Here is a 143,474-nt window from a genome sequence, read left to right as displayed (position 1 = left end):
GACAAAGGCAGTGAGTGACACCAGTGACTGAGGGCAAAGCATAAGACAGAGGAACCGACAGACCCCAAACAAGTAGACAGAAAGCCAAAGAGGCAACCTACCTCATTCTTTAGGGACAGGGGCCTGCCTTCAGGATAGTCCCAGCCCGCCTCACAAGGCTGGGTCTCATTGAAGCGGTGGCTGAGGATGTCCTCCAGGCTGGCACCGTCAGGGGGTGGCCGGAACATGAGGCAGGGCTCGGGGTTGCCTGCGGCATCCAGAGGTATGCTCAGGGACAGCTGCTGAGCAGCGCTCAGGTTGAAGGTGTGGTTCTTGACCCAGGCCACTGAACAGTAGTGGGTCTCCTCCAAGGTGGTAAAGACCTGGCTGAACATGTAGAAGGGACACAGAAAGGTGGGGGCACTCAGCAGCAGCAGCAGCTGCACCTGAAAGCGACCGAAGCCGCCTATTTCGGGCAAGACGTCGGAAAATTGAGCCATGTCTGCTAGTCACTACATCCTCAACTTGAGGCTGGCAGAGAGCTATGAACCTTGGCCCAGGGTTCCCGGTTCCTCTTGGCTCTAACAGCTGCATTAATGTTTAACCCAGCCTTGCCCAGCTCCGCCTTCACACTTCAGCTCCCGGAGGATAGAAGATGGAACAAACAGTCCACTCTGGATTTCGGAATTGGAGGATGTTTTATTGACTGTGATAGACACGTGCATCACACTGACTGAGAAAACCTCTCAGGCCCAGCCCACAGGCAGAGCTTTACCCAGTTATATAGTATTGTGGACAAAAAGGGGCCACATACTAAACCTGAACCGCTCAGGGCAGGCCTGCTTGGCGGCCTTGCAAACTCAGAGACCTAAAGTAACCACAAAGGACGGTCTGAAATTAAAACTTTTTAAACATAAGCAGTTTATGATAGGTAGTCATGTCCTGAGGCAGTATTTTTCCCTAACAAAAGTTAATTTTCACCTTAACTAAGCCTGTTTGTTCTTTTGCACCTGAGATAACATACCTGATTAATACATGCCTTCGCAAAACAAAGCAACTTCCCCCTTTTCCAGGCCCTCAGAGCACCAGGGTAGAGACCCAATCCTCTCATTGTTATTGATATCCTGTTAACTGTTGACAGTGGACTACCCTGTACCCACCTACGTAAAAGTATGTGTCTTATCATTTTACTTTTATTTATTTATTTTAAATATATCTTTATTGATTTCAGAGAGAGGAAGGGAGAGGGAGAGAAAAATAGAAACATCGATGATGAGTCATTGATCTGTTGCCTCCTACACGCCTCTGACTGGGGATAGAGCCCCGCAACTGGGCATGTGCCCTGACGGGGAATCAAACCACGATCTCCTGGAACCTAGGTCGAGGCTTGGTGACTGAGCCACGCCCGGCTGGGCTATCATTTTACTTTTAATCCAATTCCAGAGGTTTCCCCCACTTTGCTTTCTCCCCACTCCCTAATCTATCCCCAGTGGATTTCATGTAACCCACTTCTGTCTTCTCCTTTGATTGTAATCTACAAAGCAGGGTGCAAAACTGCCATTCTCTGGAGCATCATTTCAATTCTTTGAGATTTTGGCTCCCCGGAATATGTCGTCAGTTTGACTCAAATAAACTCACCAAAAAATTCTTCACAGGTTTGAATGTTTTCTTACATTAACATTACACAGCATGCTCCACCCGCCCAATGCCACCAACTGCCGCATCCTTAAGAATTCATATCCAGTTCAAACCCCTCTCATCACAATAGTGTTATTATACTGTATGAAGCTAGGAAAACATGTTCAAGATCATGTCATGAGAGAATCGAAAATTAAAACGTGATGCCACTACACACCTATTAGGACAGCCAAAATCTAAAACACCGACAACACCAAATGCTGGTGAGGATGTGAAAGAACAGGAACTCTCACTCACTGGTGGGAGTGAAGATGGTAGAGCCACTTTCGAGGACAGCTGGTGGCTTCTCACAAAACTGGACATACTCTCACCATTGGGTTCCTTGGTATTTACCCAAAGGTGATGAAAATTTATATCTACATAAAATGAATGTTTATGGCAGTTTTACCCATAAATGCCCAGACTCAGAAGCAATTAGGTGAATGGATTAATAAACTGTGATACATCCAGACAAGGAACATTATCCAGTGCTAAAAAGAAATGGGCCATGAAAAGACATGGAGAAACCTTAAATGCATATGACTAAGTGAAGGAAGCCATTCTGAAAAGGCCACATACTGTATGATTCTAACTATATGACACTCTGGGAAAGGCTAAAGCATGGAGACAGTAAAGAGATCAGCAGTTGCCAGGGACTAGAGGGAGAGAGGAATGAACAGGCAGAATGCAGAGGACTTTAGGGCAGTGACCTATTCTGTATAATGCTGTAATGATGGACACATATCACTATACATTTGTCTAAACCCATAGAATGCACAACAGGAAGAGTGAACTGTGGACTTTGAGTGATAGTAACTTTTCAATGTAGGTTCATTGACTGCAAGAAATGTACTACTCTGGTATGGATGTTGACAGTGGGGAAGTGTGTGCATGTGTGGATTTAAGGGGTATATGGGAACTCAGTATACTTGCTGTTCTATTTTGCTACAAAACTACCACTGCTCTAAGAAATAAAGGGGTAGATGAGCTGACCAAAAGAAGGGATCCATGAACTGAGCATCACTACTCTAAAGAGGTAGAGCTAGGGAATCAGGCCTCCTGACAAGATCTGATCATGTGAGAAAGAATGGGCAAGTGGAGGGGTGCCATCTACTCTTGCTGTCCCCACATGTCCCCACATACACCATGGTCACTTTTGAATAACCAGCACCTTCTCTGTCCACACAATAGTCAAGAATCTACTTTTATGACCTGCTTATCTTAAAAGCAAATCAATCAGAGCTGAAATTGCCAACTCCAAGGATCCAGGGCTTGAGCTCTGGATTACCAAGACCCACAAGCAGTCCTATGGTTGATCAAAGGCCATCTTCTGTTGGGAAGGAATTATGACCAGGGAGATTACTTATCCAGAAGGTGGAGGAATACAGGGGGGCCTAGAATTCTCCATGAAATCCCACCATTGCAATATTGAAGCCAAATGGAGATGCGTTCAGCCCTGTTCTGAACTTTCCAAAAGAAACTCCCAAGAGCTTGAATCAAGCATCTTTCCCCTGCCCAAATCCACAAGCAGAATCAGTCAGAAAAGATCAACATAAGGAATTCTCTGTCCCGCCTGGTCAAATTTCCTTGGGTGAATCCTCTCTCTCTCCCCAATGGGATTTCAGTTTCCCCATTTGTACAAAGACTTTAAGCTGTTCTAACTTGTAGATCAATACACACATTTTTTTGGTTTATGTGTACTTTGGCTTTTCTGCATTTGCATGAAAAATTAAAGTTAGTACTGCTACTCCCCACTACTGCCACTAAAGAAAAGATTCCTTACACCACCAGACAATTTACTCTTTATTGATTAAAAATGAAGGAAACATGCAGCAAAATACAAAGTCAAAAAAAGGGGGGGAGTCAAATATTTTACATCTTCCAAAATCTAGCACACATCATAAGGAGGAACCTCCATTTATTGATACATGATTATTCTATCCTCTGGATTATTAAATATCAGCTGGCTCTAGGATTTGGTTCAAAACTTAAGCAAAAACCCCAAACAAATCCAATAGTCATTTAGAAAGACCATACATTTCACAAACAGCATTGGCACATGTTACCTTGTGCTAAAGTCAGTCCCTACCCCTGGGACCCGGGAATCCTGGGGACCTCGAGACAGAGGTGTACCCTGAACCACCCCCCACTCCTGGAGAAGAGTGAGGTCTCTCACTAGGTCACGTGCGGTCCCACCTGCGACGTTTCTGTTCACTTATTTTCTCAGTATCACTGCGCAAGTCAGCAAAGGGAGTCCACCATACATCATGCAGAAGAAATAACACTGTCCTGGGGCTTGGTGATTGACTCCTAATTCCCAGCAGGGCCAAAAATGAACTGAAAGGAAAGAGAAAGCCCCAGCCCACTTGTATTGTTGTGCCTGTCCCACTGCTGTCCAAAAGTAATGGCTGGCTGGAAAAACTCCAACAGGAGGAAGGGCTGCTACTTACCGATGGCCTCCAAACAGAAAGCTACAACAGTGATGCCACACCCCTTGGATTCATACACAAGCAGATTATGATGGGCTCACTGGACACCAAAGCACAGACTCTAAGGCAAGCCACTAGTCCTTCGCCAAAGAAGACACTATCCCTTCTCAAACTTATTCCTACCTTCCTGTCTTTATTCCCTCCACCCACCTCCAAAAAAAAATAAAAATAAATTAGAAAAAAATAATAAAAAAAAGAAAAAGCTAAATATTGTTTCCAGCAAGCTGATCAACCTTCTTGCCTCTCTCCAGGCTCAGCAGGCTCCCTTCTGTTAACAATCTTGCTGGGACCATGGACTTTCGTGTCTGATCCTCTAATCTGTTTTCTTCCCAACCTCCATCTCAAACCCATCCCCTCGCCTACTCCCCAATATCCACCCCTTTCCCAACATGCCTTTGCATCCAGGGTAGGTGAAGAAAGCCCTTGACTAAAACTACAAGCTCAGGGTGAAACAAGAACTGTGACAAGTCAAGTGTGGGGAGAGCTTTCAGAGATGCTCCAAGAGAAAACTAGGTAAAGCAACCTTGCTATCCACAGACCAACAATGCTGCACAGGGCTAGAGCCACTCCCAGAGGCAACTCTCCCCTTTCAGGGGTCCAAAGCCCTTCTTAGTGTGTTAAGGCCAGATTGAGGATCCCTTTCATATACAAAACCAAGTTAGAACTATGTGCAGTTAGACAAAGGCTAACTGTGAAACAGTAGGGGAAAAAATAAACTCCACTGATTATTCACATATTGCATTATGAGTGCTTTTTCAAAACCTAAAGAATAATTTACATTATTTCTGTAGAAAATCAAACGAATACTGTCTACTCAGAAATCCTAAGTCACGGCACATGTGGTTTCATGTTCCGTCTTGGGTCAGGTTCAGCGCACCGCAGTGTGGACCCCCTCCAAAGGGTCAGTGCAGGCGAGGGGGCGAAGGCAGGCCTCTCCAGCCCAGCGTGAGTCTCCGTTATTGCTGCAGAAATCTCAGCCTTGCATTTCCTCATGACTTGGAGGGCAGGCAAACTGATTTTCATGGGAGGACTGAGGAGCAGTTTTTCTTCAATTTAATTTTTAAATTCTGAAAATAAATAACTTCCACAATGATATGAGTTATGATTTTTTCTGTCCAAAAACCACTGCTGGGAAAATTCACTTTAATAAGCCAATACTTGGTGTTTTCTCTAAAAACAGTTCGAAGTTCCACTTTGAAGGATCCGATGGCTGAAGTTCGATGACAGTCAGATGTTTTGCACCAGCTGAAGTTAAGGCTAGCAACCCTTTCTGGAGGGAGTGATGAAGAGGGGTGCCTGAGAGCAGCTTCAGCAAAACGCTTAGAAACATCACGAACAAAACTAGAAGACAGTTTAGGCTGCCTCCATCTGAGGCTGTGCTTTTTCCTAACAAAGGTTGCTAGAATTCACATCAGATTTAAAAAAAAACCCTAAATTAAATTCTCTGGGCTCCAGCTGAACAATCAACTTTTAACTGCTATTTCAGTGGGGTAAAGAGATATCCCAAGATGCCCCACATCCTGTCAGGTGTGGGAGCACAGGCAGCACGAGGAAGCCCAATATAGCTGCTGCTTTCCACCCAGCGCCATCAGTGGAGTAAGGCAAGATGAGCTGAAAGATCTCCTCCTGGGCCTTGAGGCACACGGGACACTTCTCAGATGGAGAACAGTGGGGACATGTGCAGTAAGTTTACTAACGGAACTCTTTAAAGGGATGCTGGCCACTGGTGATCCAACTTTTCTTTCCCTGTGGGAAAGGGGGGAATGACGGCAGGAAGAACATAAAGAAAGACCTCTAAAACTCCTAGCTGGGAGGTTTGTTGCTGGGTTCTTTGGCAGTAGTGGGTTTAGGCCAACAGAAGTGACAGAGACACGCATGTGTGGAATCTCCTGAGGCCTCCTCGTCCGGGCTGGGATTTAGCTGATGCTGAGCTGGGCAAATCCTATTAGTTTACCATCATCAGGAATATCCGAGCCTTCGACACCAGATGCCTAAGAACCGAACAAAATGAGAAGCTGTGGTTATTTATAAACAAATTGCAGGTAGCAATTAAAACTGATATGGGGACTGTGGGAATGCAGGCAGTGAGGGACAGATCCCTGGGATACAGACGGGAGGTAGATGAATGGGCCTCTTCCAGAAAGGGTGGGGGCTGGGCACACAGCTGGAGTCAAGGGCCTGGGGTAGGAGGCTTCCTCGGAAGGGCAGAAAAAGGGAGGCCACTCAAAGGGAGACTTCAACCCAGGGCCTTGGCAGGGCTAAATGAACATAATCCATGATAGTTTAAAATTCTCATTACCCAGCCCTGGCCAATGTGGTTCAGTTGGTTGAGTATTGTCCTGTGCACTGAAAGATCGCGAGTTTGATTCCTGTTCAGGGCACATGCCCAGGTTGCAGGCTTAATCCCTGGTTGGGGTATAAGCAGGAGGCCGCACTTGATGTTTCTCTCTCACATTGATGAAGAAAGGTAGGGGACATGTGCAGTAAGTTTACTAATGGAACTCTTTAAAGGGATGCTGGCCACTGGTGATCCACCCCCCCCCACTCTAAAATGAAAAACATGTTATGAATGAATGAATGAATGAATGAATGAATGAATGAATGAAGAAAGAAAGAAAGAAAGAAAGAAAGAAAGAAAGAAAGAAAGAAAGAAAGAAAGAAAGAAAGAAAGAAAGAAAGAAAAAGAAAATTCTCATCACCCCAGAGAATATGGAAGCTGGTCTGCAGGGGCTGCTGGTGTGTAAAAAGTAAGATGGTTTAATAAGGAGGAAGAGACAAATACCAGTTTGAAAGTGACAGATCGATTCGACTGAGGTTCTTCCACAATTTTCTGCAAATTAGCTGCCACTGTAATCATACAAACAGAGAAAGTAATAAGAAGCTCAGTCAATCCATTTTCAACTATATTTTAAGAATTTAAATGGTAGTTTAGAATCTTCTCTGTGTAATTAAAATGGAAGCAGAAAGTTAGATCACTCTCCAAAGGAAAGTATTTTTTAAACTCAACTCCAAGTAGCACAAATAAATCTCAAATCATTGCCAAACGAACTTTCTTTAAGATGCTGTATTAACTTAGGGAAGACATTCAGGTTACAGAGGTATGATTTGCCTATTCATAGACCAGAAAGCCAGCAAACTACACGGCCTGTGGCCTGTTTCTGTTCTGCCTGTGAACTGAGAATGGTATAAAAGCAATAAAGACTGTACATGACCCACAAAGCCTAAGCTATTATTGTCTGGCCTTTTACAGAAAACCTTTACTGATTTGCCTGACATTGGTCTTTTCCTTCAGGAATATGTGCCTCTGACTTGACAGCCTTTTCTGACTTCCTGCCTTTTCTAGGACTAAATCTCTCAAGATTTTTGCTTACCTCTTAGCTCCACGGGGTATAGGTCATCCTCCAAAACGGATTAGACATGGCCAAGCTTACTTTAACTTGTGATTTCTGTCATCACTTCTACCACAGTCTCCCAGAGACCTGGGTGGGCTTTCACATACTATCACCAGAGGTCACAAAGCGAACTCAGAAGTGAAATTTTCCATTTTCTAAGGAACTGCCTGGAATACCTGTTATTTCAGCCAAGCCAAGAACCATTCCAAGAACTGACATGCTCACTGGAATCAAAGCCTGGTTTTCTTGGTCTTAAGTACATAGAGACACAAGGGCAGAGTAAAATGGAGTTACCTATGACTAAATCCCTTCCATCGACCAGGCCAGCAGAAATGAGTTCCTGAGAGACACCCTCTGCTGTATCTGCAAGGACAAAGAAGAAGGTGCTACATTTCTGGTGCATGCATGTCACACTCTTAGAGCAGGTGTTGGCACTGTCAGACATAGCTGTTAAATCTACAGAACCAAGAAGGCAGGTAGGGGGTCTTCCCCGCCCCACAAAGGGTTTTCCAACCACTGGGACCGTCCCAAGTGAGGAATTCTCACAGGTCTAGCTAGAGGGCAGAATCAATACAACCAGATGGCAAATGTGAGCTGAACGCAAATTTAACTTTCTAAATAACGGTGTCATTTACATGGGCTTCAGGTCCTTGCTGGGAGAGAACCTGAAAGTGCTGCAGAGAAAACTCCTGTTCTGAGGGCAACCCTGACAAGTGTCTGATGAGCTCTAAGACATGACAACGACCATGCAATATCCCCAGGGCTAATAAAATAGAATTTTTTTCTCAATTAAATGTTGAAAAAAATAAAATGTAATTTCTTGTTTCTGGGGATCACACTCCAAGTTTTTTGTTAAAATTTTAAAAATTTATTTATTATAATGGGCTTTTTTCCATAGCTATTTGGGATGGTATAATCTGAACAACAGGTATAATGAGAAACTAAAAAGATGAAGACAGAGTATTCCCAATTAAGCCCACCTCCAAATGACTCAGGTGCTCTCTCCTGAGAGCTGCACACTGAGCCCCTTAGCAGGGAGGAAGGAGCTGGGGAGGGGGTGTGCACGCACTCGTGCAGATGACCAGCAATTTGAATTAGATCTTGAATATGTGACTGCCTGGTTTTAAAACAGTAGAGCGAATACACCTCTGTGTACCTGCATCTACTGTCTTCAATAGTTAGTTACTGATGATACAAAAGACAGCAAGAAGATTAAGCATGGCACAAAGGACAGGTATCTGTTTGCTGCTGGCCACTCCCCAAATCTGAACCTTGAGTAACAAAGGCAATAAGCCTTGCTCCAGGGTGAAGTTCATGGCTAGAAAGTACACATGATGGGCTCAATTTCAGCCTCGGGAGAGAGGAAACTAAAGCCATGTTTCTTCTTTATTGTCAGGACGACAACCCTGTCCAGTGATAAGAGCAAGAACTTTGCACTCTGACAGATCTGGGTTTGAATTCCATCTATGCCTCTTCCCAGCTGTGTGAACTGCAACAAGTTACTTTACCTCTCTCTTGATTTCATCATCCACACAATGTGGATAATAATCTTTATTTAAGGGGCTGTTTTGAGAATTTAATGAGATAATGCACATTATCAGAGCACAAGCCTGGCCAACAGTAAATTAGAACTATATTAATTACTGTTTATATTAATATAGTATTACTATAGCTGACCCTTGAACATCACAGCAGGTAGGTTAGGGACTCTGACCACCAGTGCCATTGAAAATTTGTGTATAACTCTGGACTCCCCCCAGAACTTAGCTACTAATAGCCTAACATTGATGGACGCCTTACCAATAACATAAACAGTCAAATAATACATATTTTGTATGTTAGATGTATTACATGCTGTAGTCTAACAATAAAGTAGAGAAAAGAAAATGTTAAGAAAATCATAAGGAAGAGAAAATATATTTACAGTATTTATTAAAAAGACATCTGTGTATAAGTGACTGATACAGTTCAAACCCATGCTGCTCAAGGGTCACCTATACTAGGTTTCCTAAATGAGGCTGGTAGTAAACAAACTGCATTTTTATTTGATTCATATGCCCCCAAATCCCTTTAAACCAGGAACCTTTTTATCGCCCTTTAGCACAGCAAAATATATCTCCAGGACAAAACACACAACACACTTCACTAAACAAAGCAGCAGTTACTATGTTCCAATGTTGTCAATGACTCACCTCTCCCAGGAGTAAATTCAAATCTAATATCATTTAGTTCTTTTTTGGAATTCCTATTAAAAAAAAAACAAACCAGAATGTGTAAAATCAATTTCTGAATTTACGCACGCAGCCCCTGCCAACATACATTAGAAAAGCTGTGTCTCAAGAAACACTGTTTTGTTCCCATAGATCATATGATTGGTTCTACTGGGATGAGAAAAATTTCAGAAGTAGTTTTTAGACAGGACTTAATGGACAGGTAGAATCTAACCAGTCCAAGAAGATGGGAAAACAACTGGGCCCACACAGGCACAATTAATACATGACTCCCCAGATCCAACCACATGACCAGGGAGGGAAAAGTGCAGCAATCACTCACCACACACACCATGTACTGAGATTAACTAGCTCTCTGGAGGTTCTCGTTAAAGGTGGAGAAATCAGACCATTATGTCTAAAGGCAGACAAGTCTTGACCACTTAGGACCCAAATCCATTTGATCTAAACAATGCAGAGGGCTTAGGTCTATTTGACAAATACTTGACTATGTTACTGAAATTGTGCTTAAAATATACCTACCTATTTCCAACACAACCTGCCCCCACGTGATGTCGTCCCTTACACTGCTTTCTCTGTGCACCTGCACCCACAGGCTTATACTTCTGCCTTTATACCACCCGAAATTTGTTTTTAGTTATGTTAGTACATAATTCAAATCAGCTTCCAACCTAGACTTGATTATCCAGTGAGGCATTTCATTTTCTCTTTTCTCAGCACCCTTCCTCAATAGCTGAGAGTGCTATACATAGTCTGCTGACTACATAATTGTTCAATCTATCCTTTCTGAAAGCTGATTGAAAGTAAGATCAAATGCTTAGCATCACTAGTGATGTAACTGATGTGCTAAGCACAAACACCTTTAAAGACAACATATGCTAACTGGTCTAAATCTCTTCCAGTCATTTGACTTCAAAGTCTTCATCAGCAAGAATAAGAATCTAGCCTCCTCCTCTATCAATGGGACTGCAACATAGTCCATTAAGAAACCACATTCTCAAAAAGCTAACTACATGTCAAGTATCTTCTCCACCTTCGGGAAGCACATGTCAAACAGAATTTTTGTACTGCCTATTGACTGCTGTAAGATAGCATAACAAATTTTCAGAAAGAGACAAGTGGTATTCTCTATGTACAAATAAAATGAGATTACTAAGGTACTCTATTAATTCAGAACTATTTGAGATGAGATAAGGTAGACTTCTATACAGCAAAGATAACCAAATCTTCTTTCTTCACATTTATGCCATAATTTCATTGCTCCTAGTGGTAAAATCAAAACATTCTCCAGCCCTAGCTGATTTGGCTCAGTGGTTAGAGCGTCAGCCTGCAGACTGAGGGGTCCCAGGTTTGATTCCGGCCAAGGGCATGTACCTTGGTTGCAGGCTTGAACCCTGGCCCTTGGCAGAGCTCGTGCAGGAGGCAACCAATCGATGTGTCTCTCTCTCACATCGATTTTTCTCTCTCTCTTCTACTCTCTCTGAAAAGCAATGTAAAAAATATCCTCTGGTGAGGATTAAAAACCCCCCCAAAAACAAAAACATTCTCCAAACAGCTCTTGCTACCTCTCTCTCTAGTTATGGTTATAATGAGAAGATGACTAGGAATTCATATATGGAAGGAGGGACGAGTCAATATAATTTAGTGGAACTCTTTTAAATGGTTAGAGCATCGTCCAGATACGCCAAGGTTGTAGGTTTGATCTCCAGTCAGGGCCCACAAAAAATCAACTAATGAATGCCTAATCAGTGGAACAACAAATTGATGCTTCTCCCTCCCCCACCGTCTCCTTTCCCCTCTCTCAAATCAATAAATATAAATAAAACTAAAAAGTTTTAAGTGCCTTTATGAGTAGAAAGAGACCTTACAGCAATAAAACATGTATAGCTATTCTGATAAGATTGCCCTGGAATCCTAATCCAAATACATACAAAGGGAGAGGGGGTTAAAATGGACAGATCGCCACCTATGACACTTTCTGTGAGCAATCTGTCACAGCCCCACCAAGAAGCATCAATTTAGAGCACTTGCTGTAAAATGGAGAAACAGACCAAAAATATGCTTAGAGGTTTTCCCTTCAGTTTTTTAAGAACAAGGCCTTTATCTAATCTATCACAATCAGAAAGCACTTCACTCTTGGGTTAGTTGATTTCAGAGTCCATGGTATTTATATGGTCACAATTACAAAACTAATTTTCAGATAAGCCAACTTAGTGCTACTCCCCTAAAAACTGTTCCTCAATTAAATACCATATTCCTAAACTACCTATATTGCAAATGCACAATTTGTCACTATTAGTGGAGAAACAACTAAGAGAATGTATCAGTTGACCTGTTAACATCCAGGTCCTCACACTGATCCTATTACTTCTGAACGAAATAGTACACCAGCAAGCAAACAGCACCTGATGCCGGGAGGAAACACAATCCTATCCGGTTACTCTCAGGCACAGACTATTGGAACAAGGAGTAACTTTTGAAGAGAAAATAGCATATTCAGAAAACAAAAGAAAAACATCTATTTACCTTAATCTTAGTACTAGACTGATAGGGATCTTGGTTTCTTGTGAACCTGCTCCTGAAGACTGAGCCTAAAAAGCAATGAAAGGTAGAAAAGTCATTGCCTGGACTACTAAGTGTGGAGGTGGCTACTGGTCATCTGCAGAGGAATCATCCACTTGGCAGAATTTTCTTCATCTCCAGGTGAGACCATCCTAGTCCCTAGGACGCTTCCTGCTGTGGGAGGACATGCCCTCCAGGCAGCAACAAGAGCTGAAAGTTAGCCTGAGTCAAACACAGTTAGAAAAACAATTCTCAGCCCCCCAGGAAAGTCCACATATGACCACAGTTTTATTTTATATTTTTTCAGATCCCCGTTTCTCCCTACAAGGGTGAAAAAAACAAAGCCAAGTTCTTTCTTTAAAAAATCTGCCAGTGTATCATATGGCAACACACAGATAGGGTCTAAACTGGCTGCCCCTCAGAAAGCCCCGCAACCTGGAGGTATCAGGTCTTTTAATGGCTAAACTAATCCTTTCTGAAACCTGACAGCCACCTCTTGCTCACTGGATGATATATGCTAATTAAGTTGTTTATAAAATTAATCCAATCTTTGCATCAGATTTCATAAGACGACTGTATCTTTCCTGTATGATAGGGAGAAATGGAAAACTTGGGTGATGAGAAGGTTACAGGGAGTTAGCACCATGATGAACTGGAAGCGCTCAGTGGTCTCCAAAGGCAGACCAAAGAAAAAAATCAGAGCTTCCACTTTTATTTCTTTCCATCTAAATGCTAGAAAAAAATGAAACTTTTACTATTTAGTAAGTGAATAGACTCTGAAACCCTTACTTGAACTGCACAGCATAAGGCCCCATATTATATACAGCGTTTGGGGTTTCCTGAGGAAGGAGTAGGAGCTATACAGCGTGGGGGTTCCCAGTGGGGCCCCCATTCCCTCGACTGCTTTCAGAAGTCTGTGTGTGCATGATTACATGGAGTCACAGATTACATTACCTCATTTTAATAAAAATCAACCCTCATAAAATTGACAAATATCTTTAAAAGAGTAATATGGGAAAATCATGGATGGCAACAGTATTAATAAATAACACAAACATAAGTGAACAAAAAGAGAACAGCTGACAACTTTTCTAATGTCAAGATAACTCAGTAGCTGCATTCTAAAGTTAAACATATTAAGGATCTAATAAAAAGCTGATAAGAAATTAACTCCCGCCCAGCTGGGTGTGGCTCAGTGGTTGAGCATCGACCTAGGATCCAGGAGATCTCAGTTTGATTCCCAGTCAGGGCACATGCCCGGGTTGTGGGCTCGATCCCCAGTAGGGGGCGTGCAGGAGGCAGCAGATCAATGACTCTCATCACTGATGTTTCTATCTCTCTCTCTCCCTCTCCCTTCCTCTCTCTGAAATCAATAAAGATATATTTTTTAAAAAAGAAAAAGAAATTAACTCCCAAATTTTTGATGTTTGGAATTTTTCCATTGTTAACATACTCTTTTTTTGCCTAAAAACCTGTATGATCCTTGTAAAACTCTCTTATCTTCATACATTTAAAACTGAAGAATGAATTTTATCTTGTTTCAAAATTCACCACAACATCGACCTTCCAGTAGGCAGCGCCCCACAGTACTCTGCTTTCTGTATCTCCCCAGAAGGCTAGCACTAATGCATGCCCTGCTTTACCTGAGCAGTTTTTGCTGGCTCTGTGGGGAGTGGGAGAGAGACTTGAGTTGGCTGTGCAGGTGTCTGCCCAGCTGGCTGAGGTAGAGTAGCAGAAATCTCTTCTGGAACTTGAAGTAAAGTACCCACAGGATCAGTTGTTGGAAACAGCTGTAACAAGAGCACATAATGCATATCCTTGAATACTATTTAATTCATCATCGTTGAGCAAGGTTGGCTGAACCTCAAAAAACTATGTGTTCTTTTGTGTCTGGCTTCTTTCACTTAGCATAGTTTTGTTTTGTTTTAAATATGTCTTTATTGATTTCAGAGAGAGGAAGGGAGAGGGGGAGAGAGATAGAGACATCACTGAAAGAGTTCTCAATGATCGGCTGCCTCCTGCACGCCCCCAACTCGGGATGGAGCCTGCAACCCAGGCATGTGCAGGGAACCGAACCATGATCTCCTGGATGATAGGTCGATGCTCAACAGCTGAGCCACGCCCGGCCGGCCACTTAGCATAGTTTTTGAGGTTCAGTGATGCTGCAGCATATATTAGTAGTTCACTTTTTCTTCTTCAGAAAAGCAGTTCATGGCTTCTCAGCCTTCTGGCTAAGATCAAGTGTCAAATAGCAGTTCGGTTTATCATACTTACTTTTAACTATATCTACTCTGTCCCCTTTGCCCAGCAAAATACACTTACAAAATACAGATTTAAGTATGCAATACAAAATTATAGAAGCTACATTTTTCTATGTCTAGGGACTTTCCATGACTTATAAAGACGATTAATAATTCCTTAACATATCTGAAGTGCTTTTCAAAATGGATATGACACTTTATAACATAGACATTACATATATATTTTGCATATTTGAACTATTTCATAAATTTTAATTATGTAGCTTGCAGAGAAAAAGTTAGTGAAAATAAATCAATGGAATGGCCAAAATTTAGAGTTAAAGAGAAAAAGAATTAGAGGAACGAAAGAGTGGCTCTTCCTTCTGCTCACATTTCATTGGCAAACAAGTGACTTCCATGGTCCTGCCTAACTTCAAGGGGCAGGGATATGCAATTCTACCTCATATCAAAAAGGAGCCAGAAACCTTCATGAACAGTTGTTTTATATAAATTGTCAGATACAGCCTGTTAATATGCCAAAGTACAGTATTTATTTCTAGTCTTAAACAATACAATACTATGCACACAATTCCTGTACATATCGTGTACCCAAATTGTATATTATGCACACAAATGAAGTGGAAAAAATAGTTATTTTTGAGCACAGACAAGAACAAATTAAGAGCAAGACATGTGTTGACAGTAAACCAAATACTGAGCTCAGAATGTAGATGCTGCCAGATGGAAGGATGTATGACAGAAAGCACCCAAGAGATGGTTCTTCTCTTCAGGTAATGAGCATAAGGCAACCAGCTTAACAGGGTTCTGTTTGGTAGGGTTCCCTATTACAATGAGGCAGTAACCACAGACAAATGAATCCACTTAACAAGAGAAGAGGCTAAGAAAAAATCCAGAAAGTAAAGGTGGCACATGACAAATTCCTGGACAGATTAATGCAAAAAGACTGCTTTTTATTTTAAGCAACCCAAGCCCAAAAAGTAATTCATAAAGACATACAAGCGAGCAAGGAAGAACATTCTGGGCCCTTAGGCCAACTTTTAAAATAAGTGCAATGGCACCAATTTACTGCAAAGGTCCATTCAATTTCAGAATCAAGGTCTCTGATAAAATTCAACTTGTTTACCTCATTCCCATTTTGGGCACATATGAAAAGTGTGCTTAACATTAACATTAAAACCCAAACAAAAGCCCATATACTTTAACAGTTCAATAATCACAACTACTTACCTCAGAATTTGATAATTCTTTCACTCGGGGAGACTAAAAGAAATATAAAAAAAGAAGGCTTGTTAACTCAAAACTTGGGTTACTTGCAGACAGTTCCAAACTGCACAGAATGTAGAAATGCAAGTCAACTCCGTTTCACTCTGATCCACACATTAATTCAACAGCAACTCTAGTGAAAGTTTTCTGGAAAAAGAAAACTGTCATGACTATTGCATTCTTTGTCCACAGGGCCTGTACTTACGGTATTTGAAGAGATCGCAATTTGAGGTTTATAAACAAACATAATGAGACTGAGTTCTCAGAAAGTAGGAAGGTCGCATTTTTCAAGGCACAACTCTTTCTACTAATTATGAACATATTATGTGCATAATATACCAGATCAAATGTCAACCTTTAAGCTAATTATTTAATACATCCTCAGCACAGAGTATTCTGATTACAGGCTTTAATGGAGAAAACTCTTGAGCCAAAACTGAAAAACCAATGATAATCTGCGATATGAAAACCTAAGCTAAATTTATTAAATAAATCAAAACAGTCAGTAGTAATTCTGGATACCACAGGAGAATTAAAAAACCAGAATTTTGATCTCTAAACAACTATCAGCTTATTGCAAATTCTACCAAGTACAGACTTGGACTAGTTAACAAGTCAGCTTAGGTTTATCTTAAAATCTTCATTACCATTTTATTGAGAGTCAAGGTTTGGGAAATAGCTAATGTATCACAGAAAGTATATGGCCAACCCCAAACATTTTATATCGTAGCTATTCACCACTGAATAGTCAGTGTGTATTTCTTAACAGGGATATTCTCTCACACAACACTACTGAAGTTACCAACTTCGGTAAATTTAACAATAATACTTTTTATCTTATTTATCATCCATAACCCAACTTTTTCAACGGACCTCATAATGTCCTTTATAGCCTTTCATTTTCCTTCCAGTACAGGTTGAACTCTAGGATCGTGTAATGTAGTCAGCTGTCATGTCTCTTTAGATTGTTTATATCTGGAACATAAATATTTTTGAAGAATAGAACCCCCCCTCCAATACACACTTTATTTGAACAGAATGCTCCTGATCTGTGCTTTGTCTGATGGCTCCCCTTGATTTAGACTTATCATACGAATTCCCAGCCAGAATTGTACACAGTGATGTGTCCTTCCTAGGGTATCGTATCTTAAGGGACTCACACATTTGTCTGCCCCTCATTAGTGATGTTAATTTTAATCATCTACCCTGGGCATTTTCTGATTTCTCCAGTATGCAGGAACTATTTTGTACCTTGCAACTAAAAGGCACTTCTGGAGAGATACTTAAAAACCATGTAAATAACTTGCTCATCAAAATGTTCTCCTATATGTAGCATCTGGTGATGATTATTGCCTGATCTAATCTTTATGATTGCGTTATGATGGCTGTAAAATGATAATTTTCCCTCTCCAACACTCCAACATTTACCAGTCAGCACTGGCAATTCTCTCTATAAAGAAAAAACATCCCTTTCCCCCACTTATTGGTATGAACTCGTGGATTCCTATTTTTCAAATTATTTATAATTTACTACTGTACTTAATGATTTTGATGATTAAATTTTTGCTAATTTGGCCAGTAGGAGCTCCATCAACCAGGTTCTTGTACTATTATGACCTCTTGTTTTAATAAAAAGTATTTTCTTTCTGACAAAAGAAGGTATTCCAGATTTATCTTGTATATTATCTGCAAAAGCCCTGTAATCAGCCATTTCTCCAAGAAGCCTTTGTTCTTAAAAGCAGGCAAAGATATAGCACTATCCACTACTCATTCCACAAAAGGTTCTGAGCAGTCAAGGCTACAATGACCTCATATATTAATATTTCCTATATATACTGGAGACTCCAATAACATGTATATTATGCTGCTTAATGTTTGTATTAGCTCAATGATTCTCTTTTCAGTTTTTAAAAATTCTCAGTTTCATTTTGCAGTTTCCACTGCTAGCCTTCAAGTTCATTGATCTTTTCTTCTACAGTGTCTAATTTGCTGCTAATACCATCCAATCTATTTTCCATCTAAGACATTGTAATATTCTCTAAATCTGACTTTGTGTTTGTTTTCTGTTCTTGGGAATGAGTCCTAACAATCAACTTGAGGCATTAACTTTAGGCAACAGTGATGAAACAAATGAAAACAAGACCCTTATCTTTACTGCTTCTAGCAAAAACTAATACACCCACCACCACCACCACCACCACCACCACCACCACCACCACCACCACCACCACCATCATCATCCAGAATATACCAGTTAAAGAAGAGATACACTATTACTCTTCAGGTAGGTTAGCAGACCAGCAGACCTCAGGGTCAAAGTTTCTATTATTGTTAGTCTTTCAAGTTCACTTATCTTTTCTTTGGAATGCATAATCAGCCATTAATTCTACCCAGTGTATTTTCATCTCTGACACTGTAGATTTCACCTCTAGATTTGAGGCATTTATATATGACCTAAATATCATCATATTCAAACAGACCTGTCAGTCCACTTTTGCATGTAAAATTAATTGGGCTCCTGATGTTGATAAGTTGTTCAAGGAAATTCTGTCACAAACACTTGCATTTTTTATGTTTTAACTGGGTAGGCTGACCAGAATCACAGAATAAAGTATTATCTCAGAGGCTTCAGACAAGAAGACAGAGCTCTAGCTAACGCATATAGTTTAACAAATCTTACCCTGAGTTGTGAAATTGCTGCTTTCCCTTCCTCACTTTCTTCATCAAACTCATCATCACTCCACTCCCAGCCACCATCTTCTGTCTTATGAAGACGGCCACTAGAACCTGGTACTCTCCGAACCTACTCATTGGAAGAGAGACATAAATTATGATAATGTTGACATTTATTATATAGAAAAGTCAATCACATTTTCTTCTCCTCCTACTACTTCAGCACAGTAAGCAGATAAACATTTTCCCCATAAGTATCCTCCACTTCTCGCTGGCTGTGCTCTGTTCACAACCTCCACTCTTATTTACTCACAACCACTGACTTTCTCTACACATCTATGCTCTGAATTCAAACATCATCCAAATCCTTCTATGTGAAGACACAGGTCAAATGAATATTCTGCTCTTTCTTTTTAATTTTTAAAATCACCATCATACCCGTACAGTTTTAAGAGTACTATAGCTGCGTAAGTTTCGTTAAGAAAAACAACAGTCTCTTACCTTTCATCCTTCTCACCACAAGCAACCATTTCAACTCATTTTAGCTTATTCTTTTGGAATTTATATTCATCTCTCTATGTAACATGGTCTCATTATTACCCCTTAAGTAATAATTCTTTAGTTTTAGAAATTACCTAATGGACTTCCCACTATGGAAGATGAGAATTAACCCTATTATCAACTCTCTACTCTTAAGATATATTGTAATTTTGGTTAAATTGATTTTCACTGTGTGCATAACATGATTATATAATTGATAAAGCTGAGCCTTATTGTACATTATAGTTACTTTTCTTTCCTGCATAACATTTTTGTTTTCCCTGGAGTAAGTGTTTGCTTATTTCTATGTACCTGTCAAATTTATCCCCAATTCTCTCCCAGCTATGTAAATCTTCCCTCAACACATTCATATACATGAGATATTCTGCAAAAGTATCATCTTCTTAAGGAGGACTCCCACCCAGAGCCTCCTGATCTGCTCCACCCTGGAGTCTGGTACTTCCCATCTCACTCTACCACCATCCAGAGGGCAATGCTTCCTGGATCACGTAACTTCTCTGTTCTTAGTTTGAGTACTTTCTCCACTATTAGTATTGCTCACTTACTAAAGCCATGCATTTCTGCACATATCTTTATTCCATTTCCATATTTCACTTATAGTTTGCCTGATTTAAAAAAGTCTGGGTTAGAAATAATTTTCTTTCATAATGTTGAACATAAATGCTCCATTGTGACCTGGTTTCCAGAGGTGCTACTGAGGTTATTCTGCCCCCTAATCCTGTCTGTGATGGTTCCTCCTTCTCCTATAATCTTTTTAACTCAAGTATTCTGAGTTATCATGGTAGTGGGCCTTAGTGTTGGTTTATTTTCAACCACTGTGCTGGGTACTGAGGCTCTTTCAATCTAGAAATTCATGACCATTAGTTTTAGAAAATTTTTCAGAATAATTTCTCCAGTATTTCCTTTCTTCTGGGTTTTTGTTTTGTTTTGTTTGTTTTTTTGTTCTTTTCTGGAACTCTGTTTACTCATCTGTTGAACCTTTTTAAATGATCCTCTAATGATTTTGTCTTTTCTCTCCTATTACCTATTTCTTGGCCTTTGGCTCTGTTTATTGGGAAATTTCCTTAACTTGACTCTATAGCCTTTGTATGAAATTTTTTTCATTTCTTCTATAATGTTTTCAGTTTCCAAGAGCTTTTTGTTGGTGGTGCTGCCATTCTATAAATGCTCTTTTTGTGCAGTAACAGCTTTATTAAGAAGTAATTCATGCACCATACAATTAACCCATTTAAGGCATATAATTCAATCATTTTTAGTTTATTCAGGGTTATGAAACCATGTCCACAAATTTAGATTATTTTCATCACTTCCTCCGAGTCCCACCTCCCAATTATCAGTCATGCCCATTATCAGCCACTGCCCATTTCTCTACAATCCTTCCAGTCCTAGGCAACCACTAATCTACTTTGTCTCTATACATTTGCCTAGTCTGAGCATTTCACATAAATGGAATCATACAACATGTGGTCTTTTGTAACTGACTTCTTTCAATTAGCATAATGTTTTAAAGGCTCATACTTGTTATGGCATGTATAGTACTTCATTCCTTTTCATTGCCAAATAATTTTCCATTATATAGACACACGACATTTTCCATATCCATTCATCAGCAGATGGACATTCAGGTTGTTTACACTTTTTAGTTATTATGAATAATGTTGCTATGAACATTGGTGTACATATTTTTGCATGTACATGTTTTCAATTCTCTTAGATATGCCTAGAAGTGGAACTGCTGGGTCATATGGCAGTTTTGTTTAGCCTTTTGAGGAACTGCCAGACTACTTTCTAAAATGGCTGCACCATTTTACATTTTCATTAATGTGTGAGGGTTCCAATTTCTCCACATCTTTATCAATACTTGTTATTGTCTTGTCTTTTTTATTACAGTCATTCTAGTGGGTGTGAGGTGCTATCTTCAATATTTCTGTTTGGTGTGAGGAAAGGGCCCAACTTCACACCTCACTCTGGTAGTTGCAAACAGTGATTTAACATAGTTTAGAATTAATTCATCAACGGTAGATAGCACAGTAATGCCTAAGCATTCAGTAGACTAATGATATCTACTGAATAAATGCATCAAAGAATGCTAAAGAAAGGGCTGAAAGAAACTGAGTAATACTCAGGCTGTTAACAAGGTATTACTTAACATATTCTTTCAAAATGCAAAAGTAAATCTACTCTAAGCAATTTCCCCTGAAAACAGAGTTAAATACCCACTTACCTTTTTAGCTCTTTCAGAAATGGTTGGTGCTCTCTGCAATAATTTCTCTTGAAGAAATTCTTTATTCTGGAGAGAAGAAATAAGTATTTTCTTCTTACAATAAGTTTTTATTGAACCCAAAAAATTGACAAAGAAGAGCTCACCAAAATTAAAATGTAACACAGTAACCGTTTTATAAAGGAGTTTGAGAAAAGCTTCCATTCTTTTATTTTGAAGCTCCTTTAGGACATTGCTACCATGGGTTTATAACTAAGAAAGCTTTAGTGTATTGTTAGGAAACATTATCTATGAAAAGTTTGCTTTTTACCATATGTTTTTTGGGACCATGGTCCCATACTTCAACTACAGTAACATCCCACTTATCTGATATCTTTAGAAAATGACATATTTACTAATTTAGTAGTAAACCCTGAAATGAGAGTTCAGTATTTTTCAGATTATATTTATAATGGAAAAATTTAACATTCATTGTTCCTGTTATAAGTTTAATCTGTTGACATTTAAATTAATTCACATGAAAAACAAACTCACTTATTCTAAAACATGTATCTTAATTCCCAAAGACTGTATAGAGCGTGTCCTCAGCAATTATTTGATATACTATCATTCTTCTAAACATAATCCTCTTAACATAATACAACTTCTGAGCAGTGAACCTAATTTAGGTAACTGAGGAAGATCAAATGAACACAAAAAATCTAAAGTTAGAATTTCCTACCTTTGCTTTTTGGAAAAATTTGTGCCTCAACAGTTCTGCTGCTGTTGGTCTAAAACCAGAAAGGAAAATGTTTACAGTTAATTCAAGTACAATGTGAGTTTTTATCTTCAAAATTGAGAAAGATTTCTTAAACAGTAAGATAAAAACTCAATATACTCCTTTCCTTAACCTGCAAAAAAGAAAAAAGTAGGATAAACTTGGTACAAGACATTGAGTAGAATAAAAACTCATACAGAAATGTCCTGATAATAATTACTGAAGGTTCTTTGACAAAGTCATTATGTAAAAATCTTTTTGAAGCATGATTTCTTAGTGGCTTCCAATATATTTGCTATTTAATATTATTTCCCAAGAAGTACGCTAATGTTTACTTTAACAAGGCGTAAAAATACATCTAAACTCACAAAGTCCTCTGCTTCTGCTATGTGGCTAAGTACATTTCACCATTTCCCTTAAAAAACTGAAGACTAAATGTAACGGATCTTCCCCAAATTTAATCTAAACTCAATTTTTACTCAACTGTGCACAGTCTTACTTCTTTTGAGTAAAGGCATCATTACAAATTTTTAACTGAGTATGAGAAGACTAAACAATACTACACTTAAGAGATTGGGCCTGATTACACCACACACCTACCACGTAATCCTGAGCAAATCACCTCCCTAAGGTTCAGGACTACCTGGCCAAGTCCCTAAAAACAGTGGTTCTTAAATGCTGCTGTGCATTACCAAAAAAAAAGTCCTAATGCCTAGGCTGCACCCCACACCAATTAAAGCAGAACCTGTGGGGGAAACCCAGGGATCATTAGTTGTTTAAATTCTCCAGGTGATTCCCATGTGTACTCAAGCTTGAGAACCAGGGCCTCAAAGGATTTCTATAAAGATTAACAGAATAAATGCAAACCGACAACATTCCGATTTTTTCATTCAGTCAAGTATTCAATATGTTCAATAGTTTGTTTGCACAATATTACTTCTTATAATTCATTCCTTTCTTCTAGGTTCATTTCCTTCTTTCTAAAGTACAATTTATAAGAGTTAAGTCTAAAATGTGACTGGAAAACCCAATCTTTGTCTGAAAAATATCTTAATTCTATGCTTAATTCTTGAATGATAGTTTGATTAGCTGGAGAATTCTAGGTTATCAGTTATTTTCTCTCAGCATTATTCCAGTATATTCTGGCCTCAACTGTTATTATTGGGGAAGTGGCTACTGGTCTACCTGTCATTTCTCAGTAGGTAATTTGTTCCCTCAGTGTGCATTTAAGAGCTTCTATTTGCCTCTGTGTCCTGTAGTCTCATGACCATGTGTGCAAGTGGGAAAAGGGGAATGCTGCTTGGAATTGGGGGGAGGATCTTTAATCTGAGGAACATAGGTATTTTAATTCTAGAAAATTCTCAGCTATTACTTCTTTGAATATTGCCTCCCACATTCTTCCTAATCTCTCCTGTAAAGTCCACACGTACATACATGTATGTGTATACATATGTATGTCTGTTACATGCACACACTCTGACCCTTCTCGTCCTATCCTCTACGTGTCCCTCTCTCTTTCATATGCACAAATAATCCCTTGCACCTGTGTGTATGTCATTCCTAGTTACATGTTAGATGAAGAGAAAAGTTAAGCTTTATCTCACAGTTTACCTTTTTTCTGGATCCTTTTGAAGGCACAATGAAATCATTTTTCTAAATGATTTCCCGTATTTTTTCAGCATTTCTTTATCTTGAACACCAGTTTCCAAAGAAGGAGGATCATTCTGCAGTGTCAGCATCAAAACCTGTAAGAATTTTCAATATAATAAAAACTTCCGAAGACTCCGTTAAGTAAAATTAAATATTGTGGCCAAGACATTTTAATATGGACAATGCCAACATATAAGCAGATATTGTTTTTTAAAAGTTCACATTTAGACTACTTGTTCAGAACCCAGTTATCCACATAAACAACATCCTATAGAAAACTGGCTTCCCAGGTGGCGTGCCTACCAGGGCTCAACTGTATCCACACTATATGTCCTTTGATCAGATTCCTTTCTTCATGTCTTCTGTACTCCTCCTATCCTGCCAAACTACCTTTAAAAGAATTAAAACCATAGCAAACTTCAGAGTGTGAATTTGCTGATTACCTATTTACGGCTGTTTTAGCTTGTCACCGTGTAATCTGGGCTTCTCTTCCCAGAACTCCTCAGAAACTACTATCACAGAAATCACTGCTGATATCCCAGGTAACAGAGCTAGAGCCTTTTCAGTTCTCACCCTTCCTACCTGCCCGCAGCAACTGACAATCCTGACTAATCTCTCCATTCCTTCCTTCTTTGACTTTCATGGCAACATACTAGTGTAATGCAGAGATGTAGGTAATGGAAGTCATTTTTATGTGATGGGACTTTGGGTGATTTGTGTTCTTCTATACTGTTTGATTTTTTTTTAGAAAAGCATAAGCCATTTTTCTATACATAAAGTCAACACTAAAACATAAAAGGAGGCTACAATCAGAATTATTATTTGCTTTACAGATTTATTTGCTTTTCAGATTTACATTTACTGAAACAGAATTACTAAGGCTGGTGATAGGTCTCATTTTGATCAAATAGATTAACTTGTGTATGTCTGGCAATAATTGCAGGAGTAACTGCCTATAATGGATAGAAAGTAAACCTCATCCTCCCCCCACCAATCACCTTTTATTTTATTTTTATACTTTTTTATTGAATTTATTGGGGTGACATTGGTTAACAAAATTATACAGGTTTCAGGTGTACAATTCTATAATACATCACCTGTACACTGTCCTGTGTGTTTACCACCCAAGTCTACATCCTTTTTCAAAATAAGCCATTTCTTTGGCCTAAAATCAGCCTCCCACCTTACAGTTATATATAAAAAAATTTATTCTTAAGATTTTGTGAATATCCACTTCCTCCTAGGAGTCTTCAACCTTTACGCAAACCATGGCCTTAAAATATCACTAACCTGCCTGGCCAGCGTGGCTCAGTGGTTGAGCATCGACCTAGGATCCAGGAGATCGCGTTTCGATTCCCGGTCAGGGCACATGCCAGGGTCGCGGGCTCGGTCCCCAGTAGGGTGCGTGCAGGAGGCAGCCGATCAATGACTCTCTCATCATTAATGTTTCTGTCTCTCTCTCTCTCCCTTTCCCTTCCTCTCTCCGAAATCAATAAAGATATATTTAAATATATATATATATCACTACCCTTTCACAGAATCAAAATCATACCCATCAAACATGTAGGTCAAGATATATATATATGTTTTGAACAGAGAGAGAGGTTTTTTGTAATAACCTTTTACTGGTTTTGTCCCTCTCTACATTGTTAGAGCCTTAAAGGGGACAGAATAGCATCTTTGAAAGGTTCTAAAGTGCTTCAGGATCACACAGGTGTGAATAATATCAATATAACAACAATTCACAGTGGTGGTGTGCCATTTTAAACACTCAATAGGATATCTTGTAAAGTGAGTAAGAAAAACTATAAACAGTAGCTACAACTACAAAGAGAACAGAATTCATGGGCATATTATAACTAAGGAGTCACACAGATAAAAATGGTTACCTACAGGACTGGCAGCACCATCTTAAACACAAAAAACTCATTATGTTACTAATGTTGGAGACAGGATGAACGACTACATTTCAGGTAACTACTACATTAGGAAATAATAATAGGCCTTTTAATAAAAGCTGCTTAGTGTCCTACCACAAAGCAAACTTTTGTTTGAGCTTTCATTATATAATAATGAGGATAATACATATGTATGGCACATGAACACTTCGCATGGATTATCTTATTTAAGATTATGAATAAGTGCTCAATGAACATTAGCTATAATTACTACTAATATGTAACCCTTCCAACAACCTTATGAAGTAGAAATGATCACCATCCCCATTAAGGCTGTCATTTCCACAAAGGTGACTGTAAGGAACACACACTAAAATGAGAGACATCAGATCCTAATATCAAACTAGTTAGAGTCAGCAGATGGACAGTCACCATATAAAAAGTTCAACTACAATGTACATTCATTCAATACTAAACACCAAATATCTAATACAGATATGAACTCCTGCTACAGGAGTTAGAAGGAATGCAGGGCAGAATTCCATGAGTAAAAATGTCAAATGAAGAAAGGCTTTGAAATGGAATTGGGACATGAGCTGAGGTAGTATTCTGACTATGAGTCTCACCTTCATTGGTGGGTACTTATGATACGGTGCAGCCCCTGTGGCCAGTTCAATCGCTGTGATCCCAAAACTCCAGATATCAGCTTTGAAATCATAACCTCGGACCTGTAGAGACCAGAGATAAGTACATGTTTACTTTTAAAAGCACTAAAAGCACTTTTAAAAAGTAGTTTCCAATAGATGTCAAGAAACACGAAAGTGTTCATAAACCAAGAAAATAATCTAAAGTAGACAAAAGCTAAATATGCTTGGGAACAGCAAAAAAAATAGAGGTGACCTCAATGAATGTTCACCAACAATGGGAAATTGTTAAGTATGGTATACTCATTAAAGAAATATTATATAGGGCCCGGCAGGGATTGGCTCAGCGGTTGAGCATCGACCTAGGATCCAGGAGATCGCGGTTCGATTCCCAGTCAGGGCACATGCCCGGGTTGTGGGCTCCATCCCCAGTTGGGGGCGTGCAGGAGGCAGCCGATCAATGACTCTCTCATCATTGATGTTTCTCTCCCTCTCCTTCTCTCTCTGAAATCAATAAAGATTTATTTAAATATATATATATTATATAGGTAACCAAAAGCAAAGTTAATGAATTCCATAATGAAAATATAAAAAATCACCTATGATAAAGCACTTATGAAGAAAAAGTACAAAATAGGTCATAAATTTTGATACAATTACAAATAGGTATGTAATCTATTAAAAAAGCAGAAAAAGCTAGAACAACATGTTAGGAAGCAGTGGTGTCTTCTGCCTTCAGAATCTCCGCTAAGAGCGGCCATCGTTCCCCGCCTCAGCAGAGCCTGCACAGCGGCACCCCACCGCCACCCCAGCGGCACTCAGACGCAGCCTTCCGCCACCTCCCCACAGGTCCCTCGGAGCGCCCAGGCCCCCCATCCCTGACCCCGCTCCAGCTCCCGCGTGGTGCAGTGGCCTCTCCTCAGCCTCCCGCCGTGATGACCCGTCGCCGCCACCTTACTGGGCTCCAGAACTACCACCAGGGCTCAGAGGCCACCATCAACCGCCAGGTCAACCTGCAGCTCTGCACTTCCTATGTCTACCTGTCCGTGTCTTACTACTTTGACTGCAATGATGTGGCCCCAAAGAACTCTGCCAAATATGTTCTTCACCCGTCTCATGAGGAGGGAACATGCTGAGAAACTGATGCAGCTGCAGAAGCAATGAGGTGGCGGGATCTTCCTTCAGGATATCAAGGAGCCAGACCTGATGACTGACTGGGAGAAGGGCTGAATGCAGTGGGGTGTGCGCTATACTTGGAAAAAAGTGTGAGTCACTGCTGGACTTGCACAAACTGGCCACTGACACAAATGCCCCTCATTTGTGTAACTTCACTGAGACTCACTACCTGAATTAGCACGTGAAATCCATCAGAGAACTGGGTGACCACGTAAGCAACTTGCGCAGGTTGGGGCCCCTGAAACTGGCCTGGCAGAGCATCTCTTTGACAAGCACACCCAGGGAGACAGTGGAGACAGCTAAGCCTTAGGCTGGCTTCCCACAGCCATGGGGGTGACTTCCCTGGTCACCAGAGCAGCACATACATGTTGGAGTTACCTCACCTTTTGTCTCATTTGCACCAAATCATCCACTTATGTTCTTTCATTTGTGCCATTCCTTCAAATAAAGAAATTTGGTACCCTTCCAAAAAAATTTCCTATGGTATTTTTTTATCATCTTAATTTCTATAATGAAAAAAGTTACAAAGGGTGTGAGTATTTTTTAAGTTGTTGGTGTGAATATACTGCCAAATTCCTCTCTTCGCATACTGTCACCAGCACGTTACCTGATTTTTTAACATCTTAACCTGAAGACATGTTTATTGATTTGAGAGAGGAAGGGAGAAAGGGAGAGGGAGAAACATCAATGTGAAAGAGAAGCATCGACTGGTTCCCTCACATACTCGCCCCGACCGGGGATCAAATCCACAACCGAGGTATGTGCCCTGACTGGGAATCAAACATGCAACCTTTTGTGGTTTATGGGATGATGCTCCAACCAACTAAGTCACCAGGCCAGGGCGGTATAACTAAATATTTTAATTTTCTACACCAAGCAATAAATATGGTTTTGGGAATGTGTGAGACCTAAAATTATAGCTCCTTACTTTATGCTGTCTTGACATCTGGTAAATAAATAGGAGGGCCTCTAATGACCTAAGTGGAAATTCCCCTCCCCTCTCTGCTCCTGAGCATGAGATCCCCTAGCTCAGCAACCCTGCTAATCAAATGTACCAGGTATAGTTCCTGCTTTCCCCAGAGGAGCACCTGGAATTATTCAAACGAGCCAATCACATCTTCACAAGGAATCCAAGGGGCATCTCACTTCTTGATACTACAAAGCCTGTCTCCTATAGAAACTGTTTGTTCAGTCTCCTCCTGAATGCAACCCCTTGTGGCATGCAGTGTCCTCCCCCCAGTTATATGCATATGCAACTAATAAACTGATCCTTCCCTCACAACGGGGGGGATACAGGCATTACAACAGAGTGAAAAGTAAATTCAGTTCTACATAATGAGTTTGATACACCAATAAGACATTTCTGCAAAACACGCAGAGGGGGCTGGAAACATCTAGAGGCTTAGGAAATGAGACCGGACAAGATATAGTTTAGAAATAATAAGTGGGAAGCCAAGAGGACATCCAGTGAGTACGAGAGAGAAGAGAAGTGTTCAATCAAGGTCCTGGGAAGCAGTGCCCTTTAGCGGTAGAAAAAAAGCCAGGAAAGAAGTCAGAGAACTGGTCTGACAGGCAGAAAAGAATCAGAAAACTACGCTAGGGAAGCTAAGGGAGTGAAAGGTGGGAATGGCCAATAGTGTCAAATGCCACAAAGAGAACAATATAAGGAAAAAGAAGTGAGAACAGGTGTCAAGATTTGGCAGACTTTCTGTAGGTAAGGGGATGAGTGACATCAGACTGCAGTTGGAAGCAACTGGAAAATGATGGCACTGAGAAAACCAGTCCCTCTAGAACCAAAGCAACACAACTACATGTAAACAGATTAGGTAATTTAATTTATACAAAGGAAAAGACTACTGAACCAATCTCCATTATCTTATTCCTTAGCTTGTCTTTAGTGTAAATCCTGATTTTCACATGTCCTTTGTAAAGCTGTACAGTTTTTGGTGTGTTTTTGGGAGAGTGAAAGTCTTAACCAAGGAACACAGGTGTGTCAATCCTGGACCTAACCAAGGATACCAAACAGAAGCAAATGCTACTCAGTGCTTCAGTTTCATAGCATAACCCTAAGCCACTCCAAAGACACAGTACCTGTTCCATCACTTCAGGTGCCATCCAGCAAGGGGTTCCAACAAAGGTCTTTCTCACTTTATTTCGGGTAATATCACCACCAGTTGCTAAAAAAGCACTAACACCAAAGTCTGAAACAGAAAATAACAGCAAGATATTAAAAGTGCAGTAAGTGACATATATGAATAGGAAAATAATATAATGTAGTTATAATTCTACATACAAACAGCACGACATCTTCTCTTCTTTCTGCTGAACTTTGCATGTGTGTGTTGAGAACAAAGCAAGTTTTATTCAGGCCAAGAAAAACAAAGGGGCCAGGGCACGGGACCCTGCGCAAATGAAAGTACACTCCCCAGTGGACGTGGGCGAGAGAGTAAGCTGAGCCTCAGTGGAATTTCTTGACGAAATTAAAACACAGCTTAACAGGTCCTGCATTACATTCCTCTCCACCCAGACACATCATAATTCAAATTTTCCTTCTTGCTCCACTCCATTCTTTTCATTTTATCTTCCCAAACTGAAACTCTATACACATTAAATAATAATTCTCCACTGCTACCTTCCCCCAGCTCTGGCAACCAGCATTTTACTTCCTGTCTCTATGATTCTCACTATTCTAAGTACCTCATATGAGTGGAATCACACAGTATTTGTCTATTTATAACTTGCTTATTTCATAATGTCCTGAAGGTTCATCCATATTGCAGGATGTCAGAACTTCCTTCCTTTATAAATTGAATATTCCACTGTATCTACCTTTTGTGTACTGATTAATCCATTGATAAACACTTAGCTTGCTTCCATGATTTAGCCACTATGAATAATGCTGCTTTGAAAATGGGTATACAAATATTTTTTGAGTCTCTGCTTTCAGTTCTTTGGGGTTATATACCCAGAAGTGAAACTGCTGGATCATACAGTATTTTTTTTTTAATCCTCACCTGAGAATACTTTTTCCATTGCTTTTCAGAGAAAGTGGAAGGGAGAGAGAAACATCAATGATGAGAGTCATTGATCGGCTGCCTCCTGCATGCTCCCTACTGGGGATCGAGTCTGCAGCCCGGGCATGTGCCCTGACCAGGAATCGAACCCATGATTTCCTGGATCCTAGGTCGATGCTCAACTGCTGAGCCACAGCAGCCAGGCTCAAGTCCATTTCTTAAAACTTTGTTCTTTTGTTAAGTTCTAGGAGTTTTCTATGAATTCTGGATATTATTAGTCTCTTATCAAGTATATGGCTTGCAAATATTTTCTCCCATTTCATGGGTTGCCTTTTTACTCTTTTGGTAGTTTTACACACAAAATTTTTAATTTTCATAAAGGTCAATTTGTCTACTTTTTCTTCGATTAAGCCATGCCTTTGGCATCATATCTAAGAAATCATTGTCAAATCCAATGTCATAAAACTTTTACCCTATGTTTTCTTCTAAGAATTTTATTTTTAGGTCTTACATTTCGATCTTTGACTCATTTTGAGTTAATTTTTGTATATGGTGTTAGATTAAGGATCCAACTTCATTGTTCTTCATGGGGATATATAGTTTTCTCAACACCATTTGTTCTTTCCCCATTGAATGGTCTTGGCACCTTTGTCTAAACAAGTTCACCATATACAGGGTGGGGCAAAGTAGATTTACAGTTGTGAGTATGTGAAACAGAGTTTATTCTTGCATTACTATTCATTAATTATCGTATTTTTCCATTAGAACAATGTAAACCTACATGCGCCGCACTCTGTATGTGAGGGTTTATTTCTGGGCTCTCTTTTCTATTTTATCAGTCTCTGTCTATCTTTATGCCCATAACATACTGTTTTTATTACTGTTGCTTTGCAGTAAGTTTTGAAAACAAGAAATGTCAATTTTCAAGCTTTGTTTATTCTTTTTCAAAATTGTTTAGACTACTTGAGATTCCATATGAATTTTAGGATGAATTTTTCTATTCCTGGGGGGGGAAAAAAGGAAAATCATTGGGATTTTGACAGTGATTGCACTGAATCTGTAGATCCCTTTGGGTAGTATTGATGTTTTAACATTACAGGTATCCCCCACTTTCTAGTTTGTATTATGCCACTTTGCTTTTATGAAAGACTACATGAGTACCTGTTTCTAGTAACCAAAAGAAACCAGAAGAGGATTTTCACTTTTACAAAAAAGCCATTACCGTACCAATGTAGTTTTTTTGTGAAAGCAAGTGGCCTAAAGTTAACTTTCTAAAAGAGGGAGATATTCTTTGCTTTAAGCCATTTTGGTTTGTGAAAGATTTCATAAAAATGCTCTACTTCAGGAGAGTGGGAAAACCTGTATAGACAGTATATAGTTGGATCATGTGTTTTTTATCCACTCTGCCAATCTCTGTCTTTTCATTGGAGAATTGGGTTAACATAAAGCAGTTACTGATATAAAGGGACTTCTATCACTACATGATTTATTTTCTTTATGTTTAATAGTTTTGTGCCTCATTTCCTACATTACTTTGAGTTTTGTGTTTAGTTGTTTTATTTTGAAATCTTATTTTTCTCATGTTTTTGTCTATATTCTATAGCTATTTTCTTTACACCTACCATTCTAAAGTTATAACACTCTAATCTGAATTTATACCAACTTACCTTCAATACATAGAAAAACTCTTCTCCTTTACAGCCCTTTTTCCACCTTTTTTGGTTGTTGATGTCACAAAATTACATCTTAATACATTGCGTATTCAAGACCATAAATGAATAATTCTTTTAAATGCATTAATCTCTTAAACTTTGTAGACAACAAGACGGAGTTACAAACTAATGTTACTATAATACTAACTTTTATACCAATAATTGTTTTTAGTAGCGTATTAGTCTCTTAAAATCATGTAGAAAACAAAAGGTAGAGCTATAAACCATTGTTACAATAATACTTACAATAATAGCTTTTATAGTTGCCCATGTATTTACCTTTATTGAGATCTTTATTTCTTCATAATGCTTGGAGTTATTGTCTAGCGTCTTTTCATTGCACTTTGCAGGACTCCCTTGAGCATTTCTTGCAGGGTAGGCCTAGTGAAAACATATTGCCTCAGCTTTTATCTATCTGGGAATGTCTTAATTTATCCCTCACTTTTGTTGAAGTTTTACCAGATACAGGATTCTTGGGTGACTATTTTTTCCTTTTAGCACTTGAATATATTGGCCCACTGCCTTCTGGCCTCCAAAGTTTTTGATAAGAAATCTACTGACAACCATATTATTCAGTATCCCTTCTGATGAGTCATTTCTCTCTTGCTGCTCTCAAGATTCTTGTCCCTGGTTTTCATAAGTTTGATTATAATGTGTCTCTGCATGAGTTTCTTAGTGCTTTTCTTACTTGGTGGTCGTTGAGCTTCTTAGATGTTTATGTTCATGTCTTTAATCAAATTTGGGAAGTTTTAAGCCATTATTTCATCAAATTCTATCTCTGCCCCTTTCTCTCTTCTTCTGGACTTCCCACAATGTATACGTCGGTCCACTTACTGGTGTCCAACTAGTCCCTCAGGCTTTGTTCACTTTTCAAGCCTTTACCTTTCTATTTACCAGATTACTAATTTCCATTTTCCTATCGTCAAACTCACCAATTCTTTCTTCTGCCAACTCAAATCTGCAAGTGAATCTTCCAGTGAGTTTTTCATTTTGCAGTACAGTAACTTTTTAGCTCCATTTGTTTTTGGTTTCCTTTAGGTTTTCTCTATTAATAGTTCCATTTTGTTCACACATTGTTTTCTTTGTCTTTTTTTACATCATCTGTTACTTCTCTGAGCATCCTTAAGATAGCAGTTTTAAAATCTTTGTCTAGTAGATCTGCCATCAGGTTTTTTTCACTGCCAATTTCTGTTAATTTTGTATTTCCTCTGAATAGGCCATACTTTGCAGTTTCATTGAATGCCTTGTGATTTTTTGTTGTTGTTGAAAACAGGAAATTTGAATCTAATAATATGGCAACTGTAGAGATCAGATTCTACCCCATTTCCAGGGTTTGCAGTTTCTTGTGAATGTTTTGGGAGTTTTTGATTTTTTTTTCAGTTGTTGTAGACTGTGTCTGTGTCAAGCATCAGCCTGAGGTATAAACTTAATGTCTTCTCAGATCTTTTCAGCACTTTTTCCTTGGCATGTGCTGTCACTTTCCAATTTTCCCTGTAAATGTAGTTGTTTTTTAATGTCCTAGTCTTTAATGTCTGACTCCAAAAGGGGAAAGAAGAGGAAAAATGAAGGGAAGGAAAAAGGGTGCTCGTCTGGCCTATTAAGTCTCTTGGAAGTCACTGGGGGTGGGGAGAGTAACCACCATAATGGCTGCTTGCCTCTTTGGCCACACCTTTGAGATCTGAAGCAGCCATCAGTGATCAGAGCAAAGATGCCTGATACTTGGAGAACAGAATCCTTTTTGCCCACTATGGTTCCTGCAAGCTGTGTGCAAACTGCTCCAAAACAGATGCATAGCTGTCTACAAGTAGCTGATGAGTGAAGAATGAGTGGCTCTGAAATAGACCAAATTAACTACAATTTACCTTCCAATACCTTCCCTAGATTTTCAAGCCTTCAATGGTCTATAGAATTCCAGTTACAGTAAGTCCTGCTTAACAATAGGATAAGGACTTTAAGTAAAACGATGTGTAATAAAACCAATTTTACCATAAGCTAATTGATACAAACAAGAGTTAAGTTCCTAAGGCATCCCATGGACATTATAATGAAATGACAAACAAAATGTTATTCAAGAACCCTGCTATACATCAGACAGATTCTGCTAGTTCAATTGGTGTCTAGGTGGGAAGATAGGTTCCTGGTGACTCTGTTCACCATTTCCCCAGAATCCTCGTCTTTAATTTTTTTTCCACTTCATTGTGCTTCTTTAAGCAATACTGCACAACTGTCCCTGATGCTGAACTTATATAAATGGAATCACATGCTATATACAAGGGTGAGCAAAAGTAGGTTAAGGATAATAATACAGAATACAATAATTAACTAATAAATATAATACAAGAATAAACTCGCAACTGTAAACCAACTTTTGCCCATTCCCTGTATTCTATTTCGACTGGCTTATTTCATCCCATGTCTTTGTAAGTTATTCATGTTTTTGTATATAGTTGTAATTGTATTCAATTTCATCACTCGATAGTATTCTAATGTATAAATTAACCACAATTTATTTATTCATTCCACTAATGAAGGGCTTGAGGCTGTTTCAAACTTTCAATGCTTATGAGCAACATGGCACACATAAGCATGAGTTCCTCTAGGCCATGACATCTAAAAGCCAAAGTTTCAGGATACATATATCTTTAACTTAATGAAGTGTTTGAACTAATTTACTCTCCCACAATCAGAGTATGAGATTTGTCCTTGCTTTACATTCAAACTAACAACTGGTATTATTAGATGTTTTTGCCAGCTTAGTCAGTATAATGTGGTATGCCAATGTTACTAGACTTTGATTTAATTGATTACTAGTGCGGCTGAACATCTTGTATTATATTTATGTTCTGAATTCTTCATTTGGGAAATCTTATGTCTATTTTATTCAGATTTTTTCTTAATGAATTCTTTATATATTCTAAATTTGAACCCTTTATCAGTACTCATGCAGCAAATATCTTCTCTACTCTGTGGTTTGCCTTTTTACTTATTAATGGTGGTCAACTGTTGTTTCCTATTTTGATGAATAGAAGTTGCTAATTTGAAGAGTCCCCTTTATGTTAGCACATTACGTGGCCTGGTTAAAATGTCCCCGTGCCTTAGTACAGGAAAATGTGCACCTCAGTTACCTTCTAAAGCGGAAGAAAGAGCGAGTTTTGAGTGATTATCTTCCTCCTGCCAAACCCCGGCTGTTGTAACAGCATCCGTGGGACTGAGCGGAGGCTTTCTCAGGGAACCTGCTTGCTCAGCCACCCTGTGGTCCCGCCATGCTGGAGCCTCAGCCTGAAGCAAGGGTTGTTTTACCAGGAGAGCCACCTTTGGCAGGACCTAGATTCCAACTCCTGCTTCTTTAGCTCGGAATCTCCCAAAGCACACTTCCATCTGTCAGATGCCTCTTCCCAACTGGCAAATATCCCACGTCCCCCAGTACAGAAGCTTCTCTGTATCATCTGCCTATAGCGTATGTGTTCTTAAACACAATGAGGTTTCTTGACTACTTCTCCTTTTAAAAAAAGTACAGAATGCTAGAGGACCCATAGAAGAAGACCCTAATGGGGGATAAGGAGTGGATAACTAGAAAGTAGTAAGTAACAAAAATGTCTAAAATGTCAGAAAAATGTCTAAGATTGAAAATGGAGACTGAGTAGTGAGAAACACCTTGAGAACCAGCAGGGACATGTCCATATAGGACGCTTTCTAGAAATGGTCCAGGAAAGAGAAGAGCAATTTGACAAAGGAAACATAAAGATGAGTAATGTAGTTCTACTGACCAATAAATCAAAATAAAAAGATATACTAATCATTACCTGCAATCTGTACTGAGCCATCTTCTCCAAGAAGAATATTTCCAGCTTTCACATCTCTTTAAGAAAAACAAAGGTTACATATTAAAATAACACATATTCATTGCAGTCACATAATTTAAGAAACAGTTTACTATATTCATACAACATGCCAATTGAAGTGCTGTATTTTGCATTAAAAGGTATTAAAGCCAATAGTAAAATTTTAAAAATTTTAGTCACTTGTACTAGAATCCAAACATTGTAAACAGAAAGCTAGAATAACACAAAGCTTTTTACTATAAAATCTAGAAAATCCAAGATTAAATGCTCAACTGGGATAATAATAGTGGCCAAAGAATGTGATCCTCACCCTCACCTAATTCTACTTTGTGAAATACATTGTTTTTTTCCTACACCCTAACATATGATCAAAATTTTTAAATGGTCGATATGTGGTTGAAAACAGGGATTATTCTATGACTGTAGCATAAAAACAGATATAAATTATTCAAAGATCTCTATATTTCACTGATAACTACAGCAACTCAAGTAATACATTAATACATTCTTGTTATAAAATCCTGAAGATCACTGAAAAGGCCAAAGTCTCTTTCACTACTATTCTCAAATCTAGCATTCTCTCCAAATTTTCAACTGTTATCAGTCTGATTAATGGAATATGTTCCTATAACATAACTGGTTTTTTCTTCCAACGTAAATGATATCACACTGTCCTTCCAATCTACTACTTGTTTTTCTTATGCAACATTATGTTAGTACTATCTGGCAAAATTTAAAATCCTTAAATCCTACAAGTAGCAAATCCATTTCTTGATAACCTGGAACAACTCTCACAATATACAGGGAATGTAGAAGGGGTTCACTGAAGCATTACTTGTAATAACAACCCTAAATGATAACAGCCTAAAAAGCCAACAACAGCAGAAAGGTTAAATTAATTCTGTTATATCCATGAAATGGAACAAGGTTAACCAACATGTTAAGAGTGGATGTTCCCTCTAATACATACTGCTAAGTGAGCAAATCCAGCAGAACAGTGCATTTTGCGTGCACCTGCACCTACACCTTTTCATATACACCAAACTGAGAGCGACGAAGGGGTTCCTTTTGTGGAGAGGAGTGGGACCAGAGTCAAGGGGAACAGGGTTTGGATATCTTGTAGGACTAGGCTCATCTATTTATTTTGTAATTAAAAATAAGTATAATTAAATAAATAAAAGAGAGCCAGCCCTTGAATCTAGACAAGAAAGAAAAGCAAGACTAGCTCATGGAGGAAGGCCTTGTTTGTCACGAAAAGGAACCAATGAGAAGCACAATTCTACCCTTTTCCTGTGCATCTTGTTTTTGTCCGTCTTTAGAAAGAATCATTCCTTGGTAAATAATGAACAGTTTCATAACTGTGTGCAGCATCACCGTAACAGAGTATATCATTCCTTTCCTGAATATATACTAAAACATAAAATTATGTTACTGAGCACTTCGTACTGCTTATAAATCCAAACAATTTACAGGACATTGTAAATTTTCCCAGAGGCTGACTTACAGTGGAGGCTAACTCACTTTGCTCTACAAACCTGAAGTTTCTGACTCTAGAATCTATGAACAGGAGAAAATTGAGGACATTCCCTTCCCTTGGTGACAAAGACCATTCAACTGAGCCAACCATGAACCTTCAACTCCCTTTTTTTCTGAGCTCATCTGGAATGTCACCTAAAATTCAATGAAAAAAACAATGTATAGTTTAGTTACTTCCTCCTCTGTGTTTTTTACAGCACACTGTAATACAATGTAAATACAGATCATAGAAATATGACCATATTTCTGGGTCTTTCTCATTTCATCATGAGCCATATCTGGGACTATATCATAATACATATCTATATCACCTGCAATTATATACTTAGTATTATGATTAGAACCTAGGAGCATCTCCCAGATATTTATGAAATAGATTTAAATAACCAAATAGAAGACAACCTGTCTCAAATGCTCTTATGGAGATAAGTGTGATATTAAATAAATAAATCCAACAAAACACTAAAAAATAAAATTTGATTGTTTCTGGAGAGAAGTGACGTATTAAATCAAGCAATTTAACTAAATACCAAAATAAAACTTGATTGTTCCCTCCCCATAGTCCCAACTCCTAACTCTGTTCTGGATGTTACGGTTATAAACCAATACAATGCAGTCTAATGGGATAACCATAACTACACATGAATAGGAGACCAGTGACACTGCAGTATAACTATATAATGAAATACTACGAACACTAATGAATATATGTGTTAACACAGAACAATCTCCAAATACAGGGTGTCCCAAAAAAATGTATATACACTTTAAAAGCTCATAGCTCAATTTTGAAGATGAAATGTATTTTAATAAAGACTGCCTTTATAATTATTCAAAGTGTGTGTATACATTTTTGGGGGACACCATATATATTCTTGAGTGAAGAATATTACACATAGTATGTTGCCATTTGTCTGGGTTTTTGTTGTTGTTGTTTAAAGCAAGAGGGAAAGGGACATACATATTATGTTTGGCCTGAAATCTCTCTGGAAGGAGTCACAAGAAAATGGCAAGGCCAGGGTACTAGAGGTTCAGGGAAGGAAGAAGGCTATATTTTTAGAACAGTTTTGAGTTTTCATAAAAATTGAGAAGATAGTACATAGGAGTTCTCACACACCTTGTACTCAGTTTCCCCTATTATTAGGATCTTAGATTAGTACGGTACTTTTGTTACAATTAATGAACCAGTATTGATACATTACTACTAACTAAAGTTCACCATTTATTCAGGTTATTTTAGTTTTTACCTAATGCCCTTTTTCTGTCCCAGGATCCCATCCTCTCCTTAGGCTCCTCTTGTCTGTGACAGTTTCTCTGACTTTCCTTGTTTTTGATGACCTTCACGGTTTGAGAAGTAAGGCTCTAGTATACTCTAGGATGACCATCTGATGGAATTTGTATGTTTCCCTCATGATTAGACTGGTGTTATGAGTTCTTGGAAGGAAAACCACAGAAGCAAAGTGCCATTTTCATCACATCATATCAAGAGTACATAGTATCAACATAATTTAGCCATAGTTGATATTGAGAAGACTTACTTTGTATCATATACCATTTTGTGCTGTTTGAACTTTTTAAGCCATGTATATGTATTACCTATTTAAATGATGTTTTCTACATTTTGTCTTTCATAAGTGAAGAGACAGTCATCCATTTTCAGTAGAACCTTCACTTTCCTGAGCAATTCACCAGATAATCAATTCATGTTTCCCTTTTGAAACCACAAGTGCAATCAGTAGAACAGCTTCCAGGAGTAAAAGCAGAGGAATCTCAAGCAGCTAAATGGCTCGCTGGACAATTAAACACTCTACAGCCTGTCCTCACACACAACAGGACAACTGACCTTTCAAGACAATGATTTGTAACTAAACACCTGGCAATCAATGTAGTCCTTGATTAAATAACTGTGTTTACTCTGCTACAAAGAGTACCAAGCAACCCAGCAGCCCCACCAGTCAAATCCTCCATCTGCTCTCACACAGCAAGGAAGGTGAGTTCTATTTTTCTCAGCTTAATGCCACTTCTCACATGTCACTATGCACCGAAGTTACAAATTCCTTTTAAAATTAACAGAAATGTCATAGACATGCTTGACTTTCTTATTAGTACAGAACACAAGTTTCTCCCCATAACATTTTTATGACTCATCAATCAGCCTAGATTATGGAAAACTTGAAAAAGGTCAAGAGGAGAAACAAATCCAAACAAAAGCTGGCAAACACACTACATTTAGGCATCGTAAACTGACTAAGTAAAACTTCCATTAGAGCTAACTTGCTTAGTGGGAAGACTATCTGGGTAGGTAGATACCAAGAGAAAAGTTTAAGTCTAACTTAGAGACCTGTTCACCCCAGTCAGAAACCTCTACAGTCTAGAGGGTCAAGGGGAAAACACAGCAGAGATAGAGGAAAACTGACCTGATCCACCAGGCTGACAGAAATCTACCTGAAACAACTGGGCTTTAAAGATATGAGAAGTAGCAAAACCTTTCCAAAAATGAAAAGCGACAGTTGCTAAGGACCAAAGCAGTGCTCCTCGGTAAATAGAGAGCCTTGGTCAATAGAACAGAGACACTGCTCCCAAATGGCTAAGGAGCTCAGGTTTTAAAACCCACCCCTAGTTAGAAAACATGGCACTGAGCTGGTTTAAGGGTGAGAGTTAGAACTGAGAGCCTTCATAAAGCCAGGACCCTGGGAAGACTGAGCCATAATGAAAGATACACTTAACAAAGGTAAGCTAGTATAGGCATACTAAAATAAGATCGAATGGTTTTTAATACAAAAACATTTCTAGGATTTATTCCCTTTTTATAAGGGTCATTGTAAAGTTTTTAAAAAAGAAGTAATTTTTAAAAAGGAGTAATTGTTAACAGGAAGATAACAATCCTGAACCTATATGTACCTATAACATATCTTCAATTACAGAGGATTGTAGTTAAAAGGGGTCATTTGGGTTGTAGGGCTCTTTTCCATTAACATCTGGCCTCCACTGTTCTGAAGTGAAGTCAGCGTTTAAGCATATTGATGCTTTCTGTCTTTGTTCAAGCTGCTATAATAAAAATACCTCAGAGACTAAGTGGCTTAAAAATCCAACATTTATTTTTCACAGTTCTGGAGGTTGGGTAGTCCAAGATCAAAGCAGTGGCAGATTTGGTGTCTGGTAAGGATCTGTTTCCTAGTTCATAGGTGCTATGTCTTCACATGGCAGAAGGGGCAAGGGAGTTCTCTGGGGTATCTTTTTACTGATTTTTTAGAGAGAGAGGAAAGGAGAGGGAGAAACATAGAAACATTGATGAGAGAGAAATATCTACATCAATTGGCTTCTCCTGCACGCCCCCATCGAGCCCACACCCAGGCATGTGCCCTGACCAGGAATCAAACCAGCAACCTCTTGGTGCACGGGTCGATGTCCAACCACTGAGCAACACCAGCCGTGGGGTATCTTTTATAGCACACTAATCCCATTCATGAGGGCTCTATTCTCATGACCTAATCACCTCCCAAGGCCCCACCTCCAAATACTATCATACTGGAGATTGGGTTTCAACAAATGAATTTTGAGGGGACACATTCAATGTAACGCTCCCTCTACATGAGGAGTTGTTTTTCTCTTGCTGCTTTCAATATACTCTGTGTTCAGATTTCAATGGTGTGACTATGAAGAGTCTAGGTATAGATCTCTATATGGTTCATTCAGCTTCTTTAATTTGTAGATTACTTTTGTTCGAATTTGGAAGTTTTGGGCCATTACTTCTTTCAGTATTTTTTCTGTCCCTTGTACTCACTTAGCTAAATGAGAGCTGATTTATTTTACAAAGCAAATGTTAAAGTCTGTTAGAGCAGACTAAATTTGTATGAATCAACTTGATATGAATCAATTCACAGCTTTCTAAAAAGAAAGTGATCATAACATGTATTTCAGGTTAATTTACTCTTAACTATATAAAGTCTGCATATGTAAAGGTTTAGGAAAAAATATATTTTATAGTTTTCTGAAGACTTTGGCTTTTAAAAATAGAGATATGGATATATTAAATAAAACACTGGTTTATTTAAAGAATACTAATTCCAGTGGCAGCTCTAAAATCTATTGAGTTAGAAACTAAAAAATATAACTGATATTGAACCAATGTATACACAGCTTCACTGATTAATACAATCTCTTCTAGCAGGCTTTGAAAGCAGACTTCCTAAATTCAGATCCCAGCTGTCATAGGTGGGTAATTTTCAGCAAATTACTTAACTTGATTTACCTTGGTTTCCTTATCTGTAAAATGGGGATGATAATAGTACCTACCTCATGAATGAACTGTGAACATTAAGTGAGGTAATACAGTCAATGCATTTAGAATAGTATTTAGCATACAACTGTCAATGAATGCTAGTTGTCATTATCATCTACACCAGAGGTCAACAAACATTTTCTTAAGGGGCCAGAGAGTTAAATATTTTAGGCTTTGTGAGCCAGGTATTCTCTGTCACCACTACTTTGTCTTTGTAGTAGGAAAGCTGCCATAAACAATCTGTAAATGAGTGGGCGTGGCTGTGGGTGTTTTGTGTTTTAGAAACAGGCATAAGGTTAGATGCAACCTGTGGGCCATAGTTTGTCAATTTCTGATGATCTACACGGCTGTAGAAAAAAATTTTCTCTCTCACATAATAGTCTGGGCATAAGAAACATCAGTCCCTATGCCCAGTATGGTACTCCATAGGGACTTGGGCTCCTCCTATTTTATTGCTTTACCATCTCTAGGTTTTTGCTGCATAGTCCAAGATGGCTTATCACTACACCCACATTTCAATGGAAGGAAGGAAAGGGGAAATACAGGTTATGCCACTTTCCGTTAGCAGTGGTTTTCAGGACATTTGGCAATGTCTGGAGACATTTTTGGTTGTGACAATGGGTACTGGGGGGAGGTGCAACTGACCTGATAAGATAGAAGCCAGAAATGCTGCTAAATATATCCTACAATGCACAGGACAGTCCCTATAAGGAAGAATTGCCCAACTCAAATGTCAGTAGTGCTGGGGTGGATAAAACCTGATAAGTAGTTCACAACACTTTTGTTCTCATCACAGTGGCTAGAAACTAAATCTCATGGTCATATTTGGCCTGCACGTGGCTATGAAATGTTGCCTTTCTTACTGATGTTAATGTGCCCAGTAAAAATCTCTTTTAATTCAAGAAAGGGAGACATACTGGGGCCAATAAGCAGCCTCCAAAACATTTCTTTCAAGAAGACTGTTTAATGAACATAGAATCAGAGCTGAGATATTAACTGAATTATGTTCATTGCTAGTTTCACGGTATGTAATCACAGGGTTATCGCCATCTAAAAGATAGGAATCCTGCTTTTAGGGCACCTTTTCTTCTTGACAGTGAGGGAAATACATTCCAAGTGTTCACTCTTTGGTCATACCCCATTTTAAGGTCATTGGTTAACACCTTATTTTAACTTCATACAAAACAATGGATTAGGTGCAGTTTTATATCAAAAATCCTATTGTCTTAAGAATATACCTTCAGTGCTTCCATGATTTCTAGTTTATATATTATTCTTTACAGTCAACTGTTCTCCTTCAACCCCATAAAAGAGAATTTGTTTTCCTTTGTAAGACTTACAGCAGGTTGGACAATTTAGACAACCAGAAAGAATTTCACACTTTTTCCTAGAATGAGATGCTCCTATAAATGGCTGGTTTCACCTATTTTATGTTGATTTTCTTTAAAACGCTGCTATTCTAGAGTAACCTAATCAAGCCCTGACCAGGTGGCTCGGTTGGTTAGAGCATTGTCCCATACACCAAAAGGCTGCAGGTTCAATTGCCAGTTAGGGCACATACCTAGGTTGCTGGTTCGATCCCTGGTCGGGGTACATGTGGGAGGCAACTAGTCAATGTGTCTCTCTCACATAGGTATTTATCTTTCTCCTTCTCCTTCTCTCTGCCTCTCACCCTCCCTTCTACTCTCTCTAAAAGCAATGGAAAAAAATACCCTTGGTTGAGGATTAACAAAATAAATAAATAAATTAATTAAATAAATAAAAACATACCCTCAGGTGAGGATTAAAAATTTTTTTAAGAGTTTCTGTGTGTGTGTGCGCGCGCTAGGGTGAGGGTAATCTTGCTTTTTCACTCCATATTCTGGATACTCCTTTTTTAAAAAAATTTTTAATAGATTTTCAGAGAGAGAGAGATATAAAACAACCTTGATTTGTTGCTCCACTTATTTACACATTCATTGGTGGATTCTTGTATGTGCCCTGACTGGGGATCAAACCTGCAACCTGGGTGTATTGGGACGATGCTCTAACCAAGCTACCCAGTCAGGGCCCTGATTACTCCTTAAAACCTCAGTTTTACAACTTGGTAGATGATCTTCAATCAGTTACTTTTCAGGGCGTTTGCTGTCCTTTTGTTGAGGGATTAGGATTAAGTGATTCTTCAAATTTGGGTATAACTAACAAAACTAAAAGATATTTTAAGTGTATAATGAAATGGTTTGATATTCGAATGTACTGAGAAAGGATCCCACCCCCATCAAGTAAATTAACACATCTATCACCTTACACATTTACTTTTGTGTGTGTGTGAGAACGTTTAAATTCTATTCTCTTAGCAAATTGGAATAATATATTGTTACCAACTATAGTAGGCCCTGTATTAATGTCTTTCGTTCAATACCATTTCATTATGTTGATGAGATGCCAAAGGTACTTAACACTTGTTTATGTCAAGTAGCTTATAGCAAAATTGGTTTCATTAAACATCATTCCACTTAAAGTCGCAGAACCGAACCTACTGTTAACTGAGGACTTACTGTACAGTCACAGGGCTGCCATACACTCGATCCTCAGTATGGGGTATTTCCCTCATACCCGTTTCTGGCAACCGCTTTTCTACACTGTTTCAACTAGTTCAACTTTTTTTTTCTTTCCCCACTTATAAGTGATACCATCAAGTATTTCTCTTTCTCTATGTATACCGCATTTTTTTTATCCATTCATCCACTGATGGCAACTTAGGTTGTTTCCGTATCTTGGCTATCATGAATAATGCTGCATTGGACATGGGAGTGTAGATATCTCTTTGATAGCAATTTCATTTCCTTTGGGTAGAGTATACCCAGAAATGGAACTGCTGGATCATAAGGTAGTTCTACCTTTAACTTCTTGAGTAAATTCCATAGTTTCCCATAGTGGCTGTTCCATTTTACCTTGCCACCAACAATGCATAAGGGTTCCCTTTTCTCCACATCACCAGCATGTCACCTTTTGTCTTTCTGATAAAAGACATTCTAAAAGGTGTAAGATGATATCTTATTCTGGTTTTGCTATGTACTGCCCTGATAATTTGTGATGTCCAGCACCTTTTCATGTATCATTGACCATTTACATATCTTCTTTGGGAAAATGTCTATTCAGATCCTCTGACCATTTTTTAATTGGGTTGGGGTTTTTTATGTTGTTGTCCTTTTACCTCTGAGTTGTGTAAGTTCCTGTATATTTTGGATATTAACCCCTTATCAGATATGTGATTTCCAAATATTTCCTCCCATTTGGTAGGTTGCCTTAGTATTTTCTTGATGGTTTCCTTTGCTGTTTAGAAACTTTTTAATGTAGTTCCACTTCTGTTTTTGCCTTTGTTGTCTTTGCTACTGGTGTCAAATTAAAAAAAAAAAAATCATTGCCAAGAACATCAAGGAGCTTACCTTTTTATATCTTCTTCTAGGAGGTTTACAGTTTCAGGTCCTTAGTTCAAGTCTTTAATTCATTTTGAGTTGATTTTTGTTCATGGTGTAAGATAGGGGTCCAGTTCATTCTTTTGCATGTGGCTATCCTGTTTTCCAAACACCATTTACTGAAGAGACTATCCTTTCCCTATTGTATATTCTTGACTCCTATGTCAAAAATTAATTGACCATATGTGCATGGGTTTATTTCTGGGTTCTCTATTTTATTCCATGTATCTGTGTGCCTGTTTTTTTTTTGTTTTTTTTTTTTATTGATTTCAAAGAGAGGAAGGGAGAGGGAGAGAGAGATAGAAATATCATTGATGAGATAGATAGTCATTGATCAGCTGCCTCCTTCACCCCCCCCCCCCCACGGGGGATCGAGCCCGAAACCTAAGCATGTGCCCTGACGGGAATAGAACCATGATCATCAGGTTCATAGGTCGATGCTCAACCACTTAGCCATGCCAGCTGGGCCTATGTGTCTACTTTTATGTCAATACCATACTGTTTTGACATAAAACAGTATGTCAAAAGAGTATAGTATTATTACTATAGCTTAATAATATAGTTTGAAATCAGGAACTGTGATGCTCCAGCTTTGTTGTTCTTTCTAAAGATTGGTTTGGCTATTTGGAGTCTTTGTGGTTCCACATAAATTTTAGGATTGTTTTTTCTATTTCTGTGAAAATTGTCATTGGAATTTTGATAGGAGTGGCATTGAATCTGTAAGTCACTTTGGTACCATGGACATTATAACAATATTAATCCTTCTAACCTATAAACACAGAACTATCTTTCCATTTATTTGTGTCATCAATTTATTTCATCAACATCTTATAGTTTTCAGTCAACAGATTTTTCACCTCCTTCATTAAATTTTTTATTTTATTGATTTAGAAATAGAGAGAAAGGAGGTGGAAGGGGGGGGGAGAGAGAGAGAGAAAAAAAAAACACATCAATTTGTTGTTCCACTTATTTTTATATTCATTAGGTGATTCTTTTATGTGCACTGACTTGGGACTGAACCCACAACCTTGGTATATCGGGATGACACTAACCAACTGAGCTACTCAGTCAGAGCCTCCTTGGTTAAATTTACTGCTAAGTGTTTTATGCTTTTTGATGCTACTTAAATGGGATTGTTTTAATTTCTCTTTCTGACAGATTGTTTTTAGTGTATAGAAACATAACTGATTTCTGTATATTGACTGTGTATCCTGCAACTTTACGGAAATTGTTTATTAGTTATGCAGTTTTTTGGTATAGTCTTTAAAGTTTTTTATATATAATATCACATCATCTGCGAACAGAGTTTTACTTTTTCCTTTCTGATTTGGATGTCATTTATTTCTTTTTCATGCCTAACTGCTCTGGCTAGGACTTCCAGTAATATGTGCAATAAAAGTGGTGAGAATAGCCCTGGCCGGTGTGGCTCAGTTGGTTGGAGCATCGTCCCAGACACCAAAAGGTTGTGAGTTCGATTCCTGGTCAGGGCACATACCTAGGTTGCAGGTTTGATTCCGGGTAAGTATGAGAGGCAGCTGATTGAGGATTAAAAAAAAGAATATACAAAAGTGGTGAGAGTGGCACCCTTGTCTTGTTCCTGATCTTAGAGAAAGCTTTCAGCTTTTCACTGTTGAGTATGATATAAGCTGCAGGTTTGTCATATATGGTCTTTATTATGTTAGATACATTCCCCCATACCCGGTTTGTTGAGTTTCGATCATGTAAGGATGTTGAATTTTGTCAAATGCTTTTTTGGTTACCTATTGAGGTAATCATGATTTTTATCCCTCATTTTGTTAGAGTGGTATGTCATACTGATTGATTTGCAAATGTTGAACCATCCCTGCATCCCAGAAATAAATCCCACTTGATCATGGTATGATCCTAATGCATTGTTCAATTCGGTGCGCTAATATTTTGTTGAAGATTTTTGCATCTATGTTCACAGGGATACTGGCCCGTAATTTTTTTTTGTAGTGTCCTCATCTGGCTTTGGTATCAGAGTAATGCCAGCCCTTAAAGTGAGTTTGTTACCGCCTCTTCTATTTTTTGGAAGCGTCTGAGAAGGCTTGTTGTCAGTTCTTTAAAAATTTGGGAAACTTCTCCAGTGAAGACATCTGATCCTGCACTTTTCTTTGCTGAGGGGTTTTGACTGAATAGTAACTGGTCTGTTCAGATTTTCTATTTCTTCATGATTCAGTCTTGGGAGGTTATATACTTCTAGAAATTTATCCATTTCTTCTAGATTGTGAAATGTGTTGGCATATAATTGTAGTACTCTTTAATGATTCTTTGTATTTCTGAGATGTTGGTTGTAACATCTCTTTCATTTATGAATTTATTTGGGCTCTCTCTCTCTTTTTTTTTGATGAATTTGGTTAAAGGTTTGTCAATTTTATCTATCTTTTCTATGAATCAGCTTTTGTTTTATTGATTTTTTTCTTTTTCTTTTTAATTTCTATTTTTTTATTTCTGCTCTGATCATAACTATTTCTATTTCTTTCCTTCTGTTTACTTTGGGTTTTGTTTGTTCTTTCTCTAGTTCTTTTCGGTGTAAAGCTAGAGTTACTTGGGGTTTTTCTTGTTACTTGAGGTAGGCCTTGATAGCTATGAACTTCCCTTTTAGAACTGTTTTTCCTGCAAATTTTGAAAAGTTGATGTTTTCCTTTTCATTTGTTTCAAGATAGTTTTTGATTTCCTCTTTGAACCATTGGTTGTTTAGCAGCATGTTGTTTAGCCTCCGCATATTTGTATTTTTTCTAGTTTTCTTCCTGTAGTTAATTTCTAGTTTCATGCCATTGTGGCTGGAAAAGATGCTTGACATGATTTCAATCTTCTTGAATTTATTAAGGCTTGTTTTGTTGCCTAATATATGATATAATATGGACAATGTTCCATATGCACTTGTAAAAATGTGTATTCGGAGGTTTTTGGATGAAATGTTCTATAAATATCTATTAAGTCCATCTGGTCTAATGTGACATTTAAAGCCATTATTTCCTTATTAATTTTGTCTGGATGATCTATCCACTGATGTGAGTGGAGTATTAAAATCCCCTACTATTATTGCACAACTCTGTTACACAGCTTTTTTAGTGTTATTTTATTTTTTTTAAAGTTTTAATTAAAACTGTTATTTTAGAAAGGGTTTTTAATGATTTGAGAAAACACTCAAAATGTAATATAAAAGAAACAAAGAAAAGCAACAGAAAAAATTATATCTGTAGTTTTGTTTTAAATATTTTTAGCACATAAAAGAGACTGAAAAGGAAGATTACAAAATGTCATCAGTGATTGCTGCCTGGTAAGAAATTAGGCATTTTTCCTGGCTTTGTATTTTAAAATACTTACTAGCTGTGTAATTAAAACCCTAACTGCAATGGACTGAAACTAGTAATGCAAAGAACTGAGTTAACACTCAGATTCTGATTAATTCTATACTGGGAAATGGCCCCAATGAAATGATATAGCACAACTACCACTGCATTTATCCAAAAGATAAGAGTATTGCGTTTTACATACCTGTGAATCTGCCCATTTTTATGCAGGTATTCCAACCCTTCCAACACTTCTTTGAGTATTGTAGCAATGGCAGGTTCATCTAGGACTCCACTTTTGTGTTCTCCCTTCGCCACAATGTGCTTAATAATATCCAGGACAGAACCTGAAAACAGGTAACGGTTTTCCATAAAGTTTTAACTTATTGAGTGATTCAAAGCCATTTTGAAAGCAAAACACATGTAAACCTTTTGATAAATTTAATTGTGTGTGAAAGAAGGGAAAAAGTAGCAAATATAAGGAAATACAAAAGTTTCAGATTAATAATTTATTCTCAATTCCAATCTAAAACAGAAAGTAGCCTGCTAATATCCAAAAGGTAGTGTTACACCAGCATCATCTTCGGACTTCTAATGAGAATTTGGAAAAGGTAGTAGGAAATTTTTAACCACCTCTGAAGAATACCTAGATTAACTAATAAACACTTTAATATATCACAAACCAATTTAGGTTCCAACACCAGAGTAAAGTATGCAATATTGTGTGAATAAAGATAGAAAAACACAACTGAAATGCAAGTCAAATTACAGAAGAAATACTTGGAAAGATCACGTGTGTATTCAAACTAACTTACGGGTTAAAATTAGTTTCAGGTTAATAAATAATAGAAATAAAATAGAAAAGGCAAAGAAAAATATGGAAAAAAATAAAAATGGTAATTCCCTTTAAATAATAGCCCAGATGTATTATCAATCCCATTCTTCCCAGGATGAGAGATAATGCTCCTACTAAAAATTAGGGGGAGGGAAAAGATACCCATATAGTAATTAAATCACAGGATGCTGACTACCATAACTGACAATTACAATTTGTAAAAGTTTGCTAGAGATCTGTAAGATTTCTGGCAGGACGATGGCCCATGAAGATCACAGAATCAAAACAAAACCATCTCCAATGTTAGAAATTATACCAAGAAGTTTAGAGCATAACATAAACTGCACAAAAAAGACCGGATGCCCATTTCTTGGCACAAGACCTTAGTGATCAAGACTAAAATTAAAACAAACACACATTTCTGTTGAAAACTTGCCCTAGAGGGTGCTTTTTACTTCACACTTGAAAAGAAAAAAAATGTACTTCCAAATAAATGAAAGAAGTGGTCTAGATGAAAACATGGGAGGACTGAACCCATGTTCACTTTAGCTCCCGCTTGAAATCCACTAACTTGATAAACTTGATTTTTTAGAAAGGGCATAAACCCAGAACAAATAAGAGAACAAGAATGATAACAGAAAAGAGACAATAATTTTTTGGAAGAAAAAAAGCAGGAAAAGAAAAGTAACTGACTAAGCAGAGTGGAGAGATCTGAAACTTCAATGCCTACAGAAGGTATGCCAATTAGCAAAAAGTGATGTCTACCTAGAGCTTCAGAAGGGCTCAGAACATAAGGACCACATAAGGAAGTGAGGGGGAACTGAAGGAAAGGGTTGAAAACAGGAAAACTGGCTGAAATTCATATAAGGAAGAATAGGATTCCCAGATCCCCCGCTCGCCCTCTGGAAGCCAGGCCACTCTCTGCACCTCCAGCAGGAGACAGGCAGTTTACTCTCCATAGACAAAGAACCAGGGAGGCTCCAGATACCAGGGAACTTCTCCTAACACATTACCTCACTTGCCCTCTTTACTGCTGTGGAGGCCATCCCACCCTGAAGGCATCTGATCTCCACAAAGGGGGAGGCGTAAGGGATAACTTCTGTTCTGCTTAGTTTAACCAATCACACATTAACCCCCAAAACAAAGTGACTACCCTAACAGGCCACATAGTTCATTCTTCTGAGAAACCCAAGCCACATGAGAAATGCTTAGTAAGAAGACAGCTGTATAAACGCCAATTGAGTTTATAAATGTTTGTAATGTAAAGAATATCTAAAATAAGAAACACAAAGGGAGAAATTCCTACTAGGAATTAAAAATTAATACCATTTACTAACTCAACAATTAAATCATACTATACGCAATATCTAGAACTCAGTGCCACAGAATATATTGAAATACATATGGTATGACTGCTGACTTTGAAGGAACTTCAGGCTGGTGGGTCAGGGAAACAGATCAACAGAGACCCTAGAGCACATAAAAAGCTTAAAAAGTTTGAAGCAGGAACTCCTTTTCAGAATCTTAGACCATTTTTATTAATTTCGCACCATCTAATGATCAATGGGGAAGTTAATGCAATGCACACCCCCAGTCTATGTCCAGAACAGATGTTCTGAACAAAGCTACATAAGAAGCCCCTGTGGCCCGGCCAGGCGTGGCTCAGAGGTTGAGCATCAACCTAGGATTCAGGAGATCCAGGTTCGATTCCTAGTCAGGGCACATGCCCGGGTTGCAGGCTCGATCTCCAGTCGGGGGCGTGCAGGAGGCAGCCAATCAATGACTCTCTCTCATCATTGATGTTTCTGTCTATCTCTCTTCTTCTCTCTAAAATCAATAAAGATATATTTTTTAAAAAGAAAAAAAAAGGAGCTCCTGTGATAACAATGTCTTTTCAGGTTCAGTCACCCATCAATACAATTTTTATAAGTGGAGGGATGATCAATCCACTAAGATTGTCATCCTTGACTGAAAAGTATTGGTCCTGGAAGGTCTCCCCTTCTTTTCCATTTGATTTAATCAGCATGCTGCACTTCTAACCCTACAGGTAGACTTCTCTCTCTTTCCTTTCAAAAGCTTTCTTAATTACTTTGATTTCTAAAAATCTTATATTGAAGCTTGGTGCTAATAAATTGTAGAAATAGCTATTTAGATAAAAGTGCTTCTAATTTCTAAATATTAACTTCCTATACTGATAAATCTCATTATCCAACAACAGAGTTTTAATTAGCAAAAAATAAGAATATTATAGATACAAGGAAGTATTAAAAAATAAATCCATTCTCCCTCAATAAGGTTAGGTTATTGTAACTTTTCCCTACTAGCTATGAGATCCATAAGAGCAAGGAACCAACAGTTTGATTCACCAATGTATTGGTGATCATTAGTATTTGATGAATGCAATTTTAATTGAGCTATCTTCACACAGTTTCCTCCTATTAAAAATAATGAAAGTTGTGCTTAGTTCTACTTACTGTGTTCTAACATTGCATAATGTATCTCTGAAGGTTACAATGTGTATTCACTCCATAACCACAAATGCAAGATTTCATTTTCTTAAAAAAGATGAATAATTTTTAATATTTTAAAAGGCTGAGATGTAAGATTATGCTGACTTATAAAAATATAATTATAAAAAGAATTAATGCCTGAAACATGTTTGAAAATTATCCTCCAGGAAATCTGCTGAGTGCTAGGCTAAAAAATTGGGCACTGTCCTAAGACCAGGAGGGACAGAGAGGTACATTTAAAAGATACCACCCAGATATATGTCCTGCCCCTTCTGTGTTCAGGACATATAAGAGAACATGGATTCTTTAAAAACATATATATCACTCTGCTTAGGAGTGTAGCAGAAAGGACAGGCTGGCATACAAGTGTGGATGAGAAAATTAAGCAGACAATTTATTCCTAATTCATCAGAGGACTTTTTAGCAAACATTAAAAACTTTGTAGTGTACATTTTTGTAAATTACAATAAAGAAAATTATGCTGTAAGCGATCAATAATGAAAGATACAGTATTACCTAAGATTCCCATATCTGTCCATACTGAAAGAACCATGCTTGACCACCATCTTGAAAGGTGGTTGGTGTTAGCAAGGCTTCCAACCATCTTATGAACAGGGCCTTTAACAAAGCAATCCAGTTTCTCCAGTGTGTCACTAATGGGATTGAAACAAAAAGGTGATTCTGGCTACACTGAAAAGCATCAAATAACAAGGGATTATTATTCTTAATGACTAAAATTTCCTGTGCACCTTACTCCACGTCAGCACGGTGGTGGAGGCTTCACAAATATCATCTCGTTTATTCTTCCCCAATACTCTGAAGTGCAGAAAAGTATCCCATTTAACGAACAAGTAAACAGGCTCAAAGAGTTGAAATAGTCTGCCCAATGACATATAACTGCTAAGTAGGAAAGTTAGAATTTAATTCTAAAGCCTGTGCTCTTTCCTTTACAACCTCTCTGGGGAAGTGAAGTGTTTAATGAGGTATGATATTAAAATTGCAAACAAATATGGACTTTCTTTTCTGTAACCCTGCATTCTAAAATGGAAAACCACGCTCCCACACAAAATACATATGTAAACAAAACCAAGCAGCATAGTAATGGGAAAGTTGGGTGGCTTCATCTCTCACTAGTCCTCTCACTCCTGCCACAGGATTTAAATCCATACCTTAGCAAAATGTCTAATTTACTACATGGCATGGATCTTCAGGTAACTGTAACAAAATGTCCAAACTATACATGCCAAGGGTCCACTGTTTGCAGTGGCAATACTTATATTTTATTCTAAGGACTAAAGCAGAAATAACTGCATATTTACTGCAGGATAAAGCACATAGTTAATGATGTTAATGCTGGGGATCAAGATTTTCTGTGTAAGAGAAATGAGATTCAAGTGTAATTTGAAAGTTTTAAAGGTCTGTAATATGAAACTTGAATTGGAAGCATTAATGTCAAATTATGACTTATTTCCAAGATCTTTCAACTAGAAACAATGAGAAAGTAGTAGCAAAGAGCATCCAAAGCATCCAAGTTGCTTTCTAAATACCATTCCCTATAAAAAAGATCAGAGCTCCTAAGAATATTGGCTGGTTCTGGGTCTCAGAAAATTAATAGAAACATGAGCCTAGGAAATCTTGAGCCAAAAAACAAGGAAGCTTTCAAAGACTGATGGTCAACTCCCACTGACAAAATTTTGGCCAACCTGAGCATCAAAAGAATAGAGTATAACTGATTGAAAGACACTGAATATAGAAATATCCTTGAGTCTATGTAATAATATTTTTTAAAATGACAGTCTTACCCAATGGGGGATGGGAGGACCCTCTCATTTGCTACCACAGGAGGTGATTATTAAACTAACTCTACTCTTTAAAATTTAATATACAGATTACAATACAGATTAATCAAAGAGCCCTAGTTAATAAGGTAAAGTTCCTTTACACAGAAGAAAGCCAGTTTATAAATGTAACAGAAAGGATGCAATAAGAAAAACCACCATTCTGCAGGCCCTGACAAATTAATGGATTCAAGCAAGGACTGTTAATGGATGCTAAAACCATTAGACAAAAGACTTATGAGGAACTAGATACTCACAGTGCCAAAGTATTAGTTCACAAATTACCTGCTAGCTGAAAAGGGGGAAAAAGTTAACCTTTCCAGGGAGTAGCCTGGCTATCATAATCTAAAGCAATCAAAATTAACATCACCATTAAAGATACAACCAAATAGCAAATACTTCCTGACATGATGTGATATGAAGAACACAGCATCACCTACAAAACACTGTGTCAAAATATTTAACTTAAATCTAATCAAGGCTAATTTTCAATTTGCAAGGAACAGAGAAATAGAAATCAAGTTAAACAGCATCATAAAGAAATTACCAGATAAATCCTGAATGTGGGACATCATACAAGATAGTTACATCAGACCTTTCAGACCAGGCCCTTCAATAAATTTATATCATGGAAGAGAAGAAGTAGGAGGGGTTCATCCTAGATTAAGAGAAATTTAAGAGGCATGACAATCAGCCCTGGCCAGTGTTGCCCAGTGGTTAGAGCACTGGCCGGTGCACCAAAGGGTCTCAGGTTTGATTCCCGGTCAAGGATTCAATTCCTGGTCAAGGGCACATGCCTGGGTTGCCCCTGGCATGGGGCGAGTGCGGGACGCAACCAGTTGATGCGTCTCTCTCACATCGATGTTTCTCTCTCTCTCCCCCCCTTTCTACTTGCTCTGAAAAGCAATGGAAAAAATATCCTCGGGTGAGGTTAACAACAAAAAGGCACGCAGCCAAATGCAATGTGTGAGGCCTGCCTCAGCTTGACACCAGCACTGTTAGCAGATAATAGATTCCCAGTATCTCCTTGAATGCAAATGTCCACGAAAACCAAACCAGAATAGAAAAGAACATTTTTATTAACTTTTCAACCCATGGAAGTTAACATTTCATTGTATTTTACTCACCTCCACTTAGCAGCTTCATGACTAGCCACAGCTCATCTTTTACTACAAAAGATGTGTAGTAAGACACAATATTAGGATGATGGCACTGGCTCATGGCTTGAATTTCTTTCTACAAAGAAAACACAGTAACTCATTAGATGGCAACCCTAAAACAATACTTCAAGTTAGTGAATACAGACTGGGAATCCCAAGACCATGTCACAACCTTTCTGGTATCCCCATGGCCCTGATCTCTTCAAAAATGGTTAAAACCAAAAACCACTTAGTTTCCCTCAATCCATTCCAACTCTGCTCCTTCTACCCGCTGCACCAGTGCTCTCTGAAACGAGAGACGCACACTATGCACCACACCCTGGCCTGGCACAGCACCCGGGGGCCTCCACAGGGACACATATTTTTACTTCAAGGTGCCCTTGAAAAACCATCTTGGGAAATCTGGATTTACAGCCAGAGAGGATAATTACTAATAATCAAAGGGTGGGTGTTTGTTTGCTTCTGGGTTTTTTTCTTTCAAAATATTGTTTCATCCCATTTTTGTGAAATGATTAACAATTCTCACTTTAAAGAGAAATACCATGAAACAGGGCAAGGTCATAAACTAAATTCAAAGTAGAAACCTGAGCCAAAAGTCTAAGCTTACACAATCTCTGTTAATGAATTTAAATTAGATTTGGTATGATAAAATGCCTTGTAAAGCCCTGTGTGACCGGGGCCCTGCTTGCCTCTCTAGTCTCATTCCTATTCCCTCACCCTTACACCCCAACATACCTCAATCCTATGCTCCAGCCACAGTAACTATAAGTGAGCCAAGCCTATTCTAACCATGGACATTTAACCCTGTTGTTCCCTCTGCCTCAAATACACTTCCCTCATTATTTCTGCCTAACTAAAAACACCAATTCTTCTTTCTGAACTCAGTCGAAATATCATTTCTTCCTTGCTCCGGTTGCGTTAGGTATCCCTTCCCTTGGCTTCTCAGCTCCCTGTATGTGTCCTTACATCATGGCACACAGGTACTGAATAGCACCCTAGGCGCTTGTCTGTCTGTCCCTCCTTGCTAGAAAGAGATCTCCTAGAAGGCAAGGACTTAAAAGTGGATTTCTAAACATTGTAGACCTTGGCATACTACACTGTAAGTGCCTGTTTATTTTTCTGTATCCCTCATAAAACTGTAACCTCAATGAGAACTAAGACTCTGTATTTCTGGCACTTATCACTGTGCCTGGTACACAGTACACCTTTGATAAATATTTGTTGAATGAACGAATGAATCCTACAGCACTTTATACAGCTTTTTACTGATTCACGCATTTGTCCTATGACCTTGGTATTTGTTCAGTAAAATCAATCATGTACAAGTTGCTCATAATGCCCAATTCATAAGAAGTGCTCAATAAATGCGAGTGTTTCTTTTCTCATCTACTCTACTTGAATATAAATTGCTTTGTGGCAAGGACCCTGTCATATGTATTTTTGAAACCCCCAAAGTCACCAGCACAATCTTCTATACTAAAAGCTAAGTAAATATGAAGGAAAGGAAGAAGGAACTAAAACACCTGCCTGCTGACATAGTTATAAAGGATTCGAAGAGATAAGATAAGTACATATGAGAGGGAATATGTAGGACAGCACATACATGCCAAATGAGGAAACAGTTAAGGTAGGCAAGTACAAGGTGAAAGGCATATATAATTACAAAAAAAAAAAAAAAAAGATGCGATATGGAAGAGATTATAGGACCCAATGAGTAAACCTATCTGGGGTAAACACTCCATGCTTTCAACAGATATTGACCAAGTGCTTCTGCTGTTACCAGGCACAATGCTAGGTGCCTGACCACAATGGTGAGCCCTCATGAAACTCACAGTCTGGTGAAGAGGTAGACAGACACTCACAACACAGACTGACAACAGTTTAACAGGGGAAATACAAGATACTACATGACTTCATCTGAGACAAATTATCAAAATAAAGGAGTGATTATCAAGGAAGGCTTCCTATAATTAGTTTGACTCCAATGACACTGAAATAGGAAAGATAAAGGTTTTTACCAGTTTTGATTGTTTAATTACCTGGGACCATATCAAAAAGGACTTTGTAACTGTGTCCAAGAATTTAGGTTTCATCCTTACAGCAATGGAAAGGTATCAAAGGTTTAACTCTATTTACTTTTTCATAAAACTCACTCCAGCTATAATGTAGAAAATAAATGCGGAAAAGCAAGCCCGGAGGCAACGCCTCTATTTAAGGCTGCTGCCAGGGTCTGAGTGGGAGACGAAGGTGGCCTGAAAAACGATAAAAAGCAAGTTCTCAGTTTTCGTCACTCTACTGTGGTCACTCTACCCTTACGAGATGCTGGGTGAACAGTATATGGGAACTTCTGTACCACTTTTTGCAACTCTTCTGTAAATTTAAAACTACCTCAAAATAGAAAGTTTTTAAAAAGCAGCAATGAATGAAGAGAGGGAGTCAAGAGGTGATACTATAGGACTTGGGGAATAACTGGGTGGGAGAGGTGAGAGATGGAAAATCATACACATAATGTAAAAAGGGGGGGGTCGAATTGTCCAAGGTTTTAAATGTTAAGCTAAGGGTTTTGACTTAATCCTGGAAAGGGTTACTACAAAGGGTTTTCTGATAAGAGCCCATCAGAGAACCTTAGAACGGAAAGATTAGAAGAGCCTTAAATATTCCTTTTCTTCCCTTCCGTGCCTTCAAGGGGGGGCCTTCCTTTACCTTAACTCCCACTGAAATTACCCATTTCCCTTTTCTTTCAAAAAATAAAAAATAAATACACATTAGTGCTTTGCAAAAGTGGTACATTACTCTGACTCAAGTTTCCCAGCAGCTTCCTCAACACTTAGAAGTGAATCCCATCCCTGCCAGTAGAAGTGCTTTCTTCCAAGTCCTCTAGGATCTGCTAATGGCAGACCTTTTGCTTGGACTTTCAGCTCTCCACCCGAAGCTTTCTGAAGCAAGGGAGGACTTTCCATTCTTCACGAAACTTACTCACCTTGATTTCTACTATTTACTACCAGGTTTTCTAATTACCCCAGTATAGGCAGTTTCCTCCACTTCACACAGTTCAGTCAGTCCCGGAGTAATGTTAATTAATTTATTCATTCATGTAGCGAACAAAACAAAGTCCCCGTCCTCATAAAGTGCTCATTCTAGTACAGTTTTCCACCTACAAAATGTATCCGGAACCTGGGTCTTCCTTTCCATTATCACTGGCAATGACTGAATCTAGTCTCAGTTCCTCTTTGGGTAGTACAGTGCCCCTCAAATTAGGGGGTGCAACTCATATGGGTCATGAAATTTAGTCAATTGTGTTAAAAACGAACAAAAAAACAGAATAGAAAATCAGAATGCATTCTACACAATATCGTTAAAAATTGTTATATAAAAATGTTGTTTCCATTATATTACTATTTATGAATATATATGTGTGTGTATGTGTATATATATAGATATATATCTATATATATATATATCTGAATATACTATTCATTCCTGATTCTAAACCCCTGCCCAGCAGGGTCTCCATCTCTGCCTGTTCAAAGTCCCCCATCCCTGGTGGCCCAAGACACGAACACCTCCACAAAGGCCTCCATCCTTGCAACTGGGAGCTTGCTTCCTCCTCTTACTTCCACAGTACTTGGTACCTTTCCTAGGCATTTGTCCTGTTCTGCCTCGTACAGTAGAGCATCTAGTCTCAACTATATTGTGAGCCTCTTGGTAGAAGACAAGACACATTCCCCTCAGTGTTTGTCCAATGAATCTAGTCCTAGCATCTACTAGAGAAAAGTCTCAAAATACTTCACTGTGTGCCTTTGTTAGAGAAAAACCTGTGAGTAAAATCTCTGGAGAAAATAAATGTAGATCTGACAGCTGATTTTCCCATCACACTTAGCAAAGGTTGTGACAAGAAAACATTTTGACAAGAGAAAGGAGCAATATGCTGCCTCCTCAGTAATAACTGTCACACGATTACACACCTGTAGTAGGTTTATATCAGTACTCTCTGGAGAACTCAGAGCACCCTTTTGCATTATAATAAAGATAATTTTGAAACTAACTTTTAAAATCACCACATCTAAAATCTGCTGTGTTGATCTACTAAATTTTTTAAGGTAAACAGAAGGGCTTCATATCTCTCAGAAACAGAGCTCTCTTGGCACTCAGACCTCTGGTTCTGACATCATGAACGCCACAAATAAATCAGGCAGTATTTATACTCCTCATGTGTCTTCAGGGTTTAGTGGGATCTTACCTGCCTGCCCCCCCAACCCAAAAGCCAATTACCTTACACTTGCTTTACTAAAAGTCACTTCCCAAACTCTTACCTATCTGCCAGATATGTACATAAATACTACATTTGCAATATAAAGCTTACTGGAATATGTGGCCAAAATTTATGGAAGTCTAACTAATGTTTTTTCCTATTATTAAGCTATATCAAATTTCCATTCCTCTAAAAGTTAGGCTCTAATCATTTTGTTAGTATTAAATGAAGTAGAAAACAATAGACTTTAGTCAGAAAGACCTGATTTTTAATCCAGACTGTCATTATCATATGATTTACTGCCTTGCTATAAAATGGAGCTACTACCTATCTCACAGAGGTGTTTATGAGGTTCAAGTACACTTAAGTGCCTAGCACTGAAAAGATGTTTGCTATTACCTTCCTGTGAAATTAGTTAAGTCATTTAAACTTTGAGCCTCAGTTTCTGTAATCATGAAATAATAAATAATAAACTTTCATTCAGCCAGGAGATCGTAGTTCCATTCCTGGTCAGGGCACACACCCAGGTTCCAGGCTCGGTCCCCAGCAGGGGGTGTGCAGGAGGCATCGGATCAATGATTCTATCATCATTGATGTTTCTGTCTCTCGCTCTCCCTTCCTCTCTCTGAAATCAATAAAATATATTTTTAAGAAGTTAAAAAAGAACAAGTATAGGATTACATTATCATAAATATACAAAGATGTTTAAATGTGCAGTCTGAAAGATTATATAGCAAGTGTAAATCTCAGAATGAGAGGATTATGACTATATATGCTCTCTACTTACCTGAGTTTTTATGTATTTTACAATAAACATTATTATTAATGAAAAAAAATCACAAACTCTTAAAAAAGGAATAAAAAACTTCAAGTTATTTCCCACTCTAACATGAACATACAAGTACACCTTTCCACTTAAGAAATATGAGACGTACATACCAGGAGTTCATCCATGCTCGTCTGACATTTCTCAAGGTTTATCCGTTTGATTGCCACTTTCTCCTTTTTAGGGGCACAATATGCTGCCTGGACCACAGCCGTTGCTCCACTCCCTAAAAATACATATATAAATAAGTAAATAAATAGATGGGTAGTTAAAAACAAGACATTTCTAATTCCCACACAAGTTAAATGAGAAGTTAACCCTTATCTTGTTCCTACACTCAACGAATGCAGGCACACACTCTAAAAAGCTGGCTGTCTTTAAAAGCAAAAGCCTCAACCATTTCATAGAATTGGCAATAAATACCAGTACCAAAAATAAAAATGGCTAGGGTTCCAGTTCAAGAATTTGCTAGTGTAGGCCCACATTTCTCTGCTCCTCTCCTATAAATACAATTAAGTACCTTAGAAATAATTCAACAATCATAAAATAACTATGAAATGTAGAAAGACGATGAACTGGCAAGGGACCTCAGAGTGCGAGGAAAAGCACCACTGTGAGTTCACTGGGTTTTCCTTTTATCTCCCAAATATCCATAAGTGGGCACCAGGACAGCCTGCAACCTGAAACCACCAAGAGACAGACAGATAACAAACAGACGAGAAAATCCTGCTTTCTGGCCAAAGGACTGTGAAAAGAGAAGCCCAGCAGAGAGCCAAAGGGAGATAGATTTCCCAATCCCTACCCAAGATAGTGGGGGACCCAACCCACCACAGCATCAGCCAGCATCTGCAGGGTCTCCACCCCAGACCCGGACAGCACAAGGCCAGACCCACCACAGGGGCAACAAGGTCCCAGTCTCACACTTGGGGCAACATCCAGCCAAATTGCCCTTAGCAGCAGAACTGGGAACCCACACCCACCAGTCAGCCCAAGTAACACATGTACAGATCAAACAGGAGTTCCTGAGGTACCAGAAGAATAAAGCAGAAGAGATTAGCACAGCAAGAGCTCTGAAAACGAAATTATCATAGGAATTACACAGCTCACAAAAGTAGGCCAGGCCTACACACTAAACCTAAATAGAGTAACTGCCTACTAAAACAGAAGATTTAAACAACCAAGAGTCTCCTAACATTAGTACCCTAAATGTCCAGGATACAATAAAAAAAAATTTTAAATAATCACTTGTCATACCAAGAACCAGGAAAAACATACTTATATGAGAAAAGACATTCACACTGATGCCAACATGAAAATGAATCACATGGTGAAGTTTAAAGCAGTTATTATAAAAATGCTTCAACAATGAAGAATTCATTTAAAACAAAAAATTTAAATTCTCAGCAAAGAAACAGATGGTATAAAAAAGTACCAAATGAAAATTATACAACTGAAACATACAATTTCCAAAATAGTTTCCTCAATCTAAACAACAGAGAGAAAATAGACTAATAACAACAACAACAAAAAGCCCACACATATACACAAAAAACAAACAGAGCCTCAAGGAGCAGTGTGGATTAGATAACAAAAGATCTAAAGTCTATGTGGCAGGTAGAATAATGCTCCTCCCACCCACCCACAAGATGTACTCGTATTAATCTTTGAAACTTGTGAACATTACCTTATATGGCAAAAACTTTGCACATTATTAAGTTAAATTAAAGATGAGAAGACTGTCCTGGACTACAAGGGTCTTTACGAAAGGGAGGCAGGAGGGTTAGAGAAGGATATGATACTCTGAAACAGAGGCCAGGATGATAAGAGCCATGGGCCAAGGAGCAAGTACTGACACATGAAGCAACATGGATGAACCCTGAAAACATTATGCTATGAAAAATTTTAAAAATCACAAAAGACCACATACTGTATGACTCCACTTATAAGAAACGTCCAGAACAGGCAAATCTATAAGACAGAATATAGATGAACTGTTGCCAGGGACTGGGAGAAGAGCAGAATGGGAAGTTACTGCTTGATGGCACAGGATTCCTTCCCGGTGTGAAAAATACTCCACAATCAGACAGTGGGGATGGTTGCAAAACACTGTGACTAGACTAAAGCCCAATGAACTGTACCCATTTAAAATGGTAAATTTTATGTTATGTGACTTTTATCTCAATTTTAAAAAAAGGAATACTACAAACTACTTTAACTCATAATTCTACAATTTAGAAAAAAGTGGACCAAGTCTTTAAAAACAACTACCAAACTCAGCCAAGATGAAGTAGGTAACTTGACTAATCCTGCAACTATTTTAAAAAATCAAACTTGTAATTTAAAAGTTCTCAAAAAACAAAACAAAAAACAGACGCGATGCCTTGGCTGGGTGGCTCAGTTGGTTGGAGTGTCATCCCGAACACCAAAAGGTCGTGGGTTCAATTCCCCATCAGGGCACACACCTAGGTTGCTAGTTCGATACCCAGTCAGGGTGCATATGGGAGGCAATCAATCGATGTTTCTCTCTTTCTCTCTCTCCCCTCCTTCCCTCTTCCTCTCCCCCTCTTTCAAAAAAAAAATTTTTTTTTAAATCAATGAACATATCCTCGAGTGAGGATAAAAAAAAAAATTGCCATAAATGGTTTCAGTGGAGAATCTTACCAAATACTGAAAGAATAGCCATTTTACACAATGTTTCTCAGAAACGGAAGAAAGACACTTCCCAATTTATTTTATGAAGCCAGAATTACCAAGACTAAAACCAGACAAAGACATCACAGACCAATATCTCTCGTGGACTTAGCTGCAAAATTCTTAGCAAATCAAATTCAGCAATAGATAATATACCACAACCAAGTGGTACAGACTCCAGGTATGCAAAGCTGGCACAATATTTTTTATAAATCAAAATCAATGTAATACACTATACCAACAGGTTCAGAAAGAAAATCATATGACCATATTAATTGACACAGAAAAACATATTTTTTAATTTATTTATAATGATTTTAACTACTCACTAATTTTTGCAAGAATTTAAAAACAGTGTTGTACACCTGAAACTAATACAAAATATAACTGAATGTAAATTGTAATTGAAAAATAAAATTTTAAAAAATTTTTTACTTTTTTATTGAACTTATTGGGGTGACATTGGCTAATAAAATTTTTTAGGTTTCAGGTGTATAATTCTGTAATACATCATCTGTACACTGTATTGTGTGTTCATCAGCCAAGTCAAGACCCCTTCCATCACCATTCATCCCCCCTTTACCCTCTCCTATCTTCTCCCATCTCCCTTCCCTCTGGTAATCACTATACTGGTATCTGTGCCTAGGAGTCTGCTTGTTTTCTGCTTAATCCCTTCCCCTTTCACCCAGTCCCACAACCGCCCTCCTGTCTGACAGCTGTCAGTCTGTTCTCTATCTATAAGTCCGTTTCTATTTTGTTTTTGTTAATTTTGTTCACTGAATTCCACAAATGAGGGAAATCATATGGTACTTGTCTTTCTCTTAGGCATTTCACTTAGCATAATGCTCTCCAGGTTCATCCATGCTGTCCCAAAGAGTAAGGTTTCCCTCTTTTTTACAGCCAAGTAGTAGTCCACTGTGTAAATGCCCCACAGCTTTTTTATCCATTCATCTACTGATGGGCACTTGGGCTGCTTCCAGATCTTGACTACTGTAAATAACGCCGTAATGAAGAGAGGGGGTTCATATACTCTTTCAAATTAGTATTTCAGGTTTCTATGAATATATTCCCAGAAGTGGAATCGCTGGGTCATAAGGCAGTTCCATTTTTAATTTTTTGAGGTAACTCGATACTGCTTTCCACAGAGGCTGCACCGAACAGGATTAGAGATACAAATTTTGAAAATGTTTCATCTCTTCTTTAAAGCAGGTTCCTTCATGTGGAATTTTTCAAACTACAAGTCAACTTACTGGCTTCAACCATCATTTTTCTTAGAGGAAATAGAATCAAACAGAAAACATCAGTGTACACTGCACATAGTAAAAGAAACAGCATGAATACAACATCCGAATTCAAACTCGCACCCTGTACACCGCGGTGCATCTCGGCGCACCGATCCCTGCATCCCCGCTTCTCGCGCTGGCTGTCCCTCTGCTCGTTAGTTCTTTCACTGCAGGATTAGCACACATTACACACCAGAGTGGGTTCATGCACAAACATATGAATGAACTTTCTCCTGAAATCCTTCAAACTGGGTAACTTCATCTCCTGAGACAGAACAGGAGGGGACCAAATATATGATGGGGACTAAAAACTTTCAGTCTCTCTCCACTTTACTAGGCCCAGAAATTTAAAAAAGTAAAAAAAACCCAGGATATTATTCCTATCAAATGGATCAAATCACTTGAAGATATTTTCCCCAAAGTTTCAACCAGCCATCACTATAGCAGACACACATTCTAAAGATTTCGTTTTTAAGTATTTTTTAAATAAGGTTTTGCGTTTACTAACGAGCTAGCCCAGAGTGTTCATTATGAAAGATGACTAAGGCATTGCCACCTGAACCATGGAAAATACGGGAATTTACAACTTTGTAACCCTCCTCTAAACGAGGCCTCTTGTCAGTCATATTGAAAATTAAAGCTCCTAGAACTGGTGAAACAGATGCAAGAATAGTCTTCATAAAAATCACCCTATTCTCTGCATATGAAGATGAAAATAAAGGCGCACTGTCATATGTCTGAGTAATCATTCAATCAGCCTGATGGTTTTGCAATGAATCATCCCTTTCTCTCCTGTTCACTCTGGTGATCTCCCATCTCAATGGATGGTAACTCATCCTTCCAGATGCTGCAGCCAAAAATCTTCAAGTCTTCTCACATCCAATCCAAGGGCACATCTCCAATTTCGAAATATGTTATATCACCTGACTGCTTCTCACCACCTCCCCTACTACCTCTCCCCCCTGGATAACCTCTCCTTCCACCCTTGACCCTTACAAAATTACTCTCTGCCTCGCAGCCCAGTTATCCTGATCTATTTAAAACTCACCTCTGGCCCCAGAAGTCCCCAACCCCTTTCTCTGCTTTATTTTTGTCCTTAATCGCAGATTACAAACTCCAAAAAAGCAGGGATTTGTCTGTCTGCTTTTACTGCTTATCTCTAGCATTCAGAACAGTGCCTGATACATAAGGAATTCAATATTTGTTGAACAAATTAATCAATCAAGTAGTGGCACGTACTTTCAAGAAAAAAAGATTACCCACTTGGAGCAGAACAAACACAAAAGCAGCCCAGCACCCTGGGCATCACCTCATGATTACCACCATGAGTACTAGCATTTACTGAGCACTTGCTCTGCCTGCCAAGAACTAGGCTGAGCACTTTCTTTACTTGTGTTTCTTTTTTTCATTTAATCCTCACAATAGCCCTACCGGCGTGGCTCAGTGGTCAAGCGGCGACCCATGAACCAGGAGGTCGAGGTTCGATTCCAGGTCAGGGCACATGTCCAGGGTTGCGGACTCGATCTCCAGTAGGGCTCGTGCAGGAGGCAGCCGATCAATGGTTCTGTCTCATTATTGATGTTTCTATCCCTCTGTCTCCCCCTCTCTCAAATGAGTAAAAACATTTTAAAAAATTTTTAAATAACCCTCACAATAATCTCATGAATTAGGTATTATTGCTCTTACAAATCAATGTAAGAAGAGCAGTGTAAGAAAGTGTACGACTTAGGTCACAGATTAAGAAGAGACACGGTAGGGCCTAGAAACAGAACCACATGATGTTTCAACACCATGTTCTTAATTGGTAGGCAGCTGCCTCTTTAGGTTAAAGCTAACATTTATTAACTGAATACTCTGTGTCAGGTTAAATTATTTACTTGCAATGTCTTATTAAACTATTTTAATTAAAAAAAAAACAAACCTGAGGCCAACATTTAGTTGCCTATCCAACATACAATTTTCCCTTCTTCTCTAATAACAAAACTTTCACCTAATTTTGTTTGAAGTAATAATGTGCCCAGCTAAAAAGCTTCATTTCATAGCCTCCCTTGCAATTGGTCCAATTACACAGTTTGGGCCAATAAAGAAATGGAAGTCACTGAGTAAGGCTTCCAGGAAAGAAAGTCCTTTGAAAGGGAGCCAACTAAGTTGTCACGTGCCTTTGTTCTCTTGCCATTTTCTTTTGGCGCTGGACACAGGCACAAGGCTATAGGTGGAACAATTATCTTGCAACTATGAGAGTGAGAGTCATGTGCTAAGTGCAGTGGAGTAAAAACTAGTAGCCTGGTTGTCTGATGGCACCTAGGCTGCCACTCCGGTTCTCTTGTTATTTTATTAAGCTACTATTATTTATTTTCCACTACATGAAGCCAAATTCAATCCCTGTTTGATACAACCCTATGAGGTTGCTGGCCCAAAGCTGGCCTTATTAAAATGTCACCATAACTAAGTCTCCCAATCAGGGGAAGACAATACACTAACCATTAAGAATAACTGTCGATAGAGCATGATGTCTTTCACATTTATGGAGGAACTAGAGGTGGGATCCTGGAATCTGTATTTGGAAACCACTCTTTTAGACATCAAAACATGTGGCTACTGAATACCTGATCAGAAATTCTAACACAATAACGGGTTAGAAAGGAGCTCAAAAACACTGAAAAGACGAATGATTTATTGTGAGAACAATACTAACATTTTTTATAAGTAAATATACTTAAAGAACTTCAAATCTTGTCAGAGCATGCGAAGGATAATAAAATTCTTTAAAAGGAATTTCAAATCTGTATGCTTTGAATTCCAAATCTGTACGCTTTTATTATGTTTGAGGAAGGAAATTTTCTCTATAGGATTTTACAAGAGAAAGAACAAAACAGCATGTAAGAAATATTAACCCCACAAATATATAGTACTAAACAGCACACATGAAAAAAAATTACACTTCAAATAAATATATGTGCTTTGGTGAGAAAGACACCATTATACCGTTTCCTTAAAATACAATCTCTTGAAAACTGAAAATTCAAATGACCTCCCACAAACCGTCTTTTCTCTGGCCTCCAATCATTTGTTTCCTGAAATAACAGTGAAATCTGAAGAAATCAAAAGATTTATTTTGAAGACCACAGCTTATTACAAAATTCTGTATTCCAAACATTTCGCTACAGAAGCAAAGTTAGAATAAGAATACACTGCTTTACTGGGCCTTGCTACTTGTAGTAGGTGGTAACTCAAGGAAAATCTTTTGCCCCCTCCCGACTGGGAAGGTGGGGTAAGAGTGTGAGGAGTGGAGTGACAGGAACTTACTAATGAGAGGGAGAACATTAAAAATTAAAAATAGGATACACCAAAGAGAACCAATCCTACTACATCCGAAAGGGTTATCAACAAAATATCTGTCCCTGTCAGATTTTTTCATTGTACAGATATTCCTTTAATCTGTCAGACTCTGACCACCATTTTCCCGTTTATATCCAAAAACCAATCAAATACAGATGCCAGAACAAGGGTCCCGAAAAAGAAAACAGGAGAGTTGAACACTAGTACTGACTCTACCACTAATTAGCTCTATGACTTTACACAAGTCATTTTATCTTTCTATGTCTTAGTGTTTTCATCTGTAAAAAAGATGGTTTACCATACAGAAAAATTAACTCAAAGTGTATCAGAGGCCTAAATGTTAGAGCTAAAACTATAATACTCAGAAGAAAACATAGGGGAAAAAAATCTCTGTGGTGTTGATTAGTAAAGATTTCTTAGCTACAACCCCAAAAGCACAACCTATAAAAGAAAAAAGGGATAAATCAAACTCATATCAAAATTTACAGCTTTTGTATTTTTTTTTTTTTAAATATATCTTTATTGATTTCAGAGAGAGGAAAGGAGAGGGAGAGAGAGAGATAGAAACATCAAGGATGAGAGAGTCATTGATCGGCTGCAGCCCGCAACCCGGGCATGTGCCCTGACGGGGAATCGAACACTGATAGCCTGGATCCTAGGTCGAGGCTCAACCGCTGAGCCACGCCCAGCCGGGCTACAACTTTTGTATTTTAAAAGACACCATTAAGAAACTGAAAAGACAAGCTACAGACAGGGAGAAAATTTCTGAAATCATGTATCAGGTGAAGTACTCATATCCAGAATGAATACACAGACAAGCCCCTATAGCTCATTAAGAAAACAACCCAAAGTCCAACCCAAATGGGCAAAAGATTTGAAGAGACATTTCAGCAAAGAAGATACATGGAAAGCTACTAAACAAGCATGTGAAAAGATGCTCAACATCATTAGTCATTAGGAAAATGCAAAACAAAACCACAATGAGATTCCATTTCACACCCACTAGGATGGCTACAATCAAAATGACAGACAACAAATGCTGGCAAGGCTGTACAGAAATAGGAACCTCCCTACATTGCTAATGGGAATGTAAAATTGTACAGTCACTTCAAAAAGTTAAACATAAATTTACCATATGATCCAGCAATTCCACTCAAGAAAAATGAAATATGCTCACATGAAGATCTGATGTGAATGCTCACAGCCAAAGAGCAGAAACCCGATGTCCATCTAGTGGTGCCCAACAAAAGGAAATGTAATGTATACTACAGGCTACAACATGAAAGAACCTCAAAATAACATTACGCCAAATAAAAGAAACCAAACACAAAGAATCACATATTATGTGATTATATTTATATAAAGTCAAGAAAAGGGAAATCTATAGAGACAGAAAGTAGATCTGTGGTTGCCTAAAGCAGGGAATGGGAACAGGGAGTGACTACAAATGGACATGAGGCATCTTTTTGGAATGAGGAAAATGTTCTAAAATTGGATTGTGGTAATGATTGAACAACTCTAAATTTACTAAAAAACTATAGGATACATTTAAAACAGGTCGATTCTATGGTATATAACTTATACCTCCATAAAATTGTTTTTAAAAATAAAAATACTATGCTAAAGGAAAGCCAAACACAAAAGATCACATGTTATATGATCCCATTTATATGTAATGTCCCAAAAAGGCAAATCTATAGAGACAGAAAGTAGATTTGTCGTCACCTGGGGCTGGGGGTGGGAACATGGATTCACTGTAACAGGCACAAGGGATCTCAATGAGGTGATGAAAATATCCCAAAACTGGATTATACTGATTGGTTCGCAACACAGTAAATTTACTAAAAACCACTGAATTTTATACTTAAAAATGGGTGAATTTTATGGTATTAAATTATACCTCAGTAAAGTTATTTTAAAAAATAAAGTGGTCAAATCACATTGGCATTCTTAACCTATTATCCATGGGCTACTCTGAGAACGAGACAAAGACTAACCCTATCCCAGAGGACAGAGACTCCCCTTTCCCCACTCACAGACACCCTATTGGTCTTAGGACAGCAGTCTCTAAATGTCTAAAGTCCTATACCACCTTAATAATAAAGGCATTAAGAATGACTACAAGCACCGTCCTCACCCTAAAAAGATGTACACCGAAAAGGAAAGAAAAACTCTTCTAAAACAATCACAGGGACCCTACTTTTCAGACATTACTTTGGAATCTCCCACTTCATCTCTTCCTTCAATATGAAACTCTGAGGGGCCCAGAAGCAGTCTATCAAGACAGAGACCTAGGTAGCTGGCCTTAGAACCAACCAGTACATGTCAAGACAGCATGCAGCAAGAACGCAGGCCTATGAAGTGATTTAAGGAAAAAGATGAGATGTCTTTCAGACAAAACTTAGCCCAGATTTGTTTTGAAACAAGAGGCAAGTGAAAAAAAAGAAATATGACAAAGTGTCTCTGAAACACAGATACAGTACAATAAACACTCACACCCCCAAGACAGCTAGTGAGTTTTCAGCCAGTCTTTGTTATAAAACTAATTTTAGGACAGGATGCTGATCTAGCAAAGTAGACAATCTCCTTCCTCCAATACACAGGGGTCTGCTCAGGTCGGTTGGATTGAGTTTCTGTTTAACTAAACCCACCCCTTTTTTTTTATTTCTGGCCACTGGATTATTGTTGCCCAACAAATACCCCCCTCATCAGCCCCAGTCCCTCTCCTCCCCGAGTGACTGTGCCTTTCTGAGAATTACAATCTACGTGCAAGTTTTGGTCTATACCAACTGGTATTACTGGACCCCTTTCAAATCCACTCCACACACCGCAGCAAGACCCACTGGATCATGTCCCTGCTTGAAGCTCTCTAATAACACTGAAAATTCCAAAACCCTTCCCAAGGCTGGGGAGGCCCCTATGATCTGGCCTCTCCCTTACCTTTTTCTGTCCTTGCCAGTCTTTCTTTAGCTCCTAAAACACATCAAGCCTTTTCCCTCCTCAGTGTGTTTTCTCATCCTTCCGTAGGAAAAAAATCTTCCCCAGGCTCTTCAGCTGCCTTCTCACCATCCTTCAGCGCTCAACTTAAAATGCCTCAGAGATCTTTCCCGAAATCACCCTAAGGAGGTCTCCACGTTATTCCTTCTCAGAACATCTTCCCTTCCTTCCTCGCATTTGCCAAAACCTGTCATTGTTTTTATTTGTCTACTTATTTAATGTCTGCCTCCCTGACTACAAAGTCAGTCCCAAGCAGCTGGAGGCTGTGCCCACGTTGCTCAGTGCAGTACCTGCGGCTTCGTCTGGAGAGGATCCCCCGCTCCACCCCAGCAATGCCTGGCATTTCGTGGGCACTCAAGGGTTCCTGCACCGCTGCGGGAATGAACTAGAGCACCCTATCCCACAATCCCCCAAATGGGTGGCAGTGCCACAACTCCAACAGCCCATTTTTTTTGTACAGCCTTGCAAAGGCCTGCCCCATGCCTACACTTTCCTTTCTCTCCAAGACACATCTGCCGCTCAGGCTGAAACATCTATCACGACACAAACCTCTCCTGAGCCCCTTAAACCCACCCGACCCCGCCCCACAGGCGCGCCACTCAAAATCCCCTCCTCGCCCCACACGCGCTGCACAAACCCGGAGCCTCACCCACGCGCCCTACAAACCTCCGGGCCCCACGAGCGCCCATTCATATCTGTGAGTGCTGCGCTCCCCGAGCTCCCGCGGGTCCCCACGACCCCGCGTGTCACCCGCTGCCCAGAGCGGTGCCTCCCCACTCAGTGGCGCCAGCTCTCACCGATCACCTCCTGCAGCTCGTAATCGTCCCTGTTGATGGACCAGGGCAGGGCGCTCGAGTCCTCGGACATGACGGCAGCACAGCTCTCGATCCTCCCTCAAACTCGCTGACCTCTCTCCTCTCCTCGCCGCGCCTCTCCCCACCCCCAACCGCTGCCGCCGCGACCCCACCAATCTCCTCCAGAGCCACCACGGGTCCGGATCGCGCCTGGGTGCGGGGTCACCGCGCGGCAGAGCGGCGGGGGCTCGAAGCTCCGGCGGACCTCGCCTCCTGATCCTCTGCGTCCGGCACTCCCCGGCCCGGTCCAAGTCCCGGCCTCGGCCTCCTCAGCAGCAGCGACAAGAGCTTCTCCTGGGCCCGGCCCCTCTGTCCCGCCCTCCACCCGAGCCCTAGGCACGGGCCAAACTTTCCCTTCACCTGCCGACACGCAGCGCGCTGACGTCACCGCGCCGTGCACGCCCCGCCTTGGGCCCGCCCCGGCCGCCATCTTAAGTGTGGCTGGATTAGCAGCGAGCAAGCAAAAAGCCCGAGAAGGTGGAAGTTGCTAGTGCAAGGGAACGAGTGTTTAGGAAGAAGTTCAGCGAGGGCATCGGAGAGCCAGAGCAGTGCCCAAGTAGCACAGAGGCGGTAGCCACACTAAGCATGGCGACCAACGGCGGCCGAGTGGAGGAGGCGGAGCCACTTCTGGCGGCGGGGGCACGTCGCAGTCTCCGTTGTCGCATTCATTGGTTTGTTTGAGACGGAATCAGAAAGGCGATGGGTGTGTGTCGACGTCAGTCATGTGTTAATCCCGCCCCCAGCTCCTCAACGCGCTTCTCCGCACCAGGGCTACAGTCCCTCAAGATCGCTAGTACTCTGCTCGCTTACGCTTCTCCCGAGCGACGTCACGACGTAACCGTCACACCCTCGAGACGTGCAAACGGCTCCGCTGGGTGTGGAGAAGCCGGAGGGAGTAGCTGGGTGGGGGAGCCCTGGGGTCGGGAAGACTGCCAACTAGGATAAAAGGCCCTGGGCCACGGACCGAGTGGGACTGGAAGCTTGTCCCGTGACGGCACTTTTTTGCAGCCGGAAGTTCTCTCAGCCACCTTATTGGGAGCGCGTTCTGTCCATTCTCAGCTTTGGGTCTGGAGCTCCCAGGAGCATCCGTCCCGGGTGCCTCCGGAAGTTGGGGTTTTTCCCCCCTGAAGCCGCGGAGGCCGTCCAACAAGTGAGACTTGGCCGGTTTCAAGGGGTTCGACTCGTGGGTGACCTCACCGGACTTGTTTTCTCAGGCCGGCCGGCCGCTTAGGCCCATGGGGGAAATGGAGGTGAAAACTGAACGCGCTGAGTGAAACGGCCACGAGCGTGTCGACGGGGATGGGGCTGGGGGCGAGGCCGAGCTTCTCTCAGGCCGGCCGTGGCCATTACGGAAGAGACCGTCACCCAGGCCCCGCCGGGCGCTGCGGGCCCGGCGCCGAGCTCCGCCGACGCGGCAGCGACGCCCTCGCCGGGCGCGGCGGGCGCGGAGCCGAGGGCCGGCTTCTGCCCGGCGGGCGGGCTTGGAGGCAGCGCTTGTACCGGACCTTGCGACGTGAGCGCGGGTTCAGCAGGTGGACACTGAAGAGTCTCCAGACGATTCCGGTCACGGCAGCGCCGCCAGAGTTCCCGAGTCTGAAGGCACAGCAGAAACCTTGCTGGAAACGGGGGTCGGCCATGCCGCCTGACGCCTCTTCTCCTGCCACGGGTTAGGGAGCTTGGGAAACCACGGAGAGGGCGCCAGCCGCGCGAAGATGGTTTTAAACGGGGTTATGAAGGCCACTTAGGCACTTCGAAGCGGTTCACCTAGGAATCCCCTCATTCTGGTTAGGCCGCTGGTCCCTGGGCATGGCCCCTCGGGAACCTCTTGAGGAAGAGGGGAGAGGGAAGTGGGAGTGATTCTGGGGCTCTGGCCCCAATCACCGAATCTTACCTGGGTTTCTTAAAAGGATGACATGCTTTCCGAGGAGGGGACACCTTGTCTTTCCACACATTTTCAAAGGAGTCCTTGTCTTGGTTTGGGTTCCTCCCCAAATCCGGCTCTGAACCAAGACTGAGGTGCAAATCGTTTGTTCAGGAGGTGACTCCGCGAGGCCCGCGGAAGGGTGAGGCGGGGAAGGAAGGAACGCCGTTAACGGCGTCAGCGAGGGGCTTCGTGTGGGCTCAGTCCTGCTGAGAGCCGGCTGAGAAACCCCTGACCGGCCGGAACGCTGAGGTCCTCGCCCCCGACTCCTCCGGCCCTTTAGTGTGTGAAGGCCCCTGCCCCCCGCCCGGCTCGCTCCTGGAGTCGGAGAGGGCGCCGGGGCCGGAGCCACGCGGGCCTCCCGGACTAAACCCCTGAAGGCGACGGAGCAGGAGCCCCAAGGGCGGGAGCAGCGTGGACAGCTCTACCGCCGTGCCTAGGCCCAGGCACTGAATCACTGTCAGGACTGGAAAACCAGGAGAGGGTGTATTCATGCTGCTCGCTCGCTCTTCGCTGCCTTTAAGCAGCTTGCCTGCATTGTGCTTGGCTTCTAGCACCAGCCGGGTGGGGGAAAAGGGCTGATTTCAAGACCAGCGATGCCTTGAAGTGGTAATTACAGCTGTAATAATTCAAGTTTTGTTGGCTCCATTAATGAAAGTTTTTTGAAGTCTAGAAAGTAATGTGTACCCTATGAGAAACCTGAATATAAAGAAAAGCAAAATTTTGTATCTCTGTCATAAGCTGACTTTCTCAGCAGTTCCCTGTCGGTGCCAGAACCAACTCTAGACTGCTAGAATCTGTTCCGCCCCCCCTGTCCCCTGTCACGTGTCACATGTAGTGTAATGTCATCATCTCTTGTTATGAGAGGAACAACACCCATACCTCACATAGGTGTGCTTCTGGGCCTTGCGCCTGGAACAGTGTCCTGCACAGGCATAGATTCAGGCACGGTGTTGATTAAGTAGATGGAGTATATGACAGTAGAGGAGACATGAACAAGGTAGCAGCCTGGAGCCTGGTGAAAAGCTGATATCTTGACAAGCCCAGGAAGTGAATGTCCAAGGTTACAGATGCTAAGAAACAGATGGGTGCACCGGTTACTGTAGGAAAAAACAATCACTCTGTGCACAAAGCACAGTCTCGGCATCAAGCTGTCTCAGGCTGGGGAGTAGCTTCAAGGTCACCCAGACTGGCACCATGTCGACTTGATGAGCTCTAGCTAAGTGAGCAAGCAATTAAGGTAAACAAGTTGTAGGTAAATTAGATCTCTGCACTGACTTAGTTTTGCGAACCATAACAAATTACCATAGGCTAGGTGGCTTAAACCACAAACTTTTTTTTTCTCACAGTTCTGGAGTCTGGGAAGTCCAAGATCTAGCTAGCTGCTGGCTTGCAGACAGCTGTTTTCTCATTGCATGGCAGAGAGCTGGAGTAAGCTCTTGTGTTTCTGCATATAAGGGCACTAATCCCATTTATGAGGGTTCCACTCTTATGACCTAATTACCTCCCAAAGGGCCCATCTACTAATATATCACATTGGGGGGGGGGAGGGTAAGAGTTCAACACATGAATTTGGAGGAGACACAAACATTAGTCCATAACATAAGAGTATGTAAATTTGTAAAGGTCTGGGAGATGCATAGAGGTGTAATACACATTTGCTTTATGTGTATTTATGAAGAAAAAATATTCCAGTACTGTATAACATTAACAATGTAAATTCTTTAAAGCAATTCATTATGATCGATTCCATAAAAATATTTTGGGGGCCTATACACATAAACTCCAGCTGCATTAATAATCAAGGAAATGCAAATTAAAACTAAAATGCAATACCATTTTACTCTCACCAGATAGGCAAAATTTAAAAGCCAGAGAATAGTAAGTGTTGGCCAGGTTGAAGAGCAACAGAAACTCTGGTCCTCTGCTAGTTGGGACATCAATTTATGCAACTTCTTTGGAAAGCACATTGATATTATCTGTGCTTCCCCTATAGCCCAGCAGTTCCACTCCTACATACATACCCTAAACAAACTCTTACTCATACATTCCAAGTAATATAAGAATACCTATATCCACATGTTCTGTGGTATCTAAATAAAGGAAATCAGCCAACTAGAATGTAAAAATATTCATACAATGGATATTAAACAGCAATAGAAATATACTTACTACAGCTACATAAAATAATTCAGTGGAGCGTCAAAACAATGCTAATAGAAACAAAGTAGTAGAATGCATACAGTGTAATTGCACTCACAAAAAGGCCAAAAGTAGTCACAGTTGAATAAACTTTTAAGTACTTAAGAACAAGGAAGAAAAATGTAGTTTGGTGGTTAGCTCTAGGGGAAAGGAAGGCGATGTAACTAGGGGAGGACACACGAAGGCTTACAAGGTTCAGGTAATGTTCCAGTTTTTAACCCGATCATGGGTGTACAAGTGCTCAACTATTCATATATATTTATGTGCTCTGTTAAAGTATATTTAATAATTTAAAGTTTGGTTTCTCATGTCTCAGGCAGTAAATGAGGTTTTTACTTCCCTTCTTTCAAACTGAAGGGACTTCAACACTCTTCAACCTGGTTTCACTGTTCCTCCCCTTGCCCCATCGTTCAGGCCATTCCTCCTTCCAGAAATACCACTTTTCTTCTGCTCCATCTGTCAGTCTTACTGGCTCTGCCAGATCAGCTGGTGGGTCACCCGCCCCTTCCCCCCCTTCGAATGCTTTTTCTGAGATTGTTCGAGCCCCGAGGGAAGCCATGTACACTTACCTCCGCATCCAGACCATTTCTGGATACGTAGCCTGTGCTGCCATGTAGCCAAGGTCTTCTCTTTTTGTAAATATTCTGCATTTCAAACTAGGTTGTGGGTCACCCATGGGGTGTGGAGGGTACCCTAGCACTAGAAAGGAAATAAAGGATTTTTGTGGAGTTTGGGGTTTGGTATTTTTCTGCCCACCTTAAGCCTTGCCAGCATAATGACAGTTTAGAAATTTATGAAGAGCTGCATTTCTTTACTTTTTAGGAAAATCTTCAAAAATGTGTCTACTGCCCTGGCCAGTGTGGCTTGGTTGAGCGTCACCCTGTGCTCTAAAAGGCTGCCAGCTCAATTCCCAGTCAGGGCACATGCCCAGGTTGTGGGTTCAATCCCAGGTCAGGGGTGTGTACAGGAGGCAACCAATCAATGTTTCTCACATCAATGCTTCTCTCTCTTTCCCTCTCCCTTCCTCTCTCTCTAAAATCAAAACATTTTTGAAATGTGTATACCGTTTGATTCTCAACCTTAGGCAGGAGTATCAGAATCTCTGAGGCATGGGTGTGGTTTATGAAAACAGTCAAGAATACAGCTACCTCACTAGTAAGCTCGGGAACTGAATTCTTATATTAATCTTCTGATAACTTGGTACCCCTCACTCTCTGAACTCAGGAACTGAATCATTTCAGACAGCATGGAATTTAATGCCTAGTTTCATAATATAAATTCAGGTAAAAAGCCCAATAAAATCTTCATAGCAGATTTAAGTGCCTATAGTGGGCCAGGCAATATGCTAATATAAATACCTCATGGCACAGCCAGCGTGGCTCAGCTGTTGAGCATCGACCTGGGATTCAGGAGACTGGGGTTCGATTCCTGGTCAGGGCACATGACCGGATTGCAGGTTTGATCCCTGGTCAGGGTGCATGTAGGAGGCAACTAATCAGTGTTTCTTTCTTACATTGATGTCCCTCCCTCCCTCTCTCTCTCTCAAATCAATTAAAAAAACTTGCCTCCAGAAATTCCTGGAAATGCTTAGTACAGTACCTGGCTTGTGGTAAGTGCTCAGTAAGTGATAGCTGTTATTTATTAGTTGGTGAGAACAGGGCATTCCTAAAGCATCATGGGAATGGAGGCTAAGCAACAGTGCCTACCTGTGTGTGGCTCAGGTCCGCTTACTCAGGAAAAGCAGGTTTCAGCCACCACCTGCATGATGTGGTTCACATCATACCACCGCTGAATCACTGCTGCTTGCAGCACTGCCTAATTCTTACCGCAAAATCTGATTAAGGAAATGAAGGATTTCTCTTTGATTCTCCGTGGATTGTGAGACCTTGTTTGCCTTTAACACCCAACGCGATCAAGAGAATTTGAGTTTCAGGTTTGCCAAAATTAGGCCCTTGCCTGCCTGCGCATTGAGTTGGAAATTTCAGGACACCAAGAAATGGGGACAATCAAATGCCCTATCAAATGCAGTGCACAAGCATCTGTGAACTCTTCTCCACGTGCACAGCTCTGAGCAGTCTGTCTAAAGAGGAGACTGTCTTCCATCATCCAAAGGGACCTGGGCTTCAGAATCAGTGTTGCTTCCCTGGAGAACAGCAGTAACCATAACGGGGCGGGGGGTGGCGCGGGTCTCCGTGACCTTACAGCAGCGTTTGCTGTGGCCACCCCATCCAGCAGACAGAAAGGGTGTTATCCTACTATTATCCGATTCTTCTGGCTCAGTCTTTTGGAAATAACTTGGTCCTAGTTACGTGCTAACCCAAAGCATCCCCCACCTCCCCATGCCACCCCCCACAGATCATCTAGATGGACATTGACCCCTTATATAGAATTATTTAGGAGTATCCCACAGAATGCCCTGCCCAAGAATTTAGCCCACCCAAACCCTAGAGAGAAAAATAATAGGAAAGACATGGCGTCTTTGTGGTAACTACTATAGAGTAATGCAGTAATGGGCCTTACGCACCCACTAAGCCGTGGTGCACAGCCTGAAAGCAGGAAGCAATGAGGAACTGACTGTGTATTGCAAAACACTGAGTCAGTCTCCAGAAAGTAAAGCTGAACACACTGTAGTGCAGCTGGAAACAAACTTTGCTTTTCAATGTGCAATTGGGTAATTCCTCCTGTTAACGTGCGTGCATGTGGTGTGTACAGTGTGTTAACATTTCACCTTCAGGGAGACTTTGGAAAGAGGCAAATCTCAGCGCCAAGGACCCTTCCTATACATCCTCTCAGCCCATCCAGATCTTGTCTGGAGGAAGCTATGGAATATCCAAGACAGATACGGATGGAGACTCTGAAGAACCAAACAACATCAGAGGCTTGTTGACCGTTTCCCCAGGCATGGCTTAGGGGGGGCTGAAAGTCGCTAGGAGAAGACTTGCGCTTGGCTTTGCATTGTGTCCAACATATGTAGGAACAATAACGTAGAAATGATGGAGGGCAGAGTCGAGGCCCATGAACACCAGGCCCCCATGCCTGGTCCCTCACAGCCTGTACTTGGGCTGCAGGGGATCAACAGCTTCCACGTGCCCCACGAAGGTATGAGGAGGAATTATCAAGGCTTGCAGAGAGTCGGAATGAAAAGGCTGCAGAGGTAGGCCTTTGTCGCAAATGGTTGAGACCATAGACTTCAGCTCTGGGTGCTGGCATTACACTCCAAAGGCCAGATGAGGGCCTTGCATCTCAGCAGGTAATTATAGGAACTCAGGAATCAGGCCAGGCAGCTCAAGGACCTGCTCACAGGGATCCTTTCCTTCTGCCACAAGGTCACATGTGAGCCTCTCCCTCTCCCTCTCCCTCTCCCTCTCCCTCTCCCTCTCCCTCTCCCTCTCCCTCTCCCTCTCCCTCTCCCTCTCCCTCTCCCTCTCCCTCTCCCTCTCCCTCTCCCTCTCCCTCTCCCTCTCCCTGTCCCTCTCCCTCTCCCTCTCCTCTGTGCCTCACTTACAGACACCATATTCACAAGATCAAAGGGGAAGGGGAAGAGACCTGAGAAGTAGCATTTACTTAACAGAGACCAACTTACCCCCTCCACCCCCCGAAGATGCTGTCTGAACCAAAGAATCTAATATATTGTTTACTGGCAAGCCTAAATCTCCCCTTCCCACCCAATGGGGCAGGGACTCATGGGAAAGATTAGGTTATAGAAAACCAGCTACGTTGTCTTTGTAACTCTGAGTTATAGGGTGAGTAAATGTGCATCCCTGCTCTAACTCTTCTTGTGTTTTAAACTATAGGGCAGGCATACAGCGTGTCCAGTTACAGACAGCCCTTCCAGTTAGGGTGTAGCTGTTAGGTACACCCTAACAGCTGGCCGTGGAGCAGGGAACGGGGCCCTTTGTAACAGGGCTAGTAGTAGTCCAAGGCAGACCACGGGCCCAATGTTCAACAGCAACATGGGCAGGACCCACAGCAGAGCAAGGCGGAGACCTTGCTGGACATGGTGGGACTATGGTTGGATGAGCTCTGCAGGGGACTTGCAACAAACCCGTTTTGTTAGTCAGGACCTCTTGGTTGCTAGCGACAGAAAACCCAAACTGCATTAGGAGGATGCTAGCTTTCCTTCTGTAACAATAGCTAAAATAGAAATTTGTTTCTCTGTGACATAAAAGTCTGAGGATAAGAAGGCCTGGATGGGTATTTCAACTCCATAGTGGCGAGGTCCCAGGCCCTTCCCACCTTCAACATGCAGCTTCTAGTTCGCAATCATCTAGTCTACCAGCCCGAGCTACACAGGAGTTTGTAGTCTTTAGCAGGGTGTCCATATTCCCGGTTAAAACTGTCCCTCAGGAAAGACAGGGAAGCTGGATTCTGGGGACAGTCTTCTAATCCTTTCCTTCTAATCCAAATTCTTGACCAGCTGGCCACCCTATTAGCCATTGCCCACTAGTCAAGTCAGCTCTGTACCTCAGAGGAGCAGAGTACTGCCCACTGGAGACTGTCCCTTCACTACTGACTTTGGGAACCATTCCAGGGTGGTCTGTGGTGCAACAGTTAACCTCTTATGGCTGGTTCATGTCTACACTCATCTGTAAAAGAAGTCTGTGCTTTCTTTACCCCCACCAACCAATCTACTGGGTTCTCCTTGAGAGCATAGACAGAATGTTGAAGGAGGTACAGCCAGGCAGTGGCCTTGGATACAAGAGGAGTTGGGTAGTTCACTAGCGCACAACCCAAACTAGTTTAACAAAAGAGAACTTACTGGCTCACCTATCTGAAAAGTCAAGCTGTAAGGCTTCACGCAGGGGCTCAAATGAATATCTGGTTTTCCTCCGTTCCCAGGTCTCATTTACTAGCAGGTTCTCCCATAATGCTCCAAGGTGGGTCCTGAATTTAAACAGCCTTTTTCATCCAAGCCCAGTATCTTCTGTCAAAGGATTCCTTGGGTCTCCTTGACTGTGATTGGGTCACATGTCATGCCTGAACCAATCAGAGTGCTCAGCATCGAGGCCGGTGCTGCTAGTTTAGATCTGTGTCTGGGGCGGGCGCTGAGGGAAATCCTGGCATTGCACCTGGGTGAGCAGGAGAAATGTGGATGCTGAGTAGCCAAAACCCCGCGTACAGGCGCACCTCGTTTACTGCACTTCTCTTTGCTGTGCTTCACAGATGTTGAGTTTTTTACAGATCAAAGGCAAGATGCTCCACCAGCAAAAAGATGATGACTTGCTTTGTTGCAATACTCACTTGGTTGTGGTGGTGTGGGATAGAGCCCACAATATCCCCAAGTCGTAGCTATATCCTATATCTCTCTTCCCAAACGAATGGGGCAGAGCTTGCCAATCTTTCTGTACCAATGAATCACCTGGGAACCCTATTAAAGTGCAGAAGCTGATGAATTAGGTCAGAAGTGGGGCCCAAGATTCCTTATTTCTAACCGGTGAGTCGATGCTACTGGTCCAGGGACCACACTTTGAGTGACAAGGTTCTGTAGCTTCACAGCCCCATATGGGAGCCACTAGCCACGTGTGGCTATTGAGTACTCAGAATGTGACTCGTCTAAATTGAGATGTGCTGGCCTGACTGGTGTGGCTCAGCGGTTGAGCATCGGCCTATGATCCAGGAGATTGCGGTTTGGTTCCCAGTCAGGGCACATGTCCAAGTTGTAGGCTTAACCCCCAGTAGGGGCCGTACGGGAGGCAGCCGATCAATGACTCATTGCTAATGTTTCTGTCTCTCTCTCCCTCTCCCTTCCTCTCTCTGCAATCAATAAAGACATATTCAGTAAATCAATAAATAAATAAGATGTGCTGTATGTAAAACACACTGAATTTTGAAGACTTAATATGAAAAAAATTAAAATCTCATTAATAGTTTTTATATGGATGACCTGTTGAAATCATTTTAGATATATTGGGTTATATAAAATATATTAAAATTAATTTCACCTGTTTTTACTTTTTCAACATGACTACTAAAAACTTTAAAAATACGTATGTATGTTTTTAAAAATTAAAAAAAAGCCCAGCTGGCGTGGCTCAGGCTCAGTAGTAGAGCATTCATCCATGAACCAGGAGATCTCAGTTCGATTCTAGGTCAGGGCACATGCCCGGGTTTCAGGCTCGATCCCCAGTAGGGGGCCATGCAGGAGGCAGCTGATCAATGACTCTCATCATTGATGTTTCTATCTCTCTCTCCCTCTCCCATCCTCTCTCTGAAATCGGTAAAAACATATTTAAAAAAAATTTAAAAACACGTATGTGGCTCACATATTTCTGCTGCACAGCGCTGTTCTAGAAGGAGGTAGCTCTTGAGGTGGATGAGACTGATATTCTTAAAACACCTTTTTTTTCACATGTGGATGCTCCATCAAAAAAGCCTAATATGGGCCAGCTGTACATACAGCTGTACATTTAAAAAATAAGGAAACCCTGCCAATTGTGACATGTATAGGCCTTGAAGACATTATGCTAAACGAAATAAGTCAGACAGAGAATGAGAAATACTGTATGATCTCACTTATATGTGGAATCTAAACAAACAAAAACCAAACTCAGAAAAAGAGATGTGGGTGGAAAGTGGAGGGATTGAATGAAGGTGGTCAGAAGATACACACTTTCAGTTATAAAATAAATCAGTATTGGGGATGTAATGTACAACATGGTAACTACAATTATCCCTGCTGTATGGTATATTTGAAAGTTGTAAAGGGAGTAGATCCTAAGAGTTCTCATCAGGGCAAAAAAATATTTTTTCTCCTCTTTTTTTTGATATCTGTATGAGATGATGGATGTTAGCTAGCGGTGATCATTTCATAATATATGTAAGTAAAGTCATTATGTTCTACACCTTAAACTTATATAGTGCTGTATGTTAATTATATCTCGGTAAAACTGGGAGGAAGTAAATTGGAAAATCAAGCTTTAACCATTGCATAAGCACTGAGGGGGGTTGGTTTTTACTTCATTTTTATGTTAAATTCTTTAAAAACATATCCTCTTGAGATAATTATTCACAGGAAGTTGCAAGAACAGTGCAGAGAAGTTCCTGGGCCTTTCACACAATTTCCCATAGTTATTAAACTAGTTATCTTCTATAACTATACCATAATATCAAAACCAGGAACTTGACATTGATACAATGCATCTGTGTAGTTCTTTGCCATTTTTATCATATGTGTAGATCTAACCACCACTAAAACCCAAACGCAGAACTATCACAACACCTCAAAGAGCTCAGCCTTGTGTGGTCCAGCGGTTGAGCATCAACCTGGGATCCAGGAGATCAGGGTTCGATTCCCGGTCAGGGGCGTGCAGGAGGCAGCCAATCAATGACTCATCACTGATGTTTCCATCTCTCTCTCCTCTCCCTTCCTCTCTCTGAAATCAATAAAAAGATACATTAAAAAAAAAAGATCTCCCTCGCCTACCTCTTTACAGCACACCCACTCCCCCAACCCCCACTCCCACCACCGACCATCCTGAACTCCTGACAACCACTAGTCTCTTTTCCATCTCTATCATTCTGGTCATTTCACGTAGAATCTCATTTTGATTTATTTATGATGTTTGGAGAATATATGTATAGACATTTAGTAGGTGCTCTAGGTATCATCTTGTTTGTATATAACTCACCTAGTTGTGCCTGTCTTGACATTACCAGTTTTAGTAAGGTTCTGAAACTTGTCTTCCCTTTAAGTCCCTTTCCTCTCCCCTATTTATAACCGTCTTAAGTATTTTCTTTACAAAAAAAATACATGACAGGGGGAGCTGAACTGGATCTCGTGGGCTTTGATCTTTTGAGAGAGGAAATCGTGGGGAAGGCAGAGTTCCTCCTTCCGGGCAGCAGTCACTTCATTTCTCCTTTTTGTTTGTGCATTAGCTTGAAGCAGAAATTACCACTGTGCTTATCAACTTCCCTAAAATGTCCTGCACAATCACTAATCTTTTGCTTAAATCAACAGATATAATTTAGAAAACTTAAGAGAAGTAAAGCATAGTCTTCGCTTGTTTTTTTACTCGCTCATTCTTCCTTCTTGATGATCCAAAATTCTTTTCAAAATGTTTATATTGTGTCAAAACATTTCCTTTAGCTTTTTAATTTTTTTTGGTTCCCACTGATTTTTAGAGAGAGTGGAAAGGAGGGAGGGAGGTGACAGAGAGAGAGAGGAGAAACCCTGACTTGTTGTTCCACCTGTTTATGCATTTATTGGTTGATTCTCGTATGTGCCCCGACTGGGGATTGAATCCACGACCCTGGTGTATCGGGGCGCCGCCCTAACCCACTGAGCTACCCGGCCAGGGCTGCCTTCATTTCTTCTATTTGATTTTCACTGGATATAAGATTTTGAGTTAACATTTTTTCCTTTGAGCACTTTAAAAATATTGTGCCACTTCCTTCCTGCCTCCGTGACTTCTGATAAGCTATTTGGTATCATTTAAATTGTTTTTTCCATTATAGGGAAGGTGCCATTTCTCTCTGGCTGCTTTCAAGATTTTTAAAAAATATGTTTTTATTGTTTTTTTTAAGAGTGAGAGGAAGGGAGAGAGAGAAACATGGATGAGAGAGAAACCTCTATCGGCTGCCTCCTGCATGCCCTCTACTGGGGACCCAGCCCGAAGCCCGGGCATGGGCCCCCGGGGAATCCAACCAGCGACCTCTTGGTACATGGGCTGACGCCACACCGGCCGGGCTCAAGATTATTGTTTTTGTCTTTAGTTTTCAGAAGTTTGACTATGATGTATCTTGGCATGGATTTCTTTGAGTTACCCTGTTTTAGATTTGATCAAATTCTTGAGTCTGTGGGTGTATGTCTGCCATATTTGGAAAATTTTCAGCCCAACTTATTTGAATTCTTTTTAAGCTCCACCGTTTTTCTCCTCTCCTTTTAGAACTCAGGTGACACAAATATTGTATCTTTCCTTACAGTCCCAAGTACTCCTGAGACTCTGTTAATTTTTTCCAGGCTAGTCTCTGTGTTTAGTTTGGGTGATTTATATTATTTAGTCTTCAAGTTCATTGATTCCTTCCTCTGTCCTCTCGACCCAGTGAGCTTTTTATTTTAGTTGGGCTTTTTTTTTTTTCCCCCCTAGTTCAAAAAATTTCTCTTTAATTCTTCATCTCCTGTCTTTCTCTGCTGAGACTATTTTTTCATTTGTTTCAAGTATGTTTATAACTGTTCATTAAAGCATTTTTGCACTGGCTGCTTTAAAACCCTTGTCAGATAATTCAATGTCTGTGTCATCTTGGTGTTAGTACCTGTCAATTGTATCTTCTCACTCAAGTTGAGATTTTCCTGGTTTTTGATATGAAGAGTGATTTTCAATCCTGGATACTTTTAAAAAATATATCTTTTTGTTGATTTTAGAGAGAGAAGAAGGGAGAGGGAAAGAGAGAAACATCCATCTGTTGCCCTGATGGGGCATCAAACTGGTGATCTTACGGTGCACAGGACGATGCTCGACCAACCGAGATACACAGGCCAGATACACAGGACATTTTGAGTACTGTTATGAAGCTCTGGATCTTACCTAAATCTTCTGTTTTCACAGGCCTTCTCTGACACCACTCCTTAATGATTAGTGATGGTGAGCATTTTTTCACATACTTACTAATCATTTGTATATCTTCTTTGGAGAACTGTTTATTCAAGTCCCTTGCCTATTTTTCGGTTGGGTTGTTTGGTTTTTGGTTATATATAGTTCTCTATATATTCTGGGTAATGATCAGATATGTGACCAAAAAAGGTATTTTTATAATTGGTCTCTTTGAACCAGGATCCAACGAAGTCTCACAGTATTAATATGTTCTCTTGTCCAATCTGGAATAAATCCCTCTCAAGGTTTCTTTTCCATTACTGACTTTGTTGGTCCAGTCTTCAGGAAACCCCTGCCAAACCCACAGGAACCTACCCTATAGGCCAGTTTCTTACCCAGGAGAGCCCCATCCCAGGTTACCACTTTCAAACTCCTTCCAGACACAAATGAAACCCGCTGTTCTCAAAGTAGAAAACTCTTTATTATAAACCCAAGATACAGGAGAAATGACACAGGCATTTCTCAGCTCTTTGAAATTCTCACAATGCATACAAAATAGGTGTGAGATACTTTCTTGAAATTGTCTTAAAAATACTCCCTAGTATCAAAGCGGGGATAGGTGCATGGTAGCTAAGTGCTTCATTAAGATTGTGTAGAGAGGGGCCTTCAGTCCCTCCCCAGGCCCCAAGGAAAGGTACCTCACACCAGCCCTGCTGGATGTGGAGCAGAGACATGCATTTTCTATTAGATTTAGGGTCCTGGGATCTGCTCTGGGACAGAGACCTGAGAACATGGTATTTTCTCCCCAAAGGAGAGCTTGAGGTTAACTAATGTACAAATCCCCCAGAGAGGGAGAGGGGAAAACAGCTGTCTGCTGCTGACTTGCTCTGTGAGGTCAAGCAGCTCTTTTCCCTGCGCATAGCTTCACTGAAGGTGTAAATGCTGGCATATCAGGTCCTTTCTAGAGGCTGGTTTCAATGAAGTGGGAAAAAAGAGAAAAGGAATACAAGAGGGTTCCATTTTTGTCCACGGTTAGACCCCCCACAATGGTGGGACTATCTCACCCGGCCGTACCTGGGAGCTATAGCTATACCCAGGGAAATGTATGGATGGAGGTGCATGTGTGCGCATGCATATGTGCGTGTGTGTACGTGTGTCCATGTGCCCACAAGCTCTGGGGCAGGAGGCTCTTACATGGTCCCGGTTTGTAAACTAGTCCCAGCAAGCAACTTTGTAAGGCAATCAAGGTACAGAAAGTTGGTGGGAAAGCTCTCTGTGGGTGGCCCAGGGAGGAAGGTTTCTTGCTTACCCCGCCATGGGGACCCAGCCTCAGAACCCAAACTCGGTGGATCCCATCCCGTGTCAGGCAGAGCCGAGGGTGTGACCATAAGCACCCTGACGGGTTGACATGTAAAGCAGCCCCAACCGCTTAGAGGACTTGTCACATTGAAACCGGGAAAGGGCTGGGAGGAATCCAAGAGGAAGGCAGAGGTGAATCCATGGGGAAATCAGACTCAAAGGCGGGATCTCCCTGTGCTAAGCCACTATCTACTCTGGGGGGCAGGAGGAAGTGGGATGTGAGGTGGGCAATGAGTAGGCACCATTGTGGAAGCAGCTGCCCTGGCAGTGCCGGGCCCCAGCAGCCAACTCTCTCTCAGCCAAGATCTGTCTCCCCCGGGAGACCCAGAACAACGCTTTACCATTTCCCACAGTGATTCAAACATGGCTACTGCCTGTTCTCCCCACCCTGCTCAGCTCTCAGTTAGGGACACTGAGGTCTAAGATGTGTGGATGGGTCAGAGATGGCTCCTCTGGTCCTCCTCGCAGTTCCAGCTGGCACATCCACTCACAGCCATTGGTTCCACACAGAACATGAGATGTGATGTCCAGAAATGTCCAGTGGCTGCAGATGTGTCTGTGGAGTTGGCACCTCAAGGAATCCCCCTACAACCGCAGTGGGAGGCAGGGGCAGAAGTACAAATACAGGCAGACAGACACACGTACACCCAGGGTCCCAGGTCAGTCTTCAGGGCAGGGACAGGGCTTTGGCGAGGCGAGTCCAGAACCAGGACTTGGTGCAGGGGTTGGTGTAGTCACAGACAGTGATGAACCGCAGGATGCTGGGGAACTCTTTCTTCATTGCTTTGTATTTGACGGGGATCAGTCGCTTCTGATGAGCACCTACAAGCCAAGGGGTGTAGAGCTGGCACCAGGCCTTTGTCCCACAGTGGGTGGGACCAGTCCCTAGCCCAGGATTAACAACAGCCCTCTCCCAACTAAGCATCCCTGGAACACATTCAGCCACACAGAAGGTACTCAGGTGTGCAGTGACCTGCAGGATTTCCTTGATATTGCACCCATGGTCCTTGGTGAGGAAAGGCTGGCATCCTGAAGCCCCACCCATCTATTCTTCTGTAGCAAGGGAAGGACTGAGCTTACCTGGAGAGAGGCTGAGTGCAAACTTAGTCTGGAAGTCACATTCCTTGCTTTCCAGGTAATCATCTGAGACAACTACCACCATTCGGCGGCACCTAGGGAAGAGTGGGCAGGTTGTAGGCACTGTGGAGACACAGTTCAGTATACTCCCAAGGGACGGCCTTGGGAGGAGCCCACTGTGCCCAGGCTAGACAGGGCCCAGCTGGGAAAATCCCAGCATCTGGATCCCTGGGCAGGGCTTTGTGTACCCACCCACTCGCCCCCTGGCCACTAGCCAACCTCTTCTCAATGAGCTCACTGGCAATAGAACAGACACAGGTGCCAGGCAGGACATCACGGTCTGAAACACACAACTTCAGCCGGTAGTTTGTCTGTTCCAGCTGCTGGATCATCTCCTGTACAAACTGGATGTCGCTGGAGCAGTAGCAGATAAAGGCATCAAATCGCTCAGGCATTTGCCCTGGGTGCAGAGAATAAGGGTGATGGTCAGAGTTCTGTTGGAAGGCTGGGGAGAAGCCCAGCCAGGAGCCCCCAGTGCAGATGGCCCTGGTCCTGGACCCCACACCAACCCTGAGATGACACTAAAAAAAAGTGCTCTTCCCAGGAGAGGAAAGATGAGCACCTCCCCACCACCCTCGGCCTGGGCCAAGCCCTGGGTTGAACATGAGACAGACACATCATTTCATGAGTTTCATACCCACTCAGAGGCAGGACTATTATTATTCCCATTTCTCAGGTGAAGAAACAGGCTTAGAGATATTAAGTGACTTGCCCAAAGTGCCACAGCCCATCTGCTTTCAACAATCATGCTCTAAACACCACAATGTCCTATGGCCCACCTGTCCCACCTGGATCAGTATTAGGCCCTTACCCATGGGGTCATCGAGTGTGGTGATGCCCGCCAGCTCTGCCGTCCGTGGGACGCTGCTGTCCACAGCAGCCACCTGTAAGGGCTTCTCAGACTCCTCCTGCTGTTGCTTCAGAATATACTTTTGGCAGTCCTCCTCTGTGGGGAAGAGACAGAGTGTGGCAGGCTCCCCAGGGGTGCCCCATGCCTCTATCCACAGTCAGGCTCCAGCCCCGGTCCCACCTCCCTGGCCATGTTGGGCTCTAGGGTCTCTCCAGCTGACTGGTGCCACCCGCTGTTGGGACAGCTCTGAAAAGTTGAGCTCCCAGCTGGCTCTGACCATTCCAAAGGGATGTCATTGGTGTCATAGCCATTTGGAAAGCCATCAAGGTCAGGTTTGTATCTTTCTATGCTTTTGCCCTAACACCCTTTCCTAGGGCCCCTGAGAATAGAACCCAAGGTCTGCTTCTAAAAGCCACAGCTAATGTGGGGGGGGGGGCATGCAAGAAGGGCCCAGGGACCCAGTGGTTCTGTGCAGGGAGGCCAGAGGCTCCAACCAAGCAAGGTGCGCCTGTCTGTGGGCAACTGTCCCCATGCCTATGCAGGAAGCGGCGCATTTCCTAGGCACCTGAGGTTTCCAAGGCTGTCAGGTTTCAGTCCCTCACCTGCCCTGTCGCTCTACCTGAAGCGACCCAGACACCCGCACAGAGGACCCGATTCTGACTCCTGGTCCTAACGCAAAGCCTTTGCCGTTCCCCTTCGTTCTCCGTGTCGCCGGGCCTCCCCCTCCCTTCTCTGGTCGCTCCCACGCTCGGTACCGCAAGAGGGAACGGTCCGGCACGGCTCCCCCCTGCAGGCTGCCTCCCCTCTCTACGCCCGGGGGCGGGGGCCTGGCCGGGGCGCGCCCGCCGAGGCCGGCACGGGGCGTCCTCACCGACGCTGGGCCCCAGGTCCAGCAGCACGTCGTCGCGGCCCAGCTTGGCCAGCAGCTCGAGCAGGCGGCCCACCGAGGCGCCCGGGCGGCCCTGCCAGTCGTCCAGCAGCTTGCGGGTGGGGTCGGCGTGCGCCTCCAGCTGCCGGATCTCCAGGTACTCGAAGCCCATCTCCTCCGCCAGCGCCGTCCAGTCGGCGGCCACCTGCGTGCGCACGTTCAGGAACAGGGACAGGCGGCGCCGCACCCGCACGTTGAGCGCGGCCAGGGGCAGGGAGGCCGCCGAGGGGGCGGGGGCGGGGGCGAGGGCGGTGGGCCCCGCGCGGGGGGCTGCGGCAGCCATCGTGGCGCCCCCCGGAGCGGGCGCGCGGTCGCGTCGGGTCCCGGGCGCGCACTTCCTCCTTCCCCTCGGGCCCCGGCTCCCGGCCCCGCCCCGCGGGTTTCACTTTCCGAGAAGCGCCGCCCTGCCCTCCCATCGGCAGCCTCTGCCCAGTGCAGAGGTGGGGGCGCCCCACCCCGCCCTCGGGGGACCGTGCTTGTAGGATGAGGAAACTGGGTAGCTGCCTTTTGAGGGCTGGGGAGGCCCACAGGCCTGACCTCGGGGGGGGGGGGGGGGCTGGTGCGCGCGGGGGAGGCGGGGGGAGGGGTGCCGAGCTTCCTTCGGGGCTGGTAGGGAACGGGGGCCATGCTCTTTGGAATCTCGTGGGGTCACATCCTCCCAGTGGGGGGTTTGAGGGGTTCGTGCGGCCCTGCCCTCGAGGGTGGTGGGGGAGGAGGCAAGGATTGTGTGTCCCCATCTGCTGGAAACACACAGTCCTGCCCGCAGGAGTAGGGGGAGCCCTCGCCCCGGTCTCGGAGGCAGAGGCGGGAAAGTGCTTACTGCCCTTTGGGGTCTGAGGCGTGCCGCGGCCCTGGCCGTGGAAGGCGGGGGGTACAGCCCTACCCTCCGGGGTGGGGGTAACAGGGCGCCCTGGACTTGGTTGTCTGGGGCGGGGGGAGGGGGAGCAGTACTACTCTCTAGGGCGGCGATTTTCAACCGTGTGCCCCGGCACACTGATGTGCCACAGGAATTTTTAAAACATGCAGCACCTGGCTATTTAGTCAGGGACACTGACCTCTTTCCCCCTAGATTGTAAAATACATTAAATAAATAAATAAACAATAAATATGACAACAGTCAACACAAAGATAGCCGTCCTGTGAATAAATCAAAATTATACCCATTTTTTTTCAGATCGGCAAAAAATATAGTTTTTGGTATGCTGCAGAATTTTAGTACTTAGTTTGTGTGTGCCATGAGATGAAAAAGGGTGGAATCGTTGCTCAAGGGAAACACACTGCCATTGGGAGTCAAGGGGGCACCTGGCCTTGCGCTTTAGGTTTGGGGAGACTCAGCCTGACCTGGGGCGCTCTGGTTCATTCATTCTGTAGGTGTGTATGGCTCACTTAGTGTCAAGCATGTCGCCGGCACCACGGATAGAGGATCCCTTGCTGCCTCGGTGGAGGATCCCGGCCTAGTGGTGGAGCTGGGCGCTCGTCGGATCATCCCAAATGACTGTAACGTTGGTAATTTACAGACTTGTGCGGGGCTCTCTCCAGACAGGGAGCTCGTGCGCCTTTGAACAACCCATTCTCTTGCCGCCTCAGACGCCCATATTCCCTCAGTCTTCTCGACAGACTTCCCAGGAGAGCCCACGCACGTCGGGGTACGGTCCTGGGCAGTTTCAGAATTACTTAGGTGCTGGGATCCAGGAGACAGCAGAGAAGACGAGACCAGGGAAGAACGGTTCGAGTCCCGGCCTCCTTCCCAGCAGGAAGCCGTGGGCTGGGCTCCGGCGGCCCCGCCTTCTGTTTGGCGGCCGGCCGCGGGCTGAGTTGCGGGGGACGGAGCCCAGGCAGTGGCGGAGTTTTTTTTCCAAGATGCCTAAAGGGCTCTTGGAGTCTGGCCGCGCGTTTCGCAATCTCCTCCAATCCACATTTCTGGGCGGGGCTTCAGAAAGGTCCACCTCCTGGTTGGCAGCCGTAGGCTACCTAGGCGGGGCTTTGACTGGATGACCCCTGCTATAGGTGGTTTAGTTTGCGGCGGGGCGGGCCTTAAGGCAGACTCACCTTCTGGTTGGCTGGGGCAGGAGGTGGGCGGGACTTTGGGGAGTAGGGCGCGTCAGTTGCGCAGGTCTGTGGGCGGTGTTTAGGCTTCCAGGGTAAAGGTGCAGTTTCGCGACAGTTTTTCGGTTCCGACGCTCTGTTCCGGGCCGGGCGGGGGTCTACCGGGCCGAGCTGCGCGATGCAGAGGCTGCAGGTGGTGCTGGGCCACCTGAAAGGCCGGCCTGATGCGGGCGGGACGCCCGCGCTGCAGGCCGCGCCGTGCTGGAGCGTCGCTCGCAGCGCGTCGCCCGAGGACGTGGTCGTGGTGCACGGGCGGCGCACGGCCATTGGCCGAGGGGGCCGCGGCGGCTTCAAGGTGAGGCCCCGGGTCGGTCGCGGGGTGAGAGACGGCGCGCTGGGGTCTGGCTCCTCCGCGCGGTTCCCTTGGCGCCGGAGGCCGCTCGGCTGCAGAGCTGTGAAAGGGGGGCAGGTAGTGGAGGCCCTGGGACCTCGCGCACCGACGGCCGGGGCCACCGCGGCCGCGCTTCTCGCTGCAGGACACCACCCCCGACGAGCTGCTCTCGGCCGTCTTGACCGCGGTTCTCCAGGACTTGAAGCTGAGCCCGACCCAACTGGGAGACATCTGCGTGGGTGAGCACGCCGCCCGGGCCCTGGGCTCGGCCCCCTCGCGCTCCCACCTCGCCACCCTCCAGGCACCGGCCTGGTGTTGTCACTGAGGGGGACGTCGGGGGACTGCACACAGACGCATTTGTCTTTTTAGGACTAGGCTCCGCCCCCGCCTCCAGGCACTTTCTGCCCTCCTCCAAGCACATTCGGCATGTTAAGTTTGGTAGAAAGCAGGGCTTTCCAGTGACAGACATTCTCTAACGCCAAGACACTTGGCACAGGTTTGAGGACACCCTAGGAGACCTGAAACTGTGGGGTTTTCTGCCGATCCCGACATTCAGTTTCTGCTACCACAGAACAGAGGTAGCATCAAAAACAGTCTAGTCCAATCCCTCACTTACAGATGGAGAAACTGAGGCCTGGGAATTTGCAGCAGAGCTCTGGATCTGAATCCAGGGCTTCCTCACCTTTGGTCAACCCTTTTTCCCCACCTCTACTCTTCTAGCGTCAAAACAACATAGTGTGGCAAGAGTCTTATTAAATACTGTAGATGCCACCACCCCTAGGTTCCACCTATGGAGTGACGGCAGGGATTGGCAGAGGACACTTGGAGAGGTGTTGCATCTTCAGAACCCCATTTACCTAGCTGACCGAACTAGTTTGTTTGACTTCAAGCTTTGCACTGCATTCTTTCCTTTCCATGACAGGCAGGCAACCTGCTCATTGTGTGCTGATTTGGAAAGGGGGGGGGTCATACACTACAACACTGTAGTGTATGACCAGGAAGAGCTACTATATAGCTTGCTCCCCCAGCTCCACACCTTGGACATTTCAAGGCCTCAAGTGAGCCTGCTCAGGGCTCGTGTTTCTGAAGAAAGATCTGGAATGTTCCCTCTCTGATATGCACAGATAGACCTTAGTGCCCCGAACACCAGCAGGCACTGAATGAAGGTTTGTTGTCCACAGGAAATGTGCTTCAGCCGGGGGCCGGGGCAGTCATGGCCCGAATCGCCCAGTTTCTGAGGTAAACTTCCAGTTCTAGCTCTGGTTGGCCATTTTGACTCTTGAATGGGCTCAGGCCTCAGGGAACTCAGCTTGTGGACGGGAGAGAATCAGCTTGGATACCCAACCTGGACGCAGCCAGGGTCCTCGGCACCCTGCTCTTGAGAACCCTACCTTTCCTCTACAGTGGCACCTCAGTTTTTGAACGTCTCCATTGACAAGCATTTTGGGTTACGAATGCCGTAAACCCGGAGGTAAATGCTTCGGTTTCCGAACATGCCTCGGAAGTCGAACATGCCATGCTGCTCCCGCTGAGGGCAAGATCCTGAGACCTAGCTGTCGGCTGTGGATCCCTCGGTTTCCGAATGTTTCAGAACTCGAAAGGGCTTCCGGAACGAGTTACATTCGAAAACTGAAGGGAGATGTGTTACCTGGCACTGGGTCAGGACAAACAGGGCCTTTGAGACTGTAGCAAAAGATCTGACCTGAATTCTAGCCAAAGTCAATTTATTGCTTTGCCTTTTCTAAGTACTCTTTGGACTCTGTCCTCTTTTGCCAGGTCAGTAACCAAGTAGGCACCCTGAAGAGTGACGTTCAGGTTTTTTGCCACTTGAGCAAGTGGGGACCTTCAGTCATATTCCGTCAGCAGAGACTTAGGGACAGGGCAGAACTTGAGGAGAGGGGTAGCCCAGGAGGGGCCTTGGTCAACTTGCCCTTCACTTCTTGCTGTCTCAAGACAGAGGAAGAATGCTTAAGTTATTTTCACGTGTAGATTTAAGAACCACTTAGCTCTGTACTCCTAACAGCATGGAGAAGAAATAGTGGGAACATTGGCCAGTGAAGGACCAGGAAAGCTAACAAAACCTCTCGGGACCAGGAGAGGTTCAGACTGCTTAGCCTGGAGTTCAAGGACTCCCAGGATCTGGTTCCGGACTTGCCTCCCAGCCTTATCTTCCCAGCTGCGTGCTGGCCTTGACTCTTCCTCTTTCAGCCAGCCTGCCTGCCCACCATCCCTATGCTGGTCATTCTGTCCCTACCTCCTCTCTCTGCCCTAGCTAAACCCTGCCCAAACAGTTTCGCCATTTGCCTGACTTCCCTGAGCTCCCAGGGTTAAAGTGACCTCCACAGCAGCCAGCCATGTGCTTTCTTGTGATGTGCTTTGTCTTCTTGCTCTGTTATTTCAGTCTCTGCTAGGTGATTCATTTTGTGTGTGTTGGTCGGGCATCCTCTAGGGCATTGTATTATAAGCCTCTCAGCATCCCTCAGGTGGTATCTTGTACTGAGTGGATGCTTAGCGAAAACTTGGGGGGTTGGGTGAAGGGGTGGTAACTCTTCCTCTTTCAGCCAGCCTGCCTGCCCACCATCCCTATGCTGGTCATTCTCTCCCTACCTCCTCTCTCTGCCCTAGCTAGACTCTGCCCAAACAGTTTCGCCATTTGCCTGACTTCCTGAGCTCCCAAGGTTAAAGTGACCTCCACAGCAGCCAGCCATGTGCTTTCTTGTGATGTGCTTTGGGAGTTAGGGGACCTAGGAGGCTAGCCATCTGAGAGGGCCTCAGCAGACCCTGCTGCACCCAAAATCACCAGAGTGCTTTTACCCCCTATGATTTAGTCTGAGGGTCTGGGGTTTTTCCCAGGACAGGTTTTTTGTGTGTATGTGTGTTTTTTAAATATATCTTTATCGATCTCAGAGAGAGGAAGGGAGAGAGAGAGAAACATCAATGATGAGACAGTCGTCATTGATCGGTTGCCTCCTGCATGCCCCTGAGTAAGGATGGAGCCCACAACTCTGGCATGTGCCCTGACTGGGAATCGAATCGCAGTCTCCTGGATCCTAGGTCAATGCTCAACCGCTGAGCCACACTCAGCTGGGCTCCCCAGGACAGGTTACATCAGGAGGGACAGCCCCACCAGCTCCCAGGGCAACTACCAGAGTGGGAGCCTGAGGGAACCCACTAGAACAAGGAATGTTAGAACACCATCAGGGTCTTTGACCAGCTGGGAGCAGACCTGCCAGAGAGAAGGAACAGAAAGGGTTAGCCACGTGGTTACTGGCAAGGCTGCAGAGTAGAGATGGTTTCTGGCCTCATACTTTAGACATTTCTTTTGCTCTGGTTCTCTGTTCTTTGGGAGACACAGATGTACTATAGTTTTCATTTTTGAATCTTCAAAGGGAGAGAAAGAAGGATCCCTGTGGCCTAACCAGCTCTCCCTTGCCTTTGGCTGTGAAGAGAATTGGCCTTGGTTGAAGAGAATCACAGGATGGGAGGGCATGTGCTTGTGGGGCCCCGGGGACCAAGCGCCTGTAGAGATGGAGTCTGCCCAGTACGGATCTGGCCTGGAGTGGGGAAAGGGCTGCTGGTTTTGCACCCACTGATGGGACAGTCGTGTTTGCCAGGAGCACAGGCCTGCTTTCTGTGAGAGCCTGGCAGGGCAGAGGGGGCTGACTGTGGTGTCACCTTCTGTTTCAGTGACATCCCAGAGACTGTACCTTTGTCCACTGTCAATAGACAATGTTCTTCGGGACTCCAGGCAGTGGTCAACATAGCTGGTAAGTTGTGACTGGGTGGGTGCTCATTGCTACAGCCTGGCCTTGGTCCTGGCTCTGGGAATTTGGGTCAGCAAAGTCACCATCTACTGGGCAAGCAATAAGGATCTCTGAGAGGACTCATCACAGAAAGAGAAAGACAGCCCCCTGCTGCTACCCCCAGCCTTTTCTGGACACTTCCTGGGTCTTCCATCTCTGAGGCTGGGGCCCACTTAGCAACCAGGTGGGGAAGAGGCTCCCCTGTGTCCAGAAGAGGACTCTGTTGAAGGATGTTTATGAAATGCTTTTGTTGCAGGTGGCATCAGAAATGGGTCTTATGACATTGGCATGGCTTGTGGGTAAGAATTTCTTTCTGCCAGAGCTTATTAACCAGCTTGTAACAATAAAACTAATACTCATCTCCTGAGTTCTCAGAGGCCCATGATTTCGGGATTTTCCCCTTTAGGCAGCTGCCTGGGAGAGGGTTCCCACAAATTCAGCTTAGAAGTAGCCCTCAGCTCTGACTGCTCAGGAATTGTTCACACTTCTCAGTGCTAATGGGGAAAGGAAGTGGGCTTTTAAAAGCTTGCTTTCTTGGAAATCTGTTGGGCTGGAGAATGTGGGCAAGCATTATGAGAAAATAGAGCTCTCAGGTTTCCTGCCATGACTTTTGATGGTTCACGATGCTGCTGAGGGAGAAGTGGCAGTTTTGGTTCCCGAAAGCCAGACAGCTGCCTACTCTAACTAGTTTCTCACTTCCCTAGGCTATCTCCTTGTCCTTCACCCTGGTACCATGGTGGAAATTTCTGGCTGCCTCCTGGGTTCTGAGGGGCATGGTCAGATCTGTGGTGGTTTGAGCACTGTCAGCTGTGGCTCCATCTTTGCCTGCAGCATATGAAGCTGCAGTTGTACTGGGCAGTGCCTCCCAGGAGGGACGGTGTGGGGCTCAGGCTTGGTGGGCATCTGGTGCTGGGAGGACAGGCCAAGCAATGGCTTTGGCAGCCTAGGGAGGTGGGTGGCCCCCTTCAGTTCCTCTGGATGTTTCTTCACGAACATTGTTGGGCTGCCTCAGGGCTGTGCCCACTGGCACTAGGTTATATTGCCTTGTGTCTGCAGCTGTAAATAAAACCGAAGACCACACTGCAGGGACTTTGGCCAGGAAAGGGCTACTGCCCAGCCTGCCCTCTGATCAGTCTCTCACGTGCCTCTATCTTACTGTGGGAGGGAGAGGTGTGGGTACCTGGAGGAGAAGGCTTGAGTCTTCACGAGTTTCTTAGAGGGCACCTGAGGCCCCCACGCATGATAAAGACTGTGTTACTAAGGTATTAAGGGTCCTGAGCTAGTCTTGTCCCTGATATCACAGGCTCACTGTTCCCCGTAGGCTTTGATCGTGAAGAGTAGCCCAGAACATTCTAGTTGCGAGTGGTTTCTGGAGCCAGACTACCTAAATTTGGATCCCAGCTGAATGACCATGGACAAGTTACTCAGCTTCTCTGGGCCTCAGTGTCCTCTCCTATAAAATGTGGAAAACTACCTCAGCCCAGTTGAAGTTGATAAGATGAAATGTAACAGCAGCTAACTCTCTAGGGCATATATGTGACTCACACTGTACTGAAGACCTGGAAAGATTTGAAAATAGTGCTGGGCACATGAAAAGCATTCGGTCAGGGCTATGTGTTATCCTATGAGGCCTCGTGTTCCACCACCTCTTCAAAGCCCTTTGACCACACTAACCTGAGACCTCGCCTTCCTCTCAGTTCCCAGCACCTCCTCACCCATGCAGGTCACATCACTCTGGGAGCTGCAGCTTTTAAAATTTGTCTCTTCTGTCTTCTGAATTTGTGGTGCCTGAGGGCAGGGCCCAGGCTTTTGGATGTGTTTCCCCCTCTGTGGCTAACACTAGGCTGAGCTGCAGGAGCAGCTGAGTTAGGGAAGCATGGTCCTGCCACGAGCGTGGACTGTGCAGTGCTCTGTCCCACAGTCCCGGCTCTGCGTCGCTGACCAGTGCCTTGCTGGGACTCCCTGGCTACTCCCCAGCATTTGTCAGATGCACAGCCATCCGTGCCTGAGACCTGCTGGTGATCTCCTCCTGCTCCTCCTTAGGGTGGAGTCCATGTCCCTGGCTGACAGAAGGAACCCTGGAAATATTACTTCTCGCTTGGTGGAGAAGGAGAAGGCCAGAGATTGCCTGATTCCTATGGGGTGAGTGTTCACCTGCAGCAGTGTGCCTGTGTCCCTCAGCTCCCTGCTGGCCTGGAGCAGGGCCTCGGGAACTCTGATCATCTTGTGGCTGGTGCTGCCTACCTGGGCCTTCTGCTTTTGCTCTTGGTCTGCTCTGCAGGGACTCAGGATGGGACTTGATGCTGCCCGAGTTCCTTCCCTTTCCTGAGCCCCCAGGTCCTCTCTGTGCCTCTGGGTTTCCAGACACGTCCTAACCTGTTACTCCCTCCCTGGGGGGTTCAGTCACACGAAGGATGATGACAGCTGCACCCCAAAGCCTTGGAGAGCTAGAAAGATGAATTAAGAAGCTTTGGTTACTGGACATGCTAGTGAGGGAACTTGGGCCCCAGCAGATGCAGTGTGGAAAGCATGTTGGGGGTTTCCTAGCACGTTAGCCCTCCTGCCAGCATCACTGAGCTGGGCCACCCCCAGAGTCCGTGGGCGGGGGGAACCCTGGCTCCACTTGAGGCTCAGAGAGGTCAGTGTCCTGGCTGCCTCCGCACCAGTGGCCATATCTCCAAGAGACACCAGAAGCCCAGGCGGAAGGCCTCGCTGTGGCCCTGGGTTCCCAGGATGAGGGCAGGCTCCACCTACAGTGAGCAGGAAGGTTTGGTGTGATCTTCCCAGAGGGGACATGCGAGCCCTCATCTCCCACATTGAAGCAGTTTTCCTGAGGAGTAGAAAAAGCTGGCCAAAAGTAGCCAGGTAGTGCCCCTCCCATACCGTCTGCCCCTCTTCTCTTCCGGTCTCTGGTGTATGAGCCTCTGAGAGTCTGGGTGACTCCCTGTCTGTGCCCCTGCACTCCCCGAGTTGTCATTACTGTCTCTAATGACAGCTGCACCGCCTGGCCAGTCCCAGGCTGCCAGACGGCACCCTCTGTTTGCTGTTTGTCTTCTAGGATAACCTCGGAGAATGTGGCCGAGCGGTTTGGCATTTCACGGGAGAAGCAGGATACCTTTGCACTGGCTTCCCAGCAGAAGTGAGTGTTGTTTTGGGTGGAGCGTTTAGAGGCTGACCTAGGTGGTCTTAGGTGAAGCTGCCCTTAGACCAACTACATAGGGCAGTGAGTGGTTCCGAGTCTCGTGCCTCACAGGATGGAGAGGGAAGCAGGGGCCAGGCCGCTGTGCATGTTAGCACTTCCATGTCCTGCTACTGTCTGTCCACCCTGAGTGTCTGCTTCCTACTGGGCCTCAGTTTCCCCATCTGTTCATTGGGGGTGGGGCTGTAATGAGGGCCAGGACTCTTGTCTAACTGCTGTGGTTTGGTGATTAGACATGGTAGCCACAGGCTCCTCTGGATAGCCTGGAGCGTGGGGCCAGCATTGCTGGGGACCCGGGCATCCCAGCTTCTGGACCACTCCTACATCCGGGGTAGCATCCTGAGGCAGGGGCTGAGGATGACATCAGAGGAACCCCAGGGGCTCAGGCCTCTGGGCAGGAGCAGGCTGAAGTTGGCAAGCCCCAACTGCCCAGGGAGAGGACAGCAAAGTAAGGGAGTCGTATCTGGCCAGGTGGGCTTCTCTGAGGCAGTGGTACTTAGCCACTTGGCATCAAGTAACCATTTGAGAATTTGGTGAAAGCTATGGATTTCTCCCTTGGGAATGCCCCGGGCACTTACATTTTGCATATGATTGTAAGTATCACCCTAAAATGCCCTGTGGATTTACACTGTTTCAATACTAAGATTCATCAAGTAGTTTAGTATATGTCATTTTACGTAAGTGGGAACTGGGGGACAGATGAAACTGAGCCCTAGTGATCAAACAGAAAAGTTGGCAGAACCCAGCACAGATATCTCTGGGACACTATACTCACTTTGGCATAGAAAGCCTAGCAGGCTCAGTCCCTCATGGGTGTCAGACTCAATGGGGAGCCACCACCTCCATACCTTCTCCTCCCCCGTGAGCCTGGGATTGGCGGGGATCTGAAGATCTGAGGCCTCCTAATCCCACGGCCAGGTAGGGGTAGTGGGGACCCACAGTAGTCCCTCAGAGCTTCCCAAGGCGAGTGTGTCCCAGTATTTAACAGTCTGAGCTTGCGTGTCTGCCCCAATGGGGAGGAAGTGGAGGCAGCAGAGGGACCTCAGGAAGGAAGGGAGTCTCACTGTCCATGGTGCTGGCAGGGCAGCCAGAGCCCAGAGCAAGGGCTGTTTCCAAGCTGAGATTGTGCCTGTGACCACCACAGTCCTTGATGACAAGGGCAACGAGAGGAGGATCACCGTGGACCAGGATGAGGGTATCCGCCCCAACACCACCATGGTGGGCCTGGCCAAACTGAAACCTGCCTTCAAGGAGGGCGGCTCTACCACTGCTGGTGAGGCTGGGCTGGGGGAGGGAGGAAGAAGGGGCCGTGTCCGTGCTGGGTGTTCTCTGGGAGCCTGGAGCCACCAGGCAAGGTGGACATAGGAGGGCTGGGCTGCCTCAGCCCTGCTCTGAGGCCTCCTTACCCCTATGGTTTGCCTCTAGGAAACTCTAGCCAGGTGAGCGATGGGGCAGCTGCCATCCTGCTGGCCCGGAGGTCCAAGGCAGAAGAGCTGGGCCTTCCCATCCTTGGGATCCTGAGGTCCTATGCAGTGGTTGGGGTCCCACCTGACATCATGGGGATTGGTCCGGCCTATGCCATCCCTGTAGCTTTGCAAAAAGCAGGTAAGGTGGCTCCTTCATGCCCTACATCTGGATCTTCCTTCTGCCTCTCAGTCTGAGGCCATGTGTGTCCTCTTGCCTGAGGGTGGTGGTCCTATGGGGGCTGCAGAGTGAAGGTGGGACAGACTAGCACCTCTGCCAGGAGCCCTTCCTGACCCCACTCTGGGACCTACTCATGCATCTGAAACAAAGACAGAAACACCAGGCAGCCTACAGGCCTGGGATGGGGTGGGCCCTTGGGGATTGAGAGCCCTGCTAAGGGTAAGGGGCCACTGGGTCAGCTGAGGCCTTTCCCCTTGCCTGCAGGGCTGACAGTGCATGACGTGGACATCTTTGAGATCAATGAGGCCTTTGCAAGCCAGGTGAGCCTTTGTTTCTCCACATTGAGCCAAGGGTGCAGGGGACGGGAGGGAGCTAGAGCTGAAGCTCTGCCTCCTCTCAGGCTGTCTACTGTGTGGAGAAGCTAGGACTGCCCCCTGAGAAGGTGAACCCTCTAGGGGGTGCCGTGGCTTTGGGCCACCCACTGGGCTGCACTGGGGCTCGACAAGTCATCACGCTACTCAACGAGCTGAAGCGCCGTGGGAAGAGGTGAGGCCGACTCCCCATGGGGGTGTCCTGGAGGATGCCCAGGCTGGGCATCTGAGGGCTGTAGGGGGAAGTATACTTTCACACACTCTGAATTAAGGATGCAGTGGTGTGACCCCCCCGTTTTCCATGAGAGCCTGCCCTGAAGGGGACCCTGGCCTGCCTGCAGCCAACACCTGCCACCATGTGTGTGCCCAGGTGGGCAGGCAGGGAATTACATACCCATAGATTTTCATCCTCTGTGCCCGCGGAGACCTTGGTGTACCCAGCTCTGCCTGGTCTGGAGAAAGCCCGGTGGGGGGGCTTCTGCCCTTTGTGCCCTCACCCAGCCAACACAGCGTTGCTTCCACAGGGCATATGGGGTGGTGTCCATGTGCATTGGGACCGGAATGGGAGCTGCTGCTGTCTTTGAATACCCTGGAAACTGAGGGACGCACTCCCCAGACAGGCGAGAAGGCAACACTACAGAAGTGGCGCCACAGGGGAAAACTCAGCGTGGGTGGTTGTGGCGGCAGTGGGCAAATCAAGGCACTTCAACTAATTTGGAAAACGTGAACACTGATGGCACAGTATGGGAGTGGGTGAGGTACTGGGCCACCAAGGCCACCATGTAATACTTGTGGATGGGGAACGCAATAGACACAGTAAATGTATGTTAGCTTATCTTGGTGGCTGTGGTTTATTCCAAGGGCCAGGTCTTACCACACTGGTCTTGCCTCTGCTCACTGTGGTATGGCCCATGAGGACAGAGTGCAGGACCTGCGCCGAGACCAGTGCCCTGGAGGGAGTCCCTCCATCCCAGGAGCTGCTCAGAGGTCCTCAGAGGTCCCCATGCATAGCACACCTGTTTCTTAGTTCTGGGCCATGTTTATTCCCAAAGTTGGCAGGGGGAGGGGTATTCTGAGGACAGAACCTCAGAGCTGGTAGGGTGACACAAATCTCTCATCGTAAGAGCCTCGGCCCCGGAGCCGCAGGGTGCAGGCATTCTCTCCGAGCACACCTTCCACCACCAGCGTGGACTCATACAGCTCATTGCTCCTGTGGACCCAGGGGGTGAGATGAGGAAGGAGTTCCAGCCTGAGGGCAGTGCCGGAGAGGTGGAGAGGGGCTGTACCTTGCAGTGAAGAGAACCTGCAGGCTGATGGAAGTTGGAGGCGCGTTGACTGGTCGTGCCTCCAGCATTCCACTGCTTGGGGAGACCCTGAAGGCCACAGGGTCCTTGTCCGGCTCCTTCTGGCCTGCACCAAGGGGAAGGGAGCATATATGTGGGCAGGCAGCTCCATGTACTGCCCCAGGAGTACTTTCCCTGCATCTCTGGGGGATCACTTAGGATTGGGGAACTGGCCATCCCTGTAGGAATTCCCAGGTGGTACCAGCCTGCAGGGACAGGACCCATAGGCCCCTTCCTGGGGGTCCTGGCCCAGCTGCATGGGAGCAGTGGGCAGACAGGAGAGCATGACATACCCATCAGCACAGTCCAGTAGCTCCGGCAACCGCTCAGGTTCATCAGGTAGACCTCCCGGACCCGCCCCTGGTTCACAAAGCAGGTCCCAAAATCCACCCAGCTGGTAGAGAGCTGCAGCTCGGGCACAGACACGGTGGCCCGCAGGGGCACGACCTAAGGGCACAGAACCTTTACCTTGAGGACCAGGCGACCTTGCCCACCCCTGCTGGGCTCTGAGCCAGGGTCTCAGGGACACATGAGCCCTGCCGACTCCAAGTACTGGCGCTTCTGAGGAGCGCACAGGCTGCACTGTGGAGGTGGGGGGGCTGGTGTCACCATCTAAAGCTGGAAGCTGCTGGTGGGCTGCGCAGAGAGAGGGCCGGAAGGCACCAGCTGCTCCCCCTGCCACCCCTGCCCTAATCGAGCTCCCTGGTCGGCTGCCCTCTTGCCTTCCTCTTGCTCCCATGGGGCCCCAGCGCCCAGCCCTGTGTTCCTCTTGGACTCTAGGCCATCTCCCCCTTTCCCTTGACATCAGGGCCACCTGTGCCCTGAGTGCCCTAGCTCCTGACAGCCCCACTACCACCACGTCACCTCAGGCACTGTCTGACTTACCTTATCACCTTGGCCTCTCCTGCCCTTGGCTCCAACAGCTGCCCAAGTACCAGGCTAGAGGGCTCGCCTGGCTCTAGCGCTTAGATCCTTCCTTTTGGCCTCTCTGGAATCCACTCCCCAAGTCAGGCCATTCCTTCAGGTTCCTCACCTGCACCTTCCCGCTGGGCCCCTACCTGCCTGGGCCCCTCCAGCTCAGCCCCACACCACAGCCTGTGATCTTCTGTCAGTCCACAGAACCAGGCCCGTGGTGTTCACCCTGGTGCTCAAAGCCCCACACGAGCCTGGGAGTCCATCCCTCAGGTGCTCACTATTCCCACCCATCAGGCCATTCCCTCGGCCTGGCTTTTAATATGGTTTCCCTTTTCATTAAATAGTGATTAAATAGGCGGCTTCACATGCCACCTCCTCCTAGAAGCCTTCCTCGATTTTTCACTGTATAGTGCCTCACCTGGCTCTGAGCTCCTAAGGCAAGTAAGGATGAATGGCCCTCATCTCTCCATGGTCAAGGCCTTTTTCAAGGCAGACTGGACCCTCAGGGCAAGGGCTTGGGGCTCCTCTTATTTCTGAGGGCCCTGTTGGGGTTTGCCTTCCTCTGACCCCTCTAGAACAGAGTCCAACCCAGTTCCACCCTCCTCAGCTCTTGGGACACGCCTGGGACTCACCTGAGAGGTCTGGTTGGTGTACTCTAGGAGCAGATTCTGGGTAAACACCATCTCTTTCTCTCCACTTGTGCTCTGCCGAATGTCCACTCCGGGCAGCATCTGGTCACCCGGGAGCTTCTGATAGGAGAGCAGCTCCAGGGAGAGCGAGAAGGACACATCCACCTGAGCAGACAAGAGCCAACCGTCACCTCAGGCTGCTGAAGGCAGGTGGCAGCTTCCCCACCTGGAGCTCTGTCCCTGCAGGCCAGACAAGGTCCCAGCTCAGTAATGACACAGCACAGCCTGCAGGGGGTCAGACCCAGCCCTGCCCAGCAAAGAGCCCAGCAGTGCGTCTCCTCCCACACCACCCAGAGCCCGTCAGGCACATTCATTCCACGGACACTATCTGTGCCCTGCTCTGTCCTAGACCAAGATGTGGGTGTGGGGTGACAGAAGGGCAACATGCTGAGGCTGAAGAGAGGGCAGCAACAGGGCTCGGTGGCTAGTCACAGTTGTCTAGAACGAGGAGTGCCAGAGCTGCAGTGGTACTTGCTGAGATAAAATGCCACTATTGAAAGGCATCAGTGTGGGCAGGACTGGGTGGAGGAAGATGGGGAGTTCAGTTTGGACAGGTGGTGTGTGGGAGAGGACTCTGGTCAGGAGTCAAAAGGCCCGGCCCTGCAGCACGTGGAAGCACTCAGTACGCTTACACTGAGGAACACATTTTGAAAGCATGTATGGCTTCTCACAGAAGCTCTGGACGTGGCTGAGATGGCCCAGGAGTGTGCAGAGTGAGGTGAGGGCCCAGGTGGAGCTCTGAGCAGCAGCATAAAGGAAAGCACTTCGGGGGACAGGAGGAAGGAGCCTCTGGAGCAAGAGGGGAGCTGGGAGAGAGTGGGGCACCCAGCCTGACAGCCCTTGCCTGGCTGCACACACCTGGGAGCCCACAGTGAAGATGTGGGGTGCAGACCGCCAACTACCCATGTGGCCTGTGAAAGGAGGAAGATGTTCACGGTTCCCACTGACTGGCATTCCTGGGACCACCCCTCCTCCCAACTCTGCAAATCCAGGATCCTGTTATCACTGACACCCCATTAGAAGAGAGAAAGTCGCCTTTGGACCCAGAGTACCTTACACTGATGGCAAGATGGCAATCAAACTGAACTCGCTTGAGCCAGGCACAGACCTGAGTGATGGCACATGGGAGTCTGTGTGCCAAGTAGAGGTGCTCGAGGGAATGCCTGGCCTTGACCAGGGTGCTGGCAGAGGGGACTGAGGGGGGTCTGGTGTGTCTGGGACTTGCGTGTATTCACACCAATCGCTGGCTCTACCTCCGCATGTGAGCCACCTGTGCGGAGGGCCCGTGTTTGCTGGAAATGGTGTGTCTAGTGGGAGTGTGGTCCTGAGTGCCCAGGGTGTGGGCTGGGGGGTGAGACCTGTGTTTTGAATATACATCTGTGTGTGTGTGTGTCTGCATACAAACGTGTGAGGGTGGTATGAAGTGTGTTGTCTGTACACATATGTGCATGTATGAGAGAAGACTATGATTCCAGCCCAGGGGGGCATGCCCATCAAGGCTGAGGACCCCAGAACCCTCCACTGACCAGCATGTTCTCCTGTGGGTGGAGCACCAGCTGCTTGCCTGCTGCTGCCGACCCCTCCTCACACGGCTGCTCCTGGCCAGGCCCGGGAGCTCTGCGGCTGTAGCTGGCTCCCTCTTGAGAAGCAGAGAAGGGCCAGGAGACCAGGAGCCGGAAGTAATGTGGGATGTCTGTCGTGTTGGTCAGCTTCAGGTGGTGGGTGGTCACCAGCTCACTCAGCACCTGGGTGGCCACAGAGGTGGGGGAGGCTGGGGATGCATCTCTCCCCTCTCCTCAAGCCCTGGCTCTGGGGTAGGATTGGGATTATGGGGGGCAGGGAGGCAGGGGTGCTTAGACTATAACACCTGTGCCTCAGAGGGGACTATAGGGACATCTGAGGTCTAGATAAATGGGCAGGGCCAAGGAGGGCAGCACACTCACCCCAGAACAGGGCTGCTCAGGGATGAGGTCACTGGCCTGGTGCCGGAATTCCATGCCTCCACCGTAGTCCAGCTCTACACTTAGCCTGCCAGCAACAGGCATCGATGGTGGGGCCAGGCTGGGCTTTGGGGGCCTCCTGGCTACCCCCACTCTGCCTGGCCAGCCTTTTCCTGGGTTCATCTGCTGGGTACACCTCCCCCCCATTCCATTGTCTTGCTCCCAGAACCCTGTTTGGTCCCCACCAATGCTGGGTAAGGGTGCTCCCCACAGGGAACGAAGGGAGGCCAGGCGGCCTAGCTGACTCACTGTGCGGGCCTCACGTAGCTGTGCAGGTCCAGCCTCAGCGGTCCCACGGCAAAGCCCTGCAGACGCCGCCTCCTCCCTGGAAGCTCCCTTTCCACCTGCCAAGCCCAAGCCGATCATCGGCAGGTGGCTGGGCTGAGCAGGCAGTGTGCTACCCTGGAGAGGGGGGTGGCTGTGGTCCCACCACAGGCCGGGAGGGCTCACCTTATTGTCTAAGCTCATGAAGCCCAGGGCGTAGCCAACACACTCCACCTTGTGCAGGATGTGGGGGCCGAGAACCAAGGGTGTGAAGGAGATGGAGATGGTGCTGCTGCCCCCTGCAGGGACCACCTAGCACAGGCACACAGACTCAGCACTGCTTGGTGCCACTGGCCAGTGGGGACTTTTCCAGGCAGCTCCCAGCCCAGCCCCAACTCACCACCTGCTTGGGGCTGATGTGGTACAGGTGGTCAGAGGGCACTCCCTCGTGCCCCTGCAGGACAACTGAGATGATCTGTGCTTCCCTCTCATTGGCACCGGAGCTGCTCTCCTCCTGTCACCACGGTGTCACTGAGGCTCACACAGGCTCAAGGCCCACTAGCCACACCTGGGCAGCAAGCCCGTGACCTCCCCCCAAGTTTGCTCACAGAATGGGCAGCTTCAAGGCTGGACATCGACTCGTGAGAGAGACTTGGGGACCAGAAGGACCTGCTGCTCTCCGGGGACTCAGGCCACAGTAGTTCATTTCCGTCTTGGTTCCGCAGTGGGAAAGGTGGCCCGTAAAACACCAGCAGCTCCAGCAGCTGGTCCTCCTTTTCTTCCGGAGCGTAGGTCTCCCAGTCCAGGCGGATGTCTGGGGGGACGGGGCAATGACGAGGTAAGAAGAAGACAGATCTTCCCCACGCCCCCACCTCCCTGCAGCCCCTCGGAGGCTGCCCCTTATCCCATACTCAGTGTGGAAGGGGCCTCGCTTCCCCTCTACTGCCACTTCCAGGCAATTCTCATTTTTTAAAAATCCACAGGCTTATACTCTCCAGCTCTATCACCCTCAGCCCTTCAGGCACAGGGCGAGGTCTTCATGTCCAAATGCACGAACCCAGGCACCCCATTCCCTCCCTACAGCCTCCCCTCAGCCTATTTGCTGACCTCTCTGGGCCCTCCAGCTCCTGTATCCCCCACCTGCTCCCCTCCATCCATCAGCCCCCATCTACATTCACACCCTTCCCCAGCCAGGCTAATCTTTGGAGACCACCACATCAACTTCTATCTTGCCAGGATTCTCACATCTCCTTTGCCCCCATCCTTCTACCTGCCTGGCAAATCCTAGCCCTGGATGAACTGAACCAACCCTCTGGGCCCCATTGGAGAACATCCCCCACACCCCAAAGAGCTTGCCACCCCCATAAATCTGTCCCCAACCTAAACTGTGCTCCCACTCTGCCCATCACTCCGTTGCCTACTCAGCTCTCCCAGCCAACTGCACCATGGCTGCCACATCTTCCCTGCCCTCCTCTGACACCTTCACTGCCTCCCTGAGAGTTGGTGGCCCTACCTCATCTCCCAGAAGCCCCGAAATCACGAAGACCCTAAAGTCTTGTCCCAACCCCCACATGTCTGTACTAATCCCATCTCCCTTCCCCTGTGGTCTTCAATCCTGTCCCTGCCTCCCTGTTCACGGGCCAGCCATGCCCAGTCTCCCCATCTCCGACCTTCCCAACAGCACTTATACAAGGTCAGGTCCCCTCACCTGAACAGGCTTCCCTCTGCCAGGCGGCCTGTCCAGGACCGCCTTCTCTCTCCCTTTCACAGCAAGCTCATAAGACAAACTGTCCATCATCGCCTCCCCCTCTTCAGCTCTCACCCACACCCCAGGTAACACTGGCTTCACTGGCTGGGCCTGGGGAATACCTGGTGGTCACAGGCCCAAGGTCCGGATCTTGTGTAACTTAGGGTTCTTACCGGCACTTGCTTCTTACACCCACCAAATCACTCGCAGCAAGGCCACCAAGGACCCCCACACCCTGAAGTTCAGTGGGCAACCTCAGTTTCAAGTAAAGACAGAGAAATGTACACATGCTGATGAGCCCCAAGGAAGGGAAGGTAACCACTAAAGGAAAGGAAAGTAGAAGAGAAATTCCCAGTGAAACGAAGGGAAAACGGAATAAAGTCACAAGAAGCAGAATGAAGAAAGCAGTAAAATAAGTAAAATAAGAAGGAAGAAATATATAGACTGAATGACCTTCCCTCTTAAAAGATATAGGAGAAAAAAAAAAGATACAGAATGTCAGATTGAGTTTCTTGAAATCTCAGCTCTCCGTTGTTTGCAAAGAAACACAGGTCACAGTCACAAGGGTGAAAACAGAGGGATGGGCAAAGAGATACCAGGCCAACCAACGGTCAGGCGACCCCGTGACCAGGCGCAGCAATGTTACTGTAGGGCGAGGTGGGTTTAAGCACTGAAGGTGTGACGAGGAACATTATGGGGTGATAAAACGCATCATTTGTGAAGATTCACTTCTCAAAAGCACCTAAAAATAGAGCAGCTAAAAACATAAAAATAAAAAACCAACTACTGGAAGCGCCAGTAGAACTTGATAAAGATGCGATCAGAGGAGTTTACTTCTATACACGCACCCTTTCCAAACTGCACCGATCGAGTAGACAAAAAGCAGCAGGATCACGTGGAGTGGCAGTTCTCTCTCCCAGCTGAGAGCAGAAAAATCACCAGAGCAGCTTAGGAGCCCGGTGCCCAGGCCCCACCCCTGGAGACTGGTTCAGCTGGTCTGGGGTAGCCCAGGCTTGGGATGCCTTAGATCCTCCCCCGAAGCTCTGACGGGCTCTGAGCTGGCACAGCGCTTCCTGTGGCCCGGGCGCTCTTCATCTCCACGGGCTCGCTCCCCCAGACCCACGTGGCTCGCCCTTCCTCTTGGACTCAGCCTGAACAGCCCTCCACAGGGGAGCCTCAACCCCTCAGTCCAGTCCCCAGCACTCTGGCCTTCCCCTGTACACACTCGATGCACTCAGCGTGTTGGCAGCCCACAGTCGTGTCTGTCCTGCCCATCAGGGCACAGGCCACTCGGCAGAGGCCTAGCTGTCCCGTCTCCTTGCACAGAACCTGGCAGGTATCCCAGGTACTGCTGGCTAAAGGGTAAGAAAAGCTACCCCCTGCCACTGCCTGTCTCTGTGCAAAAAGCAAGAGCGGGGCAGCTGTGGTCCCAGGGACACTGGGAGACCCAGGGCTGAGCAAGGCCAAGTCCTGTCCTCAAGGATATAAGTGGCTCTCTCTGACAACCCCAGCTGGCTTGGTCACTCCCCACCTTGGCCCTTGGGGGCCTCCCTTGCTAACCACAGACCGCCTGGACTCCTGGGTCCTGGTCAGGGGCCGCCAGCTTCTCCTAGCCCCAGCTTCCCTTCTAGCCTGGCCCAGCACATGGCACAAGCTATAGCAAGAACCCCAATTTATCTCGCGAGCGTCTCACCACAGGGGCTGTAGTTATGTAGGCGAAGGATGCGGGTGACTGTATCTCCTCCAGAGACCTGGGTGCTGAACCTAGAGGCAGGCGACAAGGCTCAGCAAAGCCACAGCCAGCACACAGGAGGGCTGGTGTTGGGGCTCAGGCAGGGAGAAGGCCCCACAGTGGTCTGTCTTCATCCTGGGTGCCCCAAGACCCAGGCTGGAGGCCTTCTCCATGTGGTACCTGGTGAACTGTGACCCAGGGCTGCTCACTGCCCCAAAACACCCCTCCTCCTTCCCCTCCCTGCAACCACACTGACAACAGATCCCCCTTCAGGCGGTATGAGGGGCCCTGGGTCTAGCACTGACCTTAGGCCACACTGACTACTCACTACTTCTGTCCCAAAAGCAGACTGAGATGTGCAGATAGCAGCCAGGTGCCCTGAGGCCTCTCCCCTCCAGGGCAACCCATCCTGGGGCTTCCTTGCTGAGTGGCTTCAAGTGGCCCCAGGACAGTTGAAGGGCAAGAAGAGAACAACCCAGGCGGGAGGCCAGAAGATTTCAAGGGAGCAGAGAATGAGGCAAGGGTGGGGCACCTGACGACAGGCTCCTTCTGGAACTGGTCCATGGTGTAGTTGGTCCTCAGAGAGCTGATGGGGCAGCCCACCACCACCATGTGCACCGGGATGACTAAGGGTGGCAGGTCTCCCACCTGCAAACACACACCGATCCTTTGTCACTTGTCACCGGCTGCCACCACCTTCCCTGGCTCCCCATTCCCTTCAGTGCAAGGCCTTTCCTTGTCAGGCCAGCCCAGGGTCTCCACAGCTTGGTGAGATTTGAGAATCTAAGGGCCGGGTGTTGGAGAAGAGAGAGTCTGGAGGTGAGGGCCAGGGTCAGGTTCCCTGAACCCCAGGCCACGACCCGCCTGCAAGATCTTACCGTGCAGATGAGGCTGTCCCTGTACTCGCCCCACATGTTCGCACAGCCCGTGATGTCGATGCGGAGCTGCTGGTGGGCACCCAGTGTGCCCTGTGAAACGTGGGGGAAGAAGGCAGCTCCTTTTCCGTGAGACAACATGTTTTCCATAAATTCTGGGAGAGGACCAGGAAAGGGGATTCAGGACCCCAGGGTGGGGGACAATGAGGTCAAACCCTCAGGTGTCAAAACACTGTCCCAGACAAACCACCCCAGAGCCTCACAAAACAGACCCTCCTTCTGGGATCCCAGAGTCCGGGGCCCAGTCCTCAGTGGGAGCCCTCCCTCCTGAGCTGCCAACCACTCCAAATCTAATCCAGGTCCTGTGCACAATCTTTATGCCCTAACAAGGGGATGGTCCCATTCAAAAGAGGGACTCTGTAAGGTGGGGGACCACAGCCATCTCAGGGACCATGCAGGAAAGGACACTGAGATGGTTGGGCTCCACATCCTCAGGAGCCATGGAAAATCCTGCTCTGGCTAGGCCAGGCTCAGTGCCTGTCCTGGGGCTCTTACTCAAGTGCTCTCGCTTGGCCAACTGCTGGCGAATTCGATCCGTCTTCAGCAGGGCAGGTGACACGTCAGGGCTTTACCAGATGGGACAAAGAAATAGCATCAAGCCATCTAGACCTTTTCTCAGACCTGAGCCACCTCCTCTGGAAACAGCATCTTACCAGATGCCCAGGGGAGGAAGGCGGCCCTGCCCACTCCTCCCAGGGGAGCACTGACCAGGTCTCTTCTTTACCTCTTTGCTCCTGGTTCACCCCTACCACCCAAAGCCACCCACTGGCCCCAGGGGTTGCCTCCCAAGAAACTCAGTAAGGCTCTGGGGTAGAGACCCCCTACTCCCAGTTTCTGTGCCTTGGTGACCCCTGGGTGTGAACCCAGCCCAGACTCGCCAACTCTTGCCCACTTTTCTGCAACAGGTCCCAGTTTCCAGTCTTTCCAGCTGACACCTGTCCAGCATCGAGTGCACACTAATTTTCTGGAGTGGGAGAGTTAATGGCTTGGAAACTGTTAGTGGCTCCCCACCACCTGTGGCAGTGGTATTAAAGGTGGGCTCCCCTGCCTTAGGCGATTTGGCAGTGAGGTGCTTGCAGTGCTGTGCTGGTAAATTGCCAATTTCTGTGGTGTAAATACTTTCCCTGTGGCTGATCTCAAGTTACAGCTTGCAGAATGCCTCACAGCCACATCTCTGCCCACACAGTTCCCTCCAACTCCAGTAACTTCTCCCTCATCCACTGGCCTGAGTCAGAAGCCCTCCACTCAGCAGGCCAGGCTGAGGAGAAGGGCCCACAGGCCCAGCCTCTCCCACAGGCCCTCTCAGGCTCTGGGAGCTGGGCAGCAAGCACCATTTCCTCTCCGTGTTTCCCCATGGCTACCTGTGAAAATACATCCTTCCCGGGGACTGGGCCTGAGAGAAACCAGACTTACGGGCTGAGTTTTTGGCTCAGGCTGTTTTGAGGGCTCCCAAAGTACTCGAACTTGAGGGTGAAAGAGGTCTGGATCGGGGAGCGGTTGGTGAGGATGAGCTGGTGATGCACGCAGGTCCTCAGGGGCACTGCCGAGCCGAAGTCCAGGCGGAGCTCCTCCTTCTGGCCCGGCCATGGCTCTGTGCTGGGAACACTGTCCCTTGCCCGTGGGCACCAGGTTACATATCACCCTTGACCCTGCCCCAGGAGCCACTGTGGGTGGGGGTACGGGAGCTGTCTAGCATCCCAGCTTCATCCTCAGACTCCCACCTCGTCTGCCACCCCATGGACACCCCTTCTTGTCAACCTGAGATGCCAAGAGAGGCCTCAAGCACCACCACCTCTCCCTGGCCAGGGGCGGACTGGCTTATCTCTCAGTTGCCGGGCCTCATGTGGGAAAGCCCAAGGTACTCACAGCCCTCTCCCCTGCCATCACCTATCTGCCTGGGCACCATGCCTCCAAGTGTGGGGGCAAAAGATCACAGAGAGAGCAAGGATGGGGTAGAGGGATCTGGCCGTAGGAATCAGCTGGGAGAAGGCTGGTACCATGGGGTAATTCTGGTCCTTCATATGGTTGCCTCAGCACTCAGGCCCTGGCCCCAGTCCTGGGCTCACCTTCTATTGGAGCCCTCCATAAAGATGGCAATGTCCACTTGCAGTCCCTGGGGTTTCCCAGAAATGCCCAGAACCAGTGGCTCCTTCATGCCTGACACAGTGCAAGGGAGGGCCAGATCGGTCAGCTCTTCCTGTAGGAAAGCCCATTGGGGGTGCATTAGCACAGGTGAGTACCAGGGCTGGGCTCAGAAGGTCTCCCTCAGCACAAGTGGCTGCTGTGGGGGGTGCTCAACACGAAGGCCTTGATTCTGTTCAGGCCCATCTCTGTGGGGGGGCTCCCCAGTCCCTCAGTGAGCCACCATCCCCAGGCCCAGCCTGTTGGCCCCCACCCTGCCCCCAGGAGGCCTGGCCCTCTCTCAGGGCTCCAGCTGTGTCTGCTCCAAGTATCTGGACATGCACACAGGAAAGACCCTCAAAGTGGAAACTCTGCAGAAGCAATACATTTATTCTGATGAAGCTGCTATCATAGAAACCAAACCCTTCCTGCTCCGTGCCAGGCCTGGGCCCACCTGTCTGTCGACCTAGAGCTCAGTCTCGGCTGTGTAAGAAAGCCCACTGTCCCCATGTTTGCCAGTGAGGAACTGGGACCTGGGTCTGCAAGTCTCTGAAGGAAGAGGTTTCTTCTTCGTATGCCACCTGGATGGCTTTCCTATGGGCCATACCATGGAGAAGCTGTGTCCTTCTCAGGAGGAACTTGGCTGCCAGTCAGCCTCCCAGCCGCAGCCGGCACAGAGTCTGCCACGAGCACAGCCCTGCTCTGGGTCTCTGGGCAAATTGGAAAGATGGCCCGCCTGTGGCCACAGAGCACGGCCTGGGGAGGGCTAAAGTTGGTGCCAAAGGCCAGATGTGGCCATCGGATTTCAGGACAATTTCATTTCAGGCCTGATGCAGGCTTTCTGACCTTGTGTCCCTAAAGAACAGGCCTAATGGGAATGAGGACCCAAGACCTAAATACCAGAAATCTCTTCTCCACTCCCAAAGACCAGGCGTGCGGTCTGAGACTGACCTCCCTGCTAGCACAGGTGCAGACAGTCGCCAGGTGCCTTCCCGGTCCCCCTCGGCCCTTCCCATCCCTACTCACCTGGGTATGAGCGGTCAGTTCCAGGCTGAGATGGAACTCCTCACTGGGGCCCAGTGTGCCCCGTCTGGGGGAGACTTTTACTTTGCAGAAGCTTGCTTGGTGCCCTAGGAGCTGGCAGATACAAGGGTGGGCCTGTTGTCACATGGGAACTCCCAGGATGGGCCAGAGGTCCACCCAGAATGCTCAGCAGGACTGAAGCTCTGCTGGATGTGGCAGACTGGGGGCCACAGCAGGACCAGTAGGGCTGGGTGCTTCTGGGTGGAGATAAACCCCTGGTCCCTTTCCCTACCCTAGAGGGACCTCACATCTGTCAAGGGTTGCCTGGACTAAAATAGCAGCCCTGGGAGGACCAGCGTGATGGGGAGCAGAGGGCAGCTGCCTCTGATGCACAGGAATATAGCCCCATCTCCCATGGCAGGCAGAGCAGGCTCTAGTCAGCTCCATGGACAGTGCCTCATCTGGGCTCCCAAGAGCCGCGTGGACCAGTCACAGGCTGGGCAGTCTAGCTGTTTACACCAGAGACTCCTGCTCAGGCAGGGAACCGGAATTCCCTGAGGGCAGGCCAAGGAAAAGCCAGACCAGATGTGCTGCTCCTTCGAGGGGCCCAGCTTCTCTGGGCACTGTGGGGCAAGAACAGGCTGTGGAAGGGAGGCTGAGCATCTGTTCTGCGGTACCTGAGGGGCAATGTCTCCCTCCCCACAGGCCTCTGGTGCCGAGGGCTGCAGACCTGGTGCCGACAGTGTGGGCTCACTCACCTTGCCCCAGTGGAACCGGGTGGGCAGGAGCGTGCCATTGATGAGTGTGATGGTTGCCTTCGTAGGCACGCCCAGGTAGAGGTTGCTGACCACAACCTGGCTGCTCTGAAGGTACACGTAGGGCTCCTGTATCTCTGCATACACAGGGAGGTAGCTGGAACATGAGGAAATAAAAGGCATACTGATCAGAAAAAAAGAAATAGAACTATCCCTATATGCAGAAGACATGATTGTCTACGTAGAAAATCCCAAGGAATCTATTTTTTAAAAATTCCTAGAACTAATGAGGCAGCAAAGTTACAGCCTACAACATCAACATACAAAAATCAATCACACTTTTACATGTTAACTATGAATATGTGGAAACAGAAATTAAAAATACAATAGCATTTAAAATTGCTCCAGAAATGGAATAACTAAGGTATAAATCTAATAAAACATGTACAGGACTTGTGTGCTGAAAACAACAAAACATTGATGAAAGAAATCAAAGTAGACTTAATAAATGGAGGGATATTCCGTGTCCATGGATTGGAAGAGTCAACATAGCAAAGGTGTCAGTTCTCCCCAGACGGATCTATAGGTTTATCACAATTCTTGTCAAACTCCCAGCAAGGATTTTGTAGATATATACAAGCCAATTATTAAATTTATATGAAAAGACAAAGACACAGAATGACTAAAACAATTTAAAAAAAGCAACAAAGTGGAAAATCACTCTACTAGACGTTAAGACTTGCTATATATGCACCGTAATCACAACAGCGCGCTGTTGGTGGAGGGATATGCACCGCCGATGCTGTTCCAATGGGAAATAAATAAATAAAAGAAGGATGTGATCAGATCAATAACAAAACAGAGGAGAGCAAAACTGCTCCTTAAGGCCCCCAGAAGAGGACCCGAGGGGCTCCTTAACAAGGGAACGAGAGGCATCGCAGGGCAGCAATGTGGGAAAGGACTGTGGGTGATCGGCGCAGCCAGTTCAGGGCCCCAGCCCCTGAGCTCACACGACACACGGAGACGGGGCTGCCGCAGGATTTATCCCCCAGAAGAACGTGGGTGTGGGGCTGGAGAGCCGCAGGGCAGATCCTGCAGTGACTGACATTGGGCCTCAACTATCACGGAGGGAAAGCAACCAGACAGATCCTAGTCTTCATCCCTGTTTACGAATGAATGAGTGGGGTGGTCTGTGCGGCTGCCAGCGTGGGTTCCCTGCCGCTGGGCTTGGGCTGTGTCCCCCACGACCCTTCCTGTTGCAGGCGGCGGTGTGCTCGGAGGGTTCGCACGTCCCCCTCTGAGGAGTGCCGTCCATCCCTGCACCCCCTTCCTCAGAGGGGACTTACACCACCAGCTCCTCAGGCAAGTCAGCTCCCTCTCCCACTCAGAAACAGGAATGGCAGCCAAGGACGACCAGACACCAAGAAAAACCAAACTGTGAAGGAGGGCGCCAAACCAAAACCCGAGGGGACAAAAGTTAGAAAATTCGTTTCCTTGGGGAAATGTGAGAAGCTGATACATCCGTAAGATAATAACAGATTACTATCCCCCAAACCCCTCCCCCAAAACATCCAAGAACAAAAAAGCTTGAAATTTGAGAACGTGGTTGTGAAAAGAAGGGCATCTACCAAAGACTGAGTTAGTGAGCTGCGAGGCCGAGGCCATCTCCTCAACAAGAAGCGAAGACAGTCTTCCCGCCCGCCTCTTCTGGAGACAGACCCTCTCCAAGTCACCGGGGTGGGCACGCGACCCAAAGGGAACCAATCAGGCCCGCCCCTGGGAAAGCCAGTTTCCTCTTTCCCCGGCTGTTCCTCGGGGCAGAGCGACCACCAGCCCCTGTCCAGCAGGGGAGGGGAAGGCCCACCCGAGAGCAGCTGAAGGAGGGGGCGGAGGCTGGGGTGGGGCAGAGCCAAAGCTGGTGGGAAAGAGAGAGACGCAGGAGAAAAGGCCGGAGCCCCTGCCATCAGCAGGGCAGGGAAGGCCAGCTGCATGAGCCAGTGGCTCCCCTTTTTGCCTAACCTGGTTGAACCCGTGTCTCACCTGTAAACACTCTGATGAACACAAGTTCCTTTAGGCAGAAAGAACAGAGACGGAAAAGGAAAGGAAATGAGCAAAGACTTAATACAAGGCCTCCTCCCTCAGAGTCAAGGCCCCTGAAGTGCATGCAGGACCCGTGAGGAAAAGACCCACTCTCAGGCCCGGACGGGCGTTCGGGGAAAAGCACATTGGAACGAGACACTGGTGGCACTTATTCCCCCATCAGATGGTCAAAGTATAAAAAGTGAGGTAATGCGTGTCGCTGCGAGAGCGTGGGGCAATGCGCAGCCTCACCCTGGGAGTGGAAGTATAAAGTGGCACAGGGTATTTGGAGGGTGAGTTGAGAGTATCCATAAAGATTTAAAGTGTACATTTAAATGTTTTCATAATGAAATACAAAATACACACAGAAATGACTATAAAACACACAGTGTAAATACATTCGGTTTAAAGAACTCCTGTGTATCACTACTACTCAGCTTATTACAGAACATTTCCACCAGCCAGCTTAAGAAAATGAACATTATGCTTCAAAATAAGTGGGGAGGGGGTGGGGAGAACTGGATGAGAATGCGGCCATCTGATAATTATGCAGGGGGGTGAGGGGAACATGGGGGCTCATGATACGATTCTACTTTTACATATTTAAGGAATTTTCTGGAAGCGAGGGAGGGAATCTCACTAATAACCTTTGAAACCTTCAGTGTGTTCCCCCCAGAATAGTGGTATTCACTCATCTAAATATGCCACAACTGCCCGCTGACGTGGCTCAGCGGTTGAATGTCGACCTAGGATCCAGGTGATGGGGGTTCGATTCCGGTCAGGGCACATGCCCGGGCTGCGGGCTCGATTCCCAGTCAGGGGCGTGCAGGAGGCAGCCGATCAGTGACTCTCTCATCATTGACGTTTCTCTCTCTCTCTCCCTCTCCCTTCCTCTCTCTGAAATCAATAAAACTTTATATAAAAAATGAAAATAAATAAATAAGCCACAACTATTTTGTGTCTGTTCTGTTGAATGTTGTTTCCGGTTCTTCACCATTTTGAACAGTCCGGCTCTGAGAATCCCCATACGTGCCCACACACGCTAAGTTCCTCAGTTAATCTAGAAGGGCGGATACTGGGTCACGGGGCATGCGCGTATTTTACTTTAATGAGTATTCTCTGTAATTTCCAAATTTTATAGAATAAACATGTATTCACACCTGTAAATTCTGAAATTATATATAATATATGTAACTATACTGGGAATATGCAGAAAGTGTGTTGCAAGGGCTCTCCCCTTCCCCCTTACCTCCAGGGCCCGCTGACCACCTCCAGCACCAGGACGGTCTGCAGACACTGGCCCCGCAGAGCCTCCAAGGTGACGTTCACTCTGCACTCCCCCAGAGGGGGAATCTCACCACTGGAGGGCTCAATGTCGAAAGGAGACACCTGGTTGGGAGGTCATTCCAGAAAGGTAAGGAGTGAGGACGCTTGGAATTGCAGGACATGGGGCTGGCCATGCCCAACCAGGGTCACTCCCAAGCTGTCCCCAGCTCTTCAAAGAGCCATGTAGGAAACAGAGGGAGGCAAGCAGGTGGGGGAGCACAGCTGGGCTAGAGTCTCAGGACTCAGAGGACAAAAATCGAGTCTCCATGTAAAGGAGGAGGTCACCATGCAATTTATACTCCACGTTGGCCATTATTTCAATTATAAAATGTACTCATCGCAGTGGGAGCAAAACACAGACTGGGAATTAGAGAGCTGGGATCCCATATGATTCCACCACCCATTGGCTGTGAGACCCTGCCCCTCTCTGTCTCCTCTATCAGACAAGGAGATTGGACGTGGCCAGGAAGTTTCCAGCTGTGCTCTGGGAAATCCTAGGGATTCCTCAAAAGTGGGGAGAGGCAGGGTGGGGCAGGGGGGCGTAAAAAGGGGGTTTCTGAGTGGCCCGAGAAGCCATAGTTTATTCTAGACCCTGGGCTTCTGTGTAAGGTTTCATAGAGGAAAGAGTTCCTGTCTCAGGATACTGATACCCCCAGTCCCAGTACCAAGCTCCTGTGGCTTCACAGTCCAAGCAGGGAGACCAGGGAGCCCCCAGGAGGGGAAGTGCTCACCCCAAGCCTGTGTAACAGGACATTTGGCAATGGCGTTGTGATTCACTGTAAATGTCATAACTTCTAAGTTTCAGGGTGCCCACCGAGAGAAGTGAGGCATCAGGTAAAGGAGAATGACTTTCGGAGAGTGGAGAGGAAAAGTCCTGGAGAAAGGGAACATTAGCAGCTACGATGCATGTCTGGCTGCGACGGTCTTTCCTGGGCTTCTGAATGTGGAAGGGAAAGTGTGCAGCGTTATGCCCCAGAGGGCAAGTGGGCAAGCAAGACAGGGGCCTTGGCAGGAAGCTGCCAGAGGGAGATGTTTCACCAAAGGGACCTGGCCAGAGGCTCACAGGTGCAGTGACAACCTAAGGCAGCTCCCAGGGATCAAAGGCCACCAAGTGTGAAGAGCAGGGGTGGCCCTTCGGTGATTTACAACTAACTGCTGCTGGGAGCAACTGAGGCATTGTGACTTGGTTTTCTTCTAGATTGCACATCACATATTCAAATGTGATGCCACAGTTTAGATGTGATGTTGATAATCCTTAGCCACCTGTAGTACTTTCTTATTTTATAGTAAAAAGAAAAGTGCTATTTGAGTGGAAATGAATCTTCGATTTTCTTTTTGGAGCCTTTGGTTTGGGCGAGGGGCCCAGGCCCAAGCCCCACCTGGTGGCAGGTACTCAAACTGCAGGCGCAATCCCTGGGAAGTTGGGAACCTTGGGGTGTGCCCACCCAGCCAGTCCCTCCCTGGAGGCCTTGGAAGCTTCCTGCCCAGCTCAGCTGCCTCTTTTCTGCCTGACTCAGGCTGCTGTGACAGAGGGAGACACCCATGTCCTATGTCTGCATCACAGGGTTGTGAAAATAACAGGAAAATCCAGTTCGGAGTTAAGTTCTGCTGTAGAAAGGATTTGACTGCCTTGGAGATGGGGAGAACTGGGGACACTGCCAGGCAGAAGTCACCAGGCAGGCTTCTCCTCACCCAGCCTCAACCCTCTGAACGCCTAGCCCAAGATTCACAGTTCAAACATGACACCGGTAAATCGGCTCCTGGGGGGAGGGGTGCACCGGAGAGCGGCAGCTCCTGACTTACACCGTCTTGCCTTTCTTCCAGGCAGACCGAGCTCTCCTTCATGTGCCACGTGGCTGGGAGCGGGCTGGTGTTCTGGATCTGGATGGAGTTTGTGGCTTTCTGCCCCAGGCGCAGCAAACCAAACTGAAGGGCTGAGTCGCTGATGACGAGGGTAGGCCCCTGAGACACCCAGAGGCCTATCACTGAGCCACCCGGGCGTGGGCTCCGTGCCCTACCCCTGCCACCCGCCTGGCCCACCAAACTTCCCAGTCCCCCAGAAGCACCTTGAATGTCGCCTCGATGTGCAGGACCACTGGCGAGGGTGAGAATCTGATCTCACACAGCAGGTCCTGGCTTGTTGGGCCGGGGACACCCCCGGTGAACTTCAACTCAAAATCCTCCACCTCACTGGACTCTGGGGGGTGGGGGGAGCAGAGATAGAGAAAGGAAGCAGGGGTGGGTTCCCTTCGTGGCTGGGCCTGGATGTCTGACCTTCGCTGACTTCTTGCCCATGTGTGCCGGGATATAGCTGGAGCTAATCACTCTGAGGTCTCCCGTCCCCACCAGCCCCGGGCAGGTCGAGACCCCTCCCGCAGTACCTATGGTCCCTGTGCAGGGCTCCACTTCAATGATGTGGCAGTCGCTGATCTTCCCCCACGTGTATCTAATGCGGGACTTGCTGCTGTTCCACATCTGAAAGACACACCCCAACCATCCAATCTGTACCCAAGGAAGGACTATGGGACTGTGGGCGCACCAAAGGTCCTCTCGACACCCTCCCAGCTAATCCCTGGCCACCCGACAGCCCCAACACCACACTGCAGGGTTTGAGGGTGCCAGATCTTGCCAAATCTCCACGAACACAGGAATGGGTTCCACAACCCTGTGGTTTGGAAATGACAGACCCGCCCAGCCCAGCATCTGTGCAAACCAAGCTGGTTCAGGGGCCCTGGGACACATCCTCTATGAGGCGGCCACCCTCCGCCCCTCCAGCTAAGTTCTCCTTACACCTGTGCCCAGTTCAGCACCATCCTGGCCCAGGCTGGGGAGACGGGGACCTACCTTAAAGTCCTTCTTCACACTTATGCCGATGTAGTTCTCCCCCGGGATGATGAGAGCATATGGTTCCAAGAGAACCTGGAAAGGTTCCACTGAGCCCTTCACCTCGATCTCCAGGACGATCACATCATCCGCACTGTACGAGGCGCCTTCCGGTTCTGAACTGAGCACAGACCCAACGTGAGCTGGGAGCCGGCACAGCCCGCAGCACGGCCCTGCACGGCTCTCACTTCTGTCCCATGTCTGTGGCCTTGTGAAAAGAAAACAATGGCCTACCCGCAGTACCCAAGCCCCCTAAGGTCAGACATGTCAGTCCATGCCCTGAAACAGTGCTGAGTGCCCGTGGCTGTGACAGCGGCTCAGCCTAAGGTCTGGGACAAGGGCACCTCCCCTGCTGCCTCTGGGGACCACAGTGTAGCACCCAGCCTGGGATCTCTACAGGATGCTGACTGCAGACCCCTGCGACAGTTGCTTAGGGAGGAGCTGGTAGCAATGCCAACCATGGGGCAAAACCTTCCCTTATTAGTCACCACCACCCAGGGGCCACCAGCCTGGCTGCCTGGTGGTAACAACAGTGAGCCTGGGGCACAGCAGGCTCCGTTCCCTGCATGCTGAGCCCACACCAGGCCTAGGTGCCAGAGCAAGGCAAACATGCTCCCACAGGTCAACACCTCCTGGGAGTCAGGTGGCTCCTTCACCCCTTCCCGCTGCCTTCCCTCGCATCCCCATGGGGAAGGCAGGCCCCACTACCCACCCTCCATCCGGGGCCCCGTCCCTGCTCACCTCGAGAGCTCTGGTACTTCCTCTATCACCATCTGGAGAACACTGTGAAAATCCTTTGGCTGAAAGACAAACAGAGCCCTGAAAGCAACCTGCCTTCCAGCCAGGCTGCCCAAGAAAGGCTGGGGTCTCAACCCCAGAAAGGCTTCTGAAGAGTGCTGCTTCCCTGCTACATTTCCCACCATGTAGGGAGAGAGGGGTGGCTGCCAGGACGTGTGGCATGCCTCCCTCGGCTGAGCCTGGGGGACAGGAAGAAAAGGTTCTGCAGACCCCAACATTGCCCTCAATGTGTCCCAGCACCCCCCAGGACAGACAGTGCAGAGGCTGGATGCTGGGTTGAGAGGCCCACCTGCTAGTCCCACCAACGGGGTCCCCGAGCACCAGCCTTCACACCCGGCGCTCATGCCCCTCTCACCCAAGAGCTGTTACCCTCACCCTCAGGAACCTGCTCCCCACTCTCTCTGGGGGTGCTAGGGGCTGGGCAAGGATGAGAATGTCCTTGATGTAGCAGAGATACAGGAGAACCCAGAGTGAGGAATGGACTGAGGGTCTTGCTGTAGGCTAGGCGTGTGCGGGATCAGGACCAGGCAAAATGAGTGGCATCGTCCTTACACCGCACATCTTCCTGCCAGCTCTTAGCTGAGTGTCACCCCACAGGCTGTTGGGGATCAGTCAGGCCCCACTGAGGCTTCGATGTCACCAAAGAGCATGTCCAGAGGGTGAAAATACCGTGACCTGATCATGTGTGGCCACCAAGACGGCACCATCCTAACCTCGTGAGGAGAAAAGCTCAGGATGAACTCGTGGTCCGCGTGGGGGGTGAGCGCGCTCCTCTCGGGTGTGATGAAGAAGGCCGTCTCGCTGTCGGGGTAGCACTTGAGGCTGTCCAGGCTGTAGGTATCTCCGGGCATCAGGGGCTGCAAGTTGGGCTTCACGATCTGCCAGTGGAAGGCCAGCTCCACATGCCTGTGAGGGTGACATTGACAGTAGATCCAAGCTCACGTCCCAGTTCCGTCAGAACAAGGTCGTCCCCCCCCCACCCCCCCCCCCCACCTGGCCTGGTGCTGTTCTGGGAGGGGCCAGGAAAGGACCTAAGAACAGGAAGAGGCCAGGTCAGCCTTCAGACCCTTCCCATGGAGGAGCCCGGGGAAGGGATATCACGTGCGTCCAAGTTGTAGACCCCCTAAGAGAGCCCCCTCTCCCCACCCACAGCAGCTGAAGGTTAGGGCCACAGTGACTCGGGAAATGGCTAACACACGGAGTCATGCTCCAACCATTAAAATGCAGGGCTCTGGATGCCTCCAGATCTCCGGGAAGTGTTCTGCAGTGTCTCCTACCACATGGGAGTCGCCACATCAGTCTCTGCCCTGCCCTCCACCTCTCCAGCTATGGCCTCCCAGGACCACTCAGGCCAGAAAGACAGGTGCCCCTAGCTGCCAACAGGAGGGGGGACAACTCCATGGTAGTGGAGGAGCAGGACATCACTTGCACTCTGACGGCAGCTGTCAGGGGAGGACGGCAGTTGGGTGACAGAAGCCCATGTAAGGCCTGGCTGGGGTCACCTGGGCAGCCTGGCTGGGAGGTTCCCTGAGGTCTGTCCTGGTGCAACGGCAGAGCACCCAGAATGGTCAGGAGGTAAATGGCAGTGAGAACTGAATCCACGGGCCAGTCTGTCTGACCTTGGGACGTGACGGCTTCCCCTCCTGGGCAGGGCAGAACTCTCCGGAGCACTGTTCCCGGCCAAGGATGGTCCAGGATGAGCAGTGCTGTCCAGCGTAACTTCCTGCGGCCGTGGGAATCTTCTAGATCTGCGCTGCCCGGTATGGTGGCCACTAGCTACATGTGTGGCTGTGAGCTCTTAAAATGTGGCTGGTGCCACTGAGGAAGTGAGTTTTGAATTTTATCTCATGTTAATTGATTTCCATTGAAACAGCCACATGTGTCTAGTGGCTACCATGATGGAAAGCAAATCCGGATGCTTCCATTCTGTGTCCCGACTACTCCCTGGCCCCCGGAAGGAACCTGCTGCCTCGCTGGGAACCCAGGGCCAGGTGAGGAAGGAGAAGGGGTGTGTGTTGGGGGCTATAGAGGGCTCACTCACGTAGCATTTCTAATAATCAGCTGTTTCCTAGCGGTGGACTGGAGGTTTTCAGGCTCAAAGCGTATGAAGTGCTGGGCTGTTAAGTCTGTGAGCTCTCCAGGCTCTGGCTGACTTTTCTCACCAGAAATATAGACCAGCTCCAAAGCAACCAGCTGTCCGATTCCTGACAAAATAGGGTAGAGAGGTTTCGCTAGAGCTGGAGTCAGGACTCTCTGGCCAACAGCTGTCACAAGACCCATGCTATCATCCACATGCAACCTGGTCAGGACCCCAGGAATCATACACAGGAGAAGAACTGGGGGCCATTAACACACAGATGCATGTCCCCACATCTTCACAGACCAAAAGGAGGTGATTCCGATAACCTGGCACACAGAGGGCACTCAATGCTTTCTGAGTGAAACTGGATGGATGGATGGATGGATGGATGGACGGAAGGATGGATAGAAAACAGATGATGGACGAACAGGTAATGGACAGACAGATGGAAGGAAAGAAGGAAGGAAAAGGAGGAAGGTTGGCTAGAAGGAAGGAAGGATAGATGATGGGAGGGAGGGAGGGAGGGAGGGAGGGAGGGAGGAAGGAAGGAAGGAAGGAAGGAAGGAAGGAAGGAAGGAAGGAAGGAAGGAAGGAAGGAAGGAAGGAAGACATCTGGAGGAAATTCAGCAGGATGCCCCTCTAACCCTACAGGAAACTAGAGGTGCACCTGGTTGTGCAAGAGTCACTGGCAATTCCCCAAAAGGAGATCAAGGTGAGTTTCAAAATGAACGATGGAAGATTTCACCCCAGGTTTCCATTTGTCTCTTGCTAGAAGGCTCTTTGGGACTGTCCTGAAGGCCTCACTGGCTTGGGTCTCCAAGGTCTGACCAGAGCAAGAGGCCCCAAACTAGACCCTGGTGCATAGAGGCTGTAGCATCCCCTCAAAGTGTCCCCTGATGCCAATGCCACTACAGCAGCTTCTGGAGCCCGGGACCCACACCGCCCCCTCCCCTGGATGCACACACAAGCCCACCTGAGATCACTAGTTCCTTTATCTGGCAGTTGTCACACATGATGATGAAGGTCTGCTGTACCTCTCCGAAGCTCTTTGGGAGAAACAAGACCTGGGGGAGGGAAGGTTGCCCCTGTTACCTCCCATTAAGGGGCTTCCACTGCCACCTTTCAGGCTCCTCTTCTAAGACACACCCCGTCTTCGCTCTCTACTTTTTGCTTCCCTCCCTGCCGGCTCCCCACCTTCTACCGAAGGCCAAGGAGTTCGGCTGCTGCTCCACCCCAGAATAATGTCGAAAGGATATGAAGAGAAAGTTCACAGAGACCAACACACAAATGACAACATGTTAAATCTCATTCATAATAAAGGAAATGTAAATGTAAATGAAAACCAGCCAGAAAAACAGGATTTCACTGTTTATAGTGGCAAAGAGCACAGAGTTAGCTATCATAAATGCAATGATATGATATCTTGGTTTTCTTCAAAATAATCTAGAGGGGTGTGGTGGGGATTGGCTGGAAGAGATGGAGGAATGTAGATGCAGTAAGTTTGGCCAAGAGCTCATAAACCCTGAAGCTGGGAGATGAATACATGGGAGATTACTACACTCTTCTATTTTTGTATATGTTTAAAAATGTCCAAGCCCACCGGTGTGGCTCAGTTGAGTGAGCGTCATCCATGCACCAGGATTCCATGGCAGAGAAGTGTAGGGCAGTGGTCCTCAAGCTTCACTGCACACCAGAATCACACGGAGAGTTTTAAAAATGTTGTGCCCAGCCCACACCCCAGACCAAAGAACTTAGGATTTCAGGGATGGGGCCCAGACATCAGTGTGTTGGCATGTTTCTCAGGGGATTGCAAAGTACAGCTGAGTTTGAGAACCCATGGCTCTTGGCTCTCACCACCCAATGACATGGTGCAGGCCAAGTCCCCTCCCCAGAAACCAGACACCTTTTACTCTTGAATATCAGTGTCTCCCTCAACAGGTTAGTGAGGAAAGCCCCACAGCCAGTCACATAAGAGCACAGAATCAGAATCCTAGGCCAGGGAGCCGGGGAGGGTGACAAGGACAGGAAAACATCACCATTTCTCAAAGGCTCTTCTGGGGACCAATGAGCAGGTGTGATGAGCTGAAGGGAGCACTTAAAGGGGCCAGTTTGGAAAGGAGAAGCCCACAGCCCAGAGGGGTGGGGGCAGACTCTGAGAGCTTCTGCAGAGGTTCAGAGTAAGGCCTAAGGAAGGCGAGTCTTGTTGACTGTATAACTGAAGATGAATCAGGAAAGAGAGAACTAAGCCACTGGCGTCACCCCAGGTACCAGACTGGGGAGAGGGGTGTCCAAGAGAGACTTAAGAACCAACCATGGGAAGATCCTGGAAGCAGCTCAGAGGCTGGTGAGAGTGACTCCCAGGCTAACAGTGTGGACAAGCAATGCTCAGGCACCGGGATGGAAATGCTAGGGCTTCCTGCACTTGCTTTATGAGAGAGGCCATAAGATAGCCAAGTGACACTACCCCACAGAATGCAAGAACACGCTCCTCCACAGAAACCATGAAGGCTGGGGCCTGGGATGGGAGTGGATATTTGGGTCATGAAAACACAGAGGCAATGAAATCATGCAAGAGGCTGAAGAAATAGCTATGCCCAGTCTTAAGGAGGAGGAAATATATGCCAACGCCTCATTACCTACCTCCACCAATATTTCCTGCCCCGGAGCCAACTCAAACACGGAAGGCGTGATCCCAAAGGGAGGCTGCTCAACGAAGCCAACGGTTGCAATATTCTTAAAGAAAAGCATAAGATTATACAACAGTGTGGGAGGAACTATAAAACCAGTGATCGAATTATAAACTTCTCTCTTCCAAACATCCGTTTTTCAATGTGAAGGATCTTAAGGATCATCCAGTCCCCTGTTAATGAAGAAATGGAAGCTCATTCATTCAGCAAGCATCTACTCAACCTTCACATTTCACATGGATATTTGTAAATGTTGGCTCAAAATATATTTTTCAGCACTGTGACAAATAAACATGCCCCCAGAATTCGGCCAAAGAGCTGCTAATTTGTGACCTCTGATGTATTCAAACATTTGCTACAGTTACTGACTGGGTGAGTAAAATGCAGTGACAAGGGAGGTGACACAACTCGCCCAGGGTCGTGCACATATGAGTGGCACAACCAGAGATACAGCGCTGGTCTCTGTACATACTGATTCTCATTTGGACAAAGGGATTGGATAGAGAGGTTCTAAAATTCCATTTTCTGTGTGTTTCCAATCACATGTGTGCTCTAGCGTGTCTCTAACAGGAGGTTATTTCCTTTGATGGGTTTGCTCTTTTCCCAGGTAGCAATCTGTGACCACTCACCCTGAAACTTGTGGGCGGCCAGCTCTTTTTAGGCATCACACAGAACTTGCCGACACTGAAGCCAACGTTTTTGCAGAGGAATCTGCTCATCTTCATTCCCCCAGCGAGGCAGTAACCACAGTCCAACACCGGCGACACTGCAGCCACAGGACAAGATGCACAAGAGACAGGACGTGTCGCTGTGAATGGCCCTACTGTCCTTGTTCCCCCGAGGTCCAACCAGAGCTCAGAGCACGGGCCCCTGCCCAACACCCCTGCCAGAGAGGATGAATGGGGACCTGCCCTGACCCCTGCTCCCAGCACCCAGATCAGAGGACAAATGGGGACATCCCTGGCCCCTGCTCCCACTCCTGGCTAGAGCAGCAGGAGTCAGCACACACTGTGAACTCAAGCCTCAGCCCACCGGGGATGGTCCTGGGGGTTGTGGTCACAATCCCAGCTTCCAGCCTGTGTCCAGCTAAAGAGGCTTGTGAGGGAGGGACCCCAGCCAAAGTCAGCTTTCCCAAAGAAGCCCACCCCCACGGCCACATGGCAACATCCCAGAAGGCTCCAGGCTCTCCTTCCCTGCCTCCATGTGGCACAGGCCTGCTCAGGGGTGTCCACGAGCCAGAGAAGCCCATGCAGGGGTTAACAGGGCTGCTGGCCTCCTCCCGGGCTGTGCTAATTCAGTCAGCCTGCGCTGGGAAGCGGGACAATCCGGACTGACACAGTGGAAGACTGCAGGACCCAGAAGCCCCTGCCAAGCTGTGTGCTGCCACAAAGGGCTCAGGAAGCCAGCAGTCCTTATAGGGACTCGCCAACCCTGATGAATTCCGGGGGGTGGAGGAAGCAGGGCACACACTCACGTGTCAGCACTGGGGGTGGCCTCCGTGCCTGCAGGGGGATCAGGAGCGGGTGGGCTGACTGGGTCTCGACCAAGATAAAATCATCAAAGTCCCCAAGACAGTCAGGAAAAAACTGGACAATGTACTGGCAGGTCATTCCAGGAGCCACCATTCCACCTTCTCCTGGGAACATTCCTGTGCAGGACAAAAGTGACAAATGAGGATCTGAGGACCCGCCAGCTGCCAGGGCTTGGGACTCAGTGCTACAGACCCCACCACAGCTGGGCTGGCTCTGTGAATAAATGCCTCTGGGCCAAGGCCATGCCAATGGCAGAGCCACCAGGGTGTGCTGGGGAGCAGGCTCCGAGGGCAGGGACTCCAGGTAAAAACACCAGGGTGGGGAGAGTGATGGGGTACATCCAGAATGGTTAGGCGACGCCACGCCTGACCCTGTGGCTTCAAATTTATTTTATGGGCAAAAGAGAGCCATTTAAGATTCCTGAGCTGGGATGGCATGGTAAGTTGTTCTTGAGAAAAATATTGTGACATTGGATGCCACTGTAATGGTTTAAGTGACAGCGTGAAGGGTGAGGAGATGGCAGAACAAGAGCCTGGAGGGAGGTGATCTGAGAGAGGAGCTGTCGGGACTCAGAGGCCTCACAGGGAGGAGGGGGCAGGCCTCCAGCAGCGCGTGAGGGGCCCCCAGGGACTGCTAATGGCCCAAGCTCAGGACACAGCCTAGGAGTCACCCGAGGGCCTGCTGGGCCAGGAACTGGGAGCAAGCCCAGCGCGTGATTTCGAGGCAGTCTGGACATCGGCTCGGCCAAGCTCACCCAATCCCAGAGAGAAGTACGGAGTGGAAGGCGGGAGCACCCGCAGGCAGCGGCTGGTCGAGGTGATGTTCTGCAGGGAGACGGCCATCTGTCCAAAGGTAAAGGGGGGCTCAGGAGGCAGCAACACGGATGGACGGACAGCATGAGGTCTGGGTTTACTAAGTAATATGGGAAGGGGGAGGGGGGTAAATGAAATAAGCTTGGCCAGGTGCTGGGAACTGTTGAGCTGAGGGATAGGCACATGGGGATTCATTATGCTAGTCTCTCTGCTTTTGTTTCTTTTTGGAAAAAAATAAAATACAAGGTGAGCATGAAGACAGGCACAGTCTGACCTAGTCTTCGTCCTGTTTAAAATAACAGCCACTGTTTATGAAGTCTCTGCCATGTGCCTGGGCAACCTCACGATAACCTCGCACGGTGGGAACTATCTAGAGATAGTTCTTGCCCGGTCGGAGGGCCCAGCTGGTGAGGGTTGTCCTGTGCACCAAAAGGTTGCCGGTTTGATTCCCGGTCAGGGCACATACCTGGGTTGCAGGTTCGATCCCCGGTCGGGGCATGGACGGAAGGCAACTGATCAATATTTCTCTCTCACATTGATGTCCCCTTCCTCTCTCCAAATATGTCCTCAGGTAAAGATTAAAAAATAATAATAATTTATAGAGATAGTTCTTTACACAAAAGAAACTGAAGTTCAAAGATACTCCTTAGCTGGTAAGTAACAGGGTTGAGATTTGAGCCCAGGACATCTGGCTCTAAAGTCCTGCCCGTCCCACCTCTTATTTACTGTCTTCTTCCCCACATATCCCTTTGGGCCACTTCTTGCCATGAGCCCAGTTGAGGGGTGTTATGGGCACCCATATGCCAGGGTTGAAATTGGGCCTCTCTCCTTCACTCAAGCCACCTGGTCCCATTAAGCCCTGCCGCTCAGATTGGGCAAGGCCTGGAACTCACACACGTTCACCCCACCAGCAACAGCACAGTGCCTCGCACAAAGGAGCCCAATCCACGTACACATCTTTGTTTCTATTTTGTGAGACATTACACTGGAAAAAATGTATAAATTACAATGTGACAAAAGTCATGTTTCCATCATCCAGCTTAAGAAATAAAACATTAAAAATATAGATGAAGCCTTGCCAGCGTGGCTCAGTGGTTGAGCACCGACCTATAATTCAGGAGATCGCGGTTCAATTCCTGGTCAGGGAACATGCCAGGGTTGTGGGCTCGATCCCCAGTGGGGGGCATGCAGGAGGCAGCCGATCAATGACTCTCTCATCAGTGATGTTTCTATCTCTTTCTCCCTCTCTCTGAAATCAATAAAGACATATTTAAAAAAAAAAAAATACAGATGAAGCCCTACCTTAGCCCCACCCCCCCCACCAGGTAACAGCAACATAAATTTGAAATATGTCTTCACAATTTTATTCACAGGTATGTACTCCTAAATCAACATTTTAGTCCATTTTGGGCAGCACAACATACTGCACTAATCTGCCAGTGACCCAGACCCAAGTGTGGGGAGACCTGAATTATGGTTTTAGTTTTCATTCTGCTACTAATGACCATGAGCGTCTTTTGATATGTTTACTTGCCATTTGGTCTGACTTGTGTGAGGTGTCGGTTCATATCCTTTTACCAGTTTGCCACTTGTGTACTTGACATGTTTCTTATTCATTTGTAGTAGTTCATAAATTCTGGGAACTGATTCTTTATAAGGTATGTATGTAGCATAAACATCTCCAAATTTATGACTTCTTTTGATGTCCAGACCTATCAGGGCCTCTTATCAATGTCACTCTTGTAAGTCAACCTGTCCTAGAGCCTTTGGGCCTCCTCTAGGCTGGGCTGGTTGCTATTAACTATCACCTGCACCAGTTTTAAAACGAGTCCACATATTCTTGGACACCCCTCCCACTGAGAGGTGAGTTCTATTTATCTTCCCCTGGAATCTGGGCCAACCTTAGTGACTCACTTGTAACCTATAACATGCAGGGGAAGTAGTGACTTTCTCTACTACGTAACCTCCAAGGTTAGGTCATAAAAAGTGATGCAACCTCCATCTCGCTTGCTAGGATACTTACTGAGAAGCTCTGAGCTGCCGTGTACAGTCTGATCACCCAGAGGTGGTCATTCTGTAAGGAAGCCGAGGCCACATGGAGAAGTCGTGTTGGCTCTCTGGCACATGGCTACAGCTGTATACTGACAACCAGCATACACACACACACACCTTTCATTGACTCTTGATTTACCTTACTCAGGGGGAGGCAAGACCGGGAGGTAGACCTATATTCAACTATTCATGAATTCAGCTGGCACTTATTTACGGAGGGCACCGGTAATGAAATAAATGACAACACAAACCTAGAAATAAGCCTTGCCCTTGTTGGGCTTACTTACACTCTAGTGGGGAAGATAAGTATAAAATTGTGCCACAAAAGAGCCAGTGGTACAAAAAGAGGCTGCAAGCAGGACATTTAATCCAGTCAAGAAAGGTCAGGGTGACCTTCCAGAGAAGTGACAATGAAACAAGCTGCAAGGGATGAGCAGCAGACAATGGGGCAACGACAGAGGGAGCATGTTCAGCAGACTGCATTCATCTCACCCACCAGCGCCCACAGCTGACGCCTTCCAGTCCCGCATACGACTGTCTTTCATGGGGCCCCAGGCAGCTCCCCCTTTGCCCTATCACTCCCCAACCGAAATTGTCTCCCTTTCTCTTGAGTTTTTGCCAGCTTCCCCAACTGTCTTTGAAATGTGATAACCAGACACAGAAGCCCAAAAGATAACATATAACTAGTAAGTTCAAGAGGTAAATAAAATGATTTAACGTTTAGCATTTAGAACTTACGTGTTGGAATTATGGATTTGCAAGGAGCACCCTTTAAACTGCCAAGTGCAGTCCACGTGTACGTGGAGGGGTTGTCGTGATTAGGCCAGCAGGTGTCTCTGCATGGGGTGAGCAGGGCTGGCGACCGCTACGCTTGCTCTTGACCTGATTGCCCAGGCTGGTGGGAGGCTAGCGTTAAATGAAGAAGGAAACTGGGAAAAAGGGATGAGGCGGGTCTCTACACGATGTTCTTGCAGGAACCCCTGGATATGCCGTTAAGTGAAAAGAGCAAGGCGCAGAGGACAGCGAGGAGGGGGGTTCAAAGAGATCTACCTATTTGCTCATGATTCCAAAAAGAAACAATGGAAGAACCCAAACTAATGAAATAGTTACCTATAGGGGTACCGAGAGTACAAGGAAGAGGGGACAGGAATAGAAGTTAGAGGAAAAGCTGTTTTTAAAACAGGAAATCACAGCTAATTAATAGAATTAGAAATCACCATTTGGTAACCCCTAATTTAAAAAAAAAAATGGATCTAGGCAACAATAATTTAAGGCTACTGAAGCCATTAAGTGAAAGGTTGATAAGGACCTGATAAAGGATGGACTGGGCTCACAACCCCTGCAGCCCTGCATCACTGATAATGGGAGAGGCAGCTGGCATGCGCCTCCCAATGTCTACAATGAGATGCACAGCCCCACCAAAGAGGATTCTTGCCAAAAAGAGAAATTAAAAAAATTTTTCTATTACAATCGATTTTCAATATTATGTTCTATTAGTTCAGGTGTACAGCATAGTGGTTAGACAGTTACATAATTTACAAAGTGGTCCCCCCAATATTTCCAGTACCCACCTGGCACCATACATAGTTCTTACAGTATTGACTGTATATATTCCCTATGCTGTACTTTACATCCCCATGATTATTTTGTAACTACATTTGTAATTCTTTTTTAAAAAATACGTTAAAAATTGATTTTAGAGAAAGAGGAAGGGAGATAGAAACACTGACGTGAGAGAGAAACACTGACTGGTTACCTCCCACACATGCCCTGACCGGGGATCGAGCCTGCAACTGAGCTACGTGCCCTTGGTGGGAATTGAACCCAGGACCCTTCAGTCCACAGGCCGATGCTCTAACCACTGAGAAAACTGGCCAGGGCCAGATGCAATATTTGAATTCTGATTCAAAGAAACAAACTGTAAATTGACTTAAAAAAAACCAAATGGAGGAAAATCAGATATGGATGGTTTTTAACTGATATTAAAGAATCATCATTAATATCACTGGGTGTGATAATGGTTATTTTTTTAAAAGTTCTTAGCTGTTAGAGATACTGAAGTATTACCTGAACAATGACATGATGTCTCGGCTTTTCTTTAAAATATTCCAATGTACACATGTGCACATAGACAGACACACATACACACACACACACATACAAAGAAATTGTGTGGTGAGAGATGAAATCCCATTTGCAGACTGGAGTTAACTGTTGAAGCTGGGTGGTGGGCACACAGGGTTCATTGTAGTCTTTTCCTCCCCTTGTGAATGGTTTTAGAATTCCATATCAAAGACTTTTTAAAAAATAAGGAAGCAGATGGAGTAGGATATGTAAAGAAATAAGATTTCTACCTCATAAACTGATCCAATTTCGTAATCTGTGAAAAATGCGACTGGTGGCTCAGAGACGAACACCGGGGTGTCAGTGCAGCTGCGGGGGCAGAGCGGGAGAAAGGCCGTCAGTTCCACCCACGCGGGGAAATGCCACAGTGGCTGACGCCTGCGAGACCAACACACCGCGCCGTCACGGGACTTTGCAGTATGTCACTGGCTGGCTTTTGTCGACAGGTTGCAGAATAATTTTACTGCGGACTGCATGTTTTAAACATCTTCCCGTTAGGTTTTCTGAGCACGAGTCAGGGAAAGACACACCTCTGGTCCGGCTCTCGGCTCCGGGGCGCCCCCGGCAGCGCCGGCCTCCTGGGGGGGAAGACGAGGGACCTGCCGCCGTGGGCAGTGTTGGGAGGGAAAAACCGCGGGTTTCTCAGGAAGCAGTTCCGGCGCTGCATCCTCGCAAGGAGGAGCCGCTCCAGTTTCCTCTGTGACATGCTTAAGTGGTTCATCCAGCTTCTATTCCTTGGTGGGCTTGCTGTCTGTGAAACACAGAAAAAGCATAGAGTCACTGCCAGGCAGAGGGGCTGTGTGTGTTGACACCTTGGCCAATGGCATGACCCACAGGTGGCCACTGCCAACTCTCCTCGACTTTGCTGTGGATTTAGCACAGCTTCTTGTGTCCCCTGGAACTCCTTCCCCTCGTCATCTCCCGTCCCCCCTGCCCACCCCCCCACACACACACCACTGTGCACAGGCCTGCACTAACCTTGGCAGTTTCTTTGCTCCTGCGTTTGGCCTTTAAAGAGGAGTCCCATGTCAGGCTGTCCACAGTGCAGTCCGCCTCATCTTCAGGCTCAGTGAGAGCCTTCCTGCATGAAGCCTCAAGCTTCTTGGTCACTTCTTTCTTTTGGATGGAACGCCTCTCACAACTGAACGTCAGTTTTAAATACCCAGGGTCTAAGTTGCCTATGGCACCAAGGAAACAAACCAAGTTCCCCACCAAGGTGTGAAGGTGGGCGTATCTCAGATGACTAAATAAACCACTTGATATTTTGTCCCAAACTTTCACATTTACTACCAGATGTACGTGCCCTTCAGCATAAATGACTACTGGACCTTATTTTATGTACTTGAGACTTGGGACTTGAGTGTTAAAATGTCTGTTGTTGCCCTGGCCGGTGTGGCTCAGCGGTTAGAGCATTGGCCTCGAACCAAAGGGGTTGTGGGTTCGATTCCCAGCGAAGGGCACGTACCTGGGTTGCAGGTTCGATCCCCAGCCCCTACTGGGGTGCATGCGGGAGGCAACCAATCAATGTGTCTCTCTCACATCGATGCTCCTTTCTCTGCCCCCCTTCCTCCCACTCTCTCTAAAAAAAAAAAAAAAAATCAATGGAAAAAATATCTTCAGGTGCAGATTAACAACAACAACAAAATGTCTGTTGATAAACACGGTCAAAGAACATGAGTAGACCACTGTCATCCACACACGCATTTTCACATACCCCGTAGGTGAACATGCTTCTTAAAAGCTCACACAGGAACCAAAGTTTATATTGGCTTTTTATACCTTTAAGATCATGCCAGAAAAGTTAAATGAGAACATTCATTGCTAGCAAGAACACAATGAAACTGGCTCCAACGCACATTTCTTAGCACAACGCCTGATAAATCCTCAATACTGGTTAACTCCATCCTTCTATACCTGCATAAGATAGTGGGTTTGCACCTCACTTTAAACTACTGAGAGGCTAGGTGTCCCACGACACTTGATGGTGCTACCTCTTGCTGGCCTCCTTTCTCTACGATTCTCCCTGCCTCAGCGTGCTCAGCTCTCTGGATCCCAATCCTCCCACCCCAAGCGCCTTCTCAGCTCCAAAGCCCCAGAGATCAGCAGAGGCTCAGAGACCAGAGCTGCTGGAGAGCTCTTCTTCCGAGCCTGGCACCAGTAGGCCATCGTGATGTTTGGCCACAAAATCCGCACAATGACTCCTCCAAATACCTCCCTGCTTAAGGCCCCACAATCTAGCTTCCCACCCCACTCATTCTCGGAAGATTATAGCTCCCATATAACAGGAAACTAGCCCAATCGTTCTCTCTCTCTCTCACACACACACACACCCTTCTCTGCCTTCCTACCCAACCTTCCCTCCATACTCAGAGGGCAAAAAGTTGTCCTGGTCCTCCTGTATGGGGTAGGGGAAAACCCCCAGGGCCATGCTGACTCCATCAGGAACTTGCTCCCTTGCTTATCTAGGTCTTCACTGAAATACATATGGTTTTCGTATTTGATTTTGTACTATGGTTCATTCAAATACATTTCTAAATGTTTTCCTCTCTTGGCGTTGAGCAGCTGACATAAGCATCATGTTCCACATTGAGGAGTTGAGACTTTTTTCTTGCAGGTGTCAGGGAGCTAGTGAGGACGTGGCATGCTCCCAATAGTCACTATCAAAATTAAAGAAAAGGGCGAGGGGACCCTATGAACAAGGACATGGCAGCAAAGGTGGTCCTGCTGCTAACGAGCGTCCCTGGGACGGTATCGCAGGCTCTGAGAGAATACAGAAGCATTACCTTTAGGTGCGGAGCAAAATGGCACTGGGTCGTTGTAGTAATCGTTGGGGCAGATCAAATGATGTCTCTGGAGCAACTCGTTGTCCACACACCATCTGAAGACTGTCTTCACTACGTGGAAGGAAGGAGGACAGGTGTTTCAAGTCAGGCGGACGTTGAAGAAGCCACACCCAAACTTCCTTCACCCTCTGAGCCTAAACCATCTAAGAAAATTCTTTCTCAGAGCCCTGTGGTAATTCTGAGATTTGAGAAACGAATCAGCAAGTTTACGAGGCACTTACAAAGGACAGCCATTGGGCAAGGCTGTGTTGTGTACTATTTGAGCTAAAATATTGTTACAGAGAGGCCTGTAACAAAACAGCATCAAGAGAAGTATGGTAGATTAAATAAACGGCCACAATTCTTCAGTCGTCTCATATTCAGAGGTCCTTTGCCATGTGGCTTCTGCTACTATAGGCAGAGCACACTTCACCCTTGACTTTAGCCATGTGACCGATACGACTTGGGTAATGAGATGTTGGCAGGGGTTTGAAATGTGCTTGTACAGCTGAGCTTTTTCCCTCTTGAGCCTTTGCCATCATGATGAGAAGAGCTTCCCTGCTCCTGAGAAAAGCTCCTGCCCCTTCATCTTGGACCCCAGCATGAATCTACGTGGAGCAGACCTGAGGCCAACCTGCAGCAAGGAGCCAAGTTCTGCCAGACCCACAGCTTGAAGCTGGTCCAGCTGTCCAAGCCCAACCTAGATCATCCAACCCCCAAATGACCCATAGACACATGAGAGAGAAAATCTTATTTAATAGAGTGGGAAGTCAATGATTACTATTTATGGCTGATGAGCCAAGTAGTAGTAGTTAAGAGTAGTTAATATTTAGAAATGTCCAGAAGCTAGAAATGGCCATGTTAGCAAATGGACTGAGGTTGGGAGAGGTGAGGTGGAACATTTTTTTTCAATGGACTTTATGTTTAGAGAAGTTTTAGGTTCTCAGAAAACTGAGGAGAAGGTAGAGATTTCCCATGTACTCTTTACCCCCCTCCCCACATACATAACCTCCACATTATCAAAGTCCCCCGCTGAAGTGGTGCATACGTTATAACTGACACAATATTATCACCCAAAGTCCACAGCTCATATATGGTTCACTCTTGGTGCTGTACATGCTAAGGGTTTGGACAAATTTATAATGACATTCATGGGTGGAGGCTTTTTATATTTCACTAAAGCTTTCCTATTCGACTTTCTCAAACCATGTATATTAATACATTGATAAAAATTAAGGAATAAACAGGATGAATGGAAGATTTGGAAGTTTTCAAACTTTGTTGCTTGCTCTACTAACAAACATGGTGATTTAAAAAAAAAAAATCTTTATTGACTTCAGAGAGAGCAAGGGAGAGGGAGAGAGAGAGAGAAACATCAATGATGAGAGTCATTGATCGGCTGCCTCCTGCACACCCCCTACTGGGGATGGAGCCCACAACCCGGGCATGTGCCCTGACAGGGGATCGAACCTCGATCTCCTGGATCCTAGGTCGATGCTCAACTGCTGAGCCACGCCCAGCTGGGCCAACATGGTGATTTTAAATGGCCTCTCCTTTTGGAGGTTCCTATAACCAAGGGTATAGGAGAGACAAGTGAAGAAGACATGTTTTTCCTATCATATGTTAATTTGGGGATTTTGAGATTTGGCCTAGTTACTGTAATAGTCAGGGCTTGATGAGGAAAGCAGAAATTACTCTACATATGTCATATATAAAGGGTTGGTTTGAATGCAGGGGGTTATGGAGTGGGAGAGAGAAAGCCAGGGAACTGTCATTAACAGATTCAGCCAGCAGCCCTGAGGCTGGGTTCTTGAGAAGTTATCTGGAAGCTGCTGTGAAATTCACAGCTGCCCAGTCATCGGTCTGCTACTGCTTCTTGAGAATAGTGGCTTCCCTTCCAAAACGCACCAAGGGCCTCTCATCAGTGGCCTATCCTGGAACCACCGGGGAAAGGTACATTCTAGAAGATGCACTCCCTAGGCTCTCCTTTGCAACACAGAACTCAGCAGGGAGCGGCAGCAATGCCAAGTTGACACAGCCTAGTCCAGCTCTCAAAGACTTTGGTGATGGCCTATTTGAAACATCACAAGATCAAACTTTCATACAAAGAGCAAAGGCCATGTGGGAAGGAAATGTACCCTCTTATCTGATACCATTCTCTCCGCAGTCATCCCCCGGGGTGTGGGTGGATAGATGTTATGTCTGCAGATGCAGGGAGCAGTTTGCTTATCTGGTGTTTGGAAAGTCTCTCTCCATGTCAGGCCTGGACTATGTACCACGTGAGCCTTGGAAAACCCTGCACTTGCCTTGTGACCATCCTTGCCCACCTGGGAAGGGTGGGCTTCCTGCATTGACTCTATGCTCCTGAGCATGGCTCCCTCTGCAGGGGGTTGGCTCACCCAGTCCACCAGAGATGATTTGGACAGTTTACCAGGAAGGGAAGGGAATGAAAGCACAAGATGTTCTGCAGAAATCTGATCTTTCTCCCTCTGTCTGGGAGACATTTATGTATGCTTTACACCCTGTGACGTCTGTATTAGCAAACAGAGGAAGGCTGCCTCTGTGCCTCAAGAAAAGTTTCAGGGAAATGTCCTCTCCATCAGTCATCTACATTAAAAGAGGTTCTTGGTTGCCCTGGCCAGTGTGACTCAGTGGTTAGAGTGTCATCCTGTACACCAAAAGGTTGTGGGTTTGATTCCCGGTCAGGGCACATACCTAGGTTGTGGGTTCAATCCCTGGTTGGGGTGTGTTCAGGGAGTGGGGGTTGAGGGTAGGGGAAACTGAGCAATGTTTCTCTCTCACATCGATGCTCCCTTTCTCTGCCCCCTCTCTCCCCCTTTCTCTCTCTCTAAAGTGAATGAAAATACATCCTTAGGTCAAGATTAAAAAAAGATTCTTACATCACCTTGCCCCTGAGAAGGGACCAGAGGTGTGTCCAGGGAACTGGATTAAGGGCTCTACTTCTGCTACTTTTGAAATAAAAGAGAGAAGCATTACCAGCAGAAGGCTGAGAAACCAGAGCCGGAAATGTCTGATTATCACTTAATATTATCTTGAGCAAAAAGAAAAAAATTAAGGTCATTGAAAAATTCTTATGACTGATGTTCGTTTCCTGGTTCTCAATATTTTATTACACTTTCATTAAAAACCCCCCACAACAACCAATTATTTAATCTCCCCTGATCTCTAGCCAAAAGAATCCCACCAAAGACAGGGACACAGGGACAGTGTCTGACTCCCAAGGCTCAGGGATATCAGGCAACTAATAAAACCTCCTGAGAATCTGCTACCAAAAATCTCTGCCTAAATCCATGGTTGTGCCTGGTGGGTGTGGCCCAGTTGGCTGAGGCCCGGTAGTCCCGTGCACCAGGACGTCACTGGAGCCATTCCCTGTCAGGGCACTTGCCTGAGCTGCAGCCTCAATCCCCAGTAGGGGGCCTGCAGGAGGCAGCGGATGGATGCTTCTCTCTCATTGATATTTCTATCTCTCTCTCCCTCTCCCCCTCTCTCTCTCTCTAAAATCAAGAAAACATATTTAAGTAAATAAATAATTGCATGGCTGAGGGAAATATTCTGGCAGCTCCATGGCTCTGCTGTGTGTGGGGGGAGCAGGAGGAGATATGGAACCTGTGCTGAGTATCTACTATCTCATGGGACCTGAGCCTCAGAGGTGGCAGGCCTGGCAAAGGACAGGTCCTCATGCTCAGAGCCACACCCTAAGGGAAGTTCTCTAGCCTAGTGTGACACTGCGCCTGGTCAACGATCCCTCCTCCTCCTCCTGATAGAAGAAAGAGATGGGCTCTGGCAGCAGACACACTCAAGTTCAACTCTGGGTCCCAGCCCTTCTGAGCTGCGGGGATTTAGGGAAGTTACTTGATTCTCTCTGAGTTTAGTTCCTACACCTATAAAATGGAGAGAAACCTACCTCACAGAATCACTGGACGGATTCATCTTAGGCAGCATCTGGTCCCTAAGAGCAGCCCGTAAGTGTAGTGCCTTTCTAAACCACTATATCTTTCACTTCTTCCTGCCTCTAGGCCACAGATATGTCAGCTCTCCCAACCCTAAGAGCACTGTCCCTTCTGCCTACTGCACGGGAAAATAATGATTTTCAGGGACACAGGAAGATAGATCAAAGTTTTGGGGGAAAATACAAGGAACCAGGGCTTCTTAGAGAAATGGCTGATTCCAGGTCTGGGGCAATAAACACACAAGATGAGCCTTCTGACCATTCCAGAAGGCAAGGAAGTCATCAAAGACGTGTTGTGTTCAAGAGTTAGGAGTCAACTCGAAAAGGCTCCAAGTGGTCAAAGATGGGACAGCTGGGGAGCATCAATAGGATAATAAATATAATTGTAGTTATGAAATCCATGAGTTCATAATGGTACTGAAAACAAACTAAATAAACCTCATTAGTCGTGTTTGAAAGATGCCAGGGGACTGACTCATTATTTTAAAAGCTGGCAAATAAGGGGAAAGAATTAATCCTGCTCATACCCTGGGGTAATCACAGTAGTTGCTGAAAAGTTTCTCTTTATGGAAGTATTCCAGTACCATTAGCATTTCATTATAATCTACAACCCCCAATGAAATAACAGATCCAGGCGAAGGCTGCCAGCATCATGAAAAGAGAGACATCAGACACCATGTACCTCCTACAGGAAGCACACAGCACCACCTATGAAGCAGTCTTGCCTGATACCCTCCAAAATGGAACCTAAACCTCATTAAGGCCCTAGAACGAATTACTGAGTTGCAGGAAATATGAAATCATAAGAACACGGTAAACATGTTGAAATCAGCCAAAGCAGACTGTGGACATGTCTATAGGAAAGATAGCACAATTCCTTTAACGAATACATTGATTAAAGGAAGTGTCACCATAGAGGTGGCCGACAGAGAAAGAGTTCTCAGTGAGTGCTGGGGGAGTGGTGATGGAGCTTTGATGAGGAACAGGATATTGGTAAAATCTGAGAATGCCTCTCTGCAAAATACTAATAAATTACAATTTAACTTGGAGAGTTTAACGTGGAGAACTCCCAGCAGACACCAACCTGACCAGGTGATCAAGATTAACATCACTTATGCCTCCTGATGTGCCCCGGTGGGAAGAGCACAGCATAATTTACGTGGTGGTGCTGCCAAAAAGGAGTCTGGGTCTGGTCATGACAAACATTAGAACCACTGTGCAGAATGAGAGGCCTGCCAAGAACTGTCAAGAGAGGGGGCTCTGGGACAACATGGAGTAGGGAGCACCAAAAATCTGTCTCTCTGCCTGGACTGGCAGAGCCTGTCTAATGTTAACTAACTTGGGACTCTGGAGTCTAAGGCTTATAACTTCAGGGAAAAACTTGGAACAGTAAATTGTGGTTAACTTCAGCTCCTAGCACCGTAGTACTTACCCAGCCCTGATCTCCAGTCCCAGAGCAGGCATCTGTGCTCATGTTTCTGGGGCAACCTGCATACAGTTTGTGGGAACCTGGGTGAACTAAAAGGACCCTGGTTCTCCAAAAATCCAGGATCTGTGCTCTGATTGCTGATTACTGCTTCTTATCACAGAGGTGCAGTCAACATCCCAGCAGAGAATAGAATGCTGGTTGCTAGGGGCTGTGGTAGGGGGATATAGGGAGTTATTGTTTAATAGGTATACAGTTTCAGTTTTACTAGATGAAAAGAGTTATGGAGATGCATGACAGTGGTGGTTATACATTAGAATGTATTTACCCCAACCACTGAACTGTACACTTAAAAATGGTAAGAAGGTAAATTTTACATTATGTGCATTTTACCACAATAAAAAAAAAATTGGAAAAAATAAGCTGTCAAGAACATGAAAGGCAGGAAAAGATCAGAGAACTGTTCCAAAGGAAAAGTCTAATAAAAGAGACGTGACAATTATATCCACCATGACTTCCTAGACAGGATCCTGGACCAGAGAGCAGAGAGAGCCAGTGTGGGCCAGCTGGTGAGATGTGAATGGGATCTGTGAACTGGAGGTTAATATTGCACCAATGCTGATTTCTTGGCTTGGAGGGTTGTGCGAGGGTTATGTAGGAGAGTGTCCCTGGTTTGGAGACACACACACTAGAGTGTTTTGTGGTAATGAAACATTACATCTGTAACTTGCTGTCCAAATGTTCAGATAAAGACCAGAAAGTGAGCAGTGGAGCAAATACAGTAATATACTCACAGCTGGGGAGTCAGAATGAAAGGCACACGGGAGTCCTTTGTACACACCTGGGGGCATCTTGATGAAGGGTTCGAGGACATTGACTCTGGCCTGGTGCATGGCCCGCTCTTTCTCCGCAAGGGCCCGTGCATTGGCCTGAATGATGTGTCTCTCCAACATTTCAAACTCATCCAACCGCTGCTTATACAGCTTCCGAATCTGGCAGGTGGATGACCAAATGCACAGACGTATGAGATCACATAGCTTTACTCAACCTCACCCCAGCATCAGGGCTTCCCGCAAAGCATAGAACAGTCACAGAACTATGGAGACCATCAGGTCCAACCTGACATGTGTGAAAACTGAGGCCCGTGGAGGAAAATGACTTAAAGATTTCATAGGAGAGTCAGTAACAGAGGCAAGTTGGAAAATCCGTCTCCTGACTTCACAGTAAAGAGAGCCGCCATCAAAACTCTGAAGTACCAAATACAAGTTGGCACACCACCGTGGTGGACAAAGGGCTGTGCCACCCAGATCGCCCTTCAAAGGACTTGCTACTGAGCTGCAGGGAGCTTAGTGAGCACACAGCCTCCAGCTGCCAGCCCGGTGGAGTTGACCTCAGCTGCTTGAAAGCGCTCAGCTGAGCCCCCGTTACGAGCAGTGTGGTCAGCAGTCAGGCCCAGCAGAGAGGACTCAGGTTGGCTGCTTTTGGCCTTGCACAGATGAAGAAGTAGAGCTGCTGTTCCAGAGGCTGGGAATGCCTCCTAAAATCTGGGCATGAATACCCCGGTTAAGATTGTAGTTTGAGACACAAAGGCAGCACCCCGAGGGGGGGTGACTTTTAGTTTTATCTCCTGGGAACAATTATTCTATCTATCCCAGTCATTTTATTTATATATACAATACAGGCATACCTCACTTTATTGCAATTCGCCTTATTGCCCTTCACAGGTGTGTTTTTCACAAACTGAAGGCAAGGCCTTCGGCCAGCAAAAAGATTAGCTCTCGCTTTGTTGCATACTCGCTTTATTATGGTGACCTGGAGCCAAACCGCAATACCTCCGAGGTATGTCTGTATGTAATGTGTACACGTGTGCAGAGAAATAAAGATGGGTGTTACAGATATAGGCCTTCTGTGGGTAGTATACGTGTATTTGTGTAAGTGTGTGTTTAGAGTGTCCTTCCACTAGAATGTGGGGAACACTGCGCCAGGGAATTAGCTCTTTCCAGCTGAGTCTCCGGTGCCTGGAACAGCGCCTGGAACAGCGCGGGCACCCGACGGGTGCTCACACGGGTGGAGCAGCGGAGTACTGCGGGAGCCCAGCTTTCTGGGGCGCGCCCTGGGTCCCCAGCGCTGTCCTCAGGCGCCCGGGGGAGCACCGCGAGGAACGGCGAGGGGGCCGCGGGGCCGCCTTACCTGCTGCAGCTCGTCCACGAACTCCTCGTGCAGCGCATCCTCGCTGCCGCGGGCCTTGATCAAGCTTGTGCTCACTTCGTCGCCGAACACCTCGGCCGTGTACAAATTGCGGAAGACCGCGGTGAGCAGGTGCGAGATCTCTTGGGTGCGCAGGGAGGTGGGGCGCGGGCGCAGCAGGTGCGGCTCGGGCAGCGGCGGGAGCGCGGGCGGCGAGAGGCGGCGCGGCCGGCTCCCGCAGCCGTAGTGGAAGGCCTCGGGGTAGACGAGCGAGGGCAGCAAGGCGGGCTGGCTGGAGGTGCGCGCCCCGGACGGGCGCTGCGCTGGGGTCCACGCTGCGCCCGCAAACCCGCAGGAGCCAGACTTGGCGGAACAGCTGTCCCGGGCTCGTCCGGTCTCCATGGCAACTGAGACGCGGCTCACTCCGGCCGCACTTCCGCTCCTGGCCCCGCCTTTTCCGCTGTGCCTCGGTCTTCCACGGCGTCACCGGTGTCGTCACCGTCATAAATAGTGCGTCATCAGCGTCGCCTGTGTTCAGGTGCGCTCCGTGGAGAAAGGGCCCCCTGACGCAGCCAGGAGGGCCTGATTGCAAAGCCCGGCGCCCAGCCACC

At 45.6% G+C, this 143,474-nt stretch overlaps 5 protein-coding genes and 1 pseudogene across 6 annotated transcripts in view; 2 read left to right on the top strand and 4 right to left on the bottom strand.

The window, feature by feature from the left end:
• Positions 1–655, bottom strand: part of SLC22A13 (solute carrier family 22 member 13) — a 7,402-nt gene extending 6,747 nt beyond the window's left edge. The window contains exon 1 of the mRNA XM_081159185.1: positions 102–655. Coding sequence (XP_081015311.1) covers positions 102–479 — 378 coding nt within the window. The 5' untranslated portion in view covers positions 480–655. The remainder of the gene's footprint in view (positions 1–101) is intronic.
• A 2,783-nt stretch (positions 656–3,438) lies between these two features.
• Positions 3,439–71,569, bottom strand: OXSR1 (oxidative stress responsive kinase 1). Its single transcript, XM_081160784.1, has 18 exons — positions 71,124–71,569; positions 60,130–60,242; positions 54,906–55,014; positions 48,801–48,942; positions 35,964–36,019; positions 29,526–29,635; positions 26,241–26,342; positions 23,678–23,811; positions 22,031–22,079; positions 21,313–21,378; positions 18,535–18,657; positions 15,819–15,851; positions 13,974–14,120; positions 12,295–12,359; positions 9,730–9,782; positions 7,832–7,900; positions 6,928–6,992; positions 3,439–6,136 (listed from the first exon to the last, which is right to left on the bottom strand). The coding sequence occupies exons 1-18, from the start codon at positions 71,191–71,193 to the stop codon at positions 6,062–6,064; spliced, it is 1,581 nt and encodes a 526-aa protein (XP_081016910.1). The 5' UTR covers positions 71,194–71,569; the 3' UTR covers positions 3,439–6,061.
• On the top strand, positions 27,194–27,737 carry LOC308568136 (ferritin heavy chain pseudogene; annotated as a pseudogene). The gene has a single exon. The product of its transcript is annotated as a ferritin heavy chain pseudogene (transcript).
• A 13,725-nt stretch (positions 71,570–85,294) lies between the features above and the next one.
• Positions 85,295–89,471, bottom strand: MYD88 (MYD88 innate immune signal transduction adaptor). The gene is made up of 5 exons (XM_081160786.1): positions 89,051–89,471; positions 88,141–88,275; positions 87,549–87,729; positions 87,273–87,364; positions 85,295–87,014 (listed from the first exon to the last, which is right to left on the bottom strand). The coding sequence occupies exons 1-5, from the start codon at positions 89,388–89,390 to the stop codon at positions 86,860–86,862; spliced, it is 903 nt and encodes a 300-aa protein (XP_081016912.1). The 5' UTR covers positions 89,391–89,471; the 3' UTR covers positions 85,295–86,859.
• A 1,714-nt stretch (positions 89,472–91,185) lies between these two features.
• ACAA1 (acetyl-CoA acyltransferase 1) lies at positions 91,186–101,396 on the top strand. Its single transcript, XM_081160785.1, has 12 exons — positions 91,186–91,508; positions 91,690–91,783; positions 92,726–92,783; positions 95,232–95,311; positions 95,604–95,646; positions 97,391–97,489; positions 98,406–98,486; positions 99,629–99,819; positions 99,972–100,151; positions 100,455–100,510; positions 100,591–100,736; positions 101,086–101,396. The coding sequence occupies exons 1-12, from the start codon at positions 91,332–91,334 to the stop codon at positions 101,159–101,161; spliced, it is 1,281 nt and encodes a 426-aa protein (XP_081016911.1). The 5' UTR covers positions 91,186–91,331; the 3' UTR covers positions 101,162–101,396.
• Positions 101,391–143,265, bottom strand: DLEC1 (DLEC1 cilia and flagella associated protein; the record flags this gene model as incomplete). The annotated part of the gene is made up of 37 exons (XM_081160787.1): positions 101,391–101,771; positions 101,848–101,971; positions 102,198–102,351; positions 103,452–103,613; positions 105,035–105,253; positions 105,452–105,536; positions 105,758–105,852; positions 105,959–106,084; positions 106,173–106,286; positions 106,381–106,586; positions 109,213–109,283; positions 109,784–109,899; positions 110,130–110,281; positions 110,682–110,752; positions 111,600–111,791; positions 112,253–112,383; positions 113,334–113,444; positions 114,089–114,242; positions 117,414–117,553; positions 119,294–119,452; positions 119,557–119,687; positions 119,872–119,965; positions 120,335–120,494; positions 121,115–121,173; positions 121,885–122,077; positions 123,213–123,375; positions 124,225–124,315; positions 125,892–125,984; positions 126,568–126,704; positions 127,413–127,586; positions 128,225–128,312; positions 132,689–132,767; positions 132,989–133,209; positions 133,437–133,636; positions 135,242–135,352; positions 141,518–141,668; positions 142,867–143,265. The coding sequence occupies 37 exons, from the start codon at positions 143,263–143,265 to the stop codon at positions 101,648–101,650; spliced, it is 5,250 nt and encodes a 1,749-aa protein (XP_081016913.1). The 3' UTR covers positions 101,391–101,647.
• Between the last annotated feature and the right edge of the window lie 209 nt (positions 143,266–143,474).

The sequence above is a fragment of the Miniopterus schreibersii genome (assembly GCF_964146895.1).
Source record: "Miniopterus schreibersii genome assembly, chromosome: 15".
Lineage (NCBI taxonomy): Eukaryota > Metazoa > Chordata > Mammalia > Chiroptera > Miniopteridae > Miniopterus > Miniopterus schreibersii.
This window is presented reverse-complemented; position numbering and strand designations above follow the sequence as displayed.

Bases quoted from the DNA above. Each gene is read 5' to 3' on its own strand.
- OXSR1 (XM_081160784.1), bottom strand. From the start codon at position 71,193: ATGTCCGAGGACTCGAGCGCCCTGCCCTGGTCCATCAACAGGGACGAT. The intron at 55,015-60,129 runs GTATGTACGTCT...TTTTCTTTGTAG, and splicing joins CGAGCATGGATGAACTCCTG to AAAGAAATTCAAGCCATGAG. The intron at 9,783-12,294 runs GTAAATAGATGT...TTTTTTTAATAG, and splicing joins AGTCTAGTACTAAGATTAAG to GAATTCCAAAAAAGAACTAA.
- MYD88 (XM_081160786.1), bottom strand. From the start codon at position 89,390: ATGGCTGCCGCAGCCCCCCGCGCGGGGCCCACCGCCCTCGCCCCCGCC. The intron at 87,365-87,548 runs GTTGGCTAGTGG...ACTCTTCCCTAG, and splicing joins AGTGAGCTCATTGAGAAGAG to GTGCCGCCGAATGGTGGTAG. The intron at 87,015-87,272 runs GTAAGCTCAGTC...CTTGGCTTGTAG, and splicing joins TGCACTCAGCCTCTCTCCAG to GTGCTCATCAGAAGCGACTG.
- ACAA1 (XM_081160785.1), top strand. From the start codon at position 91,332: ATGCAGAGGCTGCAGGTGGTGCTGGGCCACCTGAAAGGCCGGCCTGAT. The intron at 92,784-95,231 runs GTAAACTTCCAG...CTTCTGTTTCAG, and splicing joins CGAATCGCCCAGTTTCTGAG to TGACATCCCAGAGACTGTAC. The intron at 98,487-99,628 runs GTGAGTGTTGTT...TGGTGCTGGCAG, and splicing joins GCACTGGCTTCCCAGCAGAA to GGCAGCCAGAGCCCAGAGCA.